A 144,179-nucleotide genomic window follows, 5' to 3' on the forward strand; every position below is an offset into this window, starting at 1 on the left:
GACCAGTGTGGCGCAGATGCTAGAACCCACCTTTATGCATGCGCAACGTCGTAAATTGTATGGCAACTCTACTGAAAAAAACAGCTTAAACCAGCCTAGAATGGTTGGCTGGTTTTAGCTGGTCGACCAGGCTGGTTTTAGAGGGGTTTTGGCCATTTCCAGGCTGGTTTCCAGCCATTTCCAGCCTGGTCTTAGCTGGTCAGGCTGGGAGATGACCAGCTAAAACCAGCTTAGCCAGGCTGGGAGCCCAGCTAAAACCAGCTATGTCCAGCCTAAACCAGGCTGGCCAATCTGGTTTTAGCTGGTTTAAGCTGGATTTTTCAGCAGGGAAGTGTAAACAAATTAATTGGATATGGGTCACAATTTAAAAAACGTGTAAACGGACAGGCAAAAAAATCTATAGATATAGACCACAAATTTATAATTGGGCATCAAGACCTGACAGTGTAAATGGGGCCATACATGCTCATTGACCAGAGGCGGGAGCCCTGGGCTCAATTATCACAGAGGATTCTCTCCCGGCACAGCATGCCATACCGGCAATTATAAACAAGCAATATCTAAGTATGAACTCTTGAACTTTATAATTTTTTTTTTTTTTCAGCATCCATTTTTTAAATAATTAAAAAAAATATTTTTTTAATTAATTCAAGATAATTCAATATTTAGTATTTTATGATTTATATAACCTCATGTAATTTAATGATGTGTATCTTAAATAGTTATTTTACAAAAATAGTGTATACAGTATAATAACAATTACACTGACAAATATATTTATATGCTACGTATCAGTAAATGTGTGTGCACATGTGAATACTACATTTATATACTAATATATACATTTAGAATATGTATAGATTTATCCTTAACCATGCCCTCTAACCATTAATTTGCCAAAAGGGAATGATGCTCAAAACGAAAGTCTCACACCTACTCAATATTCAGTTTCAGTTTGGAGTACATCAATTTACTGAAATAAAAGTCTTAGCAACTTCCAGTTAGTATTTTAGTAAAATGAGATACTGTTTTATTTTCGAATTCATCATTTTAATTAGTTTTTATTTTCATTATGATTTAACAATTATTTTCAATTTTGTTGTGTTTTGTTATTTGAATTACTATTGTTTGATTTATTGTCTTTCCTATCTAAGAGTATTTTAGTTTAGATTATGCATATTTCAAGATACAACAAAATTTGTTTACAGCAAAGACTACTAAACTATTAACTAAACATTGACTATTTGTTGTACCCTTTCTAAACTTTTAACTAAAAGCTTTTTAATTTATTTGTTGCCAATATATTTTGTGTTGGATATAAATATCAGTGATGGATACATATTTTGGTTGATATTATTTGCTATTTTTCTTGTGTTTATATTTACATTTTCCTTCCATAACTATACTTCAATTGTACTCTTGTTTGTTGTAAAGTACATGAAACATTTTTTATGCTATACATTTTTTTTTATTTATAAATTTTTTTGTTTAGTAAGTTCATACAATAAGTGAAGTTTCACAAATTACTTTTGATAGGTCGTCTTTTGGATGAGACGTTAAACCGAGGTCCTGACTCTAATTAAATGTAAAACTTTAATTTTACATTTAAGCTGGGTACAATTTATATTATATGTTTTATTATTTCATATTTTATCTTTTTATACAGTTATTTTGTTATTAATTCAGTTGTAACCATAGAGAATTATTGTCATTAAATCATCTCATTATCAAGTTTTTGTGAATTACGTTTGATTTAGCATCAACACTTAATTGCTCCATATTGCAGTACAATACAATCACATAATATCAGCACTCTCCCACATTTTTAGCTATTAATACTGCCCTTATTTCCGCTTTTGGTATCAGATTGCAGAAGAATGGTTTGACTACAAATGTACAGTGTTTTACCATCATGCTAATTTTAGGCACTCGGCAGAACTACAGTTTTAACCGCTGTGGTTAAAACCCATTCTTACACCCCGTTTACACTTCCAGTTAAATGTGACCCAATTCCGATATTTTTGCTCACATGTGACACAGATTGGATCTGTTCTATGACCGTGTAAAAACGAAAAAAAATTGCATGCATTTGGATATTCAGATTCAGAGATCAATTTCAGGCCTCCTTTATATGTGGAAATAAATCAGATATAAATCGGACATGTGACAATGTGACTCACGTAAACAGGCAGATCAGATTTAATAAGGCATTCCGTTTTGTACGTCATTAAACTTGTGACAAATGTGGTACTTCTCTGCTGTTTAATGACGTAGAAGGAAGAGCGTGTGTGGAGACGCTGACTTGGTATACAACAACAACAGAGGAAACACTGTGAAGGAAGGTGGTCAGTCACCACAATTTGCTCCCACCAGACGTGAGATCTCTCTCGTACCTACAAATTCATATGAACGGTGGAGGACACTATTTATAAACCAAAGGCTCAAGCTACGGTGACGGCCTCAAAATCATTTTAATAACAAATTGGAATTGGGCATCAAGACCTGACAGTGTAAATGGGGCCTTACATGCTCATTGACCAGGCGGGAGCCCTGGGCTCAATTACCACAGAGGGTTCTCTCCTGGGACAGCATGCCATACCAGCGATTTTAATCAAGCAACATCTAAGTATGAACTTTTGAACTTTATAATATAATTTTTCTCAGCATCCATTTTTTTATATAAATTAAATTCAGTTTTTTTAATTAATTCACGATAATTCAATGATTTGTATTTTATGATTTTATATAACCACATGTAATTTAATGACATGTATTCATCTTAAATCGTTATTTTACAGAAATAGTGTATACATAATAATAATAATAATTACACTGATAAATATATTTATATGCTATATATCAGTAAATGGGTGTGCGCACATGTGAATACTACATTTATATATTAATATATACATTTTCTAATATTATTTATAGACCATTTTGAGGGATGTAAACAATAACAATGGTCTCAATGCATTTCCTGTTTTACATGTTTTATTTCTATAACTTTCGAGAATCCAACAAGGTCCACATATTGATAAATAATGTTATGATAGTGATTTTAGAATTAATTTATTATTAAATTAATTGAATTGTTTTTTACAGTTATACAGTTTGTTACAGTTTGTAGTATTTAAATAGTTTGATAACAAGCAGGAAATGTTCATAGGCCACTGACATCGCTACATTGAAATGATCTATGGTCATATTATAATAAGCAAAACAAGAAAATATTATGAAAGGAAAACAAACAAGAACTGTGGGATAAACTCTGCCTCAGTAGAAAGATTATGAAAATATTTTTCTTGTAATTGGTACAAACTAATTTGTTATAAACTCACAACAGCAAGAAAGATGTTAAACTTGTTTACTCCATGTGTCATGTGATGGGACACTGACGACAGAGGTGCAGATCCAAATGCAGGATTTATTATGAGAATGAATATGCAGAGCAATCCAAAGTCAAGGTTAAAAAACAGGCAACTAGTCAGTATAGGCAGCAATGAATGAATCAAACAGACAAAGCAACGGGTCAAAACACGGCTAGGCTAAACTAGCAAACTCGCGTCGTAACAGTTAAGACTCAGTAATTTGTTTGTGTCTGTGCTGCTTTTAAAGTCCATGTAAACAGTTCTGAACAGCTTCAGCTGTGTATGTTAGCAATAAGCGGAAAACTGGAACAAATGTGAGTATGTGGTGCATGACAGGATTTGTAGTCCATATGGTTACAAATTTGTAGTCCTGAGTGAAAGTGAATTTCCCAGGGATCTAAAAGCCTGGATCGCTGGGGATTGTGACACCATGAAATAAAAATGTAAAAGCTCATTGAGTCTTGTAAAAAAGTTTATTGCTTATTAATTAAGATTTTTTTATGTAATAGAAAAATATTTCAAATTCAAAAAAAAATAAAAAGTCAATTTTGCTTTTGCGATTGAATAAGGATAATTAAAAAAGATCTGTCAATTAAATATGGTATGCCTGTAACATACAATTGCAAGAAAAAAAGCATACATCACACAATTCTTACATTGACAAGATTTATGACAAAAATTCTAATTAAAATATAAATTGAAATTAAAATAAAATACTAAATAATAAATAATCTTTTTTGTCTAAATAATGCAGCAAAAACAATTACAAATATTACTTTTTTCCAGCAATTTTCTTCTCAGCAAACTTCTTAGGAATTAAACCCTTTACTTTAGGGGGTGTTCATAAGACTGCCATGAAACCCTTATAATCATGCCCTGACCAGCCTGATCTCACGAGAAAACATAAATATTTTATGTTTTGTCAGTTTAGTGGCTAATTCGTACGAATTCGTACGTGTCTTATGATTTTGTATAATTTTAAAAAAGAGAAGTGGCATTCAGCCCCGCCCCTAAGCCCAGTGTTCATTTGATAATGAGCAAATCATACAAAACTGTATGAATTATATCTTACGAATTCATATAAATTAGCCACTAAATCAAAATGTTACAATTTGCCGTACAATTGCATTGGACCTGAGACGTCATGAATGTGAATGAGATTGTATGCATGCTTATAACAACTTAACAACTATAACATGCTTATTAAATGCCATTTGCTTAGTTATGTTATTTTAAATGCAAATATGACATTGTTTGTCATGACAACTTGATATAATCAAGACAACTAGTCATAAATTGGTCTATATGTATTGCTATTATTAAATATTATTTAAATTATGATAATCAACCTACTGTTGACTGTTTATGACTGTGATACAGCAATAAATAGTGCATTAATATAGAATTAAACTGATTTGCAGTCACAAGTATGCTATATATATATATATATATATATATATATATATATATATATATATATATATATATATATATATATATATATATGTGTGTGTGTGTGTGTGTGTGTGTGTGTATGTATAATGGCAACAAATGTGACTCAAAAAGCATGGTTTTACACTTCGAATTATACTTTTTATAAATGCTCTTACACGCAAAATTGATTAAAATGCTTTCTACTGAGTGGAAACTGTCGCATGAGAGCATGTCAGATTATAGTGCAATAAACAAAATGAAGCTGGAAAAAAAAATTCACAACAGACTGCCAAGCTCACACTGTGACATGGCAGCAGTCGCCCGCAGCTAAATGGAAGAACTTCATTTGCCCTTAACACTGTGGGGAGGAATTAAGACAGAAAGAAAATCAATCTGGACTCTTGTCCTCTGGTAAAGAGCAGGATACTCTTAACTGATATCTTGATTGTGTGACTGAACTGTTTGAGAATTACACAGGAAGGGCCAGCATTTGTTTCGAAGCTGATTGGATTATGACAGTGTGTGGTTTGTTTATTTTATAAATAAACAAGAATTTTGATTTGTACTCATTGTGTGGCTCTGTTCCAAAACGTCTGCTTCTAGACTAATTTCCTTAAAAGCACTTTAGAGATTTAAGTAATGAAGGTTTTTAAAAGAGTTTAACATTGAAAGTCACTCAAAATAAGAACGATTTTGCTGTTTGTTCAAACTACTTATTTAAAATGAACAGAAACAGCACAATTCTTCAGATTTTTTGGGGGATGATATAATTAATTTATGTGCAATCCACTTGAATGTGTGAGATTATCTTAATCGATTTGTGTTGGGACAGCAAGAATGAATTGTGTGGAATCCTGGATTTATTACAGTGTTGCGATCAAGAGATTTCTGATTAATAAAAATTTAAGAAAAAAAGTCGAACTGTTTACTTATGAGAAACTTAATCAAAAAGGTTTGACATAAAAGACAAAAATAAGAATTGAAAGAAGTAAACTCAAGAAAAATGTTATGTTTCCACACGAAACATGTATTTCTAAATGTGTGCATTAAACCAATCAGAGTGCATTTGCTATTTACATGACAGACTTTGTACGTGGAAAAACTGAATGCTTCACTAGCCAGAAAACAGATAAAACAGACCATGTGCAGCGCGAAGATAAAGAAGGAGCCTCCTCCATTCGGCCCCTTTACTTTCTCATTACTTTTACTCTTGACTTTAATCCTTTTCTTTCGTGAAAAAGCAAACAGCGTTGTTCACACTCCACTGAAGACATCCATCAGCCTACATATTCAATTTTGTCTTAATTTTGTCTTAAGAATGTTAAGCACAAAGATTTGTTTCAATACTTTTTCTAAATTGTGTTTTAATTTCCAGCAAATGAATAAATGAGCAATAATAACAAAGTGTGCTTAAAAAACTGAGTAATATCTTAACATGCGTATTATTCTTATCCCTCATTTGGTGATGCATACGTCTCCAAAACCTGACAGGTGGACAAATCTAAACTAGTTTTTATTAAAACAAATATTGACATGCATATAATAAATAATGGTAATAAAAAAAATAACATTATACTAATGCAAACTGTCACGAATAAACTGAAAAAGCCCTCGAGATGAAGCATACAGGCAGTGGTTTTTGTATTTATGTAGAAAATAATAATTTTTGTAATGGTTTAATCCTTTACTTTTTTTATTGTAAAGATATTTTTGTATTGCTGTACATCCTGTGCATATTAAGCAATGCGTAAGAATTTAGGCGCAAAACTAACGGACTCTGCACTGGACTTTAGACCTGCTTTTATATGGTCAACATTCTATTTTGAAAATGTCTATTTCAGTTCTTCAAAATAGCATCTCTACAACAATGCGCCTTAACACACCTCCCTTATAGATTGGCATGTCCATGAGTTCACAAAGTGGTGCAAATTGATTTGCTATTTAACAAGGTGCCACAAAACATGAAAATTAGAATTGTGCTGCTCTGAAAATAGCAACACATTGCATCAAACAAATCATGTGGCTTATTGCGCAGGGTGTATGATTGGGTTCTAAACCTTGAAAAGTACAGTTAAATGCTCGAACTATTTTTTATCTTTTATTATTAACCCATTCACACATTTTCAATATTCCAGCTCACCCTCCTGTTTTTTTTTTTTTTTTTTTTGTGGTTGTTGCTAGATCAGATATGTTTGCGGCTTTATTTATATCATTTATAATTATTTATACATCTACTCCTATGCCAACCGTCACAGCAATGTAAGAACAGCAGTTGTACTGAGTATTATTTATGTTAATTATTAAATTACCCAATAAATTATATATTTTTAACATCTACCCTCATCTCAACCCTAAACCCCACTGTCACAATATTGTAAAAATATTAGCTATTGTTTCACAGTGTCACAAAATGATGCTATATTGACATCCATATCCACAGCTGTATACTATCTAGACTTTACCATTTTTTGTGACCAAATCCATGGTGTTCTCAAGTGCTCTTCGCTACACATCTAGTTTATCACATGACCCGCCAGCCTCAATGATGTATTTATATATCATATTTTGTTTCTTTTTGCTCTTTTCTGTAAATATTGACAAATTTTCTAATTATATAGTAAACATTTCTTATACTCCGATTCTCAAATATGTAATCGAACAAATATTTTGTCTTTTAAACAACTTAATAATGATCATATTATTTGTTACATAATGAGTAATGGATACCACCATGTTTAGTTTGCACTGCAGGAAAAGGTAAAGTCTAGATGGGAAACAGCTGAGGATACTCTTATTGCATCATTTTTGTGACACTGTACAAAAATAATATGTTTACATTACTGTGAAAGTTGGGTTTTGGGTTAAGATAAGAGTAGATGCTAATAAAATACATTCATTAATTTGTTAATTTTTCTTCAGCTTAATCCCTTTATTCATTAGGGGTTGGCACAGTGGAATGAACCAATACTTATCCACACTGTAAACCCTAATGCTGTAACTAATTAATTGAGTTGAGTTCTATTAACTTAAATCATTAAAATTCGTTTATCTTAATTAACCTTGATGAGTATTTAGAACTTTTTCTTATTTTTGAGTTTGTAAAAATTTAATCTTTCAAGTAAGGTGAACAATTCTGCTGGGTTTAATCTATACAAAATGTCTCTTTAAAGTTTCATTAACTCAAATTCTGTCAGCCTAGTGATTTTGCGTCTGACGTCATCCAGGTTCACGTACGTGCTCATGCTTCATTCGTTTTTTTCAAGATGGCGGATCGGCCTCGCTTCACACTACAGTAAGTAAAATATTTACAAATCCAAGAAATATTAAATGTATGTTTTAATTAATATAATCACAGTAACAGTTCAATGTAATGTAGAGTTAATCAGGGTGCGTTTACATGTCGTACATTACAGAAAACATGTTTAGCCTCACTTGTTGCTAACTAACGTTAACATTACTGTTTAAAAAGTTAGAATCAGTGCAACGTTAGCGTTAGTTGTTACGTGTTAACTCTGAATTTTAACAGAGTGTGATAAAGACAAAAATATTTAAAATCGGCAGATTACATTTTTCAAAAAAATTTAAATCTTGGCGCGAGTATGCCTTTTCTCAGCCTGTGCTGAAGTTGTCATGGAGACGTGCGCTCTCACAACCGCATGTCATGGCGCTGCGCTGAACTCCATCCAGTCTGTGAATGTGGTATTATCTTCGCGATCTGTAGGCACTTTGGAAACGAAAGGCGCAAGAAACGTAACGTTAATCATAACTCAAATGATCTCCGCCTAAACACTTAACGGTATTTTCTGATGACGCGCAAAAACGTAGTCTCAAAACTTAACTCTGTCACACGCAGCTTGTTGCTTGCTGATCCATGTATGAGGATAGCCTGATGGAGAACATTTAAGCTGCGCTCCTCACCTGAGCAGGTACAGAGCAGAGCTTCATTTTACACTACCACATTGAGGTAAAGTTGGTTTTATATTCATACATTCATTTAGTAACAACTTGTGACTCGCTCCATAAATTGTTTACCATGGTTCTTTGTCTATTCGTTCTGAAATCACATGCAAGTATGACATGAAAACAACATTACACTAAATGCACTATTTTTTTTGACTGAACAATGTTGTACTTTGAAAGTCATTGGCTGCTAATATGATTTCACCATTAAGAATATGCAAAAATTACCTTTCTGAAATTATATTATTAAGGAGAAAGTCTGAATGTGTAAATATAAAACTAACTTTACCTCAATCACCAGCACTGATCAACACTTAATATTTCCTCGCGCTTAAGACGACATCTCTGCATATCAATGATTACCTGATTAATGCGATCAGTTAAGTGAGTTTAAATGTCATTTAGGTCAAATGTATTTTAAAGGTATGATAAAAGTTTTTTTTTTTTCAATCTATTTTTTAAAATGTTTACTCTGGAGAGAATATAAACAGCCTAAAAAACAAAGTATGCATATCTATAACGCATTAATACAAAATTATGTTATTAAATAAAATAATAACAAAACAAAATATTCAAGACGTGGTAAAGAAGACAGTTTTCTGATGTGCAAATTTTGTAGCTTAAAATATATTTATATCTTAAAAATATAAATATTTTAGTCTATATATTTTTACATCATTAGACAATAAGGTAAGTTTTGTTATTTCTAGCTTTTAAAATCAGGCCTTACATTTCTTTGTCGTCCTATTCAGTTTTAGAAATTTCAATACTGTTTAAATTAAATCTGTGTTCATCGAATTAAAGCAACTAACATGATAATCAGCTCTATTGCTAACCGTTTTGGAGGTTAACGTTAGACATCAGGCAATTGTACTACTTCCACTCTCAGCTAAATGACACTGTGACTTTGTGTACATACAGAATTGAAGGTCAGGTGTTGCTGACTACAGATAGGTTCTTAAATGGAGGCATGTGAAAGGTGGGTAAAATATTTATTTTGTACTACTATGCCTGGCATATCCAGATAAAATAAATATTACAGTGTATTTATCAATGATACTTTTGCAGCAAGGAAAGTGAAACTTCAGCTAGACCTTGAGTTCAGTTTACAACATGAAGATCCTGCTTTCAACATCTGATCAACACCTGATTTTCATCTGAGGTAAAAAATAGATAAGTAAATGAAACATAATAATAATATTAATACATTTTTTCTAGAATTGTATATTTTGTGGTGTGGGTTTGTTTTATGAAATTCTCTCTTGTTTCTTTTTGCTGTTTGCAGAGTACCAACATGTTACAAATGAGAATTTTCCCCACAAATTCTTTGCAAAACTGGACCACCACCTATTTCATTTGATGACAATTTTAAGGCAAACAGCATCCAAAACTGGCAAGACAGCAGATACCCTGGCTAATCTTTTAAAGGTTTATGATGAGCAGGTATGTTTGGGGTCACGTGTTAAAGTATACATTAAAATATAATTTGAATTATTATTTTTTTTTTAATTTTTAAAAAATTGATTCTTGATTTCCAGGAACTGAATGATGTCAGTTCATGACGGACTACTGTTATCAGAGGTCTTTTGGTCTTGCTGCGTGAGCGTGACTTAAGATTCTTTAGGAACACCCTGGTAAGACTTCATTCATTCTTTTCACAATTAGGCATGTTTAATGAAAAGATGAAAGTTTTGAAAACTTTTACTTAATAACATATTTGTAATCAAGAATAATTGATGAATCATATAATATTGGCTCAGTCATTTTGATACTGTCCTTACATTAATATCCTTGAATTATGTTTTTAGATTGATAATCCTGCTGACTGAAGATGCTTTATTGGCCCTGCATTCACTGAGGGTCTCTGTTGTCCTGAAGAATGAATTGGACACCACCCACAGCACACTTCCAGACCTTTCTTGTCTTGTATGGATTAATGTATGCTCTTCACATAATATATAGTAAAGGACTTTGAACTTGTGCAAAAAGTTTTGCTTGGCATGGATGATGGAAAATAAAAAGTCTCGTAGCATGGAAACCTAGTAACTTCAAAACATTTATTTACCTTTAATTGGTAAGTATGCATTTTATTATATATAGGGATAGTTTGTCCAAATGTAAAATTCTGTCATTTACTAACTCTTCACTTGTCCCAAACCTGCTTGAATTTCTTGCTTCTGTTGAACACAAAAGTTAAGTAAAGCTGACAACCTGTAACCACTGACTTTCTAATAGGAAAACAAATACTGTGGAAATCGGTGGTTACAGGTCTCAGCTTTTTTTTTTTTTTCAACAGAAGAAAGAAACTCAAACAGGTTTGGAATAAGTAAATGACAGAATCATAGTTCAACCAAGACTGAATATATATATATATATATATATATATATATATATTGTAACGAGCGCACACATGCCACGTCGCCCTGGTCGCTAATTCAACCCAGCTGGACCATCATCAACACAGGATCGTTCACAGCTGGACGTCATCAAGTGGAGAGGCATATAAACCAAGCCCACGCAAGAGAAGATGAGCTTCATTCACCTAATGGCTCCATGCGCTAACGCTTGTCTCTCTGTCTCTCCACAGCAGACTCCAGCTCGTGACGATCCCACATCCGACTACTCACTGTCCTTCACTTACTTCCCGGAGCACCAGAGCACCTCACCTTGAAGAAGAGCACCGTTTACACCCCATTCACGTTGTAAATAAAGCACCCTCCGGGGACTTGTCTGTAAACTTATCCAACTGTGTCGCTGTTTTCCCTCTGCCTCGCTACAATATATATATATATATATATATATATATATATATATATATATATATATATATATATATATATATATATATATATATATATATATATATATAATCTGCTCTCCGTTAAACAGAAAATGGGGGAAAAATAAATGGGGGCGAATAATTCTGACTTCAACGATATATATATATATACAGTTTCTGTGTAGTTTACACTAAACGATTCACTTCACAGAATGTGCACTTATTATTTTTTTTTAACGAATGCCTTAAGAGTAAGTTTTACACTTATTAATGTATTATTAAATTTTATCAAACTTATAGTTGTTTTTTCTTGAGGCTCTTATGTCTGATATATTTACATTGTGGGTAATTTTTATTAATTTCAGAATAGTGTTCATTTTCAATCTCTTTATGTCTAATAGTTTTTATCGTTTTAAGACATTTGTAATTGCATAGGAGACAAATTTGAAAGTACTGTTGGACATTTTTTCTTTAACAATAAATGTCTAAAATGGTATTGTCTGTGTTTTAAATTTTTTTAAAATTTTTTTTTACATTTATGGGGTTTAAAGATTAAAATAATGGCTAATTTTATTTGTGAAACTGACGATGGAGAAGTTAATTTTAAAAAATGCTATTAAAATGTATGAGCTGGGTGATTTAAGTATTTAAAGTTGAAAGAAATTAAAGCAATTAAGTTAATTGGTATTAAAATGTATGAGCTGGGTGACTAAGTATTTAAAGTTTGGAAAAATTAAAACAATTAAGTTAATTGCAATTAAAACGTATAAGCTGAGTAACTTGGGTATTTTAAGTTAGGTGAAGTGTCTTGCATGAGTACAACAAACTCAAAACTTAATGTTTCTGTTTACTTAAAATAGATAATTTCATAACTTAAAAAATTTGACGTAACTGATTACCTCAAATTTTTTGAGTTTTGTCAACTTATTCGGGATTACAGTGCAGCATATGTTTTACACAGTGGATCCCCTTCCTGCAGCAACCCAGTACTGGTAAAACACCCATACACCCTCATACACTATGGTCAATTTAGCTTATTCAATTCATCTATAGCGCATATCTTTGGACTGTGGGGGAAACCGGAGCACCCGGAGAAAACCCACGCGAACACGGGAGAACATGCAAACTCCACACAAAACTGCCAACTGACCCGGGACTTAAATCAGCAACCTTCTTGCAGTGAGGCAGCAGTGCTAACCTCTGAGCCACCTTGTCGCCCCTAATAAAAATACAATTAATGCATCATTTAATCAAATATTAATGCTTCTGATTGCAACTGATCACACTGATGTGATTCTATGCGCAAATGGGTTAATAATATTGTATGTTAAGAGATGTAACTATTATAACATATTTGTGTTGCACTGTCATCGGTTGTTATATTTTACAAACTGATTTTATTCATTCATTTTCTTGTCATTTTCTTTATTAATCCGGGGTTGTCACAGCGGAATGAACCGCCAACTTATGAAACTGCCCTTCCAGCCGCAACCCATCTCTGGAAAACATTCACACACACTTTCACACACACAATCATACACTACAGACAATTTAGCCTACCCAAGTCACCTGTACCACATGTCTTTGGACTTTGGGGGAAACCGGAGCACCCGGAGGAAATCCACGTGAAGGCAGGGAGAACATGCAAACTCCACACAAAAACGCCAACTGAGCCGAGGGTTGAACCAGCGACCCAGCGACCTTCTTGCTGTGAGGCGACAGCACTACCTACTGCCTCGCCCAAACTGATTTTAATAAACAGAAATTGCTATTTGTAGACATTTTGCCCGCATTCTCCACTATAGTCAGTGATGGTTCTGTACGGAGCTAATTTAAGTATTTTTAATGGATAGTTCACCCGAAAATTTTAATCGTGTCATTATTTATTCATCCTTTATTAGTTCAAAACCTATTTAAATTTTGTTCTTCTGCTGGACACAAATGAAGATGTTTTGAAAAATGCTGGTTGTTGGTACCCATTGACTTCGATGTTAATTATTTTTTTCCTACTATGGAAGTCAATGCATCAGCATTTTTCAAAATGTCTTTTTTTGTGTTCAGCAGAACATTGTAAAAAATGTCCCAACACAAATCGAATAAGTTAACTTAATCATTTTTTCAAAATTAAGTAGATTGGACATCAAACAATAACATTTTTTCCCCCAAAAAAACTTAAGAATTGTGTTTTTTAAACTCATTTAAGTGGTTTAAACAAGCAGTACCAGTATTTTTTAATAAAAAAGAAGCTAATAAAGGTTTAAAATTACATGAGGGAGAATAAACCATGAGGTAATATCCATTTGTGGCTAAACTATCACCTTAAACTGTCTTGAATAAAAAAGAATACCTGAGAAGGCAGCATAAGAATAACTACTGTTCCCCACAGACTCCAATGATACATTGCATTGACACCTAAGTAGGCAGCTAACATGGTCCTGGACCACAGCCTGCATGCCTTTTTTTGGGCATTTTCACCACTCTGAAGAAGATTAAATAGGATCGGAAAATATCATGAGCTTGTATCAGAAAAAAATAGAAAGAAAAAAGAAGCATATGTGCTAATCATTAGCCAGTGACTCTATAGGACATCACATCATTTGACTTCCCAAAGCCACATTTCTCTCAGAACTTGAATGTAAATAAACCTGTGGCAGCTGAATACTGCAGCCTTCACCAAACACTCAAGCAATTAGAGTCAAAGTATAAATTTTGATGCTTTAAAAATGGATTAAATGCCAGAGTGCTGCACACAAGACAACTTCACAGGAAGCCTTTTAAGATTACAGCCTTTCAGTGATAAGAGAGTCATTACTGGCAAAGGAAAGGAGTTATTCTATCGCTCCATCTTACAAAAGTGAGACTGCGTGCGGGGTTATTTAACGTCAACGCAGAACCACATCTAGTCCTGTTTACGATTAAATAGTTTGCAGAATTAATAGAAACGTATGTTTTTTATCGTTGATGTTTGTAAATTAAGAATGTTCTTAGCTAAACAGATCTTGGGATATATATATATATATATATATATATATATATATATATATATATATATATATATATATATATATATATCCCAAGATCTGTTTAGCTAAGAACATTTTTCACAGAATTAACATTTTTTTTATTCTAAAGAAAGATTTTTTTTTTTATATCTTATTTTTTTTATTTATTTATTTTTTCCTTTTTTGCAGGAATGGAAGCAGTTTTTATGTTTTAAAAAACAATTTAGGATTAATATTACTAGCCCTCTTAAAAAATTTTTTTTTCGATTGTTTACAGGACAAACCACTGTTTTCCAATGGCTTGCCTAATCAAGCTAATTAACCAAGTCTTTAAATTACACTTTAGGTTGAATACTAATATCCTGCAAAATAATTAGTAAAATAGTATGTATTCGCGTCTTGGCAAAGATGAAATAAATGAGTTATTAAAAACAAGTTATTAAAACTATTATGTGCTAAAAACAAATCTCTCCATTAAGGTTTATTTCATACCCAATGGTAATTCAAAGTGCTTTACATAAACTAGAATGAAAGAGATAAGTATAAGAAAATAAAAACAACAGAGATAAAAAATATGTGTTATAAACATGTTTTAAATGAATGAAAAAGAAGAGAAAGACATAATAGCGTAATAGCATAATAGCTGTCGGATGTAGCACAGTGCTCATTTAGTAAAGGCAGCAAACAGATGTGTTTATTAGTCTTGATTTGAATGTGCCTAATGTTGGAGCACATCTGATCATTTCTGGAGGCTGATTCCAGCAGGGGGCGCTTATAGACTCAGACTCAGCTTTATTATCCTGTTAGCGAAACTAAAATTGCAACAAGGTACCACAACAAGTTCCATGTACACATTAATAAAATATTACCACACAACATCCATACATCAGTATGTAGAAACATCCCCCTCCCCCCTGGACTCATTTAATGACCTAATGGACACCATTCTAAAAGAATTTCTGGTTCTATTTGTCCTGCAAACAGGAACCCTAAATTGACGTTCTGATGGCAACAGCTGAAATACAGAGTACAACGGGTGATCCGGGGTGCATAGGACACCCTGAGCTCTCCTTAGAACATAATTATGGTAGATTACCATTAGACCAGTCTGGTCTAGCTGAAGGCGGATTTACCTTGCTTTGACTGAACTCTTGGAATGTTTAGTTTGTATGATCCTAAAGATCTGAGGGATCTATTTGGGTTGTATTCAGTCAGCATATCTGTAATGTATTAAGGTCCTAGGCCATTTAGTGATTAATAGACAAGTAATAATACTTTTAAATCTATTCTGAATGTTACTGGGAGCCAGTGTAAAGACCTGAGGACAGGTGTGATGTGCTCTGATTTTCTAGTTCTGGTTAGAATCCTGGCCGCAGTGTTCTGGATGAGCTGCAACTGTCTAGTCTTTCTTTTTGGGAAGGCCAGTGATGAGTCTGTTACAGTAATCCACCCTGCTGCTGATAAAAGCATGAACAAGTCCTCAATGGAAACAAAGCATCTGATTCTTGCAATGTTTTTGAGATGATAGTATGCTGATTTACTTACTGCTTTGACATGACTGCTGAAACTTAAAAATCTGAGTTTCAGAAAGACCTTCAAGATAGGATCTGAACCAACGATTAAAATTATATTAAAAATAATTGAAATTTCTTTCACTCTGGTTGTTTTAAAAAATTAATTCCCTCAGAATTCCTACTTTTTTGACCGTTTCCATCTCATTTTTTCAATCCTGCATGATTTTGCTCTATCATCCTCCTACAGCAAGCTCGTACAGTCTCTCAGAGCTGTAAAACAGAGCAACAGCACAGAGGATTATCAAATTATGTAGAACGTTGCTTCCAGCCAGGACATTTGTCAGCCATCTGCTCTGCATCTGAGCTGCTGTCTGCATTTTGCTGTCCATCCAAAAATAAAACCCAAAGACATACTGTATATCAGCGTGAGCATTTTAAAGTCTTTGTTTCTTTTTTAATTGCTGCACATGCGCCTGTATTTGCTCTCACTGTCTGCTAGCTGAAGTTCAATGTCAGACATGACATCCTGATTCAGGCAGAAAATCGATCAGGGTACAGTATGTAGTTTTATGATGTGTGAGTTTGTTATTATTTTGTGTATTCACATAAGCTATGTTTATGTTCACCTATTTTAATGTGCATTTTGGAATATCAAATTAAAAAAGGCTTGATAGAAGCACCAAGATGTACATACTTTTTGAAAATGCGCATTAAAATAAAGTATGCACACGAATGAGTAGGATAAACTTTTTATTTTTAAAGAAAAAATTCAAATAAACTATAGAGGAAACACATTTACTCAAGTTCAAGTATGTGCATCAAAACGTCATTTGATTTTGTTATAAGATCATGTGATAACAAAAATGGGTGGAATGGCATTATTGGACTAACGAGTAGACCAACCAAACTGTAAAACCTCTGAAATGCTGAAAAAAAAAAAAAAAACTGCTTTGAGGGGCTGCACTCCAAAGACCATCTCACACCTCCAAAAGTAACCCTATGTTCATGGCATTTCGTCTTTGTCTTCCAAGGCGAATGTAATTTCATAAAAAGACAAAAGGCCCACAATAGCTTCTCCGACCACAGCAAATTCAACTTTTTTTATTGATATTTAGAGCCAATTTTTTCAGCAAGGCATGATTTAGTTTGGATGGAAACTGTACTTTATTCACAAATATTTTATCCTGTAATCTATATTTTTTAAAATCTAATTCGCAACATATCCAATTCGAAACAGGGCCAGCAGGTACACAACATCATAAGGCGTTATATTTAGTTAGATTTAGGTCATGACATCAGACCAAAATTCACTGTCTAGCCAGCATATAAGGACAACATTATTTTGACGTCAATAGCGACATCAAATTATGTTGATATTTGGTTGATTTTAAGTTTTGTTTGAAAGTGACCAAAATCTAACGTCAGGTGGATGTCATAGTGGTAACATCTACACAACGTCAAGGTGTAACATGAGCAGACATTGAAATTTGGTTGATTTTAGGTTGATTTTAGGTTGGACATTGGATATTGACGTCGGTCTGATGTTGGGTTTTGACGTCAACCCGATTTTAATTTCCTAACAAAATCCAACATCCCCCCACGTTGTTGGGATTTGTTTGGGTACAATGTCAATATGACGTCATGTTGACGTCCTGTGCCTGCAGTGCACTGTTAGACCTTACCGGGGTTTTTTACAGTAGAACACTGGCAACACTGTTGCCAGCCACTCACTGTAAAAGTTTGGTTACAGTAAGTAACTGGCAACAGTGTTGCCAGTTAATTACTGTAACTGAACCATTACAGTGAGTGGCTGGCAACAGTGTTGCCAGTTATTTACTGTAACTGAACCATTACAGTGAGTGGCTGGCAACAGTGTTGCCAGTTATTTACTGTAACTGAACCGATACAGGGAGTAGCTGGCAACAGTGTTGCCAGTTAATTACTGTAATAGAGCAGCAGTGGTAACTAACTGGAAACTGTGTACAGTTAATTACTGTATTGTAGTGTTACAAATCACAGCATTATACTGCATTATATACACATTAATAGTATGTCATATATAGTTATTGTAGTGTTTCTAAAATTAATCAGTATTCTTAGCTGTTATTTAAAAATAGAAGGCATAAAATTTTTCAGACAAATTTATTTTATTGTTTTGGCACGAAACAAATAAATAACAGAAAGAGTATAACAAAATTAAGAAATCAGCAGATATAAATATTGTCTTGCATATTACAGGTCTGCACAGTAAGGCTGCAGTCACACTAACATTTGAGCAAGCAAAATTCTGTCATACTGCACTGCGAAGTGGAATTAAACAAAGCGAGTAGTGGAATTAAACAAAATAATTAGAGATTGAAAAAGCAAGCCAGAGAGGTCATGTTCTGATCTTTGATTGGTATCAAGCAATCACATGATGTGATTTCACATGTCAGCGTTCTCCAAGCTTGAACTTTCCAATGCTGCGAATTATGAAATTTGTCGCATGAGCTATCATTCCAGGTCAGCAGTACTCACATGTGTATGAATGGAAGTCTAAAGGGAGAAAAGTGCAGTGTGACCGGGACTTTAAGCTGTAACTCTAATTAAACACACCTGATCAAACTAATTAAGGCTTGTTAGAAATCTACAGGTAATGTTGAAGCAGGGTGGGTACTAAACTCTGCTGCCCTGCAGTTCTCCAGGAACTTGGAGTTTGACCCCCATGGTATACAGCAGTGGTGCTCAATCCTGTTCCTGGAGATCTACCTTCCTGCAGATTTCAGTTGCTACCCATATCAAACACACCTGCCTGTAATTATCACGTGGTGTTCAGGTCCTAATTAATTGGTTTAGGTGTGTTTGAAATGAATAGCAACTGAAATCTGCAGGAAGGTAGATCAGCAAATGAACAGCAATAAAACACAACATAATTATTTTAAAGTTTAAAGTTTTAAATAATTAAAAACTGTGTTAAATCTCAATAAAAAGTTTAAAGTAATTATAAAAAATAAAGTTGGCAACACCGAAAAACCAAAGGATCCAATCTTTTATTGTTATAATTATCTCATGACAACAAACTTTATTATTGTTTCTAATATAAATTCAAAGGTGGAAACACTGCTCTAAAAAATACTTAGCAACAAACTCACAACCTGGGACCGGACAGTGGAGCTTTTGTGTGTGGATGGCTATGTGTATCATGTTTTTGTGATTCCCTGTGATGATGTGCACATGTTACCTTACTGAGATGAAGGAATTTAATTTTGGCTTAGTTGCCAGAAAGATACATACAACTGTTAGCATCTGTACATTATGGCAGTATGCAATATCCAATAAACACTTAAACAAAAGTAATGTAAGAAGTTATATGAGGAGAGGCTAACTAGCTAACAATGTAGCTTTCAAGTACACAGTTCAAGATAACAACAATATAACTTAAAACACAGCCTTATTTTAGAAACCCTCAAAAACATTTGAAAACATTTTACTTACTCATTATAGATTCTTATTTAAAGCCTAAAACATATCAGACTCTACATCTGAATTGATGGACAGAGAATAGAGCGCACTCAGCAGTAAACAAATCAAACACCTGGCTCCCTTAAAGGGCCAGCATTTTCTGAAAACTATTTCTAACATCTTTGTGTTTAGAATAAGACAGACAGCCTGTGGGAGTGTATGGTGATGCCTAAATCATTATTTTGCCCGTCTCTATAAATAGCAACATAAACCATCAGAGAATTTATTGGAATTTATTCTTTGCACTACACAATTTCATACAAAGTCTACTCATTTCACAGTAAAATAATGTGTTAATAAATAATAAATGTTTTCTTTTATTACAGCAAAACACTGGCTATTTTGCAGTTATTTACTGCACAATCTACAGAGTAACAGTGCAGTTATACTAATTAAACACACCTGATCAAACTAAATCTAAAGGTAGTGTGCTGAAGCAGGGCTGGAACTAAATTCTGCTGGGCTGCGGCCCTCCAGGAGTTTGACATCCTTGGTAAATAGCATATTTTCAAAGGAATTGCCTACATTTATCACAATCATGCACATATCATTGAATAAAAAAAATAATATACAAACAATATACAAAAGTCATCCAAAGCAAAAAAATAAAAAATAAATAAATAATCTGATCCTCATGTTGTTCCAAACCTGTAGTAATAATAATAATAAAAAACAAATAACCTGATTAATACATTTATTTAGGAAAGTCTTTATACTATACTGTTAATGCCATTTTTACCAACTTCATTTGAAGTTTTCCAAACAAATTCATTGAGTCTCTGCGAAAATGTATGTACGTGCTGTTTAACATATTTTTTAAATAACACATTTTTACTAGTTAATTAGCAAAATACTAAGATTCAGCTTAAAGTGCAATTTAAAAGCTTAACTATTGGCTTAACTAGGCAAAATAGATTAATTATAGAAAAGTAAACAAAGTTATAGAAATGATTGTGATAATTTGGTTCCCCTTCGGGGGGAACTTCAGCACTATAAGTGGATTTGATTTGTAAAATCCACGCATTGGGAGGTTCGGTTCAGAAGCTACTCATCTGAAAGAGTATTGAACGGGCCAATTAAGAATGAATTGGCAGCGCAAGCCTGCGCAGGTGAGCGGCATAAGCAATCAACTGAGTATATAAGCTCACCTGGCGCCAGCAGACGCTATCCTTTTCGCTTCAGAGACTTTCTGATCGAGTCGATGAGGGTTCCTCCTGCTGTGACCAGCGATTCTGAGCGAACGAGTGCATTCTCCCGGTCCAGAGTGTGTACACGCAGTGGCAGACGGTCGAGCTGGGTTTCTCCCTTGCCTGGCGTTCTTTGGGTCCGGTCCTCCAGAGCGGTGCGTATAAAGTTGCAAACTTCACAGAAAGAGCAACACAGTCGTGCAGCACGTCCTTATCAGGACGGCGCTCCGACTGTGCGTTTCTGGATGCGGTGGTTTCCTGTCCTCGGATGATGGGCGCGGGCATTGCGTTACATGTCTGGGGGTCCAGCATGTTAATGCGCTGCTCGCGGGCAGTTCATGTCGTCATTGCGATGCCATGACTGTTGCGCAAGATCGCGGTTAGCCTTTGCAAAAGGGTGAACCACCCCAGTTGTCCCCTGCTCTGCAGCGGGCACTCGGGCAGATCTGAGGGTTTCAGCGAGAGATAATCCGTCGCCCACGGGCCCGCGGACCTCCCGCTCCTCTAAGCGCTCCATCCAAGCTTCGGGCGGGGGAAGCGATCCGTCTAACAGATGGTAGCCCTTACGCCCGATGACACCGGAGACCAGATGTCCACCGCGGCATCGGAGGGTGGGCTTTCATTGTCCGATGATGATCCAGACCCGCTCGCCCCCTTCGGGCTGGTGAGCGCTGTCACTACGGATCCTGAAACGGACATGTTAGCCGTGCTTTCCCGGGCTGCTTCGGCCGTGGGTTGGAGATGGTTTATCCCCCAGCTCCGCGGCCGGACCGACTAGAGGGGCGTTCCCTTCTTCCCGGAGGTGCACAGTAGGCTCACGCGGTCTTGTAAAGCACTTTTTTCTGCTCGTGCTGCGTGTTCCTCCACCCTAACCACTCTTGACGGTGAAACAGCCAGGGGGTATGTGGCGATTCCTCAGGTTGAGTGCGCGATGGCGGTAAATCCGCGCGGCGCCTCTTCTTGGCGGGGTCCGCCTCGTCTCCCATCCAAAGCCTGTAAGTTATCTACCTCCCTCGGAGCTAGAGCTTACATAGCTGCGGGCCAGGCTGCTTCCGCCTTGCATGCGATAGCCACCTACCAGCGCTACCAAGCGCAGGCGCTGGCCGAGCTGCACGAGGGTGGGTCCAACCCAGGCTTACGATCTTCGCACCGCCGCCGACTTAGCTCTTCGGACTACTGAGTCCGCTGCGTGTGCGTTGGGGAGGACGATGTCCACATTAGTGGTCCAGGAGCGCCACCCCTGGCTGATATGCGCAAAGTCGACAAAGTCCGCTTTCTTGACTTCCCCATATCCCCAGCCAGGTTCGGCGACACTGTCTGTGAATTCACCCAGGAATTCAAGGCGGTGAGAGAGCAGTTGGTGGGTGATGTCTTATCGGCGGTCCGTAGCCCGCTCCGCCCGCCGTGCCATTCATACCTGCTCCTCGCCGAAGGCGCCCGCCTACGAGATCTGCTCCGCCCCCGCACACGCCTCAGGCGAAGCGAGCGCGTCGGGCACCTCGGAAGCAGGCAGCCCCCCTGCCCAGAACGCCGCTAAGTCCGGCAACGGACCGCGAAGCGCCCCTGGGACAGGCCATCTGGAGAAGAGGGAACTTGCTCTTTCCCCGCTGGAGGGCGGGGCCCCATTTCCAACGGCACTTTTTACTGCCATGAAAACATTATGAAAGGGCACTTTTCACTTCCCCAGATGTGACAGCCCGAAATCTGCCAGTCTGGGACGCTATGCTTTCTAGCTTGCAGATTCGGTGCGTTTCGCCAGTGGCTCACGAGCGCTGGGAGGACGGTCTCCTTTCTCCCACCCCTCGAGCCTCCCCTCCGGAGCTCGGGTTTGGAGTGAGAGCAAATATCTCACCTCCAGCTTTTCCGTGGGACCCGCGAGCTTCCCGGATCAGCACACCCACTCCGCGCTGCCCCACTGCTGGTACGTCAGCGATTGTAGCGATGAGTCCATTAGCGAGAGCTCTGCCTGCCTGGTTAGCGCGGGCCAGCTCTTCGCGGTGGCTCATACGCACAATCAGACTCGGCTATGCGATTCAGTTCGCGAAACGGCCCCCCAAGTCGCGGGTGTGTATTCACCAGGGTCAGCCCCCTGTCCGCCCCTGTCTTGCGAGAGGAGATTGCTGTCCTCCTGGCGAAGGATGCAATCGAGCCGCTCCCTCCAGCCGAGATGGAGGGTGGGTTTTACAGCCCACGCTTCATCGTGCCCAAAAAGAGCGGTGGGTCACGGCCAATCCTAGATCTGCGCGTTTTGAACCGCTGCCTGCACAAGCTGCCGTTCAGAATGCTCACGCAGAAGCGCATCCTCCGGTGCGTTCGTCCTCTGGGTTGGTCTGCAGCATTAGACCTGATGGACGCGTATTTCCATGTCTCCACTCTTCCTCGCCACCGACAGTTTCTGCGGTTTGCGTTTGAAGGTCGAGCTGGGCAATACAAAGCCCTCCCCTTCGGGCTCTCTCTGTCTCCGCGGGTCCTCACCAAGCCCGCGGAGGGTGCCTCAGCGCCCCTTCGGCTCGCGGGCATCTGCATACTCAATTTCTTTACGACTGGCTGATTTTTGCCCTCTCGGAGCAGTTGATTATGCACAGAGACAAAGTGCTCTGGCACTTCCACCTGTGGGGGTTTCAGGTCAACCGAGAAAAGAGCAAACTCGCCCCCGTGCTGAGGATCTCTTCTCTCGGGCTGGAGCTGGACTCGGTCACCATGGCAGCGCGCCTCTCCGGAGAGCGCGCTCAGCTGATGCTGTACTGTCTGAGAGAGCTCGACAGTAAAATAGTGGTCCCACTGAAACTATTTCAGAGGCTCCTGGGGCATATGGCATCCGCAGCCGCTTCATGCCGCTCGGATTATTCTATATGAGACCACTTCAGCACTGGCTTCACGATCGAGTCCCCAGACGCGCATGGCACGCGCGCGCACACCGAGTCTCTGTTACTGCGCTGTGTCGCCGCGCCCTCAGCCCTTGGAGCGACCCCTCGTTCCTACAGGCCTGGGTGTCTCTAGAACAGGCGTCCAGTCTTGTTGTCGTTTCAGCAGACACTTCCAACACGGGCTGGGGGGCTGTGCGTTGCGGGCATGCGGCTGCGGACCTGTGGAAAGGTACCCAGTTGCATTGGCATATCGCCTGGAGCTGTTGGCAGTGTTCCTCGCTCTCCACCGTTTTTTTCCGGTGCTGGAGCGGCAACACGTGCTGGTCAGGACGGACAGTACGGCGGCGGTGGCGTATATCAGCCGTATAGGGGGTATGCGCTCTCGCCGCATGTCTCAGCTCGCCCGCCGTCTGCTCCTCTGGAGTCATCCGCGGCTGAAATCGCTGCACACCATTCATATTAAGGCAAGCTCAACCGTGCAGCCGATGCGCTCTCACGGCAGCCTTGCGTCCTGGAGAATGGAGACTCCACCCCGAGTCTGTTCAGCTGATATGGGCGCGATTCGGGGAAGCCCAGATCGATCTGTTGCTTCCCCCGAGATCGCTCATTGCTAGTTGTTCTTTCCCTGACCGAGTGCTCTCGGCACGGATGCACTGGCTTACAGCTGGCCTCGGGGCACGCGCAAATACGCGTTTCCCCCAGTGAGCCTGCTCGCGCAGTTACTGTGCAAGGTCAGGAAGAGGACGAGGAACAGGTTGCTGGTTACGCCCCTCTGGCTCAACCGGACCTGGATGTCAGAGCTCTCCCTCGCGATAGCCCTCCCCTGGCAGTCCCTTCGAGAGAGCACCTACTCTCTCAGGGACAGGGCACCACCTGGCACCCTCGCCGATCTTTGAAGAGATTTTAGACGCGAGGAAGACTTAGGTAACCTCCGATTGCGGTGGCTAATACCGTCACTCGGGCTAGAGCCCCCTCCCCGAGCGCGCCTATGCCCTGACGTGGAGTCTATTCACTGAATGGTGTGTCTCTCGCTGAGAAGACCCCCGTAATTTGCCAGATCAGCGTTGTGCTTTCTTTACGCCGAGAGAAGCTGGAGAGCAGGCTGTCGCCCTCCACACTCAAGGTTACGTGGCTGCCATCTCCGCTCTCATAACGCGGTGGCTGGCAGCACCGTGGGAACGCATAACCTCATCATCCGGTTCCTCAGGGGCGTTAAGCGAATTAATCCATCCCGCCCCCTCTCATGCCCTCTTAGGATCTCGCCCTCGCTACACAAGCCGCGTCAGATCCCTTCGATCCTCGACTCAGTATCTTTCTGTCCCTGAAGACAGCTCTGCTGGTCGCGTTGATATCGATTAGAGGGTCGGGGACCCGGAGGCATTTTTCGGTCAGTGACTCGTGCCTGTAATTGGGCTGGCTTCTCTCACGTCCTGAGACCCCGCCCGCGATATGTGCCCAAGGTTCCTACCACTCCGTTTTAATACGAGGTAGTGAGCCTGCAAGCGCTGCCCTCGGAGGAGGCAGACCCAGCCCTTCTTTATTGTCCAGTTCGCGTTTTGCGTATTATCCGGACCGCACTCAGAGTTTAGATCATCTGAGCAGCTCTTCGTCTGTTATAACGGTCGGCAGCAGGGAAGTGCCGTACCGAAATAAGTTCCCACTAGATTGTGGATGCCTTTCTTTCACTATCAGAGCCGAGATAAGCCGCGTCCCCCGAGAGCGCGTGCGCACTCCACTCGGAGTTTCGCATCCTCTCGAGCGCGCGCACGCGGCGCCCCTCTAACAGACTTCTGTAGAGCTGCGGGCTGGGTGACACCCAACACATTTGCAAGGTTTTACAATCTGCGAGTGGAGCCGGTTTCCTCAAGGGTATTAGGTAACCCTTGGTGATTGAGGAAACAATTCGGTAGGGTGTTGAAACACGCTTGCTGCGCCATTTTCCCTAACATGGAGATACGTGCGCCTTTTTATCTGTCAGTAAAGTTCCCCGTCAGGTGAGCCCTGCAGATTCCTCCGTGGCCCCCAGCACTGACTCAGCGGAGGAGTCACTTGCTGGCCCACTACGTTGTAGGTCTGCCCGCTGGTCAGCCCGCGTTTTGGGTAAAGGTGCCTGCTATGCGTGGTCCCCACTAGGCGATCCCATATGCTTATTCAGCCACGGTTAAGTCCCCCCCCCTGGGCGGACCCGTGTCTTCCCTCCCCGCTAACCACTCTTTTGCTATGCGTACTCCCCCTTTTTAGGGCTAGTCCATATGTAAATTCTGCCATCTATCCCCCCTTGGGTAACGGATGGCCTCCGCAGCGTCCTCCCTATCGGGATTGCACGCTTCCCAACGTACTGTCGTATTTTCCTAGAATTATCTAGATGCTCACGACTTCCCAAAAATATATATAAATCCGTAAAACTTCTGTTGAAGTAGGATAAATTAGGGCCAGGGACACGTTGGAGGACCGCGCCCCCCATGATGCGGGTGCGTCACGCTTGCTTGACTATCTCCTCATCGGGGGTGTTGGTAAGGTGCAGTCATTATGGCGCTTTCAATGGGCTCCCAATGCGTGGATTTTACAAATCAAATCCACTTATAGTGCTGAAGTTCCCCCCGAAGGGGAACGTTCGAGGTTACTAAAGTAACCCTTCGTTCCCCGAGGAGGGGAACGGAAGCACTATACTCCGTCGCCATAATGACTGTCCCTTAGCTGTTGAAAGTCTCTTCAGCTTAAAAAGGATAGCGTCTGCTGGCGCCAGGTGAGCTTATATACTCAGTTGATTGCTTATGCCGCTCACCTGCGCAGGCTTGCGCTGCCAATTCATTCTTAATTGGCCCGTTCAATACTCTTTCAGATGAGTAGCTTCTGAACCGAACCTCCCAATGCGTGGATTTTACAAATCAAATCCACTTATAGTGCTTCCGTTCCCCTCCTCGGGGAACGAAGGGTTACTTTAGTAACCTCGAACGTTGCTCTGTGTGAATATTTTTGCCTTTAAATGCATCTCGTCGATATCTTTACCTTTTTAATTAGCTCTGTGACATTGACATTGGTTGACTCCTGATACTCAATGTTAAAAACATAAAAGGAACCAAAGAAAACACAGAGATGGCTGCAGAGAAATTTAGCTTATCATCAATGCATTGTCTCACTTTCTCCTCAATACTGACCATACACATACCAAAACTGAGCAGTATATATATATATATATATATATATATATATATATATATATATATATATATATATATATAGCAACGTAAAGCATCAGAGAACATGGGGTAATAATGGTTGAGCAGTAATTTACCATTTATTATCACAGTAACTATCTGTAATGGGTACATAAAGTAAATTACTGTAATTTATTCTTTGCACTACAAAATTTCATACAAATCCTGCTCCTTTTACAGTAAAATACTGTTTCCTTTTAATACAGCAAAACACTGGCTATTTTACAGTTATTTACTGCATAATCTACAGTAAGGGTTAACAGTGCATGATGTGATTTTGCAGTTCAGAGTTCTTCAAGCTTGAACTTTCCAATGCTGCAAACTGTAAAATTTGTCGCATGCATTCCAGGTCTGCAGCATTCACATGCGTATGAATGGAAGTCTATAGGGAGAAAAGTGCAGTGTGACCGGGACTTTAAGCTGTAACTAATTAAACACACCTGATAAAACTAATTAAGGCTCGTTAGAAATCTACAGGTAATGTTGAAGCAGGGTGGTGTTCAGGTCCTAATTAATTGGTTTAGGTGTGTTTGATATGGATAGCAACTGAAATCTGCAGGAACGTAGATCTCCAGGAACAAGATTAAGCACGCCTGGTATATAGCATACTTTTAAAGCACCTGCTAACATTTATCACAATCACATATCCAATAAACACACACACACACACACACACACACACACACACACACACACACACACACACACACACACACACACACACACACACACACACACACACACACACAAAGTGCTGCAGTGAAATGTGTTACTCTCTCCTCAATGCTGACCATGCAAAAAAAAAAAAAAAAACTGAACAGCAAAAAACACAAAATAATTATTTTAAATTTTAAAGTTTTAAATAATTAACAGCTCTGTCAAATCTCAAAAAGTTTAAAATAATTATAGAAAACAAAAATAAAGTTGGCAACACCGAAAAACCAAAGGATCCAATCTTTTATTGTTATAATTATCTCATGACAACAAACTTTTTTATTGTTTCAAATATAAATTCAAAGGTGGAAACACAGCTCTGAAAAATACTTGGCAACAAAGTCACAACCTGGGACCGGACAGTGGAGCTTTTGTGTGTGGATGGCTATGTGTATCATGTTTTTGTAATTCCCTGTGATGATGTGCACATGTTACCTTACTGAGATGATGGAATTTAATTTTGGCTTAGTTGCCAGAAAGATACATACAACTGTTAGTATCTGTACATTATGGCAGTATGCAATATCCAATAAATACATATACTGTACTTAAACAAAAGTAATGTAAGAAGTTATATGAGGAGAGGCTAACTAGCTAACAATGTAGCTTTTAAGTACACAGTTCAAGATAACAACAATATAACTTAAAACACAGCCTTATTTTAGAAACCCACAAAAACATGTGAACACATTTTACTTACTCATTTTAGATTCTTATTTAAAGCCTAAAACATATCAGACTCAACATCTGAATTGATAGACAGAGAATAGAGCACACTCAGCAGTAAACAAATCAAACACCTGGCTCTCTTAAAGGGCCAGCATTTTCTGAAAACTCTTTCTAACACCTTTGTGTTTAGAATAAGACAGACAGCCTGTGGGAGTGTGTGGTGATGCCTAAATTATTGTTTTTTACAGTTATTTACTGCACAATCTACAGAGTAACAGTGCAGATATACTAATTAAACACACCTGATCAAACTAAATCTAAAGGTAGTGTGTTGAAGCAGGGCTGGAACTAAATTCTACTAGGCTGTGGCCTTCCAGGAGTTTGACACCCCTGGTACATAACATATTTTCAAAGCAACTGCCTACATTTATCACAGTTATGCACATATCGTTTAATAAAAACAATAAAAATATACTATAATATAAACTTCATCCATAGAAAAAAATAAATAAATAAATAATCTGATTCTCATGTCGTTCCAAATCTGTAGTAATAATAAAAAACACAACAAATATCATGATTTATACATTTATTTAGGAAAGCCTTTATACTGTTAATGGCACTTTTACTTGCCAGTTTTCCAGACAAATTCATTGAGTCTCTGCAAAAATGTATGTGCGTGTTGTTTAAGATATATATATATATATATATATATATATATATATATATATATATATATATATATATATATATTTTTTTTTTTTTTTTTTTTTTTTAAAATAACACATTTTTACTAGTTATTTAGCAAAATACTAATATTCAGTTGAAAGTGCAATTTAAAATCTTAGCTATAGGTCAAACTAGGCAATTAAATTAGATTAATTATAGAAAAAGTAAACAAAGTTATAAAAATTATTGTGACAATTTCTTTGCTCTGTGTGAATATTTTTGCCTTTAAATGCATTTCGTCCATATCTTACAATTACCTTTTAATAAGCTCTGTGGCATTGGTTGACTCCTGATACTCAATGTTAAAAACATAAAAGGAACCAAAGAAAACACAGAGATAAAATAAATATAAAATAGGAACATAAAGCATTAGAGTAGATGGGGCAATAATGGTTGATCAGTAATTTACCATTTATTATCACAGTAAATATCTGTAATGGTACATAGAGTAAATTACTGTAATTTATTCTTTGCACTACAGAATTTCATACGAATCCTGCTCCTTTTACAGTAAAATACTGTTTCTTTTCATTACAGCTAAACACTGGCTATTTTACAGTTATTTACTGCATAATCTACAGTAAGGGTTAACAGTGTGGTGCTAGTCATGGCTGGTTCACACATGAGGTTTAAGACAATTAAACTCACAAACGGAGCAAAGTAAACTTAAATTCATGAGTGGAAAAAGTTTTTGTGAAATTTAAACCTTTCAAGTGTAATATCATCCCAATCCCGAAGAAGCCAAAGATCACAGGACTTAATGACTACAGACCTGTTGCCTTATCATCTGTGGCCATGAAATCATTTGAAAGAATGGTGCAAGCATATCTGTAGGACATCCTTGAACCCTTGCTGGACCCCCTACAGTTTGCCTATAGAGCAAACCGGTCTGTGGATGATGCAGTCAACTTTATACCCAAAAACATCTGTGGACAAACCAAGGATTCTGTTTGTGGACTTCAGTTCTACCTTTAACACCATTGTCCCATCACTGCTCGAATACAAACTGACCCAGCACTTTCTGACAGATAGACAACAGATAGTCAGAATGGGCAAAATCAAATTCAACAGCCGCACCATCAGCACTGGTGCCCCCCAGGGATGTGTTCTCTCCCCACTGCTCTTCTCCCTGTACACCAATGACTGCACCACAAAAGAGCTCTCCATAAAACTCATTAAGGTTGCAGACGACACTACTGTTATCGGCCTAATCCAGAACGGTGATGAGTCTGCATACAGACAGGAGGTGGAGCGGCCGGCCTTATGGTGCAGATTAAACAACCTAGAGCTGAACACGCTTAAAACAGTAAATATTATAGTGGACTTCAGGAGAAACCCCCCTGCACTCCCCCCACTCACCATCAAGAACAGCACTGTGGCTGCAGTAGAGTCATTCAGGTTCCTGCACCACCATCTCTCGGGATCTGAAGTGGGACTTTCACATAGACTCTATTGTGAAGAAAGCCCAGCAGAGACTGTACTTCATTCGTCAGCTGAGGAATGCTCGTACAGTTCTACTCAGCTGTCATCCTGTTCATCCTCTGCACTTCAACAACCGTTGACTATAGCCTCCATAGACTACAGCGAATAGTCTGGACTGCTGAACGTATCACTGGCACTACCCTTCCTACACTTCAAATAATACTGTTCTCTTCCAGAGTGAGTAAAAGGGCTCGCAAAATCACTCTAGACACCTCGCAACCAGCACACTACCTGTTCAAACTGTTACCGTCTGGTCGGCGATTCAGAGCACCAAGCTCAAAAACAGCCAGACACAGGAAAAGTTTCTTTCCTCAAGCCACCTTATGGACAGTTAAATATCCCCCAACTGTGCAATAAATGTGTAATACTTTCTCATACGCACTTGTACATAGCACCTTATATCAATAATCAATATTCAACGCAATACTTTCTCCATTCGCATTTGTACACAGCACCGTATAACCTGTATATTTATAGCAAATCTGTACAATTCAACATCCAGATTTCTTGACTAACTGCATTTCTGTTTAATGTTTAGCATCTTTTTTTACATATTTATTTTGATTTGTCACTTGTCACTTTATGTACACTGGAAGATTCTGTAGCCAAAACAAATTCCTTGTGTGTGTGTGAAGCACACTTGGCAATAAAATTGATTCTGATTCTGATGTTCAGTTTCTGGGTCCTCAAAGAACCTTTTAATGAAACATTTTTTCAATAGAAAATAATTTCCACTTTAAAGAATAATATCAGGTATTGAAAGGTTGCATGGATAATAAAAGTTTGTCATGTTAAAATAAATGTCAATAAAGAACCTTCATTTTTAACACTAGAACAGAGGCTGTCACTGTGGCTGTTTTCGAATATTGTAGTTTAATTGTTTTGTTAAAATAAAACCCACAGTAACCTGACTGTTCCTAAATGTGTGTATATTTCATTCTTATATTGTCATTTTATTAAAATTAAAAACACAAAAGAGTTCTGAGAGTTCTTGAAAAGCAACTTTCTACTAACAAAAAACATCAAATAAATGATATCAAAACCATAACATTACTTCAGACGTGTCTTTCAAAAGCAACATTTTCACTACAGTGTAAAAACTTTGCTGTAAATCTATTTTTGGTGGGCAGTCTAGTAAATCGTAGAAAAATATAGGCTAGATTACAAAAAATATATATATTTTTAGGGTAACAATTTCCTTAAATTTGACAGCAGACATGAAAAGCCAACAGTAATTTTAAAATGTCAGCAGAACATTTTGATATAAATATGTTGTAACAAATCAAATTCGGTGCAACCTTATACTATGTCCATTCAAGTTGTTCTAGAACTCTGGAAGTTCCAGTATTAGGAGGACATACAGATGTATTTGCTCAGTGTCTGTACATAGGTAAGGTTCAATGGCAGACACAACATCCTGTTTCAAACAGTTGTTTCATGTAAAGAAAGTTTCACTGTATTCTCTGTTTCTTCTTATGTATTTGCATAGGGATAGGCAGAACATAAGACAAACATCTTATGCATGGTTGTGTGTAAACATTGTGTTTTTACAAGATGTAATGTCATGTTGAAAAGCAAACTTTTTTTTTTTTTTTTGGACGCAATACTTTTTCACTCCAAACTGGCTCTTTCCCGAAAGATTCTGATTACTTTCTGGGCGTGGAGCTTCATAAACATGTTACTGCAAATTATACATTCTACATTTACCCTTATAGCAGACGCTTTTATCCAAAGTGACTTACAAATAAGGATATTGGATATGGAGTGTTTATAAGAAAATTTCTGGTGCATACATAAAGAAAACGTGTATATTTGTCAGGTAGTTTGTCAAGCGTTCTCTGTGTGAATTACACTAAGAATTGCACAACCAATGGGAGTCAGGGGACTGTGAACTTGAGAATCCCACGTGCAGTTTTATTAAGAAATGTCTGACAGGCAATGATCAAACTTAACGGTATAATGAGGGTAATTCAGATAGGGATGGATGACGTGAAATTGATGTGTCAACACAGTGTCAAAATCCCAAAGCGCAAGTGTTTCGAAAAACTACCGAAGTATGATCTGAAACACCCAGGTCACATGACTCAGGTGATTCGAAACACTCTGTTCATGTGACCAAAGTGTTTAGAAACACCAGGTCACGTGACTAAAGCAATTCAAAGCATTGGTCATTTCAGAAGCGTTTTGAGTCCTGGCAACTCTGTGTTTGACTGACAGGGTAGGAAAAAACGTATATCTCACGTAGCCTAGTGAACTGTGCGTGTGCACAGAGTAACTGCTGCAAATGGCCCAAGTTCATATGCCGATTTTGTACAAATACTCAGAAATTATGACTTGATGAATTTTTATGATCAAACAAGACATATTTATTAACAAAGTTTTCATTCGGATGTCAAACCAATGTTAAAACAAAACAAGAACAAATCATTTAAAAATTAACATCTACTGCTGCATCACCTTGGATTCAAAATCCATTATCTCTGTATGTCAGAAACTCTCACTGCTCCACTAAATTACTTGAAACCTCAACACTACAATGTGGTGTTTAATACTTCAATTTGCGTAAATGTTTCTTTGCTCAAGTTCCAGAGCAATACATAAAACAATGACCTCCAGGTGTCACCGTAGAGACGAATTTCGAAACGTTTCAAAGCTTCAACACTCTTGCTTCGACTGTTTCAGTGTTTCATGAAGCTTCGCTTTGCCCACCGCTAAATCCAGAAGTGTAGTCGAGATCACAGGCAAAGAGGTTGATATAGGCGGCAAAACAACATAAACGAGAAAACAAAGCAAGGATCAAAGACAAAAAGACTAGACTAGGGGAACGCTTCATAGTGTTTCAGCACACAACACTCAGCAATGTGTGAGTTTAAGTGAGGTGTATAAATAGTCCTGGGTATTAGCCTTTACGAGCGTCAGCTCTGTGTTTAAACAGAGAGAGAACTGGAACTGGCGTGTGTGTGTGAGGTGCAAGACGGGATATGTAGTTCATATCATTGGCAGACTTGTAGCTCTGGTTATAATGAATGTGGTTCTTCAGCGATCTGTAAGGGCTAGATCACTGGTGATCGTGACAAGAGTGATGTTGTTGGATAATTAAATGATTAGGTATAGTAAAACTAACCTGATCCCATGAGGAAACGGAATTATTTTACATTTTATCAGTATAGTTTTTAATTAATTCATACTATAAAAGTAGGTGCGGCACCAAACTCCACCTCTAAACCCAGTAGTCATTGGGAGATGAGCAAGTTATATTCAACTATACAAATGAAATCACACAAATACATATCAATAAGCCACTCAATCAAAAGTTATAAATTGCAGATATCATATATTATCATAAAATATGATCATAAAATAAAACTAATTGTTGTTCATCTCTGTAAGCTACTCCAAAGAGTATTTTCATATTATGTTCAATATGCACACTGTATAAAGCCTGCAGGGATAGTCATATTTGCATATCAGTAGGATATTTTTAGCAAAGCCACAGTAAATTGTGCCACATTTTTCAACATTTTATTTGTGGTCTAATTAATCTTGCATCTAAAACCGCTGTGCTTATCTTTGAACTCCCTTCATTAGTTGCTTATTATTTAATATGATTCCACTAATTCACAGGATTCCTTGAGCAAACACTGTTCTGTCATAATGTATTCATTAACAGATACAGTTTCATCTTAATGAATAGGTTTCCAGTTTTTATTTAAATGTAAATGAACTTTGACTATGAACGATCCCTTTAATTTTAGCTCTTGTTTCAGTAGTTTTATAAGTCTGCAATAAGTTTTAATTAATCAATCTTTAAAGCTTTTGTGTAATTTTAATACTTCCAAATTATTTGATCTTAGTTAGTTGTTATTTTTATGTATTTCTAATGTAATATTTATGTTTTCATCCTTATTTGTCTTTTTAAAACTTGATAATTTATCTGAAATCTTTAGGTTTTATGACAATCCAATGTGAGTTCAAGTAAAAGGCCATATGGTGTGACTCCATAAAACCTTAAATGTTTATGAATAATTTAATAATAGATGCGTTATTCATTGTTAGTTCATGTTAACTAATGCATTAACTAACGTTAACTAATGTACCCTTATTGTAAAGTGTTACCTAGTTTATTCATAATTATTTTAAAAAATACAATACAATGTATTTACAATAATATAAGAAAAATATTGAGGCAGTAGTTTCATTTATGTACTAGTATAGGATTATTTAAGAATTTCATGTTTTAGTTTTAGTTGGGTTCCTTTGACATTTTTTAAAGCAGTATTTTTTTATTATTATTAATGAAACAAAACAATTTAATTAATTATTTAAACAAAATAATTGATTCAATATTTTTTAATAATTTGATGTTTTAAGACAATACATGGTTAGTTTAGCTAAAGAAGTGTGCCATTTGATGAAATTAATGGTATGGATCAATAAATGACCACATTTTAAAGAATAATAAACATTAAAAGTGTAGATTACATTTGAGCTGTTGGTGGCACTAGAGGGTTTCTTTTCTTTAAGACTCATTAAAACAACTTTTATTTGTTGAATTGGAAAAATGTTGAACTGCATCCCACTCATCACAAATATATCGCAGAAGACCTAATGGAACCCGCATGGACTCAAGATTCTCACAGAAATCAGTCAAGTTTGGTGAAGGAAAAATCATGGTTTGGGGTTACATTCAGTATGGAGGTGTGCAAGAGATCTGCACATTGGATTGCAACATCAACAGTATGAGGTATCAAGACATTTGTGCTGCCCATTATATTACAAACCACAGAAGAAGGCAAATTCATAGTGCTCCTTCTCATACTTCAGCCTTCACATCAAACTTCCTGAAAGCAAAGAAGGTTAAGGTGCTCCCGGATTGGCCAGCCCAGTCACCAGATATGAACATTGTTGAGCATGTCTGGGGTTAGATGAAGAAGGAGGCATTGAAAATGAATCCAAAGATTCTTGATGAACTCTGGGAGTCCTGCAAGAACGCTTTCTTTGCCATTCCAGATGACTTTATTAATAAGTTATTTAAGTAATTGCAGAGAGGGATGCAGTCCTCCAAGCTTTTGTGAGTCATAAACAATATTAGGTCGTTTTCCACTGCACCACGACTTTATATTCTGTACATTATTTCTGTTAAGTGGCAAGACTTTTGTCTAAGCAAAGTCAGACCTAACTGTCTGAATTGAATAAATAAAAATCAAGGCTTGGTCATTTTTTATTTAGGTAAAATCAACGTAATCTAGTGACCTTTGTCTTTCATATCAGCCACTTCTGATACCAATTGATCAACTAGAAGTCAATTATTATTTGTTGTTCCTAAAACGCAGATAGGCGACAAGACTTTTGTCAGGTAGTGTTTTTTACATTGAAATATACAGTATGCAAATTACCGTTATATTTGCATTCATACATTAAAGTCATAGTTATATTTAGCTGCATTATTATCGTACATAACCGTGTCTCCATTTTACTGAATGTATTTGACATCATTTAAAGTACACATAAAACAGTCATATTTCCATATCAGATATTTTTAGCCCCAACTTATTTTGTAGATTTTATTTGCAGTCTAGTTCATTTTACACCCCTTGAACTCCATTCATTAGTCGCGTATTTCATATAATTGAACTAATTCCCACATTTATTGAGCGATCACTGTTAGGCAGCCGTATCTGTACAGCGTTCTGTCATAATGCATCCATTTACTGTTACATTCTGTACTGTCATTACTACTATAGCATTTCTTGGGAAAGGAGGTCATTTTCATCTCATCTTAATGGATAGGTTACCATGTCACTTATTAGGAAACCCTCTGTTGTGCCATTAAGGCTGGTGGAATGGAATTAAATCCCAGATAATGCACGTCTGAGGACTTAAACTGCCTGTCTTTTGCTTCGCTTCCATGCGTCATATACTCTAGTAAAAATGCACTCATCCTATTTTACCCAAAGCGTCATGTGTACGTTTGGTACATCTGCCGGTATTACAGAGGAGAGCAGCTTAAACTAATGTGCATTGTTATTTCTGCTGTCAGTATGCTGGGCTCCGACATGTTTTTTTTTTTTTTTATGTTTGTTTGTCATTTGTTTAAGCCTAAAGACATATGAGATGTTCATGGTGTTCTTGTGGTTTATTGGACATGGTGATATGCTTCGCATGACAGTGTGTTTATTTAAAGGGTGGACGAGGACTTCAGTTGCTTTCCGCTCATTGCAGATCCACCCTGAAAATATGGAAATGTTTACACATGCATTGAAATGCTGTAGATTTTTTTATTTATTTTTTTATCTACATTTGTTTATTCTTGGGGCAGCATGGTGGCTCAATAGATAGCACGGTCGCCTCACAGAAAGAAGGTCACAGGTTCGAGCCCGGTCTGGGCCACTTAGCATTTCTGTGTGGAGTTTGCATGTTCTCCCTGTGTTGGTGTGGGTTTTGTCCGGGTGCTCCGCATTCCCCTACAGTCCAAAGACATGTTGGCTTAGGTGAATTGGGTAGGCTAAATTGCCTATAGTGTATGTGTGTGAATGCAAGAGTGTATAGGAGTTTCCCTGTACTGGGTTGCAGCTGGAAGGGAATCTGCTATGTAAAAAATATGCTGTATATGGCCGTTCATTCCACTTTGGTGACCTCTGATAAATAAAGGGAACGAAGGAGAATGAATGACTGAATGAATGAATGTTTATTCTTCATATTTCTTGGAGTCAATAAGATGGCATTAAAATTGTCTATTAAGAATTTAATATTAATAGTAGTTCATTGGAAATATATTTTGAAATGCAATACAAAGTATTTACAATCATCTATCCCAGTGTCACTTTGGTATTGGTGTGGGATTTTTTGTAATTTTGTGTTTTTTGTGTGTTTTTATGTCATTTTGTCATTTTATATTAATAGTTTTTTATTGTCTTTATTTGTTTTATATTTCATGTTAATACATTCAGCTTATTTTATTTCAGTTAGCTGGAAAATTTGTTGTTGTTTTTTTATGTGAAGTTTATTTTAAATAACACATACTGTTTGCTATGAAATGCAAAAACTTTGAAGCTCAATATCTCAAAATCATTCAGAATGCAGATAAAACCTTATAATTCAAAGGTGATGAATTCATCAAATATTGTTAATACTAGTTGTTTTATGCACTAAAAATGATTCTTGTTGCTTGTTCAAAATACTTATTCAAAATTAGTGTTATGATAACACAATTCTTAAGGTTTTTGGGGACGACTTATTTATTTTTTGTTCAATCCACTTAAATTGGTTTAAAGATTAAGTTAACTTAATCAATTTGTGTTGGAGCAACACAAAAGAATTGTGTGGAACCTAACATTGTTTACAATGTGACAAGAAAACTATTAAGTAGAAAACTATTATAAAGTAAATTAAAATAATAAAAATGATGATGGTGGTGGGGTGACGCAGTGGCGCAGTAGGTAGTGCTGTCGCCTCACAGCAAAAAGGTTGCTAGTTTGAGCCTCGGCTGGGTCAGTTGTCGTTTCTGTGTGGAGTTTGCATGTTCTCCCTGTGTTCGTGTGGGTTTCAACTGGGTGCTCTGCTTTCCCCCACAGTCCAAAGACATCCGGTACAGGTGAATTGGGTAGGGTAAATTGTCCGTAGTGTATGAGTGTGAATGAGTGTGTGTGGATGTTTCCCAGAGATGGGTTGGGGCTGAAAGAGCATCCATGTGTTGGATAAGTCGGCGGTTCTTTTCGCTGTGGCGACCCCAGATTAATAAATGGACTAAGCTGAAAAGAAAATGAATGAATGATGATGGTGGTGGTTTTGGTGATGATAATTATGATAATAATAATAACAATAATAATACTTAATTACTTAATACTTAATGACATTGGAAAATACATTTACACACACACACACACATATATATATATATATATATATATATATATATATATATATATATATATATATATGTGTGTGTGTGTGTGTGTGTGTGTGTGTGTGTGTGTGTGTGTGTGTGTGTGTGTGTGTGTGTGTGTTAGTGTTATGTTAACATTGTTATGCAGGGTTGAGAGTAATGTATCACAGTAACGTATTACATTTTCCTGAAAGGCAGTCGTGTAAGGCATTACTAATACATTTTCAGTAATAGTTTACTCGGTATATGTTCAGTAATGCTTGGGTCACAACAAACTTTTTGCCCACAAGACATTAACAGATAGAAAATACCGCAGTTTTATTTCCTTTATGTGGTTAGTGACTATACGCATGTGTTGTCATTAATCTCCCTCTGGCTATTGGAACTTTTTACTTTCATCGTGGAATGATTTGGCTCAGCGCAGTTCGCAGTATCGTTAAGCCCTTTAACGTGCAGCTGCAGCGGAAAAGTGGCAAATAGATGAAAATGGCAGGAGACAGTACATTCGCAAGATGGACGTACGCGTTACGTGTTATTTCACTGACAAATGTCGTAAGCACAGTATTACAAGTCGAAAGCGCATTCATGTAATACGAGCGAGCGAACGCACCAGTTTCCTTTGTTCATGGACAAAACTCCTCGCGTTCACTTAAAACACTGACTGCTAACATGCGAATTATCTGCTCTCGCTACGTCAGATGATGCAGACTCACAATTTGCGCCTTGTTTCCTCCTCTTTCCGCGCTTTTACTCTCCAGAGATCCTCCTGTTAAATTGTTATCCCAAGAATGTTGATAATGTTTATATATTGCTGCACTATTTACCTAAGGGTTAAGCTAAATTCTATAATAAATAGTAGTGTTTTTGAGTGTTAGGTATACTGCCTATGTTTTAGGCTAGTATTTTTTACAACTTGTAAATAAATGCTTCAGCATACTGTCGTATTAAGAATAGTGAACTGATAAAATGAAATACAAAGTGTAGTTTACAATTTCGAGACTATTAATACAATACAATATAATATTGTAAGGTAAGGGTTTACTTTGAAATAACAGTAACAAGTAATCTGTAATGTATTACAGTTTGGAAGTAACTTGCACGACACTGATGTTATGCTAGAAGTGTTGTACTATTGTAGTTTATAAAAATTTAAATGTTTGAAATTGTTTTTGATATAGCTAATAGTTTTCACATACATAATAGTAACGCGAATTTGGTGGCCACAAGTGTGGACCAGCGCAACCCTAATTTTCACTTTTGCTGCAAATTGTTTAAATAGTAAATCCATTTGCACCACTTTGTGGACTTAAGGGGGTGCCAGGTTAGAGGTGTCTTAGAGGTAGGAGGTGTGTTAAGGCGCATTGTTGTCGGTTTGCTATTTTGAAGAACTAAAATAGGCTGCGCCATTGACCATCTAAAAGCTAAAAGGAGTAATGTAAAGAGTAAAAGTAAAGAGAAAGAGAAAGTAAAGAGGCTGAATGGAGGAGACTTATTTTTGTTTAACTGTTTTCTCTCTAGTGAAGCGTTCAGTTTTCCCACTTACAAAGTCTGCCATGCAACTGACTCTTAAAGGGAACGGGAGATGAGACTCTAATTGGTTTAATGCATGTTATGCTTAAAACACACCCATAACTTCTTAAGAGAATAAGTACAACCCTGTTAGACCTTAGAACTGTATTTTTCCGTCTTTGAAATAGCAAAAGTGGATTCGGATATGCCCTTAATGCTTTTGCTCCATGCGCTTTAGACTTTGCGCCTAAATTGTTAAATTAGAGCCTGTAGTATTTTTTAATGGCCCCCTACTGGCCTGGCATGAATAATACAGCATTTGCAGTAGCTTTCCTATTTCTACGTGAATGGTGATCGTTTTAAGAAGTGTTGTTGTTATTTGTATAATAAAAATATCAAAATGCAAATAAAAATTGTATATTCAATCATAATTACAAATTGTTAAGTAACACACTCTCATATATTAAGTTACTATTGTTTTTTTCCTAACGGTTGCAGCACATGATATTTCAGTGACTCCAAATGAAAACTGGCATAAACTTTTCCAAAGCCAGCTTATAACTTAATTTTCTTTTCATTATCTTGGACACTCTGACATGTCATTGACCTATAAGCTCTCCCGGTCATTAGCGCTGTATGGAAATGAACGTTTTGCATTGGTTGCCAGGGCGGCATTTATGGCAGTGGTGGCATGATTCTGTTTGAGGAGCCAAATGAGAGACATTGTTAGAGGCTGATAAAGTAGGCAAACACACTGGTTCATTATCAGGCCGGATAGAAAGGCAGCGGTGCAGGATAAACTGGATGAGAGGGCAGCGGCACAGGAAGGAAGGGCAGAAGCAACACACACACACACTTCAAACATCAAGAGTGCTGACTTTTCACCCATGACACACACCAAAGAAAGAGCCTTCGGTCTGCTGCCATCAATTGGTATTTTCTGGGCTGTGAAAATCCGACCCAGTGACTGCGGTTTGTGCTTTATTTGAGATGGCAGCGCTTCATACTCCAATGCAAAATTACGTTTTTTTGCGAAATGTCCGAGATGATAAATGGAAACATTTCTAGAACATTGCCACAATTGCATAATCGGGTCACAGCCAACATGTCATTTAGTGAATCTTTCTCTACACGACCCAAAATACTCGGAATCCTTCAGGAATTCTGTCACACATTCCTCTGGAGTATAAATGGAGAGCCCCGGAGGGAAAAATGAAGTGCAGAGCCTGCGAAGAGTGTGTTTTTATGGTGTTTGTATTGAGACTACCTGACCGGTCAGGAGTTTTTCATTTGCTATTTTTAGGTCATATAATTTGGGTGTACTATCGTGGATGCATAAAAATGGCAATATACAGTGTGGAGAGAGCTGGTTATTCAACACATCATGTTGTTTTTCTGACAGATTTTAAAGGAGCTTTTGACATGGCAACAATACAATATAAAAATACAACAAAATTGACACAAGGAGAAATACTGAACCACTGAAATGTCTTTAATACTTTACATAAAAGTATTTTTTTAATAATGGCAGCTTAAAGATGCCTCTCAATGAAGTCACATGCATTGATCAGGTGTGATTCTTTCACAGTCTTCAAATGAGTGTAAAAATCTTAGAATACTGTATGTGGGTCTTGTCTATCAAATCTGATCTTTTTTTGTATTCTCTATTGGATTCAAGTCAGGTGATTGGCTAGGCCATTCTCCAGCTTGATTTTCTTTCTTTGAAACCTTTAGAGAGTTTCCTTGGCTGTGTTTTGGATCATTGTCTTGCTGAAATGTCCACTTTGGTTTCATCTTCATCATCCTGCAAATATAGATGTTGGACTGAAGCAGCTGATATTCATTTACAATAAGGAAGGACAGAGGATTGCTGAAGAACTACTGAGAGATTTCAGCTACTGTCTGGGTCTTCACTGCCTTCCTACACCTTCTTTTTCCATGTGTTCATTACTTTTCCTCTGTATCATTTAATTTTATTAGACATAACTACATTAGTAAGCTAATCAATTGTTTTCTTTGCATATATGAGTTTCTTTGGTTATTACCAACATCTGGTAAAAATTTTCAACCGCACATTTCAAAAATATGTTTACTGAGAAACGTGTTGAATACTTTACTGCATATACCTGGAGATACATGTTGTTGCTTTATAAACTGCATGGGAGACATTATGTCTCATACAGTGAATGTATATTAGTACTTTTCTGTAAAAATGTTGGGCTGTCTTAACTCAAATAAGAGTAAAATATAAACAAACCCAAACTTTGAATAAGAAATGTTGTTTAAACATGAAACCTTATATTGGGTTGATCCATATTCTACTGAAATGTTGATTGAAACAACTTAGCATTTGTTTTTGTTTTTTATCTAAATTGACAAATTAATTATTGAAGTATTTATTCATTCATTCATTCATTCATTCATTCATTCATTTTCTTTTCAGATTAGTCCCTTTATTAATCAGGGGTTGCCACAGTGGAATGAACCACCAAATTATCTGGCATATGTTCTACGCTAGTGGTGTCCAAAGTCAGCCCTGTAAGGCCAGTGTCCAGGAGAGTTTAGTTCCAACTCTAATCAAACACATCTAAATCAGCTAATCAAGCTATTACTACATAAACTAGAAACTTCCTGGCAGGTGTGTTGAAGCAAGTTGGAGCTAAACTCAGCAGGACACTGGCCCTCCTGGACTGAGTTTGGACACCCCTGATCTATGCAGTGGATGCCCTTCCAGCCGCAACCCAACACTAGGAAACTAGTGAATACAGTCTTGAATTCACACACATACAGTACCTGTATACTACAGACAACTTAGCTTATTCAATTCAGCTATAGCGCCAGTCTTCGTGGCAATCGTACTACCCACTGCATCAAAGTGACGTCCAATTATTGAAGTAATGCTCCCCAAAAAAAAGTAGCAAGACTTTAAGTACCAATTTTTGCCATTAACTATTGCCTCATTACTTGCACTGTAAAAAAAAATCTGTTCATTAAATGTTTCTGTGTTTTGTGGTTAAAAAAATGTTTATTTACAGTCATGAATTGCATTATGGGGCATTGATTTCTGCTCTGGCGATATGCAATTATGGTGACATTTATTGACATTTTAGCAGTTTAAAATGATATATTGTACAAAACATTTATTGTACACATTAAAACAGTTTTAATAACTCATTAATAACAACTGATTTATTTTTATCTTTGCCATGATGGTAGTAAATAATATTACATTCATAAAATATAAAATTTTTCAAGACACTTCTATACAACGTAAAATGACATTTAAAGGCTTAACTAAGTTTATTAGGTTAACTAGGCAGGTTAGGGCAATTAGGCAAGCCATTGTATATCGATAGTTTGTCTGTAAACAATCTAAAAAATATATAGCTTAAACAGGCTACTAATATTGACCTTAAAAAATTAAAAACTGCATTTATTCTACCCAAAATAAAGCAAATAAGTCTTTCTCCAGAAGAAAAAAATATTATCAGACATACTGTAAAAATGTTCTTGCTCTGTAAAACATTATTTGGGAAATATTTAAAAAAGAAAAAAAAAATCAAAGTGGGGCTAATAATTCTGACTTCAACGGTTTTTGTCCCATAATTTACAATACCAACCCCTCAAAAAATCACTTTTATCTATTAAATAAGTCAAATTTTTAAAATATTTTTAAATAAGTCAAATATTCAAGGTTTTTAAAGTCTAAAGTACTTGGAGGCCCCAAAATTCAGAAGTGTCACATGGGACTGCTTAAGAGGCGAAGACAAAAGAAAAGGATCCAAGTGCATTAAATGGTTGGATTGACTTGCATATAAACAGGTGGTAAATAAAGAAACATCCAAAATCATAATCATACAGGCATAAGTCAAACACAAGTCAGACATCCAAAAATAGTATCAAATGAACAAACAGAATTAAGAAACTAGGGCAAGGCCATGGCACACAACACATGTCACCAATTAAAGACTCAGTCCTAAACTAAAGCTGTGTTCACACTGAACTTTTCCCGCTATAGACTTTCTTTTATATGCACGCAAATGCGTCAGATCGGAAAAGCAAGCTCATGTGACAAGTTTTACAGTTTGCTGTGTTGCAAAGTCTAAGCTTGGTGAACTCTGTCCTGCAAAATCGCATAACGTGGCTGAGTGAGACCAAACGAAGATCAAAACATGACCTCTCTGGACTAAAATTTAAATATGGACCAATCCCTTGTTTTTTTAAATGTCTAATCATCTTGTTTAATCCCGGCCCTTTTCGCAGTGCCGTACGACAGAACTTTGCATGCTCAAACTCTAGCATGACCGCAGCTTAACATGTGTAGGGTGTATATATAGTCCAAACAATTCTTGATGACAGGTTTCAGCTGTGTGTGTGATTAGTGGAAAGTGGACACAGGTGTGTGTGTATAGATGCATATAGGGATTCGTAGTTCATTACTGATTTGTAGTTCACCATCGATTATTCCTGTGAACACTTCCAATAATGCGCTCAACATAAATCGAAGACTTAATAGTGTAATTTAGACTGATTGCCCGATATGTGTGCTCAACATTTGTGATTATTAAAAGTAACATCAACTACTGCTTTAATAACTAATAAGCAGCAAGTTTGGAGTTTATTGAGACAAAAATCCTAAAGTGCATTAATTTTCCGTCAGCTTAGTCGCTTTATTCATCAGGGGTCGCCAAAGTAGAATGAGATGAACAGCAGATGTCCTTCCAGCTGCAACCCAGTAGTGGGAAACATCTATACACACTCATTCACACATACACTACTTTCAATTTCGCTTATTCAATTCACCTAGATATAGTGCATGTCTTTGGACTGTAAGGGAAACAGGAGCACCTGGAGGAAGCCCACACAAACATGGAAAGAACATGCAAACTCTACACAGAAATGCCAAATGACCCAGTCAGGGCTCAAACCAGCGACCTTCTTGCTGCAAGGTGACAGTGCTAACCACTTAGCCACCGTGTCACCCAGTCCGATAATTAACAGTTTGATGAAGTTGATAAAATGTGATCGTAAAAAAATCTGTCACACTAATGGATTAAAAAGATATTTAGCAGAACATTCATGGAGCTCTTTTCCATATAATGTAAAGTGAATATTTTCAGTGAATAAAATATGTTAATAAAAGCTTAAATGAAACCTGCTCGTCACATAAAGCGATTTAGAAAGACATGGATTAGTGCGCTCAATTCATATGGATTTATTTTTTGATCTCTTCATGAAGGTTTTGAAGCATCAGAGCTTTGAGTGAATAGACATTCAGTGACGGGACAGAAGTCTTTCAGATTTGATTAAAAATCTCTTCATTCGTTGTACTGAAGATGAATGAGTTTTTTATGGGTCTGGATTGGCATTGGGTTTTCATTCGCGGCTAAACTAATCCTTTAAGTTTCTATAATATTAGATTTTTCGCATAATCACAAAAGTTAAGCACACATATCAGGGAACCAGTCTAGAATGACACTATTTCCTCTTCCTTTTACACTGAGCACATCATTGGAAGTCTCTTTTTCTTCAGTATTTTATCAACAATAATCTTTTATCAAAGAGCCCAGAAGTGACATTTATATTTAATAATTTAGCACACATCTTTGTGTGCTAGAGTGCTTCTGCAGGTGGTTTGGAAAGCCCACTAACCAGTGTGAAGCCTACTTCATGAATGTACAGTGTTTTGTTTTGTTTTGTTTTTTTAGATGTATTTCGGGAGTCTGGTGCAAGTGTCAGTTAAAATAACAGACATATGAAAAGGTGTCTTTTCTACAGGTGGTTTGTCAAGCCCACTCACCTGTGTGAGGCACACTCAGAATTGCATAATGATTTGAGACTGCTGTTTGGCGTGGTGGGACTACTACTTTTAAAAGACAGAAGGCTAAATATGTTCATTGAAAACAAGTGACCTTCATATAACATCATAAAATGAACTTACACAGAAACTTAATAAGTGTTATGACAACCTATTAAACTAAAAGTTTTACTTGAACAGAAAATGCTAGAAATATTATGTTATTTGCAAGCGAAAAAAAGCTGAATTTTTTTGCAAAATTGCAAACATGGTAAAATTAGTAGGTATCGATATTGCTGTTCTGAATCTTAAAAGGCGATAAATAAAAATATGCACCGCCTGTTTCAAGTCTGTCTTTTTACTTTCAGTTTGACGAAAACAAAGACTACAGAATGCACAAGACATCACTCGTATAGTTTTAAATGGGAAAAAGTGTATTGGTCAATATGGCGAATAAAGTCCCGCTTTTAGTACAGGAGCCAAGCTATAGACTGACGATTCTTTGGGGGAGGGGCTTAGTCCAATTGTAAGTTTCTGCAGATTTTGTGTGATTCAAACGTTTAGAAATGAAACTAAAGAGACGGCTGTTTAATTTTATTGGTGATTTTTCATATGAAATCTAATCGTTAGTTTGGCAAGCAGTTTTGGAGAATTTGATGTTTCCCCATTCAAACAGAATGCCAAGCATACTGCCTGGGAGCCATTTCAAAGATGATCGCAGAGTGAAATGACGTGCCTTAAAGAGACTTTGGCCGTAGGCACTGTTTGTTTTATGCTTATTTAATTTAAAATTTATCAGTTCTACGCCTCTTTCTTCCTGATGGCCAGAAGGCTTTATTACATGGCCAATTGCCAAATTAAAATGATTTGAACTATTAAAACGAAGTCCAGATATTCAAAATTAAGAGGGGGAAGTAATCAATGAAAAAGAAAACATTCATAGGCCCCTAAAAGCCAGATGTGAGTAATTAATGACAGCGCTGAATGAGTGAGCTGTAGTCATCCGCACTGAATCCTTCACACACACGGGCTTTAGGCAAACACACTGAAAGATGTCTTGCCAGCAAAGGCTAGAATTGCAGTACTGAGTGATACCTTTTAAGCTACTTAATTCCTGATGAAAATCGATGCCGGTTGGTGTCAGAGTGGGAAATGGATGAAAAGTGAAACCACTGAAACAGAAACGCAGATGCTAAAATGATGAACTCCAATCCATCTGCAGATTAATAGCTTCAAACTGACCAAGAACTTTTGACTTAGGAAATTCTAACCTTTTTTTACGAAATGCTCAGTCTCTCGCCGAAGCGTTTCATCGACTATTGAGCTTTTAGCAGGTAATTTTAGTTTTCTTGCCATCTGTAACAGCCTTTGCAATTACGCGGTAATGAGCAGCACAAAATAAGGCATCTCATTTCCCTCCATTAAAATTTCTTTCATTGTGCCCTGACACTAACCCTTTTATACGAGTGATGCTTCCAGAGAAAAAAAGCGTGTATTGTTAGTCCCATTTCCACATATGGATCACGCTGTTTATTGAATTCTGTCATCTCCATTAAAGAGTCTGGAACTTTCTTTCTTTGACTAATCTATTAGAAGAAAAAGTAGCACTTACACAATGCACTTCCTGTTTTGCTCCATGGATGTCTAAAACTAATGTGAAGTGCTTGCTGTGCACTGCTCATCGAGTGTTTATGATTTCCTTTTCAGTCTATATTGGATTATAAACATTTTGCCTCGCTAGCCTGTTTTGTCTCATGAAGGCTTCATGTTTATTTATAAATTATTAGTATTAATATCAGTATTACTGTTGTGTAATCATGATAGCATAACGTATAACAATGTAGAATTCAATGTATTATCAGGAGTCGCACAAAGAATTATTAAAGGGGTGGTATTTTTAAAGCTTGGTTGTGTTTATGGGATGAAAAGCAATCTGTGCTTATTCTTCAATTGTAAAAAATCTTGTTATGTTTTCATATATCTTATCTTACTTTGATTCTATACAGCTACTCAGCTAACATGAAAATGACTGTCATATTTAGTAGTTCCTCGAATGGCCGCCCTCAAGAGACTCTGATTGGTCAGCTAACTTAATGGGCTGTGATTCGCAGATCGTCTCTTTGTCACCAGGAAAAGCATCGGTGAACTCACCGGTGATGCAGTTTGACCAATAGCTGAGTGATGTTAAACTTACTGTTTAATGGAAGTCACTTTGACCAAAGACCCAGTTTATTGATGCTTTTCATGAACAAAACAAAAATTACATATTTTTAAAATAAGAAAACTGCGATAATACGCGTAAATCAGGGTTTAAAAATTGCGTTGACATCTACTGGTAACTATTCGAGGCTTGGCGCGTCTCCATATGACGCCTCAAGCTCAGATAAAGATTCTACAGGGAATCCCTGCACAGCTAAATATGACGCTGACGGGATACCTTGTGCATCAAAAACTTACGCCGAGGGTTCCTGACCAAGCCTTTGAGGAGTTTTCAGCCAAATCCAGCACTGAACTAAAAAGGGAGAGTACAACAAACAAACTTTTTACAACTGTATTTGCTGGAATAATAAAAGAAAAACTCCACCTTGGAGTTATTAAGACTTCCAGAAAAAGGAAAAAAATTTGAGACTGATGACGGCAGCCAGAAGTGAGAATTACGTCAAATTTACTCTCAGCCCCATAAACCTGCAATGGAAAAGTCTTACTTAAGCGGTAATTGTTTTTTTTTTTTTTTTTTTTTTGTACTTTGATGCAAAGATTATATAATACATTCATAAATGCATAAATGTTCATACTTTTTATAATTTAAATATTAAAAACTTTCAAGGATTTAAGATTATGATGATCGTTAAATGCATTATAACAGCATTGTGAAAAAGGGTCAATATCTCCTTGTTCAGCCTGCTGTTTTGATGTTTTAGGGCCTGTGTTTTTTGTAAATAAAATGTTTTTTTTGATAAATTCTGACACTGGTGGGTTTGTAAGTGAGCCTACCTGTGACACTCTTCTACTACATTTTATTATTTCTTAAAATATTCCTAATTGTTTTTTTAAGATAATGATTCATTGTGAGCTCTTCCCGACTTAACTTTTTTAGCTTATTTAAATAAAAGGTTCTAGTCAGCTCAACTTACATCAATCAGACTGACTAAAAACATTAAGTTAACCTTTGTTTTTCTTGAAGCCTGATTAACTTACAAACAAATATTCCAAAACATACAAACATTTAACATAGGCTCCTTCTGAAAATGTATGCCTATATATGTTACTTGAGGTCGGGAATTATGTAGCGGGAGGTACGCATGGTTGCCATTTGTTTTTAAAAGGAGGCGGTATGTTTTTATGAGGCGGTATGGGGCTTTTCCATTTCAGGCTTACCAGCTGACCGCTTACCTGTATGTGGACGGCTTTGCCGCAGTTTGTCTGGTTACTCAATTTGTAGGTCGGCGGACTTGAGACACAAAGCGAAGTTGACCGCAGTGAGGGGATTCGAGTCAAGAAAAGAATGGTTCCAGAAGGCAGGTAAAACAATAACAAATAATGAAATAAACAAGTAACTAACAGAGTAAAATCTGAAAGTGTGAGACAAATCACGCGACTTTTCTTTTCAAAACACAGAGGTTGGGTTTAGGGAAGTGGGTGGGCGGAGCAATCTGTGCTTTTTAAAAGATTATTAATTAGGTTAAGGGAAGAGGAGGGTGGGGTTATCGGCCGCTTGGTCAGTCAGTTAGTCAACAGCATCCCCTGGTGGATTTATGTAAGTACAGCAGGTGCGAATGGCACACAGCGGCCAAAAAATGTAGCTCCTGGAACATATTTTGCACTCTCCAGAAATGTATATAGGGGTACGAAATCAGAATGAGCCTGGGTTGCAAATGTTTGTTGTCTTGGCCTTTTGTCATAACTTTCTTTTTCAGTGTTGTTATTATTGGTATTGTGGTCAGATATATTTGTATCAATGTTGCATTTAGTGAAAACTTTAAAAAAAAACATGTTAAAATATTTTAAATAAATGTTCTTTAAATTAAAAACTAAATTTTGAATAATGTTAGGTTCATATTTTAAACAAGAATATTATTTCACAATATAACAGTATTCACTATCATTTTAAACATCCTTTGTGTGAGAAAAAAAAAAATTTGACAGAAAAATATTGCAACTGACCAATCACAATCAAGCTCTTCTCAGCAGTATTACACACACAGACGGCTGAAATATCCTTCTTCAGCTCTCCTGAACATTTCAAGTGGGAATAAAGGTTATGAAAAGGCCCTGATCCCACTCTTCATCTCATTTCCAAAGAGTAATTTATTCTTATAGATTTCTTTTTTAGGGAAGTTCTCTGAGGGCGTTCGCCTCCGTCCTTTGACAGCATTACAGTGATCACAGAGTTATACTATACTTCCACATGCGCGCTGAATGAGATTGGTCTTCACCGCTGGCGCACTCAATCCGAACAGACCTCAGATAAAATGAAAGCCGAAGAGAAGAGCCCTCGCTGGTTGTAAAAGGACCAATTAAGAGAATATGCCTTTAGAAAAGCCAACGAGAGGGAGAGATGGGCTCTTTTTTCATCTTTAATTCATTAATGTGAGGCATGTGGCAGCTTCAGAGCATGTAGCCTTTCAAGCTCTCAGCAATTATAGATCCTGTCACCGTCTGCTTTTCTAGAGGTAACTATGAGAAAGGAAACAAGAGCTGTGTCTGAAATGGCTGCTTATCTTCTGTACTTTTTCCCATGTCCACCATTTTGTAGTGGTGTCCAAACTCTGAGTGAAAAGTTGCATCCTGAATGACACACTGTACACTACTTATTCATGTATAGAGCCATTCAACATGTTCAATACTTACAATTACACATTCTAATGTTTGGGTAACCCTGAGGACAAATGTGCATATGATCTGGAGAATATCAAGTGAGACAAAACCATAGCTAACAAGAAAGTGAGTTGACAGAAAAAGGGAAACACTATTTTTGCAATTTCTTCTGTTTATTCTCAAAAAATCAGGAGATTTTGCAAAATTTGGGACAGTTGGGACAATCAGGAAAACCTGATTGTGGTGCGCTGTCTTTACAAGTTGTATTATGTGACCAAACGGGCAAACTGACTTAGAATTGTTGTCTATTTGGAGATAGAAATGCAATGCAATGTGTTCAAACCTTACTCATCGCGTTTTGAGGTTTTTATATGGTACCTTACAATGAACATCACAAAAATATAGCTTATATTATATGGGGGGCAAGATTATCTCAGGAGTCACCTGAGGAAATTGGAAACCCAATGAAAATAATAAATAATGATGTTCTTAGAGCTGTGGTGAAAATGTGTTATGAGATATTGATTCTGCATTGATTCTGAGATTTTTAGAATCAATAGCTTTTTCTCTTCTGAATCGATTCTGAGATCATTTTTTTAACAGAAGATGCCACTGTATGCTTTACAAAGAGCCATGCGCTTTGGATCCAGTTCCTTACAAATACCATTTAAAAAAAAATCATTAATAAGGGTTAGAGTAAATGACAAGTGTTCATAGTGAAATGTTTACATAAACCTTGTAACATAAATGCCAACTTACACAACTCCGAATGTGCACTTGCTCCTCATCATGAGCATTTGTGTACAGTGTGTGTACAGTTACAAACCAGAATAGAGCGCCATCTGCTGCTACAAACTAGCCTAGAGCACCGTTTGCTGTTAAAAACTGGTCTAGGGATCCATTTGCTGTTAAAAATTAGCCTAGAGCGCCGTCTGCTTTTACAAACTAGCCTAGAGCGACATCTGCTATTACAAACTAGCCTAGAGCATTGTCTGCTGATAAAAAAAACTGGTCTAGAGCTTCATCTGCTGTTAAAAACTAGCCTAGAGCATCGTCTGCTTTTACAAACTAGCCTGAAACTCCATCTGCTGTTACAAACTAGCCTTGAGCACCGTCTGCTGTTAAAAAATTGGTGCCATCTGCTGTTAAAAACTAGCCTACATCACCATCTGCTGTTAAAAAAAACTAGTCTAGAGCTCTATCTACAGTTAAAAGCTTGCCTAGAGCGGCATCTGTTTTTTACAAACTAGCCTAGAGCCCCACCTGCTGTTAAAAAACGAGTCTAGAGCTCCATCTACTGTTGAAAGCTTGCCTAGAGTGCCGTTTGCTTTTACAAACAAGCCTAGAGCGCCGTCTGCTGTTACAAAAAAGCCTCGAGGGTCGTCTGCAGTTACAAACTAGCTTAGAATACCATCTACTGTTAAAAACTAGCCTAGAGCACCGTCTGCTGTTACAAACTAGCCTAGAGCACAGTCTGCTGTTACAAGCTACATTAGAGCTCCATCTACTGTTAAAAAATTACACTAGAGCACCATATATTACAAACTAGCCTAGAGTGAAGTCTTCTGTTTTAAAACTAGCCTAAAGCACCATCAGCTATTACAAACTAGCCTAGAGAGCAATTTTCTTTTAAAAAAAAAGTCTGGAGCACTGTGTGCAAATGTAAGCTAGTCTAGGGTGCCATCTGCTGTTACAAACTAGCCTACAGCGCCATCTGCTGTTATAAACTGTCATCTGCTGTTATAAATTAGCCTAGGGCGCCGTCTGCTGTTAGAAACTAGCCTAAAGCGTCATCTGCTGTTATATACTAGCCTAGAGCGCTGTCTATTTTTACAAACTAGCCTTGAGCACTGTCTGCGGTTAAAAAAATGAGTCCAGAGCTCTATCTATCGTCAAAAGCTCCATCTACTAGTAAAAACTAGCCTAGAGTGCAGTTTGCTTTTACAAACAAGCCTAGAGCGACATCTGCTTTTACAAACTAGCCTAGAGCACCGCCTGCTGTTAAAAAAAAACTGGTCTAGAGCTCCATCTACTGGTAAAAACTAGCCTTGAGTGCAGTTTGCTTTTACAGACAAGCCCGTCTGCTGTTACAAACTCGCCTAGTGGGCCGTCTGCTGTTACAAACTAGCCTAAAGCTCTATCTACTGTTAAAAACTAGCCTAGAGGGATATCTCCTGTTAAAAACTAACTCAGAGCATCATCTACTTTTTAAAAACTAGCCTAGAGGGCAATCTGCTTTTTTAAACTAGCCTGGTGGGCCGCTTGCTGTTAAAAACTAGCCTATAGCACTTTCCGCTGTTTTAAAATTAGCTTAGAGTGGCATCTACTCTTTCAAACTAGCCTAAAACACTATCTGCTGTTAAATACTAGCTTAAAACACCTGTTAAAAACTAGCCTAGAGCACCATCTATTACAAACTAGCCTAGAGGGCCGTCTTCTGTTTTAAAACTAGGATAGAGCGCAATCAGCTGTTACAAACTAGCCAAGAGTGCAATTTTCTGTAAGAACTAGCCTGGAGCGCTGTCTGCTAATGCAAACTAGCTTAGAGCGCCACCTGCTGTTACAAACTAGCCTTGGGTGTCATCTGCTTTTACAAACTAGCCTAGAGCGCAGTCTGCTGTTATAAACTGTCATCTGCTGTTATAAACTAGCCTAGGGCGACGTCTACAGTTATAAACTAGCCTAAAGCGTCATCTGCTGTTATATACTAGCGTAGAACATCATTTGCTGTTCAAAACTAGTCTAGAGCCCCATCCGCAGTTACAAAATAGCCTAGAGTGCAGTCTGCTGTTATAAACTAGCCTAGAGCCTCATCTGCTGTTATAAACTAGCCTAGAGCCTCATCTGCTGTTAAAAGCTACCCTGGAGCATCATTTGCGGTTAAAAACTAGCTTAGACCACCGTCTGCTGTTTTAAGCTCAAAACTGATTTAAGCTGGAATAACATTGCATTGTAAAAGTTTTAGTATTGATTTTTCAAACTTTTTTTTTTTTTTTGCCACAGCTCTAGTTCCTCTTCTGTAAGTTCTTATGAATAGTTTCTTCTTATATTTTTAAGTAATTATTTTATATATAGAGCTACTGTTAAATTTACATTTTATCAAACAAATACATCTGAAATAACAATTTCTATTTGACAATTTTAATAACAAGTAAATAAGCATGACAAGGAGGTGTTTTTGTTGACAGATAAGATTAAAAGGATATAGTACAGGATAGTAGGTGTAATGTTCATGACAAAATTGTCATTGACAAACTGCTCTCTCTGGCTCACACCATCTACAGTACTTCCCCCATCTGAATTTGCTCGCAAATTTTCATTCCCTCGTCCCAGATTTAGTGTGCATTACAGTATATAGGGATTATAGTGAATGAGTGTAGTGCTTTCGGACGCAGAGCAGGACTCCCTCCCCCCATGCTATGCTAATGTAATATGCTACAAAAAAACAAGGCTGTAAAATCGCTATTAGCCTCTGACATTGTGGTCCATGGAGTAAAGCATAAGGTCCACAGGGTGACTGGTAACATTTACAGGCCTGACATTGACCTTAACTGATGCAAAACAAGAAGCCTTGAGCGTTTCTTGAAGTATTAGCACATGAGCTTGAGCAGTGAAGTGGGTGGGTAGAAGCATTCAACCAATACAACTGCAGGAAGAAAAAGCTAGCAGAGAGATGAAGCACAAGTATACATAAGATAGAAGATTTTAGACTCCAGTGGCTGAAATTGGTTTGATTTGTGTGTGCATGTTTGTGTTTGTGTTTCAGTGTGTCTGATTGAACACATAAATGGGATTCACAAATGGATAGATTTTTATTATGCTTTGTTAGACCTATAGCAAAAGTCCAAATGAGTTTTAAATTGACCTTATTTGTTTTCATGATAGTTTAATTGTATTTTTTAAAGCATTTTTATTTTTGCTGTATATGCCAACATTTTTATCCATTCTAACAAATTAGTATTTCATGTTTATTGTTTAGTTAATTGCAATCTCAATTCAAACACCCATGCAATCTTAGTCTCAAAGGGCCCTATCATATATCTGGCGTAATACGGTGTGGCTCAAGTGTTTGTTTGTTTTTTGTTTTTTTTGCTATTTTGATCGTGCTGGCGTGCTGATCTGAAAAAGAAGTGTATTAAGGTGCATTTTTGGCACGTTGCAACTTTGAGTCAACTGAAAGAAACCATTTACCAACTAAAAGCTTGTGTAAAGCTTGCCAATTTATTTATGTAGCACTATTAAACACAACCAAAGATTGACCAATGTGCTGCACAATACAAATCACAAAGAGCTCTATTTTAACGATCTAGGCGGAAAGTCTAAAGCATTAAAGGCGTGTTCGAATCCACTTTTGCCATTTTAAGGACAAAAAAAGTATGCATTTCATCACAGCACATGGTCTAACAGAGTTGTGATTATTTTCCTAATAAGTTATAGGTGTTTTAAGCATACATGCGTTAAACCAATCAGTGTCTCATCTCCCATTCCCTTTAAGAGTCAGTTGCATCACATAGTGCATTTGCTATTTATATAGCAGACTTTATAAGTGTAAAAACTAAATGCTTCACTATAATAAAAGTTATTGAGATCATCCGCAGCGAGAGGATAAAGTACAAGCCTCCTCCATTCAGCCTCTTTACTTCCTCTTTACTTTACTTTTACTCTTTACTCCTTTACTTTCCTGGATAATGATACAGTGTTGTATGCACTCCACTGAAGACATCCATTAGCCAACATATTTAATTTTGTTTGTAAAGTGCAAAGATTTGTTTCAAAACTATTTCTAAACTATTTCTAAATTCAGTTCTAGTTTCTAGCAAACGAATAATTAAACAATAATAACAAAGTGGTCATATCTAAACATACGTCCTATTCTTATGCCCCATGTGGTCCAAAACCAGACAAATCTAAACTTGTTTTTATTAAGACAAAAATAAAAATGCATATAATAAATAATACTGCTAATAATAATAACATTATACAAAAGCAAGTTGTCATGAAAAAAAAAACTGAAAAAAAAGCCCCCCGAGATAAAGAAGGCATACAGGCAGTGTTTTTTATATTTATGTAGAAAAATAATAGTTTTTGTAGCATTTTAATCCTTTATTTTTGTCATATGTAAATATATTTGTGAATTGCCGGACATCCTGTGTGTATTAAGCAATGTGTACACGTTTATGGTGCACAACTAACTCGCTCTGCGCTGGACTTTAGTTTATTTTAGTTCTTAAAATAGCAACGCATCAACAATGCGCCTTAACACACTTACTTTATAGACCAGCACACCCATGAGTCCACAAAGTTGTGAAAATGGATTTGCTATTTAAACAACGTGGAGCAAAATGGGGAAATTAGGGTTGTGTTGATGTAAAAATAGCAACAAATCACGCCATAAACATCTTGAGTCTTATTGCGTCGGGTGTATACGATGGTCCAAAGAGAAAGATATAAAATTATAGCTAAAACAAACAATTCTCACTGATAAATTACCAAATCGAAAAGGTTTTTAACTTAGATTTAAAAACAGACAAAGATGACATAGATTGAGTACAGAGGGTCAGAGCATTCAACAATGTAGGACCAGCTACTGCGAAATCATGGTCGCCCCTGCATTTCAGCCTCGACTTGTGGATGAATAATAATCTCTGGTTTGAAGACCAAAGAGACCGACCAAGCTGATATTCAGTCAACAGGTCTGACGGATAAGAAGGTGCCAAGCCATTTAGTGATTTAAAAACGAAGAGAAGAATTTTAAAAGTGACACGATAGTGCTCAGGCAACCAGTGCAAAAAGAAAAAGACTGGTGTGATGTGGTCATGTATTTTGGTACCGGGTAAAAGCCTTGCAGCAAAAAGAGTTTTTGTCATTTAAAGAGCACATTAGTTTTGTGCCTATGCGGGTCCAAAAATTCATTTACATTGCTTTTTACACACAAAAGGATGTACAGCAACACACAAATATCTTTAAATTTGAAAAATTAATTAGTATTAATAAATTTATTTATTAAAAATTTTATCAAAGTATTATTGTCTACATAAATTTAAAATCTGCTTCCCTCACCTCAGAGGGCTTTGGTAGAATTCAGCTCTGTTGTAGTTTATTTATGACAATTTACGTTTGTTAAATGCTATTACTAGTAGTATTGGTAGTATTTGTTATAGCCATGCTTATATATTGTGATTTTTTTTTTTTTTTGTTTATGTTTAACTGTCAGGTTTTAAAAACTGTTGCATCACCAAATGAAGGATGTTTGGATATAACAATGTTTTTCACCATACAGACCATTTTTTCTGTCCTTGAATTAGAAAAAGTAGATACTTACTCATCCTTAGTGCTTTTGCTCCATCCACTTTAGACTTTGTGCTTAGATCATTAAAATAGAGCTCAAAGCAGAATTTCTTTTTTCTTCTTTTTTTTCCATCTTAGCTTTAAGCATAGGGAACACATTAAAATGAACATACTTACGGGTTGCTGAAGATGAATGGAACTTCAAGCTGTACTGAAGAATCTGTGGAGACAGAAATCAGGCTCTATATTATTCCTGTTATATATCAGGAGACATCTAAGAATATAGCATGGAGGTGTTAAATAAACCGTCAATCAAGCCAATCTCTCCAACAACACTAGCCACGGAGCATGTGGGGATTGAAATGGTGTGATTTTGCCTAAAGAAAGGCCTATATCTGTGTTTCTCAGGCTCTAATATCAAACTGAAACAGCACTATCACGAGCGCAATGCGTTATGCCATAAAATCACACTCACTATGTGTTAAACGCAGTGTAAATGTACTAATTAACAGTCTGCATTAAAGAAATGTGATGGCTTTCACATTAAAACATGCACATTTGCTTCTATATCAATCATTTTAAGCCATGTAAAGAGAACAAGAACTGCAAAAAGACAGTATAATTTCACATAGTCGGCCAACCTCATGCTCAGCTGTTCATGTTCTGTTAAGAACATTACAAAAGAATTACTACAGGATTGTGTTATACAGGCAACCTGTTAAGTTAAACAGTTGAGCTCTACTACTTTTTTAATCTATTCAGCTGATCTCCAGGTTATGGTGCAACACTTTAGGCTTAGCTTTATGTAAACATTGAATTGGATTAGACCAGTGTTTTACAAGCACCTTCCTGGAGGATCACCAGCACCACACACTTTTTCATGTCTGCTTAGCCAAACTCACCAGATAGATTCAGATCATCAGCTCAATAGCGGAGACTGAAAGACTGTAATGGGTGTGACAGACAAAGGTGACGTCCAAAACATGCAGTGTTGGTGGTCCACCAGGATTGTGGTTGAGAAACACTGGATTAGACCATTAGCATTGCTTTTAAAAAGTCAAGTTTCCAACAATTTTTCCAACTTTTTTCAACTAAGATCTAAGTTATTTTTGGAAAATTTTGAGCAAGATGCTAATGGTCTAACCCAATTTAATGATCTATGCTAAGCTAAGCTAAAAGTGCTCCTGCCAGATTCAAAGATTGCCTGATTGGATTCAAAAATGGTTAAAGAGAGTTAGGTAGGGGAGCCTACTTGTGCAGTGTTCCATTAAAGGTACAGTTAGTGAACACAGGATATTTCTCACCAGAGTGCAGCCTTTAAATTTGACTTTAAAACAGTTACAAAAGACTCATTAAAAGAAAATCCCTGTTCCTCGCTCACACACTGAATAAAACCAGAGGCATTACATAGGTTTCAACTGTATTATTTTAACCGTTTCCTCTCTGAACACACCTTGTAAATGTGCTTTGTTGCTGGTGTAGTCAAATAACGGAGGCAAAAAGTGCTTTATTGGACTAGAAAGTCCACTAAACGACACTATGGCCACTTATATGCATTTGTCTAGAGGATTCCACATGGGCTGGCTGTGGTGTTGCTTTCTGCATGCGTGTGATTATATCAATCAGAACAATCTTGATGTAAAGTTTGTTTTTTGTTTATTCCGGGAATATTTCTTAATAAATATGGTCACACTTTATTTTGATGGTCCGTTTGTTGAATTTAAGTTACATTGCATCTACATGCCAACTAATTATCATCAGATTATAGGTAGACTGTTAGGTTAGGGCTGGGGTTCGGGTTAGTGTAAGTTGACACTTAGTTTCTTAACAAAGTTTCTTATAGTCAATTAAATGTCTGTTGAAGGAGCAATATCAACAGATATTGAGCAGACATTCTACTAATATTTAAATGGACCATCAAAATAAAGTGTCACCATGTATGTTTAGTATATGTATGTATGTTTATGTATATTAGTCTAACATTCCTAAGATGTTTCCTAAACCTTTTTACTTCAATTGCATTTATTTATCTTGCTGTACATCAGTATCATCAGATATAAACAGTATATGCAGATTTTTGCTGCTTGATCAAACTACTTATATAAAATAACCTGAATCAACACAATTCATCAGTTGAGATACTTTAATTGTTTTATGTTTAATCCACCTAAAATTGTAAAAAAAAAAAACAGTTAAGTTAACTTAGTGTAGTGTATTTATAAGCTAATTTCGAGAGGATCACATGCTTAAGATTGTTCACAGCTGGTCCTGCATTGGCTTACGACTGTTTCACCAATCACATGATTCCTAACTCATTATAAATAACCAGAGTTTTCTTATGTCAGTATCTTCATCTTGAAGAAACCCGCCCCTACTCCCCCTCCCTTTCAGATGAGTTTGCTCGTTCTTCCTGTGCTTGAGTGGGTATTCCTCGGGTTCCCCGATTACCTCGCACAGTCCAAAAACACGCATTGTAAGTAAATTGAACATACCAAATTGATCCCATAGCCAAGCTCTTACAAGTGTACATCTCTCCTTAGCCATATCTGTCATTATCCAGAAATAAGTTGGGGGAGATCATCGAGATCTACCTGAGCTCAAACTCCCCTCTCGCCCAGCAAACGGGAGGGAGCCCAGGGATCGAAGATCTCATAAGCTCAGGACTCTCTCTCGGGACAGCATGCCAAACAAGCTTTATTATCAATCATCAGTTTAATGTGAACTCTTGAAAAAATATTGTGTGGTGACAACATGAAGAAATTGTGTGGAACCCAGCATTTTACTGCATAGAAATCAGTGTATTATTTATCAATGGAAGATAGAAGGATGGGCCTCAATTATCAGCATTTTGCTATTCTTATCTTGTTCATTTTGACTTGTTGGATGGAAACACTGCATTATTCGCACGTCTTTTATGCGCTAATCCATTTTTGCGCATAAAATTCACTCTCAATTTTGGATGGAAACATAGCTAATGGAGTCATCTAAATAATCTTGTTTTTCATTTTGATGTATATATTTTGCTTACCCCATTGGCTGATTATTTTGCTTGTTTTAAAGAAAACCTATTTAATTTTGGCATATTATTTTTTAAAACAAGACAATATTTTTGATTGTCTAGAAAATGTGTCGTGATTTAAGAATTGTTGGATATTTAGACTAGAAATAAGACCAAAACTCTAAGTAAGAAAAGCATTTTAGTGTGGATTTGCATTTTAAAACTTAAAACCTAACAAAAAAGTTTTTAGCTATATACTCTCAAAATCATTTCAAATAAGTCCACAATTATTTTACGAATGGCAAAAAATGTGTAATTAGTCAAAAAACAAAACAAATTCGTAAATAAAGACAAAACAATTTTAACTGAATATAATTTATAATTATAAGACTATTCGTATGTTCGCAGCTCTTATTGCCATATTAAGTATTAAATAAGACAATATCTATCTGTGTATAGGAAATGTAAATAAAATGCAGGCCTATGGTTAATTAAATAACACAAAAAAGACGCAGATGATGTTTATCGTTACTGATCCTTCCTCCCAGTCGATTAATTCGCCATGTTTATAAAGTTACGATAACATGATGATGTGAAGTAATGAAGCATGTGAGCCCATAAGCACAGCCACGCTTTTCTCTTATTTCGTTGTGCCAGTCCTTGTGGATTTGAAAAGACTCAAGGAAGGTAATTGCTAAGTCAATAAACGCAAATTTAGGCCATGGCGTTAATTTCATTTAGCCTGTTTAACACAGAAGGCTAAATTTAATCCTTTTTTGCTGCAAAATAATGAAACGGGCGGGGAAAAAAATAATTCGTTTGCCAGCAAAACACTTAGAGAGATGAACAAGAGCTGCTAATAGCCGTGTTGTCTGTATGCTTGGCCTGTTATGTCTTTGTAGATTGAACGTGGTGAGGGTACGGCAGGGGTCAGCGCCGTAAGCAGGTAAACAACGTGCTTTTAACTGGACCTCATCGTACCCAGCAGCTGGGTTTATAACGCACCGCTGGCCTTAGCCATTTAATAAAGTGCCCTCGACTCCCTCAGTCTGGAAAAGAGCTTCAAGCCAATATTTATGTGGCATATATGCACAGTTTACGCAGCAATAAGCAAAACGATATGGGCCAGATAAAAGCAGCAAATACAGTAGGTGTAGCCCGAATCCCAACCGCCAAGGGCTCGGCTCGGCTGTTTAAGCCTTTCCTGATCGTGGCAAAACAGGAATAACTAATTGTATATTTCAGATGCAAAGCAATTCCACTGAGGGAGTTCTGAAGGCCTGCATGAAACAGGATTTTGTGTGTCTGTTCCCAGAGGAGGCCAATACATCAGCATGCCAAACACTCTTTACTCCGACTCTTGTGATGTAAAATAAGACAAAAATACAAATGTATCCAATGAGTAAAATAATAATAATGATAATAAACTTTCATTGCAGTATACACCGTGTAAACGTTCTGGGCTGCGTTTCCCAAAAGCATCGTAAGCCTAAGAAGTTCGTAGAAATGATCGTACGACTGATCTTAATATTACGGTCTGTTTCCCAAAAGCATCGTAACTTAAGTAGCACTTGAAAATCTTAGTGGATCTACGAGTGCTCTGGAGTAATCGTAAAGCCTTAAGTGCATCGTAAGGAGACAGAGTTATGAGGGCACCTGCTGGACAACCGGCAAATTGCACCTACAATTTACTTCTCTTCAAAGTCATTATTCATTTTATTTGTACGTATATCTCTATTCATTTATATTTTATACACATTACACAATTCAATATACAAATAATAATGAATAAAGAAAAAAATAAAAATTACATAATAAATGTTAGAATGAAAAAAAAAATTACACTGTTGTATATGGACATTTCGAGGGTAGTAGGCTATATTTTTGTCCTATTAGCAAATGCACATCAGGTGGGGATAATTAGGCTAAACTTTTCAAAAATAAATGTAAGAGCTTATTTATTTATTTATTTATTTACTTATTTATTTATTTTGATGTGAGATAATCAATTTTTGATAAAGAAATTGATAAATAATTCTACTTAAGTAAGGTTTCATATAAATATCGAAAATGATGCTGATGTCATTTCCGGCAAGGACTGTTAGAATTAGTTTTATGCGAGATTGGAGCAAGACAGTGTTTTTACAGTACGACATTTCCAGTTAATTTATGTTTTTAAACTGGCTCAAAAATATTTTTTTTATGTTATTCGAGTTGAATATACATTCACACAAGTAGAAGAAGAATTATATGGATTGCTATAACATGTGCAACAATAACGAGCCATTCTATAGCGTGACATTTCAGCACTTAACAAACGGATAGCGACTCCTAAGTTGCACTTAAAGCTGGGCTACGTGCAATTGTGTTAAGTGCATTTTTGGGAAACGCACGTGAAACAATAACGAACGTTCGCAAAATGACTCGTAGAAAACGCTCTTAAGTGCTAAGATCAATCGTTATCGGGAAACGCAGCCCTGATCGTTTGACAGATGATAAACTGACAGGAAGTTATTGTAAAGAAAAGTACATAGCATGACCAGATTTGGCAGCGCGAGATGGCATTACGTTGAAAAGGGTGGGGGGACTGTACCAAAAAGCTGAGAAGCGGGGGAGATTTGTAATGTTAGAAATAGGAACTGCTATGGATTGGGTTTCTGGCAGCCGTGGCGACACCATACTATACCAAATTTTTGCGACTGGGCGAATGTTTGTGGTTGTTAGGAACTACTATTGATAAGGTTTCTGGCGACTGCGGCGATGCCATACTATACCAAAGTTGGTGACCGGGGGTGTTTGAGACTGTTCCAAAAAGCTGAAGAACAGGGTGGGAGGGGGTGGGTGGGGTTAGAAACTACTATGGACTGGGTTTCCGGCAGCCGAAGCAGTACCATATTACACAAAAGTTGGCAACCGGGGGGGTGTTACAGACTGTACCAAAAAGCTGAGCACAGCGGGAGGTTTGTGGTGTTAGGAACTACACTGGACCAGGTTTCTGGCAGTGGCGATATCATATTATACCAAAGTTGTCGACCGGGGGTTGTTACAGACTGTACCAAAAAGCTGAGGACCGTGGGAGGTTTGTGGTGTAAGGAACTACTATGGACTGGGTTTCAGGTGGCTGCGGCAATACCATAATATACTGACGTCCAGGGCATGTTACAGACTGTACTAAAAAGCTGAAGACCGGGGGGAGGTTTGTTGTGTTAGAAACTACCATGGACCAGGTTTTTGGCAGCCATGTCAATACCATACTATACAAAAATTGGCTACTGGGGGTGTTACAGACTCTACCAAAAAGCCGAGGACCAGGGAGGTTTATGGTGTTAGGAATTATCGGGTTTCTGGGGGCCCGGGTGATTCCACAATATTTTTTCTTTTGGAGAAAGCCTTATTTGTTTTATTTTGGCTAGAATAAAAGCATTTTTTTTAATTATAAATATTTCAAAATTATTAGCTCCTTTAAGCTATATATGTTTTTCGATAGCTATATATTTTTACAGAACAAACCATCATTATACAATAACTTTCCTAATTACTCTAACCTCGTTAACCCAATTAACCTACTGTAATTAAGCCTTTAAATGTCACTTTAAGCTGTATAGAAGTGTCTTGAAAAATACCAGCTTAAATATTATTTATGTAAATAAAGTAAAATCCTTAAATGTGCAAACGAGGCGTTGTTTTAATAAATATGAGCTCATTTGCATATTTTTGTAAAAGAAATATTAGCTTTCTATGCAGTCAGGTATAAAAGTATATAATGAGACAAATTCAGTTTTTTTTCTAAAAGGTTATTTTTAAATATTTAAATGAGGCATTGTTTAATTAAATATAGTTCATTTGCATATTTATATCTCAAACATTAAAGAGCACCTATTTTACCCTTTTTCAAGATTTAATATAAGTCTTTTGTATCGCCAGATTGTGTCTGTAAAGTTTCAGCTCAAAACACCCATCGGATTAATTATAGGTTATTAAATCAGGGAAACGTAAGCTTTTATGACGTTGTAGCTGGTTTTGTTGCATGTGCCTTTAATGTAATAGTGTTTTACATAGCTCATTCCCTGTCTGAAAGTAAAATGTAGCTTTTTCAAAATCTGTAGATCTCTTAAATAATTAATAACTTAATGTGCTTAATGCGAGATCACCTCAACTCAATTTGTTTTCCTCTTTCAGCACAATATCTCTTATTTTCACTTCATTTCTACCTATAAAGAGACTGAGAATGCACAGCAACAGTACAGCATGTACAGCAGGCCAAACACTTCTGGATCTGCTTTTAATCGCATTGCTTTGGGTGTTTGTGGCTTCAGATGATAATAACATTCAGGCCCCAAATGAGATGCTTTATGAGCTCCTTCTACAGAACGCCAGTGTTTCGCAATGCTCCATTAGCGCTTAGTATAAACTGTACACACTGTCACACAATACAACAGTTCCCTGGAAGCTGCTATTCCACGAGGAAGCTCATTAAGCCAGACGAGGAAAAACCTAATGGAAATAAGCGCTAATCTCTCTCATTCTTGTGAATGTGCAGTTTGGGGTTCGTTCCACAAAACGCAGCTGCTTCGCTTTCTCACTTCGCTCCCTGACGCTTATCTATCTGGAGAAATATCCCAGAATGCAGCATGTAGGAGGTTTTTTCCCTATTAAAGGAGGCACTGCGGGAGAAACGAGGGGGGGAATGAACTAATAGTTGTCATCATATTTCCCTAGTTGATTGATTACATTAAAAATCGCAGACCTTGAAAAGTTTATCTTTAAAATATGCAAATGAGGCTTTATTTTATTAAATATTAGCACATTTGCATACATTTCTAGCACAAAAAACTAGGTTCAAAATTTTTTACACATTAGAATCAAATGTATTTCCAGAGGGGGTTTTAGGAATCTGTTTATCACACCATTATTCAGAAAATAATCTGAACAGCTCGAAAAAAAGACATTTTAACTTCAAGGTTTTTGTGAAATAAAAAGTATACCGTCCAAAAACATGCAACTTAAGTTAATTGAGTAATCCAAATCGGCACCATAGACATGCTTCTAGTATTTAGTTATCTCCAAAGAGCAATCTCTTACTGTTCATTGGTTACTACAGCAGGGGAGTTCTCTAGATCTACCTGAGCTCAAACTTCCCTCCCGCCTTGCAACGGGAGGGAGCCCCGGGCTCTAGGATCTTACAGTATGAGCTCAGGGCTCTCTCCCAGGACAGCATGCTAAACAAGCTTTATAATCAATCATCAGCTAAGTGTGAACTCTTGAAATATGAAGTAATGTGTATATGTCTAGCTTGTACATATAAACTTTGTATGAAGTTCTCTGTCATTAAATGTATTTAGAAATGTTTTGAGCACTTTTTTGGTTTTTACATCCCTAAACTAGCACCAACATACCTTTCCATGGTAATTCAATTGTAAACTCCATCTAGGGCACTTACATGTGCTGATCAATTACTTTTGGCTGTTACACGCACAAGGTTAAAACCAGGGGGGATCGTGCTTTTGCAGTGGTTGCCCCAAATCTCTGGAATAATTTGCCTCTCCATTTTTTGCCTGGCCAAAACCCTTTCCGTTTTTAAATCAACTCTTAAAACTCATTTCTACTCTTCTGGCTTTTAACCCCACATGAGAGTCTTGTGTCTGTTGTGTTTGTACTTTATTTTAGATGCTGTTTACTTGTACAGCACTTTGGTAAACACTTGTTGCTTTTAATAGCGCTGTATAAATAAATATTGTCCTGACTTGATAAAAAGTATATAATTAGACAAATTATGACTTTTTTTTCTTTGAAATGTTATCTTTAAATCTTTAAATATGCAAATGTTACATTATTTGAATAAATACAAGTTCATTTGCATACATTTTAGCTCGAAAATAATAACTCTGATTGAAGTCAGGTTCAAAATTAGAGTTAGTATACAAATATTTATACAATTTTATACAAATTTGCTTTATTTTATTTATTTTTTATATTTTGCCATATTAGAGTCAAATATATTTCCAGAGGGTATTTGAGGAATCTCTTTTTATCACACCATAATTCAAAAAAATACTCTGAGCAGAAAAGTACAATTTAACAATGTTTTTGTACAATAAAATGTTGCATATAATCAGAAGAATTAAGTATGAACCATTTTTTTCTGAAAGATTAAATTTAATATTCCAATGAAGGCATAACGTTATTGAATATGAGCTCATTTGCATATATATTTATAGCTTTGGATGAAGTCAGGTTCAAAAATTTGTGTTTGTTGTTGTTGTTATTGCTTTGTTTTGGGGTTTTTTTTTTAGGAGATTTGAGAAATCTTTGTCTATAGAATGTCGTATATAATGACAAAATATGCGTAACCATATCTCAGTAAAACCCTTCAGAATATAGATGTGACTAAAACTGTGAAGTTTAATGAGTAATTGTTGCTGAAGTATAAATTTATGGCTCAGAGAAAGAGAAAAAAAAATCATTATGAGAAAACACCCTTTAAAAAAGAATGTGCTGTAATTAAAATCTACAGACACAAATTGATAAAGTATACCAAATATAACCATTAAAAGTTTTAGATGTTATCAGGCCGGAAAAATAAAAAAAACACTTCATGAAAAGCCAAAAAGAAAAAAAAAGTTATTTCGCCTGCAGTGTATGTTCTTAAAGGTCCCATGAAATGCTGTGGAATGCGCATTTTTGTTTGATTTGTGACATAATTTCAACTGAAACATGAAGATGGGGCAAAACATAGAGTAGCTTCTTCCCTTTAAAAAAACAGCCAATAACGTTTCACTTTTATCCAAGCCCTGCTAGTCAGAGTGGTTGAATCAAGTGCATATACTGTAGCAAGACATCTGGAAGGGGGTGGGATATGTCAGATACTAGAGAGCGTTTGATTGGTCAGAAGATTTGATGAGTAACTGAAATATGAGGTGAAAAATGTTTTATCCACTTAGGCGGAAGTGACAAACTGCAAGCTTTGGATGTTTAGCTCTTACAAATGCAAATTTTTATTATTTAGCAGGTTAGAATAAAGATGACCTTAATACTAAATACACAGGGAAGATATTAAAGGAATGGTTCACTCAGAATCTATTAATGATTACTTCATAATTTACATCACTTCTTTCAACCCTTGGGGTTTTTTTTTCTGTTGAACACAAAAGAAGATATTTTGAAGAATGTTGGAAACCAATAACTATTTTTACTTTAATAGTAATTTTTTTTTCCTTCTACAGAAGATTTTTTGAAATTCTTCAAATATTTTTTGTGCTCAACAGGGGAAAAAAGACATTTGTGAAGGTTTGGAACCACTTGAGGATGAATAAACGGTGAGTAAACTTTCTTTTTCATTTTGGTTGAATTATCCCTTTAAAAGACCTCCTGCTTTTGGTTCAGTCAGAAATACTCCTGCAGCAAACAGCATGAAAATCACATTTCTTTCTCTTTTTTCCCCCTCCTCTCCTCCTGATTTGACTTCCAAAGAATATTCCACAGTGATCCCAAACATCAAAGCCATTGGAATTTGATTAATTTTTCAGTTTGAGAGCCGCCGCTAATCTGCATGGAGATCTGCTTTCAGATTCAGCCGCAGCAGGGCCTGTTAGAGGTTTGAGCCTATTGAATAAAATGCTGGAGTACAGTACGTATGATCACACAACCTTTGGTTTGATAACAGTTATTCAATTAAAAGTCAAAGTTAACTATAGTCAAAAAAGTATGCTGGCTGTGTTAAAGTTAAAAAGGGCCTCATATTAAGGAAAGTCATGAATCGTTTCCTCATTTATTTTTAAGCATAAAAAAATACCTAATCTAATTTGATATATTTCTAATTTTATAAAATACTGTAATTAATTTTTTATTGTATACATTTATTAAATCATTTAATTATGTCAAATATCAATTATTACAAAATGTTCAATCATATGACAGTATGTGATCAAATAATTTTTTAGTAAGTAACTTTAAGTAAGTAACTTAGTTAGTCCCTCTGTCCGTCCGTCTGTCTGTCAGTCCGTTCGTCCATTCATTCATTCGTTCGTTAGTTAGTTAGTTCATTGTTCGTTTATTCGTTCGTTTGTTAGTAAATCTAATACAATAATTATGAGCAATTTAACTTAACTCGAACAAAAAACAACATTGGCCTATAACCACGTGTATTTCATTTCTCTCTTTAATACTGGAACTTCCAGAATTCTAGACTAAGAAAAAATATTTAATTTTAGCAGTAATTATATACTTACTATTTACTTTCCAGTCCTATTAGAGACACTGGAAGTATTGTATATGCTTCAGTGTGGTCTTTGGTTTAACTACAAATATTTCACTACATTATTATTTCAAATATAAGAAATTGGAGGGGGTTTTCTTTGTTTCAATGTAACATTTTGTACAACTTAAGCAAATGTTTTTATTTAAGTTCTCCCAGATACTTAAGGGCTCTTATTTTATTTAGCTCATCTAGATGAGAAGTTCAAATACAAACTCAAATATGCATTGTTTTATTCAAAATATCTGAAAGAAAAATAGGAAGGGGTTTATTGGTTATGATGTTTTATTTGCCGAAGTGAATGAATGAATGAAGTAATGAATCAATCAATCACTCACTTTTTATTAAAACTTAGGTATTTCATTTATTTTATTTAAGATCTATAACATACATTTGAAGGAATTTTGTTGTTCTAACACTATTTGATTACAATGTCTGCAGCTATATAAGTAAACAGCTAAAATCTTAGAATTTTCAATATCTGTAACACAGGTGTCAATTCCAGTTCCTGGAGGGCTGCACGTCTGCACAGTTTAGTTCCAACCCTAATTAAACACACCTGATCAACTAATTGAGTCCTTGAGTCCCTCAATTTTGTTTAAAAACCTACAGGTAAGTGTGTTGAAGCAAGGTTGGAACTAAACTGCCGAGCTGCGGCCCTCCAGGAACTGGATTTGACACTTGTGATCTTTAAGATAAATTTAAAGGGATTTCTTTGTTCTAGCCTTGTAACATTTGCAAAAAAAAGAAATAAATAGAAATAAAACAAATATATATGTTTATTAGTGTTCAAGTGCTACATGTTTTGAAGATTTAAAAGAGAAAGTAAAATTTTGTTGTTTATTTGTTTGTTATAGTATTCAGTATAGTATTGAAGTGCCACAACATTCACAAACTAATTTTAAAATATATGAAAAGGGTGCAAGTACTTGAAATTTATTTAAAAAGCATTTTTAGGTCGCAAATCAATTCAAACACACCTTCCTCAAAATAAAATAGTTTTTGTATTTAAAGACAAAATACGTATTAAATAAGTGCTCAAAGTACTTCCTGTTTGTTTAAAGGGCACCTAGGTTATACCCCCTTATTTCAGATTTAATATAAGTCTTTTGTGTCCCCAGAATGTGTCTGTAAAGTTTCAGCTCAAAACACCCACACTGTAAACGATTTCTTGTTAAATTAACAGTAAGTTACTGGCAACAATTATCCGGTAGCTGCTGTATTTCATAAAACAGTAACATTACTGTAATACTAATTACATTAGTATTAGATTTACTGTAAAATGTAATACATCATTTTACTGTTTTCTTTTTTTACTGTAACACCAATTACAGTAGTGATACACATACTGCAAAACTGAAAACAGTATTTTACTGTACATTTTTACCATGCAGAACTACGGTATTTTAACGTTACTTTCATTATTACTGTATAGTATTTTACAGTTATTAAATGTTATTTTATTGTATTTAATAGTGCTACTTTATAATGAGCAATGACTAAAAAAATTTCAAAAATTGCACAAATATTATTTGAACTGTTTAAGAAATACAAGAAAAATTAAGAAACTGAAACTTTAACTTCACAATAAAAGTTTATTGTGTAAACCCTACTGAAACAGTAGCAATTATTCAATATAACAAAGCAACAGAACACTAATGAACAATTGATAATTAAAACCAGTCAACAATTAATGTATCAAAAAGCATTAAAATTTAAAAAACAGGTGAAAATACTGCTACAAGACAGGAAATGATGAAGGCCAAATGATGTTGTGGAAAAGGGACAGTGAAAAAGGGCAGCAGCACTTCTGATGATCCTGCAAAAATGACAAGCAAAATCAATCACTGGAGTAAAAGCTAATCATGCCTCAAATTATTTCATTCATTCAGAAACCAAACACCGCACTATTGTTTTATATATATATAAAACACTGTTTTTTTTTTTAATCATTTTTGTTGGCAAAATAGTTTGTTGTCAATTTACAATTACACTAACGTTAATGGGGAAAAGATCCGTCAAGTCAAAACTAGTCATTAACTAGTCTTACCTATAAACTATAAACTAGTCTTCACATAATGTCTGACTCTGTATAGCTTGAAATATCTAATTCCATGATCACACTACTAGTGCTTCCACCGATTTAAGAGGGGTGAACACAGTTCATTCTGACCTTAAGAGGCTACATATTTTAAATAAATAAATAAAATAATCTAATTTAACGTGACAAATGTTAATCAAGTACTTTTAAGCTTTTAACATGTGAAAATTCACTTCTAACTTACAGACAAGATTGCGTTAGAGAACATGAAAGCCGTAGGTGATTTTTTAAAAATAATGCTAATGATGAGTTGCTGACCTTTGGTTCGTATAAAACAAAATAATCACTAAGCATTCATTTTTGGCTAAATCTGCCGAAAGGCACAGCGACACGACAAAATGTGTTAAAGTTGAGCAAAGAACTGTACAGTAGTCAAGCAATCTACTTCATGAAATGTTTGTGGTAATATTTTGCGGTCAATTCGTATTACTGTATTTCAATATGCAGTGATGGCATGTCAGTGAGACAAATAAATCTTTAATAGAGTCATTTTGTTCAATTTATTTATTTTTTTTACGAACACCTCTCCAGTGACATTTCCTCAAATTAAATCATCATGACGTTACTGTGCACAGCATCAATTTAAATCCCAAATTTTTTAAAACAGTCACTGCTGATTACAAACTAACATTAAAGATAGGCTTACAGAAATCCTGTATGCATGATAATATGAAGATTTATTACTCACTGATGTCGAAGCACTTCGTCAGAGATGTAGACAGGACAGAATATGTGCCATCAAATGAGCTCTTGTGCAGCCTTTGTTGGACATCAAGGTAGTATGTTCACCTACACTGTAAAAAAAACAAAATCTAAATAATCTAAAAAAAACAATAATTTTATTTATTAAATACTTGCTTAACCATATATAGATGTAAAAGTAACCAAAATAAATAATTTATTAAAATGTGAGGGATACTAAGCATGTTTGGTCTACAGAGAGAAGTAAACGTTTACTTTAAGCATTGATCCTAATGAATCTATTTCTGAACTACATCCAACCTCGCCTCTGAAACAGCATTTTTGAGCATTTAGATCAGGGGTGCTCAACCCTGTTCCTGGAGATCTACCTTTCCGCAGAGCTCACCTGCAACCTTGATCAAGAACACCTGTCTTTATTTACCAAGTGCTCCTTCAGATACTATTTAGTTGGTTAGTTGATGTTTGATCAGGGTTGGAGCTAAACTTTGCAGAAAGCTCGATCTCCAGCAACAGGGTTGAGCACCCCTGTTTAAGACAATGAAAAATAAGACATCTAGATGATATTTTATATTCAATCATTTGTTGTGAAATTTAAATGGCTTCTATTCAGTATATACATAAAATAAAATTAGAATAAGAATAAAAATTAATACTCTATGCCAAATAAAATACTTCAGATCTAAATAAAGCAGGTGTTTTTACCTAAAGGTTCCTTTCCTCCAGGTAGTTTAGCTGCAGATCGCTCCACATCTGTGCTTTATTTGGTTCTTGACTTAAGAGTAACTGTAGTCGCATTCCAGGTCCATCAAAATCTGAGCTAAAAAGACAATATGGCAAAAGACAAGACACATATAAATAAGTCTCAGAATAAAATATTTAAAAGGATAGTTTACTATTCTGCCACCATTACTCCATGTGTTTTTAACCAGTTAGAATTTCTGTTGAACACTAAAGCAGATATTTTGAAGAATGTTAGAAACCTGTAACTATTGACATCCATATTTTAACCAAATTTCTTTAAAAAAAATATACAAGTTTGATGTTTAATGGAACAAAAAAAAATCTAACTATTTTGAAACAAGTGGAGGATGCCAAAGATGCTCTTATTTTCATTTTTGGGTAAACTGTCCCTTCAACTTATGACATAAAAAAACCAATATTGAACCAAGCTTACAGTTTCCAGGCTGTTTGAAAAAAACAAACACGGCCAGTAAAATTGCTAATAAACACAAAGACTAGTTATAGTAAAAAATCTGTGTCTAATATTTACTCAGCATTTGATAGCCAAATAGCCTAGCCATGGTTGTTTTATTAATTCATTCATTTTCTTTTCGGCTTAGTCCCTTTATTAATCTGGGGTCACCACAGCGGAATGAACCGCCAACTTATAAAGCATTTGTTTTATGCAGCAGATAACCTTCCAGCCCCAACCTATCTCTGGGAAACATCCACACACACTCATACACTACGGACAGTTTAACTTACCCAATTCACCTGCAACGCATGTCTTTGGACTGTGGGGGAAACCAGAGCACCTGGAGGAAACCCACGCGAATGCAGGGAGAACATGCAAACTCCACACAGAAACGCTAACTGACCCAGCCGAGGCTCGAACCAGCGACCTTCTTGCTGTGAGGCGACAGCACTACCTACTGTGCCACTGTGTCGCTACTGGAAGAAGAAAAAGAGTTTGTACATGAAACTCCTCACAACAAATCAGTGAACAAATTGACATTTCAAAATCTAATCAAAATGAGGAAGACATCAACATTACCTTGAACAATCAAGTGAGGAGTGATTGGTAGCATCAGCTTTTCAACATCAATTGCTGTAGCTGCAAAAAAGAAATATAGAGTAAAGATAAGAGTAAAATAAGACTTAACTTTTAATAATCTAAATCTATGGTACAACCATACCAATCTGTATGGGGTTAAAATAAATTTGTATACAAATCATTCCCTACACCTGAACACCAAAAATAAAATGTACAATTAATGATACACTATACAATAAGCTCATTAACCAGTGAGAAATAGACAATTAATATGAATTATGTTAATATTAACATTAACTTAAAAGACATGAACTGAATTTTATTATCAGCTCAATTTAATAAAACAGTTGAGACTTGTTTCATTGTGAGTTTAGTTTAAATAACTTACAGTTAACAAATCTAACCATAATGATAACTTAGTCATAATGACCACATGAAGACCAGAGCTTACCTTAACGTTAAACGTTTAACTTTTTATGGTGACTTTGCCTTCATCTCAGTGTTGTGCTGAAATAGAAAATGCAGTTAACGTTACACTGAGTAAAAGTTATGTTTTTTTTTCAGGTAACGTTACTATGGTCAAAAACTCACTCAAGATAAACTCACTGTACGTTATCTAATAGTTACCTCGCAAACACTACAAACACGGTCTGGCGTCGAATAACGTGACATAAGAACCTAACTTACAACTAAAGTAACTTGGTTAATTATTTTAAATTACACACACACACTACACAGAAATATACACAAAACAAAACTTTAACGGACAGAATTTGACTTTTAAACACTTACCGAGGATGAATTCACTGGAGGAAAAGGCGACAGGTGGATTTCAAATTAGGATAGCCGTTTGCCTGGTGAATGTCGAATCGACTCTGTTCGGTTCAATAAATCGGCTCCTTAGAACAGTAAAGAGTCGAATCCGCCTAAAACCGATTCCTTTTCGTATATTATTGTAAGACACAACAATGAATTATTACTATATCGTTATACTACTCGGCCACACACATTTATACACATGTTGCTGAATGTGCTAGTAAACACGTGTGATAAAATAATTCCCGAGCAAACAGTTCAATCCGATTCGGTGTCGTTTGAGTCCTGAACCGAACCAGTGCAAACGTGATATTGATTAAATAGTAATATTGTTTTTTTTTCACTTTACCAGCGAAAATATTACATATATCTGACTTTAACAATAAGAATAAGGTTCGCTTGAAGTGTTTTGAGAATTAATATTTTTTTTTCTCCCAGAATTCATTTTACACCAACAAGCAAATAGTAATGGCGGATGAGAAAAGCCAGATAATGTCGTAAATATTGCGTTTAATATGTCACGAAATGAAGTTTTAACAGTTTTTCATGCGAGAATGTAGTTCTTCCAAACTCAAATCTGTGGTTTGTTTATAGATATAATGACTACTTTTAAGTGTGCTTTGCCGATAGGGGAGATTCTGACCTCCAGGGGTTGACGGCGCTTTATCACTCAAGTATCCAGCAAACCTCATGCTTTAATCGGCTTAGACATTATTGAGACATGCCCCTGTTTTCGATGGCTCTATAATGAATGTGTTATAAAATAAAGTTTTAACAGTTTTTCATGCGAGAATGTTGTTGTTTTAAACTCAAGCCTGTGCCTTATTTATAAAGATGATGCATATTTTAAAATGTTGTTTTGAAAATGCGGAGATATGTGACCTCTACGGTGGCCAATATGGGCGCCCAATATTCTTGAATCCGTCTAAAGCAGGTTGGTCACTCTGACATTTAAGCTGACTTTGAAATCATTTTGTGTGTTTAACAGTCTTTAGTTACGAGAATCAATTATTTTTGTTTCAATTTACGTTTTGGTTTAGCACATAGTTATGTTTATTTAATATTATTTAATATTTCCATGTTACCTTATAAAATGAAGGTGCAGTGCACCCAAAAATGGAAAACCAAGGGACAGTTTAATGCACTGAACAGTCTGAAGAAACTGGTTAGGTTATTAACTTCACAAAATAATTTGTCAAAAATAAATAAACATAATAATCATAATATATATAGTGTGTGTGGAGTTGTTCTTGGTCATTTGCAGTACTGTATTTAGATACACAGTAACTGATTTTTCCCAAAATTCATTGTAAAATCTACAGTAGCATACTGTTAACCATGTTCACAGTATAGAAAAGTTGAAAATACATTATTATACTGTGAAAACAACAATATATACAGTAACACACTGTGCACAGCGTATACAGTAAAAAACTGTTGAGAAATGCAGTATAATACTGTGAAAACAACAGAAATCGTTTACAGTGCATCAAATATTTTATTATAGCTGTCTCAAGTGACTGTATTATAGCTGGTAAAACCTGGTTGCTGTTTTTTTTTGTACTGAGCTTTTAAGGCTAGTCCCACCCGCCCACCGTTCCTATGTGCCTGTCAGCAGCATGCCTCAATCGCCGCCCTCAGCTGCGTCAGGAAGCAGATCTCACATAGCGTTTGTGATAAATACTACGGTAAGAACTTTACCATGAGAATTTGATGCATTTTTTTGTGGAGTTGCAACAATTAGTCACACACAATGTCGTTACAAAGTTCACGCACACACACAAACACACATAGCGCAGACGCACACACAGAGACACAGCGCGCGTTTAGCTTTGCACTCTTTTTGCACGCATATGTGACAGGATACAAGTTAATCTCCACTGCTGTGTGGATATCTGTTATGTTAATGTACAAAATAAACCTGATTTAACGTCCACAAACTGGGATTGAAGCGTCTTCTTTTATAATTGTTCTGATACGCGGCTTTGCTGATGAAGTGAATCTGAAGTGAATCCCTGTAATTTATTACATACATGCTCTGTTTTAAAACATTTTAGACTTGTAAAACTCACTCTTGATCACGTTTGATAATGATTGATGATCCTAGCAAACTGAACAGACCTTTTATTCCCGGTTGCTTTGCGCTCGTCCTGTCTTGTTGATATGATTATATGCGTTACTACGGAGACATGTTAATGCGCGCAGCTGTCAATCAATATTTGTGGGTGGAGTAACCGCACTCCTACATCAAGTTGCGTTCTGTCTGAAAACGGCTTCATTTGGTCCCCCGTTTTTATGCTGATAAATTTGAAAAAAAGGTCTGGGTGTGTTTATATCACCTCAATATGACAGTATATACACTATACCTACACACACGTCTGTCCAAACAGCTTTAAAAGCAGATTTTTCACCATAAATGCCCTTTAAGGATCTATACAAGAAATTTAGGGGATCTTTCTTTTTTGTATTCAACTTTAACCAGTATTGGGGTAACGCATTACAAGTATCACGAGTAACATAATAATATTTATTTTCTAGGTAACGAGTAAAGTGGCATTACTTGAAAAAAAAAAATTATTTAGTTACTTTTTTAAAAATGTAACTTGAGTTACTTGAGTTTAACTCAAGCTTTTAGCTTTTAAAAAGTAATTTGCTGAATTAAAATTAGTGTAATCAAGTTAAATCATATTCCAGGAGAGAATGTGCCACCCTGTGGGAACAGACAGAAACCAAGATGGCAGAGCCTTACATTTCTGTGATGAAAGTATTGTCATTATTTTGAACACATGGAAGAAAAGGGGATTATAGCCTCAATAGACAGTGATTTTACTTCACTAATAAGACAAAAATAAAAGTAGCAAACACATTGCTTTCACGTTCATTAATCCGTATATACAGCATCTATAGCGTCAAATAATTTTTATTGAATTTTTTAAAGGTAAATGAAGGTTATACAGTGTGTTGTTAAATGTAGAGCTCTTCCCCTTTTATTTTAAAAAAAAGAAAAATACCCTGAAAGAGATCAAGCCTCAGGCAGGTATTAAAAAGTAACTCAAAAGTAACGTAACCCATTAATTACCATAAAAAGTAACTAAGTAATCCAACTAGCTACTTTTTTGGGGAGTAACTCAATATTGTAAGGCATTACTTTCTAAAGTTACTTTCCTCAACACAACGTTCACACAATAACACTAACAATTTTAGTATTTAAATACTCCCAACTGCTGTCTTTTTAAGCTCTATAAGAGAAATTGTACACTTATTTAGTCTCAATATACAGGAGCATTCACAAAATAAAATTCATTTATATTTGTCCCTCAAATTTCTCTTACAGTTTGAAAGTTTTAAACATTAGATGATGATTTTTATTATAGTACAACTCAGCTTCCTCAAAAAGTACAATTATTTTTTATCAGTACTCAAATATTCCCCATTCACAGTCATCTCCTAATTGTATCTCATCACTGATAAACTGCACAAACCATTGAGTATTCATTTTTAACACAATGCCAAAAACCGTAAAGTCGAGTATAACAATTGCATTGAGGCCTATAGCGTTTAAATCGCCATCGGTCCTGCGTTATCAGCTCTTTCTCCTGTTTGTGACCACATCAAAACCAGCAACTGTATGTGATGCGACACTTCCCATGCTGCCTGTGCTCCAATTTGCATGCTAAAGTCTGAGCGTCTTCTTTCATCTCGGCTCTTGATGTTGAAAGCACAAATGCTAGGAAAAGAGTAAACAAAGGACAAGTGAGGTCCGGTCACAACAGCTCGAACCCAATGTTGGAGGTCTGCGTCGATGACAAGTGCGTGTCAGACGCCGAGGTATTTCGTGGGCGCTGAGGACGCTTAAGTAAATATGTGCGCCCACTACTGTGAATGAGCAGATAGACTATGAGTAGATTTGTTGTTAATGGAGTAAATGAGGTCAATGTGAAGGGTACATTAGTGCAACATTTGTGTTGATTGGTCCGTTTGTAAAATGTACAGTATGTGGGTTGTTGACAACGCAACATTGCAGTTTCACTGTTGTTCATGACAAAATTGGATATAATTATTATTTTCACCATTTTAAATGCAGTAGTTAAAACTTACAATACTATTGACAGTAGTATACTTTACTTGCATTTATGAGGATTATATAAAGTTGAAGTTGAATTATTAGCCCTCATTTGAATTATTATTATTTTTTTAAATATTTCCCAAATGATGTTTAACAGAGCAAGGAAATTTATTTTCACAGTATGTCTGATAATATGCTTTATTGTGGAGAAAGTCTTGTTTGTTTTATTTTTTATTTGAATAAAATCAGTTTTTATTTTTTTTTAAATCCATTTTAAATTATTAGCCTCTTTAAGCAATTTTTTATAGTCTACAGAACAAACCATCATAATACAATAACTTGCCTTATTACCCTAACCTAGTTAACCTAATTAACCTAGTTAAGCCTTTAAATGTCACTTTAAGCTATATATATATATATATATATATATATATATATATATATATATATATATATATATATATATATATATATATATATATATATATATGTATAGATATATATATATATATATATATATATGTATATATATATATATATATATATATATATGTGTATGTATATATATATGTATATATATATATATATATATATATATATATATATATATATATATATATATATATACATATATATAAATATATATATATATATATGTATATATATATGTATATATATATATATGTATATATATATATATATATGTATGTATATATATATATATACATACACATATATATATACATACACACAGTTGAAGTCAGAAGTATTACCACCCCTGAATTATTAAAGCGCTTGTTTATTTTTCCCCAATTTCTGTTTAACAGAGAGAAGATTTGTTATATATTTGTTATATATATATGAGGGAATTAAAGGATGAATCGAAAAAAATATATATATACATATATATATATTTTTTCTGTCACACCATATATTCATCCTTTAATTCTATCATTTTCCTTCTAAACAAAAAAGTACCAGTATCTGATTCTAGAAACCACTTCTGTACCTTTATTTCTGAAACAGTCTATATCTACAGTAGTTTATTAAACTAATTTCAATTATAGGATAAAACACAAATCTATCAACATTAACAGGCTTTTTAAGAGTTATTTTAAAAGCTAATGTGATATTTATTCCCTGTAATGTAGATTTCTTTCACTAAAATCACTTTGTTCACATTCATGACACTGATCTGGCCATGACTTCATTGACCGCAAACAGAGTTTCCTGCAAAAATTAATCATTATCAGGATTAGCTGACACTTCCTTAAAGCTTTGTTGACATTCAGCGGTCTGTTAAGAGTCTGTTATGAGTGTTTAATGCTTCGCTCTCTGATTTGGATTCTGTCGATAATCTGGTTAATTTGCACTTTTCTGAAACCTAGTAAGCTGCCTGAATAGGCAGTATTTTAAACAATCACAGGTGTGCATCATCCACAAGACTATAGAGTATATGCTGACATATGCTAAAAGACTTAATTTGTCAGTAACACTTCCGGTGAACTGTATGCCATTACAAAATCGGCACTTTTAGGGTCTGTTTTTAAAAAAAATCAGCGATATCCATTGGCTGAGTGATATCCGATATGAAGTGGGTCTCAGATTGTACAAGAAGCACTTTATGAATTACATTTTCCCCAGCCATGTCTTCTTTACCCTAGTATATTCAATGGAGCTTCTGTGCTAGCCTGCTGATACTGACGGTGTGCGAGTAAACGGCTTTTTCTCTCATTTTATGCTTGAGCAACTAATTGAATGCCAAAGTCTATTTAACTGATTGTAATTTAGTTACATTACGACATTGAGGCTGTTAAAGGAACGTATAAAATAAAAAAAGTCACATTAATCGCTCACCGGAATTTTATCAGTATGGGAAGAAACACTAGCTCCTCATATACCCTATTATAAATGGAAATACATGAATATGTCATAAAGAAGCAGAATGCATTGCCACAAGGTGTGGAGAAATGTCACAATAAAGGAATAATTCACCCAAAACTGAATATTATAATACTGAATATTGTCAAACTTTTTTGAGTTTCTTTTGAACACAAAAGAAGACATTTTGAAATGCGTTGGAAACTATTACCCATTGACGTGCATGTATTTGTTTTCTTACTATGGAAGCCAATAGTTACAGGTTTCTAACATTCTTCAAAATATCATTTTTTGTTTTCAACTATTTACTATGAGTAGTGAGTAAACTAATTTTTGGGTAAACTGTCCATTTCAATATGAAGACAATATCAACATTATAGACATAGTGGCATAGTGTATATTCCTGTCAGTCTGATACTGTTCACTGTTTTTATACATTTGAGCAACGCCATGATGAGTTATGTAGGCAAACTAATCTCAAGGCAATTCATATATATTTTAAATTTTGCCTGGTTATTGGCTAATTTGAATTTATTGACACAATCTAAATTTTCAAGAGATGTTTATGTTTAGGGATGGACCTTTGTTAGATGTTTTTATTAAAGTGATTTGGTTGAGGGGTAAGTATTCTAATTTACAGTATATCAAGTTATTGCATCTTACTATGAAGAAAATAGACACATTTCATCATGGACATAATTTCCATGCTCATAGCTTCTGCATATTACTGTTCAAAACGTCTCCCGGGAGCAGAGCGATTAGGGGAAAAGCGGACAGATGAAGCCTCGGCTACGTCTGCACCATGGCATTCAGGTGCTGGATGTGTAAGGGAGAACCACAATGGGCAATATGTTGTATTTTGACAGGCGAATAGATCGACGTCGACTTTGCTGAATCTCTGCCAAATGGCCGCCACCACTTTTGGGTGTAGTCGCCATCCCCAGGCTCCAACCCCTGTCTCGACAGGAGGTCCGCTCCCAAATTCATCGGGCCTGGGATGTAAGCTGCCTTTAAAGAGAGCAACCTCCCCTAAGCCCAGAGAAGGATCTGCTTCGCCAACCTGCACAGAGGGCGCAAATTCAAATCCCCTTAATGGTTGATGTAAGAGACCACCGATGTGTTGTAGGTCTTCACTAACACATGGTGACCTCTCACTTGAGGGAAGAAGTGTCTTAGAGCCTGAAACACTGCTAATATCTCCAAGCAGTTGAGATGCATGTGGAGATGATGGTCCCTCCACTATCCCGATGCAGGAAGGCCCCTCAGGGTCGCTCCCCAGCCCTTGCGTGAGGCATCTGATGTCAGAGCCAGGCTCTGAGATATTACTCCCAGTGTAGGGCCCTGGGACAGAAACCAGGGCTTTTTTCATATCGATAAAGCTCGTAGGCAACGCCATGATGCTTTGATTGTGCGGAACGGATTTCCCCTCGGGGAAAACCCCCTGGTTTTGAGCCACGACTGTAATGGTCTTATGTGTAGCAGACCCAATGGGATTATGTTGGAGGCTGCCGCAAGTAGACCCAACAGCTTCTGGAACTGTTTGACAGTGATGGCTTGGCCCAGTCTGATCATCTTTGCGGCTGTCCGAATCGACTCAATTCGGGTAGGGGACAGACACGCAAACATCGTCGTGGAGTCCCATAGCACATCTAAAACAGTGGTCTTCTGAGCTGGCACAAGCACACTTTTCTTTTGGTTTAGCCGCAACCCCAATTTCTCTATGTGAGCGAGAACAACACCTCGATGTTGAACCGCTAACTCCCTCGATCGGGCTAGAATGAGCCAAGGTAATTAAGAATTCGAATCCCTTGTAGCCGCAGCGGAGCCAAAGCCGCGTCGACGACTTTGGTAATGTGTGGGGTGAGAGTGCTAGGCCGAACGGAAGAACCTGTACTGATAAGCCTTGCCCCCGAAGGCGAATCTGAGAAACTTGGAAGGATGGATATGTGGAAGTATGCGTCCTTCAGATCTATCGTGACAAACCAGTCCTCGGACTGTATTTGTGACACGATGGTGCTGATAGTCAACATTTTGAACTTCAGTGTTTGTACAGAGCAATTTAGCTGTCTTAGATCTAATATCGGACGCAGCCCTCCATCCTTCTTTGGAACAATGAAAAATGACTGTAAAACCCTGACTCAATGTCTAGAGTAGGGATCTGTTCTATGGCTCTCTTCCTTAGAAGAGATTCTACTTTTTGTTCCATTACTAGAGCCTGCTCTGGCTTCACTAGGGTATGGAGCACCCTGTTGAAGCAAGAGGGGCGTAAAGCAAAATGAATTCTGTAGCCCCTCTCTATGGTAAGCAAGACCCACTGCGAAACATTCGGCAGCCGTTTCCACTCTGCCATAAATTTCTGCAGAGGTACCAGCCTCTCGAGACTGGTCTCTATGTACCGCTGAGTAGCTAACTCTGGGCACTGAGGTGAACTCACCACAGGAGGCCCCTGAATGAACTGTTCTTGGACCCTCCGTAGAGGGAGCGAGTCCACTAACGTCACCACTTTTGGAATTTTGGTTTGTGGATTATGCCGGGGGTCTCCACGCCCTTTGGGCAACGATGAGGTGGCCTTTGCTCCTCGTTGGGGGCTGCCCGAAGAAGTCCAAATGCTAGGATTTCTTCTGTGGCACAGGCTGGTTACAACGATGGACCTCGGACCACCGTATGTTACAGTCTTCGCCTCTTGAGAGCGTTTCCCACCCCATTTCCTTTTTGTGGGCTAACGGGAAGCCACACTCTCTTTTTGCTTGGCTCTATACTGAGCAGATGAGCTAGTTGACGGCTGGGGCTTGTCCCGCTGCATAGCCCCAGAAGGATGCCCTTTCGGGCGAAGGAAGCTCCCGTAGGAGCCCGACCTCTTTATCGCCCGCTCAAACGATTTGGCGACTCTATCTAAAGAGTCGCCGAACAGACCCGCGGGCGAAATGGGGGCATCAAGGAAAATACTTTTATCTTCCTCCTTGATGTCCGCTTGATTTAGCCATAAATGTCTCTCCGTTACCACCATTGCCGCCATAGAGCGGCCTAAGGATCTAGCTACTTCTTTGGTGGCATGGAGAGACAGGTCCGAGGCCCGAAGTATTTCTCTTACTGTATCGGACTCCGCCCCGCCATTATCAAGGGCTTCCTTCAGCAGGTCTACCTGGTATGCCTGCAAAAGTGACATCGTGTGCATACACCCAACAGACTGGCCTGCAGCCGCATATGCCCAGGTGGGGGTCTTTGCCAACGATGCCTAAGGTAGCAAATGGCGCACCAAATGCTCCTCCATCTTCGGCATTGTGCAGCATCCGTGTTCATTCAAACCAGCAACGGCTGAATATATTAATTCTTTCTGGCTTATAACACGGGTAGTGTATGGGTTTTTCCATATGTAAATGACTTCTTTTTGGAGATCTTTGTTAAATGGAAGACCCCCCCTCAGAGGCCTGTCTCGTGATGGCAGGATGCATTCATTACATAAACCAGTTTTCTGATGCACTTCTTGCCTCTCCACTTCCCAGTTAAAATTATATTTAGCTGTTACATTGGCCAGGACCTCTGCCAGCTCATCATATTCGGGGAATGATAGGGGAACGTCATTTTGGCCCCGAATGCCCTCCATACTCTCGACTCCCTCAGAAGCCGGGAAGCCGAGCAGCCGCCCATCAGCACGAGAGGAAGAAGCCGATGAACGGGCTTCCAGCTCGTGCTGACTGGACCTCGATCTGACAGTAGAAGGAGGAGAAGAAGCCCTCGAGCTTGTCTCCATCCTCTCTGCCAGATCGAGCTGCGATCCCCACGACATTAATCGCCGCTCAGCCTCAGCACGGGCGTTAGTAGTGCCTTATCAGCAGGGCTTTACATTAACACCCGCCAAATGCGGGTAGATTTCAGCTTTGGTGGGTTAGAAAGACACCTCCACTAGCCACTTTGGCTGGTTGAAAATAATTTTTAAATTGTGGTTTTCTTAAAAGCAGGGTTCGACTATAAGAATGACCCAATATGCGTGCAAATGTGATCTTAGAATGGAGAAACAGCACGACTAACACAAAAATTGCATTCGCGCGAGCTGAAGAAAGCAGATAAATACGAATGAGAGGATATCACTGGCGCTAACAGCTGATGTGATGCACGCGACTGTTTAAAGCGCGTGCGCGCTCCTGTTTCCTTTCTTGAAGCACGCGTGCCTGGAACACAACTGTGATCGGATCTCTTTCAAATAGTCAGGCAAAAAAGTAATGCTAATGCAAACACAGTCTTGCTGCTTTCAAAAGCTCCGAATGTGAATTTTTGTAAGCAGCACCGGTTGCTTTCGCTTTGAACAGATTATTAATTGGCCTTAACCGTGTGATCATCTTTCCATTATTACACAGTATGTTTTTCACCTGCTTTCTTTTGCATACGGTTATTTTTTGTTTATATGGTTTAATTATCTTTTTTTTTTTTACAGCAACATTGCTTTAATATGAGATTAACTCTCCATTTATGTGTAGTTAACTGGTGATCTGAGAGACCTTTAGCAAGGACAGATTACTGTGCAAATTTTTGATACATGACAATAATTATTTTCAAAAGTCAATTGTTTTTCTTTGCTTTTTAAAAAGAAATGTTTTGTTAAATAAAAAGTATAGTATGCAGTTATATTTAGCTTGTTTGACACATTTAAAATTTGTGGCTAAGAAATTATTTTTGTTTGTGTGGTCAGAGATAAATTAGGTAAATTTTGAGTGCTGAAAAGTCCTGTGAAATAAAAACTAATTGCAGTATAACACTATGAAACCATGACCCATTTGCTCATACACGACACACAAAACATGAAATAAATAAGGAGGCATGTGGACAAAACACAAAATCTAAATCAAGTAATTTTAGCATGTCGAAGTAATATTTATGCATAATAAAAATATTTTCTCAACAACAATATTGTGGCTAGTGAAAATGCAGAGTGGCTAGTTACGTTGGAAAACTACAAGCCACTAAGGCTAGTGATCAAAAAAGGTAATGTAAAGCCCTGCTTTTCAGTGCTGTGAGTGCTTCAAAATCAACAAACTCATTCGTAGAGTGAAGAGAGAAAAAGCTGAAGATCACTGTGTGCGTGGTGCTTTTATACCTTTGGTCTGACGCCACACACACACACACACACACACACACACACACACACACACACACACACACACACACACACACACACACACACACACACACACACACACACACACAAACACACACGTTGCGTCCCGCCAATTACATTGGATTGATTACACCTGTGCTTCCGAAGGTTATAAGAGAGGGATGGCATCCCGCTCTCTCTCCTAACAGAGACGCAGCGTAGAGTTCCCGAGAGGAACTGGTTTGGAACAAGTCAAGGGTGAGAAACTTTTAGTTATTGGGTGAACCGTCCCTTTAAAGCATGCAGTTCATGGTGATACTAAAATAGAAGTGTTAATACGCTTACTCATTTCTATGTTTTACCCTACAAAACCACATCATGCCTGGAGCACAGTCTCTCTTATAGTGTATAACAACAAAAGTTGTTTGTCATTTTAGCAGGATGCTAAAGTCGGACTCTGTTGGCATCAACAACAGATGTGTTGCATTCAAAAATGGCCATGTCTGTGGCATTTTCCCTCTAAAGGCTTCACCTGTCACAGTAAGAGCTTTATCAAGAAATTTTGAATGCTTGGGAGCGATGTGTCCATTCGTTGAACTCTGCCGAGCTTTAGTTTCTAAAGGCCTTTTGAAGTTTATTTTAGAACACTAGCTTAACTTAGGATGGCGCCAGCTATGCCAAGGTCATGGGTTCAATTTCAGGGAACAGACAATGCAACTAGGAATGACCTTATATACCAATCATTTGCTGTGGAATGCATGATGTGTAAATAGACATGCTATTTATTTTGGAATATCCTTTTATATTTAAAAAGATGCTTCTATATAGCTACCACAGTCACTTTACTTCTATTAGAAATAGGCTAATTTTTCAATGGTCACCTAGAGTTAAACTGTTAAGCTTTATCTTTTATTGGTCTTAGTACACAGGTTAATTACAGAAGAATCCATGTTAAAACAGCAAATTAATCGAAACTTCTTTTTTTTTTAGCAAGATGCTAACGGTCTAATCTGATTCGATGAATTATGCTAAGCTAAGCTAAACATGCTCCCGCCAAAATCAGAGATTTGGCTGAAAAGATTAAAACATTATAAAACTATTAAATTCCATGCATGAAAAAAGTATGTCATATGAAAAGCATCATGTAACTGAGTCTCACAGAGCAGTACATTACAAGTACTTACAGCAGTTAATTTTTCACAAAACCAGTCAATTTTCATTAAAGTTAAGATAGAGTTACGCTTTTAAAGTGGCTGCTTTATGTAGGCATCAAGGAATCTCATTAGGTTCGAAACAGAGCACTACAGCCCCTGCAAATGCAAAGGGATTTGAGCAATACATTGTGTACCAAGGCTTACTGTCTAACTAAAAAAGGTCAATACCTCATTTTTTTAATATAATTTAAGCACAAATTATACTTTAATTCAGCGGAGGACTGAAACAGTAACCCTGGCCAGAAATTTGACTCCAACCCAAGCCACCTTCACTGCTACCGGCATTACTGAAACCCTATTTATGTAATCCGCCTAATTGCTAATTGTGTAGGCCAACCCTATCATTTTCATTTGTTGTGACAATAAGAAAATAACTACAACGCTCAAAAACTTGGAAAACTGGGAATACACCATCCATATACTTCCAAACTATAGACAAATATAAAATCGCAGTAATCTATAAGAGACATTGATTCATATATATATATATATATATATATATATATATATATATATATATATATATATATATATATATATATATATATATATATATATATATATATATACACACACACACACACACACACACACACACACACACAATACTTACACTATAACGTAAATTAGAAGTGTAATAGAAAAAAATATATATATTTTTACACAATTTTGAATTTTTATATATATATATATATATATATATATATATATATATATATATATATATATATATATATAATATATATATATATATTTTCTAATTTACGTTATAGTGTAAGTATTGTTTAATTATATTCATTATAATAATTATGGATATGCAATATTGGTTGATGTTTTTGAACATGTAACAAGTAACTTCATTGAAAAGAAAATAACATATCAGCCATTACTTTATCCATGGTTAAAACAACAACTTATACAATACCATTGTGAACATTATAATCCCCACCACCACCGTTCTTGTTGAAGGACACTGAATAGACAGAATAAAAACAAATAATACTTCAAAGAACTGTTCTTCTTCTGAAAGAACTTCTTTCCAATGCAGTGAGTTCCATAAACTAAAATTAACTAAATAAACCCCTAACTGGGAGATCTGGCAGAACAAAAATTGTATTCTATATAATGCTAAAAAAATACAACCCGGCTATTGTCACCTGCCTGTCACAAAACAGACACTAAGATTTTTTTTTTTGTTTTATTTATTATTATATTTTTTTTTTTTACATTTTTAGTTTTTTATGTTTGAAACTGACTTGCTGGGGGCTGTGTTGATGGTTTGGTCTTTGAGGAAGATTTAGCAGAACATGGCTGTGCTGATGAGGGGATTGATGCTTGTGGAGGGTTGGCAGACAGTACCAGAAGAGAATGCTTTAAGTGCATATGATTTTATATATATATATATATATATATATATATATATATATATATATATATATATATATATATATATATATATATATATATATATAAAATAATTTTATTATATGACTTAATTTAGTTCACCTATTCATCCATAGTGCCTGTCATTGAACTATGGGGGAAACCGGATAGCTTGTTACCTGTATAGTGAAACTAAAACATGAATACTTTTTACTTAAGTACATGGCTGTACTTCTTTACTTTTACTTGAGTACAAAAGTGTAGTCAGTACTTCAACTTTTATCAGAGTCGTTTTAAACATATGTACAGTACATCTACTTGAGTAAAGGATGAGTGTACTTTTGCCATCTCTGCATATTAGGGATGCTGCAATACTCAGTGTATTATTGAATCTTTCTTTACAGCCTCCACTGTTCAATACGCAAATGGAAATTGTGGTTTTTCAGTTTTGCATTAAAGTTTAAAAATAGACAAGGCCAGTTTATTTATGTAGCACATTTCACACGCAATGGTAATTTAAAGTGCTTTACAAGAATAAAATAAACAAGCATAAGAAAATAAAAACAAGACAAACAAAGATGATTATAAACAGATCAAAATGTGGTAAAACAAGTTTTAAAGAACTGAAAAAGAAAAGAAAGACATAATAGTGCGATCTGTGGCATGTAGCACAGTGCTTATAAAGGCACTGTTAAAATAGTATTTTGCAATTCCTCATTCCTTTAATTACTCTCTAAACTAGTTCTGTGCATGTTAGAATGCATGTGTAGAAACAAGGCTCCTAGCAAGGTAATTCCCCCTTTAGTGAGCACTAGTAAGAGACGACTTCACTTGAAAATGAAAGTGGCGTAAGCTGCATGTGAGAGTGTAAGCACGTGGGACTCGCACAGGAGATCTGAGAAGTGCTCATCTTTTTCTGAACAGCTGAATGAAAGTTCAGACACGCAAAGTCTTGCTTCTACAAGGTAAGACTTAATTATGACCAATAATTATGTCTACCTGTCTGAGTTGATGAGCATTTAATCGGTTATGCCTTGGAATATAAACATTTGGGAAATTGAGTTGTCTGTAACTTTCTCATTGTTTAGCATCTTATAGTAAAAGTTTATTCCTGATGTCTGTATTTTCGATATTAATGAACAAAAGATAATGAAATCACTCACTCTGCTCTTGACTGAATAGCTATGTAGCTCAGAAATGGTTAACCTTAGTGGTTAAAAGTATTATATGCAAATATAAATTCCATCAAATGATAACAAGCCCGACAAGAATTACGCAAACTAGTAAAAATTTATAGATTTACATTCCAATAGACCAGAGCAGATCACGAAAATCTATAATTTGTTAACAGGTCTGACTGATCATAACCTGATGATTTCAGGGTGATTTATTTATTTTATTTTTTTTTAACCAGAGCTAATCAGACCCCCTAGTTGTACGTGATTCTGCAATTGCTGAATCCAATGCAAAATCAACAAAAAGTCGTAAATTCCTGCAAAGTTCTTAATTTAAACACAAAATAATCACAAACAAATTTAATTTTGTAAAACATCTAACCCCAAACCATATAATCAAATTATATTTATTTCAGCCTGCAATGAATTGTTTCACATGACTTATAGGCTTTGCATACGCAGCGCACGTGGTGTATTTGAGTGTCTCTCAAAAAAAAAGACAAATGGAGCAAACATCTAACAAACGGAGCAATGGAACAGACAGAAAATTAAGCAGCTTGACAATGATGGAGGTTGATTCAAAGATGACGGCCACTGGACGGGACCGAATTTAGAGAAATTATTCAGACCCCCTAGTTTCTTTGCTGAATCCAAAGCAAAATCAACAACACATTTTGCAAAATTCCTAATTTACACAAAAAATAATCACAAAACATCTACAACCAATCTAATTCCGAACCATATAATCAAATTATATTTTTTTTAGTTAGCAATTCATTGTTTTCCATGACCTATAGATGTTGCATATGCAACGCACAAGATGTAATTGAGTGTCTTTCGAAAAATGACATGTATGACATGTACATATTACATGTATGGCTGGTACTATGGTGTGCGTAAAATCGAAAAATGTTTTTGTTCAACTTTTTCTCTGCAGTTAATACAAGCTTCCCTGCCATTGGCAAGTTTTACGGCAATCCGTGTTTTAGGTGTATTAAGGTAGGGGAAGCCCTATTGCATGTCCTGAGTGAGGTACTTTGTCTCTGATGCTCCAGGGAGTGAAATCTGAGATCTAAGATTGCAGATAAAAATAAGATAGTAGACAAAAATAGGAGTTATACAACATACTGTAAGCTGAGAAAATATTATCTACTATTTATTCTATGCTAATGAAGGACTACTGAAACATTCCAAGCATGGGATGGGTCCTCCTGGTGTGGCAGAGTTTTTCACAGCTCCAATACACATCTCTGCCATTTGCTTACAGTAACCATACGCTTTTCACCACACACAATTCATCTGCTCTTGATCTTCCTTCATATAACTTTGTCATGTTTGGTGTCATTTGACAGTTTCTGAGTGACTTCAGTGTGGTAGTGATGAAATGAACAGAGACATTGATTATATTTCAATATACAATATAATTACTATTGTTGAGTCATGGCGTGAGGAAAGTATGTTAATGTTCTTCTGCCCTACTTTATCGCTTCAACTTTGCTCATATGTTCAGCTGGTTTTGTGGGTCTTTGACAATGGTTTGCTCAGGGTATAAGGAATGGTACCTGTTGATCTGGGAGAATTTACTCTGCATCTCCCGCACATCGGTGGGTAGCCTCATATGCTAACAAAGGCAGTTTCACTGTCTTTGTTGCTCAGCAGTGCATATGTTACAGCTAATTTCTTTATACATTGTTAGTTTGTTTCATTCTACTGTCTATATATTTAAACTAATAAAAACTTTGCTTGCTTTCCAAGTCCAAGTCAGCTTTATTGTCAAATCAGCCACATGTGCTGCACATATAGAGAATGGAAACTACAATACTCAGACCCTAGGTGCCTAATGTATAATATTAATATAAAAAGTAGAGTTTTGAGTGAAAAATAGAGTTTTAACACTTTAAGGTGTTGAGATTCTTTCTCTTTATCAATGATGATAACAGTCAGATTAATCACAATAAGTCAGATAAATAATGGATTTAAACATGCCATCCTTCGATTGCTTTCTGCTTCTGACTATTGGTTCAGAATAGCAGCGTAAGCTTCAAGCCTTGCACTATCTTGGTTTTAAACCCTACCATTTTAGATCTGTTTTAGATCTTTTCTTGACAAGATATCAAAATAAAGAAGCATTATTTTCATAATTTGTGTCATTGTGTCAGATTGCACACCTAACATAGTAGGCTACCTAATATGGTAAATAATATATACAGTTGAAGTCAGAATTATTAGCCCCTCTATCTATTTCTTCCCCAATTTCTGTTTAACGGAGAGAAGATTTTTTTAACACATTTCTAAACAAAATAGATTTAAAAACTTATCTCTAATAACTGATATTTTTTATCTTTGCCATAATGACAGTAAATAATAATTTACTAGATATTTTTCAAGACACTTCTGTACAGCTTAAAGTGACATTTAAAGGCTTAACTAGGCTAATTAATTTAACTAGGCAGGTTAGGGTAATTAGGCAAGTTATTACATAATGATGGTTTGTTCTGTAGACCGTTGGTTCTCAAAGTGGGGGTCAGGACCCACTGAGGGGTCGCGGGACAATGAAGGGGGGTCGCCTGGTGGTTACCAAAAATCTATTTATTTTTATTAAACCATAAGAATTACCATATTTTATCCATAGCCTACTAAAGAGAAAAAATAGTAGTTTATAGTTACTGTATACTATATAGTTACTATAGTAGCTTATAGTTACTAGTTCTATTGGATTGCGACTTCTAGGGTAATTACATTATATTAAAGTGTTTGCGCCATTGCATGTAAGGTTTTTGTATTTATCACCACCTCAGAGGATACTGGGGGTTGCAAGTCACTGGCATTGTCATTTTGGAGGTCGCGGGCTAAAAAGTTTGGGAAGCCCTGCTGTAGACAATTGGGGAAATAACTAGCTTAAAGGGGTTAATAATTTTTGTAAATGGCTTTATAGAGTCAAGTTCAAAAAGCACAAACGGATAAATTGGTATTTAAAGGTTTAAAAATGAGCTGGTCAATGAACTTAAAGTAAAGTCATCTTATTGTATTCAGTTGTTCGCTGAAACAGTGTACTAATAGCTCAGAATAGATCAGAAATGTAGTCAGCGTAAAGGTATATCAGAAATGACAGCCTGATCTCACGAGAAAACGTAAGTATTTTACGTTTTGCCAGTTTAGTGGCTAGTTCGTACGAATTCGTACGAGTTCAGTCGTACGAAATGGTACGATTTTGAAAAGGAGGCGTGGCACCTGACCCCACCCCTAACCCCAACCGTCATTGGGGGATAAGCAAATCGTACTAAATTGTACGAATTAGATCGTAAGAATTCATACGAATTAGCCACTAAATGAAAAAGTTACGAATTGCCGTGAGATTGTGTTGGAAATGAATATAAATGGAAATGGGTTGTCTTTGTATAACTGTCAAGTATTGCCACAGTTAAATAAACAAACAAATAAAATAACTTATTTTTCACAGTGAAGATTATATACAGGATGCAGTGCTATTTGATTTCATTTTTCAGTTTATGTAAATTTCAGTTGATTGTTTAGTTTATGGGGAAAAAAACTTTACCCAAGACTTGCGCTCTCTGCACTACTACACTTTAAAAAATTATATGATCAATTAGTCCTAAAAACAGCATATGTTTTTAGGTCATTTTAACTTTTCAAACTAAGTTTATCAAGTTCTAACTTAATTTTATTAGTTAGGCCAGCTTTCTTCAGTCAGTTTAATATAATATAAGTTCAATAGAATAATAAGGTGAATTTGATTTAGCTTGAAAATTTAAGGCAACCCGGATTTTTTACAGTGTAGTGTACTACTACTACTACTACACTTTAAAACTCAAACCATGAGGAAACAGATTGATACAAAGCAAGTTCAAAAACTAATCCTAATGAGTACTGTGCGAACTTAATCCATTTGAGAAAATGATAAAGACGATTTCATTTGATAAAGTTGACTGTTGGGGTTTACAGCGCACACTGTAAAACCCTACAGTCAACTTTATCAAATTAAATAAGTGTAGTTAAGTCAAAATTCACCGAAAGCCTATTAAAAGGGGTAGTTCTTTTTACTAAAAAAGAGGACGTTTTTATTCTGGACGCAGTTATTCGCTTCAATTTCTATATAATTCTGCATTTTAGCAACAATTTAAGAGCTAATGTTAGCTGGATCAGTTTATCAAATGGCAATCATAACCACCCTATTTTGGATGCACCAAAAATATTTCCCACAGTGTTCTCAAAGTGCTTGCCACACTATTTTACTCTGAAGTATTTGTTTACAAAGTTGGATTTAAAATGTAAGTTAATCCACTTTTATGAATATTGTTATGAGAAAAAAATGAATGAATAGAATAAAACCTATTGTTAAATACAAATTTATTATCATCCATCATAAAAAACATAGGAATATGGTAAAACTTGCATATATAGCAAATAACAAACTGGCCAGCTCATTCAACTTTCTTCAGTCAGAATTTAGCCACTTGAATAATCAAAAATTTAATTAGTCTTTCGAGCCTTCTTCTATCGATAATTTGCACATTTATGATTGCATAGCAGTCAAAAATAGGATAAATGGGCTCATAGGGGTCATTTTCTGGACTTTGTCAGTAGGGGGGTGGGCCTTTCAAACCACCAAACCCCCTCTGCATGGCTGCAGGCCTGCATAAAAGTGTACAAAATGCGCCATCAATTAAAAACAAGCTTAATATCTTCCATGCTATCTTCTTGATTTTGTTTTTGTACATTTAATATAGAAAACGTAACCCACTTACATAAGCACTCTCCATCTACTTTTTATTCTTTATAATTTATTATAAAAATCCATGCTACATGTAGTGTTTCATTAAACAAGACGTCAGATTTAAATTTTTCATTTTATTAGATTTTATCTGAGTTGCTTTGAGTCAATCTCCCAAATTCCAATGTAAATTTCATGTAAATGTAGTCATGTAAAAAAGTTATGACCCCCTATTAAATATAATGGATGTCCATATAAGGACATGATGAAATGACTATGTCTTCAAATTTGCAAGGTAAAACCTCAGATGAACAGCATCACTAAACAACATCACTGTGTCATTATTAATATGAACAAAGTAAAGCCAAGATAGGAAAACCATGGGTGACAGCCTATTTTTTTAAATGAGTGTAAATCCACTTGAAGCAGTAATGACTTAGTCGGGGGTGGGATGCACAGCTTTTCAGTCTGAATGAGGTCTGAACTCTGACTGGATTATTGCTTTTTTTTCAGGTGCTCTGTTGTAGATTTGCTGGTGTGCTTGCAATCATTGTCTTGTTGCCAGACCCAATTTTGGCTTGGCTTTAGCTGTCGGATAGGCATTGTGTTCACAAACACCTGGGGCCTCATGTATCAACGCTGCGTACGCACAAAAACTTTGCGTACGCCAGGTTTCACGCACAGAATCGCTCACGTTTGGATTTACTAACGATGAACTGAACGTGGGAATGTGCGCACCTCCACGCCAGCTTTATGGCTGGCGTACGCACATTTTTTGTGCATGTCTGTTTTATTTCCATTGGCGACTCCTAGAGGAAGTTGTTAAGTTGCACTCTACAAAGTGCCTTTGAGCCTTGCTATGGCAGCTGTATGAGACGGGTTCATCTAGCAGGTATATAAGGTTTCCATACCATACAGTTGACCAGCTAAACATTAAAGCGCAATTTGCAGCGGTCGCCTGTTTTCCCAATGTAATGGGAGCAATCTACTGCACGCACATTGCTATAAAGACACTATCTGAAGATGAATTTGCATGCGTGAATCAGAAACATGTCAATAAATGTGCAAATAAAATATGATGCACAAACTTATTGATTCCTACTTGTCTTTCTCGTGATAAATAGTTGGCAAAATCTGATATGTAGCGGGGGAAAAAAGAAGAAATAGTTCATCAGACGCTGGATTCAAACAGAGTTCATGCTCGAACGTGTCAAAACATGTTGACATGCGTCTTACGAGCTCCGCCACTGAGACTGTTACGGATGCTGCAACATTTTACACCTATAAATCATACCATTTCTTCTCATACCGTCCAAAGGGCATGTGCAGGATACATTTTTTGAAGAGCGGGGGGGGGGATGGGTGGTTGGATGCACACTAAAGAGCGGTGTTATCGCGCGCGTACTGATCAGCTGTGTTGTCGCGAGTGTACTCAAGAGCGGTGTTGTCGCGCGCCTACTAAAGGGCGGGACCGAAGGTGTGCCGCGTCGCGGGGGCACTTTTGATCATTTTGGAAGGGCACTTTCTATCCAAGACTAAAAAGGGCATGTGCACTGCACAGGTTGAGCCCTGTGTGTGCACGTGCCTGTTCAGACCCAACTGTGGTAACCGCATCAGCTAAACTCTCACACTCTATTTTTTTCTTTTGTTGTTAATTCCGGAGAACAAACATGCAAATAACACCGCTTTTCTCCGGTCTACCCCCGAAATGAGAACCTCCAATTCACATTCTGTTCAAAGTTTCACTTTTTGCTTGATTTTGCCATTGCTTTTTCGTTGAGTTTTGCCAAAGTAGAGTCATTAGCATATTCATACGGGGGAGGAGGCAGGGAGGGGTTTTGTGCTCGTGCATGTTATGCACAGTTTCACGTTCATTCAGATGTACAAAAGAATATGCGTGAGATTCGGCGTACGCACATTTACAGCTTTGTGCGTACGCAATGTTTTAGTATGATTTTCACGCTAGTCTTCGTACATGAGGCCCCTGAAGGCTACAGACAAACGCCAAGACTTTTGCTGATGATCCGTTCAGGTATTTTATCAGGAGTGCTTGATTTGTTTTTGTTAATGCTATGTGTTGTTTATATGACGTTTTGTTTGTCTAATTCTACGTCCTGCCAAAGATCAGATAATGTCTTCCCAGATAGCATACAATTGTGGGCCACTTTACACAGTTATGCGGCACTGGTGGTCTTCCTTCGGCCCAGACAAAATCAATGCGAATGGGAGAAGTGGCCCACCTGTACAATAACAAAAGAGGTCCAAAAATTCCAATTCATATATGGGCCATTTTTAAGCAAAGACTTGGCACTTTTGGCAAAATGTAATCTGAAAGTGAGCCTATTGTGGCCCATGTAGTAAATAATAAATTTTGCCCAAATGGTGGAGGACAAATGTGGGCCACAGTTGTAAAAAATGTGGCATAGTCATTTTAGGGTAATCTGGGTCTAAACCCAAAGTGGCTCACATGTGTAGTAGCAAATGTGGCCCAGTAATCTTAAGACATATGAAGACATAAGCTCTGGCTAATGTGGCTGTTAGCCTATAGTGGCCCAGCCCCCAGATATGGGCGAGAATCTCTGGTTAAAGATGGTGAGTTCAAAGCAGCTGAGGTAAGATGTGGAAAGTATGATACTGTTTTCCTAAAGTATATGATAGGTCACTTTTGGTAAAGATAATGTATAGTGATCATTTGATAATTATAGGAGTCAAACGAGAGCTCTTTGACATGGCAGATATGGGTAGTAATATAGCTAATTTGTGGCCCATATCTGGCAAACAGGAGCAGACCACCCTAGAGCCATCATTCCATTCAGTATGTTGTTCGGATGTAAGTGTAGGCCAGATCTGGGCCAGAATAAAAGCAAACTCTGGCCCAGAATAGGGTCAGTTCTGGTTCATTTGGTTGGATTCTGGCTGATAGGTGGTATTGCTTTGGAGAATTTGTGGCCCAGATCTGACAAACAGGAGCAGACCGCCCTAGAGCCATCATTCCATTCAGTATGTGGTCCAGACGTAAGTGTCTGGTGTAGGCCGAATCTAAGTAAGAATAAAAGCAAATTATGGCCCAGAATAGGGTCAGTTATAGTTCATTTGGTTGAATTCAGGCTGCTACGTGATATTGCTATGAATTATTGTGGCCCAGATCTGGCAAACAGGAGCGGACCGCCCTAGAGCCATCTTTCAATTCAGTATGTGGTCCGGATGTAAGTGTCTGGTGGTCTGGAGTGCATCTGGTCCAGAATAGAACCAAGCTGTGGCCCAGAATAGGGTCAGTTCTGGTTCATTTGGTTGAATTTTGGCTGCTATGTGATATTGCTGCTTGAATGCTGCTATGAATTTTGCAATGATTTCTTCATTTATTACACACCCTCTTTCCTTTTTCATTTACACTCCATTTTTGCAATTATTTTATCTTGCTGGAGTTTATAGTCATTTCACTTTACTCCAGAACCCATCAATGCCATTCTGTAGGCCTATTGAAGCCATTCATAAATATTCCTTTTCAAACCTAATACATGTTGGAAACATAGTGAACTTCTTGTGCATAGGTAGTTGGAAGATCTGTGTAAAAGGTTTGCCTCCACAGCTTGAAAAAAAAAATCCAAGACAGAAACACTGAAAGATGTAGCCTGCCTACAGAAATTAGACAATTAGACAGTGTATTGCTGATGTTGGTTAATGTGGGGATACCACACTGTAAAAACCAAGTCGACTTTATCAAATGAATTGAGTGTAGTTATCTCAATTAAATTCTACTCATTTGAAAAGTTTTGAACTCATCGTTGAAGGTGGTGAGTTAATTAAATACTTCATTACTTCAACTTAAATGCAGTAATTTCACACTACTCGTATAGATTAGTAACTCAAATGGTTTGTAGCAATTGGTTTTCTCAGACGGTTTGAGTTGCCTTATCTTACTGGGTTTTACAGTATTTTAGTTCTCTTCATTTATAGGGGTTTACTGTGGTCAAATTGCTTCATTTACTTAAATAGATTAAGTTCACAGTACTCATTAGATTAGTTTTTGAACTTTAATGATTTGTTGCAATTGGTTTCCTCAAATGGTTTGATATACCTTAACTTTTTGGGTTTTACAGTGCAGTAGCTGGATTTCCTACCTAAAATAATGGAAATATTTAAAAAATGTATTCAAATTAGGTGTACTTCCATCAAGTTCTTCGGGCGGCTGATTGTATTATTGGTAACCTAGCAACCAACAGTAAACAAGGCAAGCTAAATGGAATCACATAAGTGTAATGCTCACCATAGCCCCTTTTTTCACAGTGATACCGGTACATATCGGGAAAATTTCCGCAACGACAGTATATGCAAACATGTGCTGTTCACACAGGCGAGGATTTTCCGGAAAAGACCATTCATACACTCATTCATTCAATACCAGTAAATTTTGACATCATTAACCAGAAATGAGCTCTAAATGGATGTGCTTGTATTAAACATGAAGGGGGTCACTCTTTTTCTGAATGGTTTCACTTTTATTTAAAATTTTAGCAGTGCTCTATCACAGACAGAAGCGCTCCTTGTACGCGCATCACGCATCTGAATGCAGCGCTTTCAGGTTAACTCACAATGGTTTATCATTAGCATTGGCAGTTGGCATTAAGAAGAAACACAGAAACATCTGACTAACAAGCAGCAGCTGAATGTGTCTGTAGACGGATTTAAAGCCGTTTAATTTCATAAACAGCTCGGATGTGAATTTGTCTGATTGGTTGAAGAAGACGTCTCACGTCAGCGCGCTGTAAATGTGAACATACTATTTCTGGCAATTTTGCTTCTGTGTTCACACAGACCAAATTTAGGGCCTGTTCACACATCTCTTTCCGAAAAAAATTGCCGGTAATTGTAGTGTGTGTGAAAGGGACTTTTTTCAGGTTCTGCTGGTTGCAATGTCCCGAATTTTCATTGCCAATCTTAAGCCAATGGTAATTGTTTGTTTTGGTTCAATTTGGAATTTCCCCAACCAATCGTAGAGCCCATGGGACCAGAGAGTGCACTGACTTGGCCTGCTCCGTAAAAGGGACTTATGTCAGAGTTTATTCAGCAAATGAATTTCCATCTCCCATTATTTGCATTAACTCTTTTTCACAGAAGTACAGTTCTACCCTGCTGAAAAATCCAGCTTAAACCAGCCTAGGCTGGTTGGCTGGTTTTAGCTGGTCGACCAGGATGGTATTAGAGGGGTTTTGGCCACTTTCCGGCTGGTTTCCAGCCATTTCCAGCCTGGTCTTAGTTGGTCAGGCTGGGAGATGACCAGCTTAAACCAGCTTGACCAGCCTAGCCAGGCTGGGAGCCCAGCCAAAACCAGCTATGTCCAGCTTAAACCAGGCTGGTCAAGCTGGTTTTAGCTGGATATAGCTGGTCATTTTCCAGCCTGACCAGCTAAGACCAGGCTGGAAATGGCTGGAAACCAGCCTGGAAATGGCCAAAACCCCTCTAAAACCAGCCTGGTTGACCAGCTAAAACCAGCCAACCAGCCTAGGCTGGTTTAAGCTGGATTTTTCAGCAGGGTACTTAAAAACATTTAGCGAATTAAGGGATTTTTCTATGAAATGTGGCAATACCATCATTCCAAAAGCAGTCATTGTTTTAGAAAAGCACGTACAGTACTCTGCTGATTATGAAATTCATCAGTTATAAACCTTGTCCTTTAGATTGCAGCATTTAGTGTAGAGAGCTGATATTTTTCAGTAAATAAGCTGACTGAAAGTCAGTTATGCTTTGTTTTGCTTTTTGGTGCTTACTATTGGGAAAACCAATCCAACATAAGTACTACGTTATTAAGGTGAAGGTTTCTGATCAATCAGTTTGTGTGTAAATCGATCTCCCCAGATTCACCTCTTACTCCCAAATATGGTCATGCTGGTCAGGCACCAGGGTTAATGGCTGCTCAAGTACTTCTGTCAACGAGAAGGCTTTTATTAATTATTCAGTCACACCATGGCTCTAAAACCACAGTGATACCTTGCGTGGTATTCACAACTGTCTGCAGCCAGTGCTGACACAGAGCAAGTCAGCTTTTAGCGTATTTCCCCCTGGATTGGATAATTAGAAAGCGGTGAAATTAGACACCTTGGAAAATATGAAATGTGTTGTAGACTGATACAATGGATGAGCACAACGCATCTCATTTCAATTCAGTGGGACTGGGAATGGGACACGCTGGGCAGTTGTCCCAATTTTAAACCATTTGTTTTTTTATTTTATTCAAAAACTATTTCTTAGCCACTTGTCTGTCATAATTGTTTTACTGGTTCAGTTTTCAGTTCAGTTGAACATGATATTCAATATCAGAATCCCACTGTGGGAGCCTCACATTTCAGTGTGCCCTGTTGTTGTTTTAACAAAATTATGCTTTGGCTTGAGCACGAACAGTGGAAATGTTAGCTTTAAAAATATTTCTTTGGCCCAATGGACAATACGCACACTGACTTTTCAGCCAGGCAGCCCAAGGGCTTCCGGTGAACTGTCTTTCTATTACAAAATTGTCACGTTTGAGATTTGAATTCTTTAAAAATCTGCAATTTTCACTGCCTGTTAGATATACTATATGAAGTGGGTCTCAGATCGGACAAGAAGCCCTGCATTAAATTCCCTTTCTCCCCGCCATTACTTTAATATATGACAGGTTATTTTTCCTCAGTATTTTCAATGGAATTTCTGCGCTAGCCTGTTGCTACTGACGGCGGTAGTGGTTACAATGGTCTTCCATCTTGTTTTACGCTTGATCAACTAAATGAATGCCGAAGTCTATTTAACAGAATGTATTACATCACAACATTGATGCTGTAAAAACAACCTTGTGAAATTTAAAAAAGTCACGTTAAGCTTGCACTGGAAGGTTATCATTGGCTTTAAAACTCTAGCTGTGCATAGAGCCCATTGCCCTCAAAAACGTAAACATTTACATTTTAAAATGGTAAAAAAAATTTTTTAAATATAAACATGTTTGTCATGAGGCCTTTATAATTGTCATGAATATCTTTTTTCTCAGTGCATTTTATAAAGGTTTCTTAGTAAAAGTGTTGATACTCTATCAAATAGTTTTATTACAGTGTCAGTCTCATTTAATATTTAATGACAAATTTACTAGAGGGGGAACTACGGTGAACACCTTTTCCCTACCTTTTGATTATTGCAGGTAATACAGTTAGCTTTGTGTTCAAAACAAAGTTCATTATACTTACACGTTTAACAATAAAGATTATCTTTACAAGATAATATAACGTTTATAACTTTTGGATCCTAAATGCAAATGAAACATGAAAAGGAAAAGCTAACATTAGGATATAAATGAACCACACTGACCATCTCCCAGCTACCTACATTTCAAGATCATTTTTAAGAATTATGGTTCAGGGATTTAGTCTTAACTTATTATAATAAAATTTCACGCCACAGTATATAAACAAATACATAAAAAAACACATTAGTAATAGGTCTACATGGGTTTTGAATAGCTTTCCCATGGGTTATAATGTTTTTTTTTATTATTTGCTTTACAGTTGTTGTAAAAGTTTTAACACAGAGATATAAATTAATAACTGTCACGTGCATGCATATATCACCCTACTTTTTTACTGTCTATGATACCACTGCAGCACAGTGCTTACCTTCTCTGAAATCCAAATTCAAATCCCTTCTTTCAAATCCCAAATTCTTTTTCATCGATGATGATGATGTTTGAGGGACAACGTCTATCAAATACCTGCAAGTCCCATCATGGAGAGAGAAAAACAAGTTTCTTCATTGTAATGAAGTAAACTCAAAAGCCGTGCAGTCCTAAAAATGTTGAGTATTGAAATAAACAAATAAACATTTAATATAAATGTACACACAATCTAACCAAGCATGTGTAAAAATCAACAGTCAAAGCCATCCTAATAAGACGATTTTTATAAAGTGATCTGCAATTATATGTTGATTGAAAAAATAATAATCAAGATGTTTATGTAAAATGATCACGTTAAAATGAAAAATAATAATAAATGTAAATAATATAATTAATAATAAAATGTAATAAATGGTAAATAATTATATTTTTTGTTTACTTTATCAACCCAAGAGTGGTTGCTCACTGGAGCTAAGCAAGGTTGAGTCTGGTCAGTACCTGAATGGGAGACTACATGGAAAAACTAGGTTGCGGTTGGAAATGGTGTTCGTGAGGCCAGCAGGGGGTGCTCATTCTGTAGTGTGTTTGGGTCCTAAAGCCTCAGTAAAGTGACAGGAACACTATACTGTCAGTGAGCACTGTCTTCGAATGAAGTTGTAAACCAAAGTCCTGACTCTATGTGGTCATTTAAAATGCCATGGCATATCTTGTAAAAAGTAAGGGTGTGGCCCCTGTGTCCTGGAAAATTCCCTCCTTTGGCCCTCATCCATCATGCCCTTCCAGTTGTCCCCATCCATTTAATTGGCTATATCACTGTCTCTCCACTTCCCCTGCGGCTGGTGTGTGATGAGCAGACGGACATTGTTATGTTGTGGCTGCTGTCGCATAATTCAGGTGAATGCTGTACACTGGTGGTGATGTGGCGAGACCCCCTCATATGGTTGTAAAGGGCTTAGAGAATGTATTGTGTGTGGCCATACACAGGCCCGGATTGGCTAATTGGGAGGACAGGAAGTATTCCTGGTGAGCCGGTCTGTTTTTTTGGCCGAGAGGGCTGGTGTCCCTAGCTGCTTGCACTCTCAGCAGTCGTACTTTTTTCATTTATTTATTTATTTAACCATAACCTCATTTTTTTTTATTCAATATTTTGCCGCAGCTCTGCTCTTTTAATCTATTTTCTCGCAGACCAGTGAGCAAAATGCAGCTTCCAGGTTTATGATGACGTAACTATCATTCAACCCCACACAACTGCACTTTAGTGAATATAAGAATTCAAATAAATAATATTAATGAATATTACACCTGCTCAATATTATATTATACAATATATTATACAATATAATATTACACCTGCTCTTGATCAGAAATCTAAAGAGGGGAGAAAAAGATTAAGCCATCAATAGAAAGTAATACTGAGCTTAAAAGAGTCTTGTGGTCAGCACGTTGCGTTACGATGCCGCCGACCCGAGTTCAAACCTCACCTAAATAATAATATTTTTTTCCATTTCTTGTGTTGACATATAAAACTGTTTGGGTTACTTATGTACCTGTACATATTTTATTTTTATTTTTGATGTGACCACCGTTACAAAGGACTGGATTTCTATAAAGAATTTTGCACAGAATATATATATTCAGATATTCCAGGAAATTACATTGTGATGTTTTAAAGAATAATGTTGGAGATTTAGCTACCCTTTAATGTTCTGGTATTTATGAAGAACATTTGAAGTTCTAAAGCAGCTGTTTCCTTAAAGACGTAAGAGTGTCATTAGAAACTGAATTGGAAATGACATTATTTTAATATAGTCAGTCATGAATTGAAATGGGCCTGTCTAAGGCTTGAAACTCCAGGGCTGAAAAGGAGTCCCACTCCGGCCCTGGCCATACACTATCTGACAAAAGTCTTGTTGTCGATCACAGTTGTAGGAGCAACAAATAATAACTTGAGTTCTAGTTGATTGTTTGGAAAAGTGGCAGAAGGTAGATTTTTCTGATGAATCATCTTTTGAGCAGCATCCCAATCATTACAAATACTGCAGAAGACCTATTGGAACCCTCATGGACTCAAGATTCTCACAGAAATCAGTCAAGTTTGGTGAAGGAAAAATTATGGTTTGGGGTTACATTCAGTATGGGGACAAGCAAGAAATCTGCAACATGAACATCCTGAGGTATCAAGACATTTGTGCTGCCCATTATAAACCACAGGAGAGGGCAAATTCTTCAGCAGGACAGCGCTCCTTCTCGTACTTCAGCCTCCACATCAAAGTTCCTGAAAGCAAAGAACGTCAAGGTGCTCCAGGATTGGCCAGCCCAGTCACCAAACATGAACATTATTGAGCATGTCTGGAGTAATATGGAGGAAGCACTGAAGATGAATCCAAAGAATCTTGGCGAACTCTGGAAGTCCTGCAAGAATGCTTTCTTTGCCATTCCAGTTGACTTCATTAATTAATTTTAGTCATTGTACAGATGTATGGATGCAGTCGTCCAAGCTCATTGGAGTCTTTTTTTTCCCACTGCACCATGACTTTATATTCTATACTGTACATTATTTCTGTTAAGTGACCAGACTTTTGTTTAAGTAAAGTCAGGCCTTACTGTCCTAAATAAATAATTAAAAATCACGGCATGATCACATTTAATTTTGGTAAAATAAGCGTAATCTAGAGGCTTTTGTCTTTCATATAAGCCAAGTCTGATACCAAATAATCAACTAGAAGTCAAGTTGTTATTTGTTGTTCCCAAAACTTGGATAGGCAACAAGACTTTTGTCAGGTAGTGCACATTCAATTAAATGCACATTACATTACAATCTGGGCCAAGAAATTGTGCTGTGCCATTCCAGGCTCCTGAGGAAACCCAACTGTAACCATACCTGACTGCACTTAGAAGTGTTCAGCATGTCTCCTTATATTTGTGTATCTGTTTGTATAATAAAAGGTTCCACATAATAGTGGAAAAGCAGCTATTGACACTGACAGGTTTTGTTGTCTTAGTTGGTAATGTCAAGTTGTCATTACAACGGGTTATGATGTATTTGTTTGTCAAGTTGTCATAACAAAGACATCTCAAACAATGTCACCTTTGCATTTAAAATGAAATAACTGAGCAAATAATGCTTAATGACAGTTGTCATAACCATGCATAATATCTCCCTCATATTCATAACAAAAAGGTGCAGTGTCTTCTGAACTCTTTTAAGTAAAGTGTTAGCCAAAACGCATACACGCAGTTTTTCAAAGCGTTAACTTTTAATAGTAATAAATGATTTCAAATAAAAAAGGAAAATCTTTCAGAATCAAGGGCTAGTTGCGAATGGCCATCAATGGAGACATATCCTTATTACCCCATAATAGTGTAGTTACGACATCTACCAGCAGGGGCTAACTGTTATAAAGCTAACCAGCCAACCACAGCCCCTTCCCCTTGACGAGTGAAATTCATTCTTTGACTGAACGCCGAGAAAGAGAGAGAGGGTCTTGGGCAGGTTTCGGGGGAGTGGGAGTGAGTCCAAATGGATCACGTGGGATTCTCCCCTAAGTAGGCTGTGACGTCGCAGGGGCTCAGTCAGTCAGTCAGCGGAGCGGCGTCACTTCAACAGCTGCTTTCCCTCCCACCAGCCCACCCCACACATCATTTGGAGAAGAGCACAGGATCCGCTGCTTTTCTGCTGCACTTCGGGGTCGTGTTCCGTTAGACCAGGCACGGAGAGGCCTCTCGCAGCCGTTATTCGGGCAGGAAGAATCCGCGAAATCCTCTCTGCTCGCTTGCAGCCGTTGTTTTCTCCCCCGTTACTCCTCTGGACGTACCTCATAATGACTGCAGACGCGCGGCATAGAATGTGACCGTTGAAGTTCGTTATTTTAAATATCATCCTTTCCCGCCTCTGTTTGTTTTACGGAGAAATCACTGGCATTCGCTTTAACAGATGAAGGAATGAAAGTAGCGGTTTGCTGTCAGAATCACTGGCATTCACGGAAGATAAAGCCTAATGTGTACAGTGCTAGACAACAATAGCTCCTGACAGATGGAAGGAGGGGTTGTGCTGCACGAATTCAAGATGGAAAACGAAGAAATGAGCTTAAGTTCTTGTGAGTAACACGGGGGGAAAGTGAAGAGGTGGTTAATCGTCGGTTTTTGGTAGCGCTGGAGGGAATGATGGCGCGCGGTGCGGGTCGACAGACGGCGCGCGCATCTTTACACTCTGTCACAGAGTGAGGTAGGTCTCTGATAATATATAAATGTGTCAATATAACATGGTTTTCTTCGTAGAATTACTCTTTGCTTTCCTGTTTGGCTGATAATCCAAATTGTATAATCCATAATGCTTTCTGAGGAACAAAAACATCTGTAAGTAGTTCACGAAGTTATGTGTAAACAGTATGGAGGTGTTTAAAGGACAGTGCAGAAGGCTTGCTACAAATGCTACCAAAATACCAATAAAAGTGACATTTAAATAGGAATATAAGTACAAATTCTCACTCATTGAGCCTATAACATATTAATCTAACAGTAAGTAAGAAATAAATCAGTTTTGCCAGAAATGTGCCTGCTGCCAGCTGGTTAAAATGTGGTGAAGTGCCCCAGATCTCTCGTAGCTCTGAGCAATAAGGTATTTAAGCACCACAGCTGCCAGGCGAGATGGACTTTTGCAAGATGACCACCACCCACCGCTTACTACTAGGTTGAAAGCACTTTGAAGTCATGGTGATGATATAAAAGATGAAGTTGGACTTGGCCCTATGCTCTCAAACATTTACCACCATGACTTTCTTGCAGTCGTCCAGGTAAATTAACAAACCATGAATGTATAAAGACTTTGGTAAAGACTAATAATGAAAAAAAAAAACAATGTTGCAGTTCATAACAATATTCAGAAGGTACCCCGGCAGACCGTGACAGTAATGCGCATGAATAAACAAACCTATTTGCTGTCATGGGAGATGAAACGTCACATTAGTCACATAAGCCATCTGACATTAAAAAACAATTGAAACAACCTGCTGAAGTATGCACGGGCCAAGATATATGCTGGCATGCTTTAATATCCCATGCAAATTATTCTGCCATAATATGTGTGTGTGTTTTAATTTGGCAACATTTCTCTTTTAGCAGAATCATTTCAGTCCAAGTTATGGATGACAGATGCTCTGAGAATAAAACGCTTTCAGTTTCCTCTTCACTATACGTGACTCATTAAATCTACCTTTCAAAAGTGCATTTACAAACTTCTGAATGAGGTTCATAAAGACTCTGGCATTTGAGTAATGGATGCAATTATTTCTCAAGCATGGCCCAAATATGTCCCTGTAAGGGCCCCCAGTGCAGTTTAAGAGAATGTAGTGTCAGATTGTAGGAATTAACATAACCATCAAAAATGTAAACCGTGACAGAAATCATGATAAGAGTGAGCACATGAGACACTTCCAAACAAATTAATAATTTCTCTTGGGAGAAACACTTGTGCATGTGGAGTTATTTAATCTGATGTGCATTTGTTGTTGTAGTTCATTAATCATCTTTTTATTTATCATTTTTTTGTATTTTTTCAAACAATATTTGTTCAACAATAAGCATATTAAATTGGACAAAAAAAAAAAAAAAAACGGCAAAGTTGGCAAAATGATCACAGAATTAAGCTTCCAAAAAGATGTTGCAATGTAAGTCTTTATTATTATTTATGAAAACATTTAGAGAGACATGTCTAGATCTACAGTGCTGAGCATATGTAAGTACACCCCTCACAAATATCTTTTAAATTCATATTTTTAATAGGAAGCTTCATTCAAAATAAATGTATATTTTTAATTGTTTAAACTACTTATTTAAATGAGCTGTATACAATATTATATTTGTGTGTATACATTAGATTAGTCAGTACTGAAGCTAAATCTGGAACTTATCTAACGAAAAAAACTCACAATAACGGTCCAAAACCTAGTACACCTGAATTTATGCTATAGAAAAATATTAAATACAAATTTAAAAAAGTAAAAAAAATTGGAAACATTTCGTTGAAAATGTTTAGGTTGTAATTTTTGTATTATTTTTCAATTTTTAAATATGTTTGGTGACAAATATTATTTCAATAAATATATCTGTTTAATAAATCTGTTTAAATGTACCAAAATTGGCCTATTTTCAAAGAAAAATTGACAAAAATATTCATTTTCAAAATGGGGTGTACTCAATTATGCTGAGCACTGTACATGGATGCTAGAAAAAATGTAAACTTTATTGCTTATAAAAAAAAAAAAGATTTTGGAAACCTTAAACCTGTGTTTTATGAGTTAAAAAGACAAGTGTGTTTATTATCATTGGCTACAGATTGCATAGTTATGCTGATCTCTATTATATTAACGTTGTTTGCAGGTGTTTCCTATTAGAAGTCTAATAGTCTCATGTTGCTCTTCTAATTGCTGACCGCTGTGGCCACATCACGCTTCTAATTTACGTAACTGTATGAAATGAAAACTGCTGTAGCTCAAACTGAAATGAATGCAGCCGATTTTAGGAATTCCTCTCAACCTTTACATCTCTGATTTCTTGCATATGTGAGCTTGACAAAAACACCTAGCACCAAGTGAGTGCAGCACATGGCGTTCTCTAGTGAGGCTCTCATTACAGGATATCAAATGGATGACAAAGAAAACCTTTGGAGCATTTCATTCGCTCTGTTCTGAAGTGTGTTAACCTTTAAAGTAAAGCCAGGCTTAGCCTCTTTCTATCTTACTGTAATTGCCCACGCTGGATGAGCACATTTGGTTGAAAAGGTTATCATCCTCTGATCCAGCTGTTGCAACAAAACAGGGAACAATCCACCGAGACAAACATTTAGGAGGAAGGTAGAATCGGAGCTCATGGAATGAAACGGAGCCTGGAATTGATTTTTAGTAATATGTCAGTGAAAGGAGACAATCAAGAATGGTGAAGGTCACTCACGGTAAATGTTAATTGAGATGTGATTTAAATGTAATATGAGGGTTGTTTATTTTTGCAACCATGTTACTGTTTTTTAAAGACCTGTTTTTTAAAGACCTACTCTGTTAGAATCAGAGTAAAACCTTATTTAACTTTTGCAATAAATGAAAAAGCATTTCAATTTGTATCAACAGTTAAGGCATCTCTAAGTTGTGCTTTTTCTTTTTTTTGTTTTCGCTTGTACACGTGCACACACACACACATCGCTGAAACATTAAGCACCACAACAATAATAAATTAAGCATTTCTATGTAATATTGAAGGATTGTGTGACCCTGAGGATCAAAATCAAACCAAATCACTTGTATTGTCACATCATCAGCAGCATGTGTACTATTAATGAAAAGCTTAAATGCTGGCTCCAGACAGTGCAAAATACAACAACATACTCCAAAAACACAAAACAACATCGTAATACTTATGATTAGTATGATTATATACCTATATCATACTCTGATATGATATAAAGTCATATTAAAGTAATGACTGCTAAAATGAATGACTCAAAAGAATGAATTATAAAACATATAAATATGAAATTTACTTTTAAGTAGTAAATGAATATCAAAATATTAATATTTTTACTAGATTTCTTTCATTTGATGTAAGCATTCTTGGTGTCAGCTTATTAACTATTAGCTTTTACAATTAAAAATCTTATCAAGCCAAAATTAACTGTCATATTTAGTTTAGATTAAGATAAAAATTGTGCGTGAGCATTTTTAAAAAGTAACAATTTATAGTGCCAAGGATAAATGAGAGATCTCCCTTTTAAATGAACTCTTTCCTTAGGATGCTATACAGTATACTTGTGTACACATAAGATTGGTCTGTACCAAAGCTAAAACTGAAACTAATCTAACAAAAGAACTTAAGATCACTGTGCAAACATTAGTACACCCCATTAAATATGTTAGGGGGAAATGATAAATGACATTTTAATCTAGAGGAAAGATCCAAAGAACAAGAAATCTCAAATTTAGTTAAAATTTTGTAAGTTGTATTTTTTTTTTATCTTATGAGGCTGTAACACCTCATTACAATTTAAACGATTTATATTTCTGTTCGTAAAGATGTTAGGTGATCATGCACTTTATTTTCAACTTGTTTCTATGCACCATATGTACTGTATTGTCTATATTAATAGAGTTATATATATATATTATTTTTAAAGGGCATGTACAAAATAATCTGAAGTTGGAAAAGGAAAAACCATATAGGAAATGCTGAAGAGAATAGCTATTTTTAGTATTCGAATATCAGAATATATAATATTTAGTCATAAATAAATGGCTGGGCAATCTGAAAACTCTCATCACTTTATACTTCATGATTGTTGTAAATTCAATTAATTAGTTTATATACATTAACAAAATGTAAAATACTACTACTTGTATATATATGCTTAGAAATGTATGCTTTCATATGTAATCATATTTCTCTGTTTTAGAAATTCAGGGCAATTGTTTAATCAAAAAAAGAAATATAAAGTAAATATTAATAAAACATCAAATGCTTATCAAAAACGAATGATTACAGGTCCACAGAGATGGGAAGTCAAGGAGTACAAATACTTTGTTACTGTATATAAGTAGATTTTTCAGGTGTCAATACTTAACAATTTTTTTTTCTAAACTTTTCCTCATTACATTTTTACACACATATCTTTGCATTCTACTTTTTAAATACTTAAACCAAGCTTTTTACTTACATTTTGGTTGTGCAATCTATATTATTTCTTGTCATTGTGTAATTTTAACCTTGCACACAATGCAGGCTAGTTTATTAACCTTACCATGAGAGAGACATGGATGACTAACTTGAATGAGACAGGAGACAGTGACATAAACATGGCTGATGTCTTGTTTATACCAACCAAGTAATAAGATGTGTTTTGGTTGATCGGGTCACATATAAATGAGAAATTCCTATTCAAATCTGGCATTTAAATGTTTAGATTCTTTTGTTTACTTCCGACCATGGTGTAGCCTATTGTACAAGCTTCCACTGTAAAGATCAGAGAAAGGAACCTTTAACAATGCCTTGCTTTTTTGCCATTTGTACAGTTACAATACTTTAAAACAAACTCATTGGGAAAATGTTCCCAGAGATACATTTTTGAGAACAGAAAAATGTGTGCTTGCGGGTACATATGGCTCTATTTTGTGTATAAAACAAATACTACGAGGTGGTACTTGCCTCTGTAGTTATGGCTTTTCTGGCGTGACTGGTTTGCTCAGTAGTTCACCATGAACGGCAAAGGACAGTTTCAGAAACCACGTAGAACAAAACCCAAAAAAATGATGTGTGACATCGTGGTAGACGCACATGGCCACAATGCATTTTCTCTTTTAGTTTGTTTTTGAAAACTACTTTTGAATTTGGTTGTGTTTGAGGAAGGGGTGGTTTGGTCAGTCTGAGACATACGTGAGAAGGACGTTAAGACTTGTAGAAATGTACACGGTGGCATCTGGTGGATTTATGAGAATGGCACATATATGAGAAAACATGCCCTATAATGTATTTGAGATAGTCAGAAATGTACACAGAGGCCTTCACAAAAACTGCAAGACGTAGCCCGGTACATATTTCTTAGATCTCAGTGTGTCCCTGGGTTGAAATTTTATGCACTGAGCTTTATTTCTGATGAGTTTCTATCAAATATTTAATGATTTCTGAATAAAAATATAATGCAAAGGATCAAAAACAAACACTGAAATCACAGGATATGTATGAACGTAGCTGTTAAAAAAATAAACTAGCTTTTAGCCAAATAAAAAAAAAAAGATTGCAGATACGTTACGCATTTATTTTAGCAAAAAAAAAAAAAAAATGTGTGTGTGTGTATATATATATATATATATATATATATATATATATGTATATGTATATATATATATATATATATATATATATATATATATATATATATATATATATATATGTATATATATATATATATGTCTATATATATATATATATATATATATATATATATATATATATGTCTATATATATATATATATATGTCTATATATATGTCTATATATATATATATATATATATATATATATATATATATATATATATATATATATATATATATGTCTATATATATGTCTATATATATATATATATATATATATATATATATATATATATATATATACGTATTGGACTAAATTTCCGATATTTATTTAAAAAAATTTAGACCAACAGAATAATTTTATAGAGCCTATTAATCTGAATGTCAGCTGCAAAACTACATGTTGGATGTTGTGATTTTTGTCTGCCCCCTTCGCAAACCCACTCGCAAAAAAATATACACTCAGGCCCCGTTTACACTAATAGAGCTTAGTTTTAAAATGCCATTTTAGAACAAAAACAGTGGCGAAGCAGTGGTGCTGTAGGTAGTGCTGTTGCCTCACATCAAGAAGGTCGCTGGTTTGAGCCTCGGCTCAGTTGGCGTTTCTGTGTGGAGTTTGCATGTTCTCCCTGCGTTCGCGTGGGTTTCCTCCGGGTGCTCCAGTTTCCCCCACAGTCCAAAGACATGTGGTACAGGTGAATTGGGTAGGCTAAATTGTCCTTATTGTATGAGTGTGTGTGTGGATGTTTCCCAGAGATGGGTTGCGGCTGGATGGGCATCCGCTGTGTAAAAAGTTGCTGGATAAGTTGGCGGTTCATTCCGCTGTGGCGACCCCGGATTAATAAAGGGACTAAGTCGACAAGAAAATGAATGAATGAATGAATGAGAGCACTGGCGTTTCATCTACCATTTCTGAACAGCCCTTCATCCACAAGCACATCACGTGACCACACACAGACACTGTCATGTGCTCGTCTAAGCTCCAGCCCTGAAAGTCAGTGTAATCTATCAGATAACATGTCACAGCATCAGTACACTGCTTAAATCTTTCGCTTTCACTTTTGTACTTAGTAATTTTAGCTAAAACTTCAGATACTGTTGGTTGGATTTTTTTGTGCACCTTTTTTATCAACCAAGTTTGTCAACGCCATTATAACGACACAGATCACTCTGCCTATTCATGCCAGAGTCCTGCGGAAAAAGTGATTGACAGGTGGTAATTTGTGTGTTACATATCTTTATTTATGATTTGGTTATGGGTAAAACAAAGGCCATGGGGGTCAGGTAGTTAAAACGATAGGCTACCAATAATTAATTTGTTATGAATTAATTAAATATTCATAAATAATTATTTCACCGCCGCCTATGATGACGATGCCATAGTCCATCGTGATGTTTTACATTGGACATCGTAAGATGCCAAATTGTTCGACGTCACCCAACCCTTACAGATAATACGTGTTGGGCAATATTTCAGAGTGACGTTGGTTAGCTACTTTTCTGCTGAATACTGGCAACTTTTTTTTTTTTTTTACATCAAATTTAGAAATGTAAGTTCTTTTGTTTAAATGTGTATTAGTGTGTGCATTTATCAGTCTAGCTAGCATCATAAAGCTAAAACTGGTTTTAGTGATGGATACCTTTTACTCAAGTACATTTTGAGGTCATACTACTTTACAAAAGAGTCATTTTAAACAAGAGTAGTTGTACATTTTGAGTAAAGCATGTGTATACTTTTGCCATCTCTGCCGGTCCAATGTGAATAATTAAAAATATTGCTTAATAAAGTGTAAACATTGTACTTTCAAGCTTGCATTTCATGTTTATGTTATTCATCTTTCTGTCTGCAGCCTGTAAAAGCATGTAATATTGCGCTCATGTAAATTATGAAAAATAATTACCCTAACAATGTATTTTTGGGACACCGCAAATTAAAGTATAGAGCTTTATGTGAAACGATAGGCTTTTTATTTTGTCTATATATTATAGATATAGATAGATAGATAGATAGATAGATAGATAGATAGATAGATAGATAGATAGATAGATAGATAGATAGATAGATAGATAGATAGATAGATAGATAGATAGATAGTTAGATAGATAGATAGATAGTCAGTCACATTGCACAGTCCTAGTTTGTGTGTGTGTGTAATGTACATTTTTTATTAGCGTTTTTCATTTACCTACAGTATGTAATATGATATTTTAGTGGGCATAAATTTGATAATAGGTAATTTCTCATCCAAAAAAAGACCTTAAAATGGGACCCCAATCTGTGCCGTATTCATGACTGAATTTTTTTTATTATCGTCAGAGAACATTTAAAAGCACTCCTTCATCAGATCCTATCAAAGTGAGCTCGAACAAAAAAACATGACTTTCAAAAACAAGACCCCAGCTCTACCTTTGTAATAATTCACTTTCTATTTTTAGACCACCGTTACTGGGAGGAAGTTCTAGAATCTAATAACCCCCAGTGTGAGAAAGCAATGGTTAAGAGAGGAAATTGCTGGCAGGGAGGCCTTTCCCTCTGGTGCAGTGTTGATAAGTTTAAGGTGGAGGGTGAATAAGGGGTGAGGGCTGTTATCACTCGCTGCTTCTGGCTGCGGATCCTGCAACACTGCTTGCTGGAGCCTGAAAATTCATTTTGACGGATGCTTCCCCTCTCTGCCTGTTAGAGTGCATCTGGGTGGGGAGGTGGCTTAGAAGGCCTCAGAGGCAGCAGTGTTCTCACTGAATGCCATGTTGTGCAAACCTGCAATTTAAACTCCCGTGCAGGGAAGTAAAGGTTAGCTTATGATATGCAGAGTCCCCCGTTAGCAATCTCCCCCACCATGTTGCCATGCACTGTAGATGTAGGAGAGACATTAGTGACATAGCGAGAAGGTTGGTTATGAATTTGCAGGTGATGCCATTTGCCATCGTTCATACGTTTATAAACGTGTACTGCTCATACCATACGCTGCACTGCACAAGCACCCAATACTAACAGCAGCTTTCCTCTTCTCATTCTTAGATCACAGAGACATCAGGCTGAGGAAGCAGTCGTCCTTCAGAAGGGAACTGCCCAAAGCATGAGCGTCTGTCACTGGGGAGGGTCAGAAAACCGCATTCCTGCAACTCTCATGAACAGTTTGTCATCCCCCTTGTAGGTGCCCCTGTGGCCCTGAACACACCCATCTGCCAGCTTAAATAACCCTCAGGCTGTTTGCAACACATGTTTGATGTGATTGGTTGTGACCGCCGCGCTTTGCTAAGCAGCCCCACTCTACATCATGCAGTGGCGTCGGCGACACTGCTGCCCCATCAAGATGACCTGGAATGTCAAGCGGTCACTCTTCCGCACACATGTAGCAGGCCTTCTCTCGCTGGCCTCCCTCTTCGCCCTCTTTCTCATCTACTGCCATCAGGATTTGCTGCAGGGCCGGAGTTGGTTGCGAGACAACCCCTTGGTGTACACCATGCGGGGTTTGCGTCCCCACAAGGAGCGTGCAAAGGGAAACCAAAGCACACTGAGAAGCCTCTGGAAAGACAATACTTATGTGCTCCCCAAACCATCTGTTAACTTCAATTTCAGTTCTCACCAGGCTGAGATCACAGCCCGAGGGATTGTTGGATTGGAGATCTCGCCGAGCAGCAACAACTCGAACACCATCGGCAACACAAAGAGCTTGCACAGGGAAATGGGAGTGGGAGGGCGTCTGGCAGCCCAGCCTTATCACTGGCTGCTCAATGAGCCCTACAAATGCAACGAAAGCAGTCCCTTCCTGGTTCTGCTAATTGCTGCCGAGCCAAGGCAGTTGGAGGCGAGGAACGCCATCAGACAGACCTGGGGCAACGAGAGCGTGGCCATGGGTTATGGCTTCGTGCGGCTCTTTCTGCTGGGAAGGATACCTAACGCATATCCTCAGAGCTCTGTTGATGAGGAGAGCTTACAGCACCATGACATCATCCAGCAGGACTTCTTGGACACCTATTACAACCTTACTATTAAGACGCTAATGGGCATGAGCTGGGTTGCTCGCTATTGCCCTCACGCTCGTTATGTCATGAAGACGGACAGCGACATGTTTGTCAACACCGAATATCTTATCCAAAAGCTGCTAAAGCCAAACACGGCACCTCGACAGAATTACTTCACAGGCTACCTAATGAGAGGCTACGCTCCCAACCGCAACAAGGACAGTAAGTGGTACATGCCACCAGAGCTGTATTCCAGTGAGAGATACCCTATCTTTTGCTCCGGGACAGGTTATGTGTTCTCGGGGGACATGGCAGCGAAAATCTACAATGCCTCATTGAGTATCCGCCGCCTTCACCTGGAGGATGTGTATGTAGGAATCTGCCTGGCGAAGCTGCGCATCGACCCAGTGCCACCACCAAACGAGTTTCTCTTCAACCACTGGAGAGTGTCTTACTCCAGCTGCAAATACAGTCACCTGATCACCTCTCACCAGTTCCAGCCCAACGAACTCATGAAATACTGGAATCACTTGCAAAGCAACAAGCACAATCCTTGCCTTAACATGGCCAAGGATAGGAGCGGGCGTCCGCGCCATAGGAAACTGCAGTGGGAAGGTCTACGGTGATTAGCCAGGGCTCAGGGGTGCAGTAGTGTTACCACACAGCATGTGCAAAATACAGCAGTTTATGAGGTAGGGAACAGCACAGTGTTTTTTGGTATTGTCGATTCAAATTATTTTTTCAATTTCAGAGAGATATGTAATGTATTGTAAACTTGTCTTTATAAAAGAAAGTGAGAGACAGTGATGCGTGCAATGTCTGGGATGCACAACACGAACAAAACTACGGCAAAGCTGCCACTTTCAGGTGCCAATTTAGAAAGACATTAACATCTTCTTCAAGCTATTGCTTGGGTGATGTAATGATTATTATTATTAAGGGCCAATATTAATGAGATCCTCACTGTTTCTGTGTAAAAAAAAAAAACAATGGGGGGAGGAGGAAAGATTGGAAATGACATATGGTGGTGTATCTGTACTGTGACGCATTTCTTTGATTCTCAGAGATGTCCGCCCCTGACATTGTGAGACGGTGTTGATTTTTCTATCTACCTAAAACCTGCAAATGGTTTACAGTAACCGAACCAAATTAAAAAGCGGTATATGTAAAAGATAATATATGGAATTTAAATGCATCATAGATGTCAGATATGATTAAAATAATATTTTTCAAAGCTTTACATTGATTAAATATACAGGTCTGTCCTTGATGAGGGCAAGTTAAAAGTATTTATTAAATGTATTTCTCAAGCATTTTGTCTGAGGTGTGTTCTGTTCCAGTGTCACTCGACTGATTGTTTGAACGGGCGCCAATGCATATTTAGGAATCATTTTAACATGAAATTGGTTTTAAAGACTTCGCAAATAGCAAGTACTAAACATAAGTTAGTCGATGCTCTCTGGAAAATGTCTCGGCGTGGTACTGGTGCAAGGTTGTGAATCTAATGAAATGGGCATTATTGGTAATAATTGACTTCAAATTGACTTCTACAGAAAGTTGCTCCCATCATTTCCGAAATTAAAAATGTCTCTGTTGTCATAATTTGCATAATCTATGCAAATTTCCAAACATTATGGAGCAATATCAACATTCAAATCACCGTTATGTACTCATTAAATTCAAATGAGACTTGAAAAATCCCAGAATCAGTCCCCAGACGGAACAGAAGACTAATGCGTTAATGATAAAGTAGATAGTGTTGCTCTGGGTCAAAATATATAATTAGTGGGGGGGCTTCACAACACATTAGCCGAGAGTAATCCAATTAAATTGACGCTGGCTACATTTGAAGGGTTTATTTATCATTTTCATTACTCATTTGTCAGTCTAATTTTAATTAACCACACATTCGAGTGATGACGTTAAGTGCTAGATGCACAGTTTACGCATCAATTACAGGTAACCATATTTCGATGTTCCCTTCATACAAAGCACTCGAGATTCACAATATAACAATTGTTGCGGCACAAACGAGTCAGGCCTGCGTTAGGAAATTTGTTTAAAACAGACTTTGACTTGAGGGGGAAATATGACTGTTTTGAAGATAAGATGTGGATTTTTTTTCCTCTATAATAAAGATGGAAGAATTGACTTGAGCCTTCATGTCACTTCTGTATTTTATAAATATAAGCACTAAAAACAGGACGTGATTAAGTCTATATCTTTCTAATTTTATGAACTGAAACAAATGTATGTCTTTAAATAACTCAGACAGACCATTTGTGAGTCACACGGACAATATATAAATCCACACCTAAATGTGAAAAAGCACCACTAAAAAAAGTGCAAATTGTTCCGAGTATCAGGAGATTTCCAGGACCTCATTGCTTTAGACCCTAAAGCCGTCTGTTAAGAATTACTTTCTTGCTAGACAGAAGTCAATTCGCTCGGCAATGTGCAATTCCAGTGCATCGCAATCCGTTAAATCCTCATCTGTTGTTAAGCATTTATCTCCCTCAATTAATAGGAATCAAAGTCGGGGCCAAGGGCGAGAGAATATAACAAACAGAAGCAGCTTTCATTCCGCTGCAATCACAGAGAAAGATTAGCACACTTCATCCACAACACTTTGTCCCACTGATTTACCAGAGAGAGAAACCAAGACAGGGGGGAAAAGAAAAATAACTGGGGGCGAGTGATGAATGAACAGGAAAGAGGCTGTGACTGATCAGTATTGAAAACCTGTGCTGCTCTAAACGTGTGAAAAGTGAACCTGGGAAAAGAACTCTGATGTCCAGTATGATGGAGTGGGTCGCCGAAAGCTTGGACCCAGAGACGTGTTTCCAGAAATATAGCGAGTACACGAGTATGATGAATGCCCCAACACTGCTGAAAGCCTATAGCACTGCAATGAGATTGAAGAAGAGAAATTCTCACTGAGGGACAGTAGCGGGTAATTTCTTTGCGTGGTCATTTTTAGACATGGAAACATGTCAGCACTACTAATTTCAGTTGTGAATGTACTTCGCAATTCTGACTTTTTCATAATTTGTCATTTGTCCATGTACACTACCTTTATAAAGTCGTTTATCCAAGTTTTAAGAACAACAAATAATAACTTCACTTCTGGTTGATCATTTGTTATCAGAAGAGGCTGAAATGAAAGGCAAAGGCCACTAGATTATGCTTGTTTTCTTAAATTAAAACGTGATCATGCCTTCGATTTTTTTAAAATTATTTAATTAGGACAGTGACGTCTGACTTTGCTTAGACAAAAGTCTTGGCACTTAACAGAAATAATGTACATAGAATATCAAATCATGGTGCAGTGGGAAAAAAAATTTATATATATATATATATATATATATATATATATATATATATATATATATATATATATATATATATATACTGTTTATTCCATAAGCTTGGAGGACTGCGTCCATCTCTGCAATGACTTGAATAACAAAGTAATAAAGTCGCCTGGAATGGTAAAGAAAGCGTTCTTGCAGGACTCACAGAATTCATCAAGACTTGTTGGATTCATCTTCAGTGCCTCCTCCATCTTACCCCAGACATGCTCAGTAATGTTCCTGTCTGGTGACTGAGCTGGCCAATCCTGGAGCATTTGGATCTTCTTTGCTTTCAGGAACATTGATTAGGAGGCTGAAGTACGAGCAGGAGCGCTATCCTGCTGAAGAATTTGCCCTTTCCTGTGGTTTTAATGTAACAAGCAGCACAAATGTCTTGACACCTCAGGCTGTTGATGTTACCATCCAGTGTGCAGATCTCTCTCACACCCCAATACTGAATGTAACCCCCAACCATGATTTTTCCTTCACCAAACTTGACTGATTTCTATGAGAATATTGGGTCCCTGCAGGTTCCAATAGGTCTTCTACAGCAGGGGTACTCAAACTTTTCAGCCCAAGACCCCTAAAATAACAACTCCAGTGACTTGCGACTTCCACTATGCTCAGAGGTGGTTGTAAGCATACAAATATTGCACACAATGGTGCACACACACCAACAGGAACTATATAAACATAAGCATATTGTCAACACAAATACAGTGGAACAGTCTTACAACCATATATTTTTTATTTAATCACTGTTAATTTGTTTAATTTAATATTAACCTTACTTCATGAGAATGGTGAGCACGATGTTTAAAGCACAAAACTATTCTTGATTTAATATTGGAGACTTTGAACTACTTGGAGATCATCCTCCTTGTTCGGTTGTGGCCTTATTTTTATCTGCTGCAGCTAACGCTATTGCTGATGTTAATCAGGCGTAATATCCCCAGGGATATCCCTCACAAATAAAATATAATTGATACAATATGATAATTCTAATTGTTTAATAATATTTTTATTATATATTGTATGTATGTAATATATATTGTATATTATGTTTTAATATATATTCCACTTATGCTACATTTTCCATGCCTAAAGACACTGTTCAGATGTTGTATTTCAAGACATTTGTCAGGTATTTTATCTTGAACAGTTCCTGTTCATAAATTTAATTTGTTTTGCATTTTGTTCAAAGCTTTATGTTTTGCTGTGAGTTTTGACCGGTGAAGTTGTGAAATAATTTCAGCCTGATCTAACGAGGAAACGTAACTATTTTACGTTTTGTCAGTGTAGTGGCTAATTCACACGAGTATGAAAATGTGCGTTTTTTTAAAAAGGAGGCGCGGCACCCAACCCTACCCCTAAACCCAAACGTCATCGGCGGATAAGCTAATCGTACTAAATTGTACGAATGACAGCGTACGATTTCATACAAATAAGCCACTAAATCAAAAAGGTTACCAACTGCCATGAGATAGCATTAGGTAATTCAGTGTATGGTGATACAAAACTGTAATGTCATCAAAAGCTACCTGGAAATTCTGTAGCTGTGCGTTTATCTGACAATAATGGCACACCTTACATTGTTCAATCAGCCAATCAAAATCAAGAATTCAATTGCTGTAGTGTTAATACACTGTGATTGTTTGGGAACCCCTTACAGAATCCGTGAAAATGGGAATCATTTTAAAAAGATCATCCAAAAGTCATGTTCAGGAGGCTGGGTAACTGAAGATACTGGCATGTTTCCCGGAAGACAAATTAGGTACAATTTACCTTGATCTTTAACTGAGTTTTCACCCATCAAGTTTTTTTTTTTTTTTTTTTTTTCTGGAGCATCAATGAACACTTTAACCTTTTGTATCTGTTGCATCCGAGTCCCTCAGTGTTCCTCAGTTTCAAAAGATGTATCTTACAATCATACTCAATGCTGGAAAGGGTTCAAAATATGCAAAAGATGCTGGAAAACGAGAATCTGCAGGACCTGGAGGCTTTTTCTGAAGAACAGCAGGCAGTTTAACTGTTCACAGCAAACAAGAGACTCATGAACAACCAGATCATCAGGTAACCACACAGTTGGTTATGTGAATAATTTCAGCTACAGTATTGTGTTGTTTTTATGTGTGCTATTATGTACACATCTTTCATTTTAAATATATTAAGGCAAATATATATAAAAAAATAATTATATATAATATCATATCATTTACAAATTTTCATTCGCCACTATGTGAAGATTTAAAAAGTAATTTTGAGAGGATCGCGTGCAATAATTGATCACAGCTGGTCCTACATCAACAAACATCGATAAACCAAAGCCTCCATTAAATGGCCCAGTTTTTCTTCATTCCCCTATCTTCGTTTTTTTTTTTCTTCACTTTATCTAGTGTAAATCTGGACATCTGTGCTTTGGTAGTGTAAGGGTTGTTTAATGTAGGATTGAGGAATCTGGGGCATGTTGGGACATGTACAACACACCCATATAAACCATCTTTTGTACCGCCTAAATACTAACAGACTGTTGTTTCAGCAAATAATTTTACAAGACCTGATGTGTGAGTAAGTGCACCTTTTAATTGAAATGTCCGACAAGTCAGATTAGGTAGAGCGTTTTTTCCTTGCAAGGCTGCCCGACCCTGCAAATATAACGCCCTGACGAATCTCAGTCAATTTAGCTAAACCTGCTTACCTCATTAGCTCAGACACATTCACACAGTAAATGGGAGCAGCATATGAATATATAAACCTCTGAACTTTATATTGGAGTCAATGTCATGATGCTCATTGTACAAAAAAAAAAAAAAAAACAGCAATTGATACACAAATGAAATCGAAAAGACCTGACCTGCTGAGTTAATCTGATATGTTGTGCATGTTTTGAATTTCTGAATGAAGATTTGGTGTTATATTTTGATAGTGGCATAAAGTAAAAAGGTTGCTAATGCACAACTGTCTGGAATTCGTAATAAAGAATAGACAATTTTTAAATACTAGGACTAAGCAAATTGTACGTAAACATACAGTTTGGCACATTGGACAAAGTCACTAAGCACGTTGTATGAAAATGTACATTTTAGGCAAATTCAGTAGTTAATATAATGCCTTTAAAAAAAAAATCATCATTTTACATTTTGTCCAACTAGTGACCAAGTCACACAAATTCTTACAATCTCATTTGAACAAAAAGAATATTTGAAAAACGTTGACATGAAGGGCCACCTCTAACATGGGATACAAACACATCATACACAAATGAACAATTTGGCATAATCGTATAATTTGGCACATAATACAGAACTCAAAAATCAAAAATGTCAAAATTATTAGTCCTCCTGTGAATTATTTTTTTTTTCTAATATTTTTCAAAGATGCTTAAAAGTAATTTCCTATAATATGTTGTTCTTCTGGAGAAAGTCTTATTTAGCCTTGAATAAAAGCTGTTTTCAATAATAATAAAAATAATAAAAAAACATTTAAAGTTCAATATTATTCGCTCTTTAAAGCTATATATATTTTTAATAACCTACAGAACAAATCACTGTTATACAATAGCTGTTTCCATCTAAAAATGCTAAATAAAGTTATGCGCAATATATTGAATAATAATATTATGCAGAATATTGCATAAAAGAATGCGTGTGAATAAAGCAGCGTTTCCATCCAACGAGTTAAAGAGAACAAAAAAGTCACTTCCTGTTTATCTGGTGTCAAATAAAAATGGAATTTGCTGTAGTAGGAGCTGCGTCAATCTTTTCTTTATTTAATAAATGATTTGCATCTCAGAAGACGATGCTGACACGCAATAAACGTGTGGTGGCGTTTAAAACCATGACACGCGGTGTACAGACGCTCTTGACAGTTCTGGAGGTCATTAAAAATATAATAATACTAATACGGAAATGGTTACGACATTTTAGAATGGCCAAAACAACAGTTCAGATGTTTTACAGTGTGCTCAGCCTGCTGGTTTGTCCATTCACAGACATTTTTATCATCACATGACTCTTATAACGAAATCACATGACTTTTTATAATGCGCATACTGGGATTTGTTTGGTATAAGTGCTTCCATTGTAGTTTATGCGCATCTTATCTATTAAAAAGTTTATCCTACTCAGTTATGCGCGAATGTTTTTTTATGTGCATTTTCAAAAAGTATACGGATTTTTGAGGTTTCCATCAACTGTTTTTTATGCGCATATCTGAAATGTGCATAAAAATAAGTGGATGGAAACATAGCTAATGACTTGCCTAATTACTCATAACTTGCCTAGTTAACCTAATTATTCTAGTTAGGTGCAAGTGTAGTAGGCTACCCTGTTAAAAGAAATGCTATGTTTCACACAATTCCATCATTTTGTCCCAAAACAAATTCATTTAACTTTTCACAAATTTAAGTAGGTTGAACATAACAATTAGGTTGTCTGAAAAAAAAAAAATAATAATTGTGTTATTTCAGCTCATTTGAAATCATTAGTTTGAACAAGCAGAAAAAATAATAATGTTCCACTCAACTTTTATTTGGTTTAATCGGTCAATAAGGATATCGTTTTTCGATAATGTTTGCGTAGCTCTTCATCTACAGCTGTAGGAAAAGCTTCAAGTGAAATTCATTCATTCATTCATTCATTCATTTTCCTACGACTTAGTCTCTATTTCAGAGATTGCCACAGCAGAATAAACGACCAACTATTCCAGCATATGTTTAATGCAGCGCATGCCCTTCCAGCTGCAACCCAGTATTGGAAAACACCTATACACACAACTCAGTCACACTCATACACTATGGACAATTTAGTTTATTCAATTTACCTATAGCACATGTCTTTGGACTGTGGGGAAAACTGGAGCACGCAAAGGAAACCCACACTAACATGGTGAGAACATGCAAATGTTCCGCACAGAAATGCCAACTGGCTCACCCGGGACTTGAACCAGCAACCTTCTTGCTGTGAGGCAAGAGTGCTAACCACTGCCCCATCATGCCACCCCATTCAAGTAAAATTACAACATATAATTCCATAAACCTATTTTTATTCCAAGCTCAACACATAACTACAGTCCAGTGTTTGAACTAAATACTTCAGCCATTCACTTTAATGTATTTCAGAAGAAGTTGATGAATTAACGTGTTATAAATCCAGCAGCTCCAAACGCTTCCCTGCAGACTAACATGGAGATTCCCATCACCCGGCATATATGACCATTATCAAGCTGTTAAATTGACGTAGTACATGTTCTTGCATATATTAGAGAAGCCGAAAATCTAATATTTTACTATATAATTAGTACATTTGTTAATAAATGTTGAAAAAGAAAAAAAAGAAAAGGAAACAATACAAAAATTAATCATCAGGGCTGTAATGTGTCCTGATAAACTTGCACTTCGCTGTGGAAACTTTAAAATGATGCACTGTGAGTATTTAAACCTTACTCATGAAAGGGTTAAAGGTTTTCTTTATCATATATGATCCCTCTATTTTCCACAGACCAGCTCCATGAAATGAAAAGCCAATCCAATCTCACAGGAAAACAACTATTTTATGTTTAGGCAAATTAGTGACTAATACATATGGATTGAGACTGAAATTGTATAAATTCATACAAATTAGCCACTGATCTGCCAAAATATAAATTAATTACAAAGCACCACAGGAACAAGCAGCTGTAGAAGTGTGCGATGCAGGATTACTTTCACACAAAACAAATACAATTCCACTCCATTCTGGACCCGAATGGATGTTTGTGGACGTTTGCCAGTTGAACCGTACTGAGAAGCCAGTCCAAGACCAGCACTTAAAGCCCATCTCCTTTAAGGAGCAACACTGCACAATTTCTCTGATCAGTAATGGCTGTGTTTTCCGGGAGATGTCCGAATGGAAAAATCAATGTGTTGATCTGTTTTGAGGTGTAGAAGCTGAGAAGGACTCGCTTTCATGATAGCAACACGGCTATAAAAGGCTCTTGAAAAAGCGGACGAGGAACAGACCCCTGCACTATTTTCAAACACGCATTCATTCATTTTCGTTCGGCTTAGTCCTTTTATTCAACTTAGATCGCCACAGCAGAATGAACCGCCGACTTATCCATTATATGTTTTACACTGCAGATGCCCTTCCAACTTCAACCCAGTATTGAAAAACATCCATACACACTCATTCACACACATAGACTAAGGCCATTTTAGTTTATTCAGTTCACATATAGCGCATGTCTTTGGATTATGGGGGAAACCGGAGCACCTGGAGGAAACCCACACAAACATGGGGAGAACATGCAAACACCACACAGAAATGCCTACTGTCTAAGCCAGGACTCGAACCAGGGACCTTCTTGCTGCAGGCGACAGTGCAAACCACTGAGCCACCGTGTCACCACACATATTTAAAAAAACAAACAAGCAAACATCCTTTATAATCCTCATACCATTGTATAGTTTAAAAATACATAGTAAACAAGCTTTAGGTCCTACAACAGCCACATGCGGCCATTTGTTACTTCTGGCTAAATGGCTTGCTGCCTCAGAGGATCATTCACACAATATGAACCCTTTGTAACTCAGTGACAAGCTCACATTGGCTTCTTTTTGTTTTTCATCTAATGTCAATGACGAGTGATGGCTGACATTTGTCGTGAATGTCCCTGATTCCAGCATCGGATAGATGTGCTGACGGATGTAACTGATTATCATGGACGGTGTGCACGCTGTTATCAGAAGCAAACATCCCAGAGATCTTCATCAACAGCAGATTACTTACAATTAGCACAATTAATGGGTGCGTATCTTTGTGTGATTTCTCATATCAACCAACTCGGAAGCGATTTCACACAAGATATTCAATGGTAAGCAGCGGGAAGGAGATTTTAAGCAGTTATATTTGAGTTGTTTTGGGTGATTTAGCTATTTAAAATCCCTTACAAAATTGACATTTTATATATTTTGTACAACCAAATGCTACATAATTGTTGCAAAGTTGCTTCTTTGGCGATTAACAACAGTTTCAAAGTAATGGGAAATGACCAGTAAGTGGCACTAAAGAGGGTTTTTAGTTTTCTCCAAAACAAAGTTACTGGCAATGTCTTATTATATAACTTCATGCACATAGAGGGCACAAAAATGTTCTCAGAAGCATTTTCAGATTTCTGAGCAGCAGATAAACATGACGGTGTCAACATTTTTTTTACACTAATTTAAAGAAGCATTGCAGAAATTCGGAAATTAAGTGATGTTTTATCCAACCCATGCTCATTCTAAAACGTAGACCCAAGTATGTTTCTGTAGCCTGCGAAATACGTCACAGGAGGTACATATTTTGCTGTTTTTGTTTACGTGAATCCACAAGAAGCCGATGTGTACGCTTTTACATATTTCAAATTTCTCTCGCGATTGCCGTTCGTGCCTGCTGTTCTCGCGTAAACCCACAAGAGGCCACTGTCGACTGACTGACCGACTGACCGGCCAATCGACTGACCCACCATCCTCCTTCCCTAAACCCAACTTATTTCATTGATTGATCCACCCACCCACTTACTTCTCTAAACCCAACCAACAATTTACAAAAGCCACCCAAAAAAAGAAAAATTTTTTTTTTTTTGGATTTTACCACATTCTCACTATGTTCTTTGTTTATTTTTTAAATTCAGTTTTTGTCTTACCTGATTTCTGGAGCCATTCTTCACCAGACTCGAACCCCGTTATCTAGTCATCTCCTCTCTATGTCTCAAATCCGCTGTCGTACATGACGAGCTAAGTGGACCAACTGATTAGAGTGGAAAAGCCGTCCACATGGAGGTAAGCGGTCAGCTGGTAAGCTCAAAAAGGAAAGGGCATCATACCGCCTCGTATCGTTCTTTTGAAAAAATTGAAATGCAGCCATACGTACCTCTGGCTATATAATTCCAGCCTCTAGAAACATATATGGGACTACATTTTCAGAATGAGCCTGTGTTGGTTTTATCAAACAAATTTCGGGTGGGGCATGCGCAGATGTTTCAACATTTTTAACAAATCATTGACAATAATTCCATTATCCAATCAGCATTAGACCAAACCCCCATAAATATCAAATTTGTCCTACCTGCTTTATCTCACGAATTTAGCGTCCCTCCATATACCCCAATACCTCACCTCTTAAACACTATCTTCTAAGGGGGAGTGTTCTGGGGCCGGGCTAGACACTTCAATCAAACCCCATCGTCTCTCCTTTTTTGATAAAGAGAATAACATGAGTTTTGGTGTCTATCCCGAGCTCAGAACCCTCTCCCAAGGCAGCACGGTAAATATGCTTTATTCTTTAAAAAACTGTTCATTTCAGTTCATGTTTATTTCTATAGTGCTTTTACAATGTAAATTAAAAACGTGTTAGTCCAGTTTTTAGAGTTGAAGTTCAGTTTAGTTCTGTTCATTCATTCATTCATTTTCTTGTCGGCTTATTCCCTTTATTAATCCGGGGTCGCCACAGCGGAATGAACCGCCAACTTATCCAGCAAGTTTTTAAACAGCGGATACCCTTCGCGCCGCAACCCATCTCTGGGAAACATCCACACACACAGTCACACACGAACTCCTACACTACTGACAATTTAGCCTTCTCAATTCACCTGTACCGTATGTATTTGGACTGTGGGGGAAACCCGAGCACCCGGAGGAAACCCACGCGAAGGCAGGGAGAACATGCAAAGTCCACACAGAAACGCCAACTAAGCCAGCGACCCAGCGACCTTCTGGCTGTGAGGCGACAGCAATACCTACTGCGCCACTGCCTCGCCTAGTTCTGTTCAGGGTGGTTTAAATTTCACTGTTGAAAGTCCAAACACTGAATAGCAAATACATCAACATGCAGCACTACGACGCGCTGCTCTGTATTACTGTGTTAAAACTGTGTTAAACTGTTTTTTGTTGTTGTTTTGTTTTTTGCATTCAGTCAAACTATGAATCTAATCAGTGTATTATTTACATAGCAAATGTAACAAAGCAAATAGGCCATTTATATCTTTTGTAGTTTTTATTGTTGAACCGTGTTGTATGGGATTCGTACTGATCAAACTTTTCTCTAGCTTCAGAGGTAAGTTAACTTTGGGAAAGCCATCCATATCAAGGGATATATGTGATACATATGTGACATATACAGCAGAGAAAATAAGTATTAAAGAAGTCACCATTTTTCTCAGAAAACATATTTCTGAAGGTGCTGTTGACTTGAAATCTTCCCCAGATGTCGGTGAAAAGTAAATAAATCCCATATATGCAGAAAAACTAATTTATTTAGTTTACAAATCAAGCTATGTATATTAAAATGAAATATCATAGGGGAAAAGTATTGAACACATGAAGAAAGGGAGGTGTAGAAAGGCAGTGAAAGCCCAGACAGCAGCTGAAATCTCTCAGTAGTATTTCAGCACATCTTCCTCATTGTACATTAATGCCCTTCCTCATTGTACATTAATATTCGCTGCTTTAGTCCATCATCTACATTAGCAGGATGATGATGAAACCAGAGTGGTAATTTCAGCAAGATAATGATTCGAAAACACAGCCAAGGAAACTCTCAAATGCTTTCAGAGAAAGAAAATCAAGCTGTAGAATGGCCCAGCCAATCACCTGACTTAATTCCAACTGAAAATACAAATTATAATTTTTTTTTTGCTTTTTACCAAAATCTACAATTCCATGTCAACAGATTCTTTAGAAATAGTATTACCAGGAAAAACCATGACGTGTTCAATACTTATTTTCCCAGCTGCATATACAAGTTCACATCACCAATTTTAGAATATTCAACTGGAAGGTTTATTCAGCATAACATGGTTTACATATGCAGCTTTCCCTATGAATTGACCAAAGTTTTGACTGGAATCATGGCTGAATATTCAACGCATGGCAAGTCATCACTTTTTGATGTAGTCACTAATGAATAATTTAAGTGGCATCATGGTGGTGCAATGGGTAGCACAATCGCCTTACAGCAAGAAAGTCACTAGTTTGAACCTCGGCTGGGTCAGTTGGCATTTTTGTGTAGAGTTTGCATGTTCTCCCCATGGTCGTGTGCGTTTCTTCCGGGTTTTTCTGTTTCCATCACAAGTATAAAAACATGCGCTATAAGTGAATTGGGTAAGCTAAAATTGACCGTAGTGTATGTGTGTGAATGAATTTGTATGGATGTTTCCCAGTGATGGGTTGCAGCTGGAAGGGCATCCGCTGCGTAAAACATATACTGGATAATTGGTCACTTTTCTGACAATATGCAAGTAGTCATGTTTCATCATGAGATCGGACTGGAATATTCTGTGATGTCCACTTCGCAGGGCACTACAGTCGAAAGGAAAAAACACCTGAATCCCTGTAACCCTGTGGAGGGGTTCATTTTTTGACAATATAAACTTGACTCATTATTTGCCTGTGTAAGACTTGAGACCACAAATACTTTGATGTCTTTGACAATTCAAATATGAGCTGGAAACACAGAAACAACTGGCTCCACAACGCAGCAGGTGGGAATGCGGGAAAACCAGCTCCCCTCCTTTCCTTCATTTACATTTGAAGCATCCCTGCAACTCCCGTTCACACACCCTCTCTACATACTGTACTCACACAGAATGTTCATTTCAAAGTCTAAATGTTCTAAATCAACCCAAGTGACTTTATCTATCATGTTTAATATCATTTAAAATGTCTCAGTGCGATTGGTACAGTGGTCTCATTCTCTCAGAAATAGACATAATCAGGGCTTGACATTAACTTTATTGATCACTGGCCACTGTAGCTTGTAGTTTTCCAACGTTACTAGCCACTCTGCATTTTCATTAGCCATAATTTTGTTGTTGGGAAAATATATTTTACATGCATAAATTTGACTTTACTTTAAGTATTTGAAAATACTTGATTTACATTTGTGTTATGTCCACATGCCTCCTCATTCATTTCACTTTTTTTGTGTTTCATGTGTGAGCTTGCTTAGTTAGCATGAGCCAATAGGTCATGGTTTCATAGTGTTATATTGGAATTAGTTTTTATTTCAAGTGACTTTTCAGAGCTCGAAATTAAGGATATATCAAATTTATCTCTGACCCAACAATTACTTCTTAGCCACAAATTTTAAATGTCAAAACAAGCAAAATATAGCTGTATATTATACGTTTTATTTAACAAAACATTTATTAAAAAAACAAAGAAAAAGCAATAAAAAAAAATTGTCATGTATCAAAAATATGCACAGAAATCTGTCCTGTCTTAAAGTTTCTCAGATCACCAGTTACACACAAATGAAGAATTGAACTCTCTTTAAAGCAATATTTAAAAAAAAAAATTAATTAAACTATTTTAACAAAAATAAAAGCAAATAAAACCGTAAGCAAATAAAAGCAGGTGAAAAACATACCGTGTGTGATAATGAAAGGATGATCATATGCACACGGTTAACTTTAGGACAATTAATAATCTGTTCAAAGCGAAAGCAACCGGTGCTGCTCAAAAAAAAAAAACTAAATTTTGAGCTCTTGAAAGCAGCAGGACTGTGGGTGCATGTTCATCACTTTTCTGTCTAGTCTATAAGAAAGATAACCGATCACAGTTGCTTTTCCAGACACGGTTGGTTCACGAAAGGAAACGGGAGCGCGCACACGTTTTAAGCAGTCGCGCCCATCACATCAGCTTCATTTGCTTTCTTCTGCTCGCGTGATCATAATTATTTAACTTCTCGATACTAAGATCTCGTTTGCACGAATATTGGGCCTTCCTTATACTGTCGAACCCTGTTTTTAAGAAAACAACAATTTAAAAATTATTTTTAACCTGCCAAAGTAGCTTGTGAGATTGTCTATCTAACCCACCAAAGTTGAAATCTACCTGCATTTGTATCGCATCATCAAAACAATAGATATATAACTTTAGGCATTGTTTGAACCACTGTGAAGGGTGAGATTCCTGGATTGACTACTTACTGGAAAGTTTCTCAATGTTCAGAAGATCAGCCCATAGCTTGGAACTTTATGTTCCATGTTATGTATATTTGGAAGTCAGGTATGCATCTTTTAATCTTGGGTTTATTTTTAATAATTTGATGTCTTATACCGATTGTTTATGAATTGACTGAACGAATTGGCATAATACACATTACCTAACTAATAAATTTTTATGTTTTGAATTATTTAAACAGAGTTTGAGTTATCTCTAGTAGATTATGTTAAATCCATAACACCACAAGCCTCTGTACAGGTTAGTAACGCACTAAAACACGTTAGACGAAGCAGCGTGGCACGCTATACGATGTTCTTAGAGCTCCGACTAACACATTGGCATTAATTCAAGTACACTTAGACTGTAAAAGGCCAATAATGGATTTTCTGTTTAGAACAACAAAGGAATGTTGAGATCAATCTAAATGTGGGTAAGCCTTTATCTCTAAACTTATAATACTATTTAAATCACATGGTGATTACTCTGAGTTACTAATAGTTATGTAAGTAATGATTATGGTATGATTAAATAGTTTTGCTTTGATTTAGTAGATAGCAGATCTATGGGGACCACATAACTAATATTCTAAACTGAGTAAGTAGCTTTCTGCCTTTTTAGAATTGTGGTTAATCGCCTCTGTTTAATGATCAAGACTGACATGCTTGTGTTTAAGAGAATGTATACTCAGCCGGTACAAGACTCAGGATGTTATAAGAATCCAAATAAACGAGAATAATATAAAATACGAATCGAAGAGAATACTTAATCATAATTTAAAGTAATATTAAAAGAAACAAAACAATCGTATCAATGTTTTATAACTGGAGTCAGATTAAACAAGGATAAATATTAATATTCTAAACCACCTCATACTAAAATTGGAGTCAGATATGAGTTAAATTTAAAGTAAATCAACATTGTGCACTGGAAAAACCAACATGCAGTGAACCTTCGTCCACCAGTAGACACCGTCATTGGACTAACTGGCTGGACCCTACACCTGAAAAGGTGTAAAAGTTTTTTGGTTTTTAACTGCGGCTAACTTTTGCATAGGTACAAGTTTTAAAAAATGTATGCTTGAGTAGGGAAAATGAGCCGCACTGCAAAGTTAAAAGACATACAACATTGCACAACCAGTTAATTATTCATAAATGCTGAATATTCATAAATATTGAATAAATATTAATTTCAATCTGACTCAAATCTTTTATATAACCTGCATCTCCACTGACAACTGTCGTTATACAACAACACGCGCACTACAAATGAAATGCCCTCACATTCAGGACATTAAAAATCGCACCGTTGCACATCACACCGAGAAATATGCTCTAAAACGGTTCATATTTCAAAGATTTTGTTGGCACAGTGGTTCAAACACTTCAAGCTGGCATTAATTTTTCATTGTGCTTTGGATTGATTTAGTGGTCCACAGAGTCCGTGCCAAAGCGACAAACCCTGACCATTTCTGTTTACAGTCGATTCATAATTTATAGCGCTTCGTATTAATGTGAACCCGAGATCATGGAGCTCTTTGAGAACGCCACGAACAATCACATTTACGGAAAAAACCCTCACAATATGCTAATATTTTGCCTACGACACATGTTCTGATATACTCGACTGCTCTGCTTTGAAAAATCCCAAAAGGAGGAACCCCTGCTGTTCTCAGCTGTCATTTATCTCATCGGAAAAGCATAATCTCAAAAAAAAAAAGAAAAAGTGTGTTGGCTGATTGCTGGAGGATCTCAGAGCTTTACATCTCACTTCCCATGACACTCTGTTGGTAGGAGCGTATGGAAACAGCAAACCCCTCAACAAATTCAAGCTGTCAGCTGGAGCGAGACTCCAGGGTTGACTGCTTCCAGAGCGTGTGTAATATAAGCAGATAGACGGCCGCCGTGTCAATCTAGTGTGAACTTCCGGCAGGCATCAGGGCTTCCCTTGAGGTGTGTAGGTGGTCTCTAATGTCCACAGCTTTCATTATGCCATCGAGAGGGATTTCGCTTTAGCTCAATAAGAAGCGAGATGCAGGAACCATCTCAAGAACAGTTCAAACGAGTTCAGTCGTGCGCTAAATGTCATTAAATATGTAGCAAATTAATGATTTTCTACAGGAACTCGAGTAAACAAGGGAGTGCTGCTTCAACTTTCTTTAAGTAAACTTTCACATTTTTCATGTTCCGTCTAGTTAGTCCACTTTTCCAAAAAATAATCAAGTTTACTACAACTTTTTTTTAATTATTTGTTAAACTGTTAACCACTAATTAATGATGGCTATGCTACACTAATTATAGTTTAATCATTGTTGGCTATTTGTAGTTAGACTGTGGTTACACAAATGATAGGCCTGTACCTATCTACTAAATAAACCATGGTACATTTCCATAATGCTACTAGAAGCATGACCGGCCATTTAATTATTAATGGGGGTGTCACGCTGGTAGACAAGGAAGACGGAGGTGGTTATCTTTTCACAAGTTTTATTCAAAACAATGTCACTAATCACAAAGGGAATTCAAAGTGTTGCTGCATATGCTGCTGTGATCTTTATACACAGCAATGTTAGTATCAGTAGTGTAGCATTCGATCTCACTAGAAGTTCGCTCTCTGTACATACAGTGGTAGAGTACACAGATACACAGTTCATTTAGTTGGAAGTGGATCCTCAGGTAAACACAACTCAAGTGTAAGCATTCGATCTCACAAGGTGTTCGCTCTCAGTACCCACTACAAGTGAATACTCAGACACACAATTCATCCAGTTGGTGGAGAATCTTCTGGTAAACACTACACAAGTGTAAGCTTTCTACTAGATCGGTGAGAAGGATCAGTAAGCAGATTAAGATCATCCCTAGGTAAGTATGCAAGCACACAGTTCATCAGTGATAGCAGATCTTCTAGTGAACATCAGATAAGAATAATCACTTCCCTTGATCAGTATGAAGGGTTAGACAACTCATAAGGAACATCTATGGAAGAAGGTGAGAAGACGAAGGAGCAAAGGTAAAGACAACCATCTGACTTTAATACCGACGGTCACATTAGAATTTGTGTGTGCGAAATTGTCGTACAGTGCTGCGAAAAGGGGCGGGATTAAACAATATTATTAGACTTTAAAAACGCAAGCAATTGCTCCATGTTTTAAATTTCTGTCCAGAGAGGTCATGTTTTGATCCTTGACTGGTCTCACGCAGTCAAGTGATGCTATTTCGCAGGTCAGAGTTTACCAAGCTTGAACTTTGAACTGCAGCAACCTGCGAAACTTGACGCATGATCCTGCATTTCCGGTCTGACGCATTCACGTGCGTATAAATGAAAGTCTATGGGAGCAAAAGCTCAGTGTGACCACAGCTTTACAGTGTCCTTGGGTAATGGGGAACAGGTGCAAATGATTAGAAGTCTGGTGAAGGTTCACGGGATTGGATGGAAGTAGTATGTGAGGGAGAACGTTGATTGGGTGAGCAGGAACGAGCTGGGGATGTGACTGGGGGCTTGTGGCAAAAAGGTCCAACACAATCTCACTGCAATTCGTAACTTTTTGATTTAGTGGCTAAAGCTGCGGTCACACTAGAGTTTGTGTGTGCGAAATTCTGTCTTACGGCGCTGTGAAAAGGGACGGGATTAAACAAGATGATTAGACATTTAAAAAGCGAGCCATTGCTCCAAATTTTAAATTTCTGTCCAGAGGTCATGTTTTGATCCTCCATTGGTCTCAAAAACTCAATTGATGTGAAAAGCCCAGATTAATACGATCTATTTAGTACAATTTGCTCATCCCCTAATGATGGGTGGGGTTAGGTGCCACGAATCCTTTTTAAAATCGTACAATTTTGTACGACTGAATTCAATTTGTACGAATTAGACACTAAACTGACAAAATACTTATGTTTTCTCGTGAGATCAGGCTGAAAAGTCACAGGTTACATCAGACTATATGGCTAAAAAGAGTCAAGTAGCCTAACATCAAATAAAACATGAAAATGTGAAGTGGAAAGACTTTTTAAAAATCTTCTTTTCTCCACATATTGATTAATAACTATAAAAAGATACATATTCACATATAACCAAAGTCTACTTGCTTGCTAACTCTGTCTTTGAAAAAAAAAAAAAGTTTAGTTTTACTACATAGTTTAAAATTATATTTTAAGATGCAAAGATATGTATGAGTTTTCTTTATGTAAAATATACTTTCTTGATCTTTGTTTTAAAAATCATTTAAAATTGCTTTGTGATTCAATAATTTTTGAAAAAGTTTATGAAAATTATACGAAAAAAGTAATGAAAACAAATGTTGGTCACACTTTACAATAAGGTTCATTAGTTAATGTTAATTAATGCATCTACTAACATGAACAAACAATGGACAGTACATTTACTACGGTATTTTTTCATATTAGTCATCGTTAGTTAATGAAATTACAGTAGTTCATTGTTAGTTCATGTTAACTCATGGTGCATTAACTAATGTTAACAAGCATGGACTTGAATGTTAATAATGCATTAGTAAATGTTCAATTATGATTAATAAATGCTGCATATGTGTTGTTCATGATTAGTTCATGTTAGTAAGTGCATTAACTACTGAACCTTATAGTAAAGTGTTAGCCAAATGTTATTATGCTACTTTCTGACGCAGTTCCAGTTTGTGTTGATTGTCCTGTCTTGTCACTTTGGTAAATGTGTAATCAATGCTCTTTGATTACGTTTATTCAGATGGCAAAGTTAGTATCATCAGCAGTACTCTTTCAGTTTTTAAAGACATACCTTAGTCAAAGCTATTTATTTACTAAATTTACAGTATGTTAATATCACTACAATATAATAGACTGAAAGATTCGCTGTTGATGCTCTCAAAATGTAAACATGTAAACACCTTAATCAAACTAATATCGTCGTGTAGGATTTTCACATTTTGTGACAGGATAGTTTATACACAGGGCTGTTTGGCACTATTCTCTGCAAATACCAGTAATGTGAAGGTTTTTTTCTCCCATACGGTGTGCGATATAAAATTCCTTTAAAACTACACTTATCCAGCAGTTCCTCGCATCCAATATCTTGTTTGTCACGGGGGACATGAATGAAACATTCCTGAATGAAAGTGAAAGTGCTAAACTGCAGTTAAAGCCGACAAATTAAGAATAAAATATCCAAAATTAAATGAAACTCCAGAGGAAATGATGTTAACTGAATTATGTGCTATAACACGTCAAATCGAGGACAAAAAGCAACTCATGTAAACACCTTCATCATATTATTGTCTTATTCAGATTAAAGCAAATAATTCAATTTGATTTAAATGATGTAAACATAGTCACTGTATCTCCCTTTAGCTGTAGTGCACATATTGAAACACCCCTTTTCATGCAAACGCGTCCCTCTTTCGCCACTCGATGCTCCCACCTAACAAAGCTGGACTCACCAACTTTTCTGACTTTTTTCAAACAAGAGGTGTGAAAACACCCAGCTGAGACTGAATTTCATAGCCCTTTAAATTGCAGCGCGTTAAGCTCTCTTGGCCACCGTACAGTTGGACTGATGTAAGTTGAGATGACTAGAAAAGTTACTAAAGCTACGATTTTTTTTACCATGTATACTGTTATTGATCATTTTAGTTAAATGTACTTTGATAAGTTTGAGAAAAGTGCAGTATTTGAGAACTAATATCAGATTTATCTATTTTCATAAAGTATAATCAACTTCTCCTACTCGAAGAGCACATTTATATCTATGTACAAATGCTATCCATCCATCTTCTTGAGTAGCACTTATATCTCTTCCCTCTTCTGTCACAGACACTTTCCTTCTCTTCACTTTACCTCAGAATCACCTTTTCCTCAGGTTGGCTGTTGCAGGAGCACTTGATTAATTTCCTCATCTACTCCAGATACAGTTCCACACACAGTCAAAGAGCCTTATCCCAGCCTTTTCTCCATTTCTCCAAATGCATTATTATTCACGGCAACCTTTTGTTTCGAGAGGTCGGGCTCCAGAGGTGCAGACAGGGGTACGAAGCTCGCCATCTTTCCTCTCCAGCCTCCCCTCCACTCTTGCGGATAATGAAGTCAACTGTTTGAAAAGGAAATGGCACCATTCTTGGTTTTATGATAATTGGCCCATCTGTCATTCCATAAATAAAGCGGATCAGCTCAATGTGTTAGGAGCGAGCGCTGGTGGGAAGCTGGGCAGGGCGCATCCAGGAATGACAGGAAAAACAAATGACTTCCTCCGCTCGGCAGGCGCGGGCTTTTCAGGCATGAACATGGCGAATGCGTCAGTGAGACGCGGCTGTTTTTGAACACGTTACCCTGCATTAGGAGATCACAATACCTGAATGAGCATTCTAGTAGTAGTGTTTGTGGTAGTGTTGATACTAGCATGATACTAAAATCTTTGAAACATTTTGATAAAATGCTGTCGCCTCACAGCAAGAATGCCGCTGGTCGAGTCCTGGCTGGGCCAATTGTCAGTTTTGTGACTAGTTTGCATGTTCTCCTCGTGTTCGCGTGGGTTTCCTCCGGGTGCTCTGGTTTGACATGTGCTATAGGTGAATTGGGTAAACAAAATTGTTTTGTATGAGTGTGTGTGAGAATGAGAAAGTGTGTGAGTGTTTCTCAGCACGGTGCTAGTTTGCAGCTAGCATCCGCTATGTAAAGCCAGAGTAGTTGATGTTTCATTCAACTCTGGCAAGTCCTGATAAATCAGGGATTAAGCCGAAGAAAAATTAATAAATGAAATTTATTATACTTTAGTAAGTAACAAGAGATACTGTAGTGTTTTTGAAGAATACTATAGTAAAAATGTTTATATATTATAATATCTACAACGATTTGTTAATGTATAATCAGGGCTTGACATTAACACCTTGACAATGTAACACATTTTTTGAACAGATGGGCAAACAATAACCGAATGTTTTTGCACCGGTTCTTTTGCTTGCTGTTATTTTTGTTAATGTGGTTTAATATCGTCCTTTACAAAAACATTGCTTTAATAGGAGATTAACTTTCTATTTATTTATAGTTAACTAGTGATCTAGGACTATTAGCCTGGACAGGCTGCTGTGTATAGTTTTAGATATGTGAGAATAAATTTTTAAATGTTTTTCAAGAACATTTTTGTTGAATAATAATTTATATTTTGCTTGTTTTTACGCATTATTTAAAGAGAAAAAAAAAGGTAAATTCTTAGTGTTGTGCCCTAAAAAGCTAATATAAACTATGAAATGTGTGGTAAATCTAATTGCAATGTGACACTGTGAAAGCCCATTTACTCATGCTCATTGAGCAAGGTCACAACACACACAAAAAAAAAAATTAACGAGGAGGCATGTGGACATTACACAACATGTATATCAAGTCATTTTAGGATGCCAAATTTAAATTTATACAAATAAAATTTATTTCTCAACAACAAAATTGTGGCTAGTGAAAATGGCGAGTGGCTAGTAACATAAAAAAACTACTAGCCACAGTGTCTGGTGATCAAAAAAGTTAATGTCAAGCCCTTTTCGTTTGTTCTTGTTGCTTATAGAAGGCAAAGTGTGCAGTATGGCGCATGGGGTGAGCGACTCTCTTCATCAACACACATGATCGCATTCATCTGATTTGCTTAAACTAAGCATTCTAAAGTATGGCTATATTTTACAAGCATTCTGACACACCAACATGCAGCAGATGCTTTAAAAAAGTTGCATGTGAGGGCGGAAACACGTCAAACTTATGAAATGTGAGGGCTCATGGAATCAACTTAAAGGTGAGGAATTGACTGTCTTTGGCAGCTTGTGACATCATCTGGCACTTTCAGTGAGTACATTTACATGGACACCAATACTCTGATTTTAATATGATTAAGACAATACTCTGATCAAGAGTCTATCACATAAACAGTCATTTTTTTTTTATATCTTAAAGGGCCACAGACACAAACTGCGGAGGAAACATTTATAGGCTGATGACGCAATGATGTTACTGGCTCTATGTGCTATAACATGAATCATGAATGTAACATTCAAAAAGCAACTCATGTAAACACCTGAATCATATTATTGTCTTATTCAGATTAAGGCAAATCATTAGATCACTGATGTCCATGTCAAAGTAGTCACAAGCCACAAACCCAGAAAAAAGCTGTTTGCCGATTTTGATGACAGCCTTTCCACAGGTTAGTAGTAAGCTAATGTAATGTTAATAGCACAATGCAAATCTTGCATTTATGCTAACAAACCAATGATCAAAAGAAATATATTAATGCAATTCAAATATATAAAATAGGAATTGATGTTTACTTTAAACTTGTTATAAATATGTATTTATATGGTTCAATTATATTAATGATATTTATGTTAAAAAAAAAAAAAAAAAATATATATATATATATATATATATATATATATATATATATATATATATATATATATATATATATATATATATATATATATATATATACAGTTGAAGTCAGAAATATTGGCCCCCTTTTGGTTTTATTTTTTAATATTTCCCAAATGATGTTTAACAGAGCAAGGAAATTTTCACAGTATGTCTGATAATATTTTTTCTTCTGGAGAAAGTCTTATTTGTTTTTTTGGCTAGATTAAAAGCAGTTATTAATTTTTAAAAAACATTTTTGGGACAAAATTATTAGCCCCTTTAAGCTAATAATAATCTAGAATCTATAGTCTACAGAACAAACCATCGTTATACAATAACTTGCCTAATTACCCTAACCTGCCTTGTTCACCTTATTAACCTAGTTAAGCCTTTAAATGTCACTTTAAGCTGTATAGAAGTGTCTTGAAAAATATCAAGTAAAATATTCTTTACTGTCATCATGTCAAAGATAAAATAAATTCTTTATCAGAAAAAAGTTTTCAAAACTATTATGCTTAGAAATGTGCTGAAACAATCTTCCCTCTATTAAACAGAAATTGGTGAAAAAATAAACAGGGGCGCTAATAATTCAGGGGGGCTAATAATTTTGATTTTAACTGTATATATGTACAGTATGTATATATATATATATATATATATATATATATATATATATATATATATATATATATATATATATATATATATATATATACACTTGTCAAATAATTTAGTGGCTAAAAAGTATCAGTTCAGGCATCGTTTTGGCACCGGTACTTTTTTTATAGTATCGATTTAACACTGGTATCGAAATAACCCAAAACGATACCCAACCCTAGTGTAGACCCTAATAAAATACAGCAGATTACTGTAATGGTTAGGTTTAGGGTTGTGATACAGTAGGCACAGAAGCTAACAAAACACAACAGGTTACTGTAAAGGATAGGTATGTGGTAGGGTAGGTGTATGCTTTAATATAACACAACAGGTTCCTGCGAAGAGTTGATTCAGAGTTGTGGTGGGTGTAGACGTTAATAAAACACAACAGGTTAATGTCAAGGGTTGGTATGTGGTAGAGTAGGTGTAGATGGTTTTAAAACAGGTTTAACAAACATGAACTAAAATGTTTTGGTTTCTTATTGTGATCAAAATAAACAACAAAAAAATCGAATGATGTATTTGTAGTATTTCATGTGGTGGTAATAACTTAAGAGTTTCGTTTAAGAGTTTCGTTGCAAAACGAGATATATCCATTTTGAAAAATGTTGGTTATTTGAGATTATTATTCAAGACATCAACAGTCAAGTTCATTCACAATTTATGTACATTAAACTATAACTTGAGCTCACAATATTTTCAAATCCAGGATATTTTTTATCTAATTTTATGTCCATAAATAGTTCATGAATAAGTCAAAAACCATGCCAAAACGCAACATATTAATCTTAACATTGTCAAACATCTTCATCATTCATTTTCTTGTCAGCTTAGTCCCTTTATTAATCCGGGGTCGCCACAGCGGAATGAACCACCAACTTATCCAGCAATTTTTTTTAAGCAGCGGAGTCCCTTCCAGCCGCAACCCATCTCTGAGAAACATCCACACACACATTCACACACACACACTACGGACAATTTAGTCTATCCAATTCACTTGTACTACATGCCTTTGGACTGTGAGGGAAACCAGAGCACCCGGAGGAAACCCACGCGAAGGCAGGGAGAACATGCAAACTCCACACAGAAACGCCAACTGAGCCGAGGTTCGAACCAGCGACCCAGCGACCTTCTTGCTGTGAGGCGACAGCACTACCTACTGCGCCACTGTCTCGCCCTGTGAAACATCTTAAATGAGTAAAAAAAAACTATACATCATAAATATATGGAATAATATATACAAAGATTGATTAATAATAATAAGATTCTGAGTTAGATTTGGCCAGAATGTACACAACATATAACATAACATAACATTTTTTTCGCAAAACGCTACATCCACCTTAGGCTATATTCTACTACTGTAATACCATTATGAAAAGCTAGTGAATCAATGTTTTGTTTGATAAGTAAAATTAAGTTGGTTAGATAAATGACTTGCAGTTTGTTACAGAAAGAGTGGAAGGCGGCTCCTTCCACACCGCTGCTGAAAGCCAAAACTGTATGACCAGCGCGGGCGGAGCCACAATGTTCAACTTTCTTGTCTCTGTTGCACCGTGTCCGAAACACAAACTTGCCTTGCCTCGTCATATTAAATGAATTATTTCACTGTAATAATAATAATAATAATAGCTTTTTTATTGCTTGTTGTGAAAAAGCAAAACTGTTTATTTTTCTCCATAACAACCTGTGCCCTTTATGTTACCTAATAATAAATCAACAACAACAAGACTTAACGTAAGGTTTTAGGCTACAAATAATAGGTGTAAAACCCCTTAAATAAATCGTCAGATAGGCTACTCAGCTATATATAAGAAATTATTTTTAAAAAATAAACTTACAAAGGACACTTAAAAATGTCACCTTGCAGACAGGTATCTTGTGATGGGGAGGAGCGCAGAAAAAAGGCGCTCCCTGGCCTTTATCTTGACATCAGCGGAGACTCTTTTCCTGCTGCATTTGTGTTTTTTTGACAGACGTAGAAGTATTTTGTTCTGTCCACTTTTGGAGTGTTTTTATACATTTCTGTAAAGTTGAAGGCTTCATCTTCTATCGCTAAATCAATGAGCAAACTCGGAGCACTTCACAGATGACTCTCCTCCCAGGGGATGCTAAGCTAGTGCTGCATCCTTAACATTCTATATCCGTTAAAAAGAAACTGGTCTGGCAGGTATCGCGTTTTGTGAAAAAAATACATTTTATACTTGGCCTAAAATGTACATTCTTAAATGTTATTAATGGCAGCAATTCACACATAGATTAAGGTACATCTGAATAGTGATTTCCAATAATAAAATCCAAATGTCAAAAAATGGCGTTTATCGCATTTTGCAACCAAACCCTTTAAATATTGTACATATAAATCATGACAGTGTTCTTGGGATAGCTCATCCCTACTGAAAAAAAAAAAAACAGCTTAAACCAGCCTAGGCTGGTTGGCTGGTTTTAGCTGGTTGACCAGCCTGGTTTTAGAGGGGGTTTCCAGCCATTTCCAGCCTGGTCCTAGCTGCTCAGGCTGGGAGATGACCAACCTGTACAAGCTGGTTTTAGCTGGATTTAGCTGGTCATTTTCCAGCCTGACCAGCTAAGACCAGGCTGGAAATGGCTGAAAACCAACCTGGAAATGGCCAAAACCCCTCTAAAACCAGGCTGGTCAACCAGCTAAAACTAGCCAACCAGCCTAGGCTGGTTTAAGCTAGATTTTTCAGCAGAGATTTAACAATACAAAACCACGACTGCTCTGTCTTTACGGTTTAGCTCGGCCTGGATCAACTGTTCTGGATTTATCTCTGAATATATATGCTTCCAGAAACAACCTGGTTGCCATGTAGTCTCCTATACAAGCATTAACCATTGCTTAGCTTCATTGGGCAACCACATGAGAGCTGCAGAGAGCTAGCCGCCAGATTAGCTGGATTAACTTAATTAGCAAAAGCTAGCACACAATAACCTCCATGATGTCACTAATGACAGTTTTAACAAACATAATCCAAACTACTTACACAGCTTGGGAAACGAGCTCCAACAATGCATTATACTGTGGTAGTTTAGCAGCGAGCTACAGTACATTTCTGTTTGGGGAACACATCCCTGAGTGAAAGTGTGCCTGAGTGATTGGCAAGAAGAGCATGGAGCGCGGCAGGAATCGGTGTGTAACGATTCTGCGGGAAAGGCATATTGCATCATTTGATATGTTTCAGCGTTGTTGCGCATGGAAATATCAATACTTTTGACAACAGCAGACAGTAGTATGAAGCTCTATTCTTGGCTGTTTTATCTCATGAGCGATGTTCAAGGGTGGGTGACGGCTTTAAATCTGTGAGCCTAAGGGGAGACGCTTTGGGTTTAGGTAGAATCTGGTGTTCAGATTCAGAGTAACCGGTCTGTTGCAGTGCTATGGAAACCACGCATTGATCTGCCGAGCTGTGCTGGAGAGGAGTGGCAGAGACAGAGAGAAAGTGACAGACACATCACAGCGCACCAGAGGGGACGAAGAGTGCAGGAGAGACGCGGCTGGAGACAATGATATATGAAATGGAGAAAGACACCTGTGCTGGAGCAAGTAGAAAGAAATGAAGAATGAATGTGATTCATGCACATGCTGACTTTGCAGGAAGTGTGTAATTGCTGCTCCTCTAGTGGCATCAAGCGGAACAGCAAAAAAAAAATAAATGGCACATTTGTAATTTTCGCTGTTTCTTTATGGTGCAAGAATGTAGAATTAATTGTTTTCTCAAAGGTTTATCTGGCCTACCATTGGTCGAAGAAATGCTAGAAATAATTATGCCATTGGACTTTGGGTGGAAACTGGGTGGCTTTCAAAAATGCATTTTCTAAACGTTAGTAAATATTTTAGCAACTATGTAATTTTTTTAACCCATTATTGATACGTATCCCTGTATACATTTCTGGAGAGCGCGAAATATGTCCCAGGAGGTAAGTTTTTTGCTGTTTTCTTTTCGAAAATCCACCAGAGGCCGCTGTGTAAGCTTTTTCAGATCTCAAATTTCGAGCGCCATTCACGCCTGCCCTTCTCAAGTACCCCACTTTAGGTCGCTTTCGATTGACTGACTGATCTACTGATACCCCGTCCACCCCTTTCCGAAATCTACCTGTTGTGCTCGCAAGTCTGTCACTGCTTCCATAATTTGCATACTTCCATACTATATAGTACGCTAAAATCAGTATGCGAGCCGAGTAGTATGTCCAAATTCATAGAATTCAAAAATCAGTAAGCGAGAAGTACCCGGGATGACTTACTACTTCCGGCGCTACTTCACGTGACCATGACAAAATGGCGGATGTAGTACTTCCAAATTCCATTCATACCTTTCACATTCATACTGTAAAGAATGTACTTTTTTAAAGGCAGAGTAGTACGTATAAATTCAAATCCAGTACCTACTGAGTAGTAGGCGGTTTCGGACAAAGCCTGTGTGTGTGTCTCTGTTCTCCCATGTGTTTTCTTTCTCTTTCCCTCGTCACAGGTCCTGCCGTATTTACGTTGATGACATCACCGGGGGTTGGCTGGAGTAATGTAGGACCTCTTTTAAGAAGTGGAACAGTTGTGGAGACGGAGTTGAATGGCGTGTTGTTTGGAGGTGTTGTTGAAAACTATGATTACTAGCGATACTTATTGTGCATTGTGTATTTCTGTGTTGTGTGTGAAAATTTGGTTTTCTTGTTGTTATCCCTCCAGTGTCCACCCACTGCAGATTTTGTTTTGGCTTTGTTTGTTGTCACTGTAAAAATATTGTATATACACAGTTTAAAGCAGTAGGGGTTGGATGCTAAACTATTCATGATTGTAAACATTTTCTCTTGTTTTTATATATAGGTAGGACGTTAGGTGTAGTATTGTATTTTTATTTCTGTTATTTTCTTTGTAAGTTGTAGGTAGTTTTAATGTGGGTGTTCAGGTAGAGTGTACTTTTTGTTTATTATTTTTGTTGCTCCTTTCTGAGGTATAGACTTCATGTTTTGGGAGTTTAAAAAAAAAAAATAAGTAAACAGACCTGACTCCAAGGGTTCATAAAAGTGTATTTATTTGTCCACTGTTCCTTTATGTTACGCCCTTAACCCTAGACCAGGGTCGTAAGATAACCTATAGTGTTTTAATAGCATCGATTGACCTGATCACTCCTTTCTCTAAACTCAACCGATAGTGTTTTAAAAAGCTATGCAGAAAAAGAAAAGCCCTTGCGGCTGCCTGATTTTTACCACATTTTCAGATCTTACCACATTCTCATCCAGTTTATAATTATTTATTTATTTATTTAATTTTTTTATACCTGCTTTCTGGAACCATTCTTCATCAGACTTGAACACTGTTGTCACAGTCAACTCCTCTCAGGGTCCTAATTATAAATTGACAATCTGAGGATGGGAGGTCACGTTTTTTGATTATGTTTGGAAATATGCCTCTGTAAACCAAATTTATATATTTACTTTAATTACATCTA

At 36.8% G+C, this 144,179-nt stretch overlaps 1 protein-coding gene and 2 long non-coding RNA genes across 9 annotated transcripts; 2 read left to right on the forward strand and 1 right to left on the reverse strand.

The window, feature by feature from the left end:
* Positions 1–8,052: 8,052 nt before the first annotated feature.
* LOC147838503 (uncharacterized) lies at positions 8,053–11,506 on the forward strand. 6 transcript variants are annotated; one of them, XR_015522037.1, is made up of 8 exons: positions 8,053–8,097; positions 8,659–8,731; positions 9,687–9,744; positions 9,834–9,927; positions 10,051–10,208; positions 10,304–10,399; positions 10,574–10,703; positions 11,353–11,506. It is a non-coding gene; the product is annotated as an uncharacterized LOC147838503 (long non-coding RNA). The 6 variants fall into 6 exon arrangements; XR_015522033.1 differs by lacking the exon at positions 8,659–8,731; XR_015522034.1 differs by lacking the exon at positions 8,659–8,731 and having other exon boundaries at positions 10,574–10,691.
* A 56,064-nt stretch (positions 11,507–67,570) lies between these two features.
* LOC147838504 (uncharacterized) lies at positions 67,571–75,552 on the reverse strand. Its single transcript, XR_015522039.1, has 8 exons — positions 73,346–75,552; positions 73,005–73,060; positions 72,554–72,613; positions 72,265–72,450; positions 71,482–71,596; positions 70,766–70,871; positions 68,658–69,795; positions 67,571–68,484 (listed from the first exon to the last, which is right to left on the reverse strand). It is a non-coding gene; the product is annotated as an uncharacterized LOC147838504 (long non-coding RNA).
* A 9,058-nt stretch (positions 75,553–84,610) lies between these two features.
* b3galt2 (beta-1,3-galactosyltransferase 2) lies at positions 84,611–117,588 on the forward strand. Of its 2 annotated transcripts, none has more exons than XM_087302525.1 (2): positions 84,611–84,666; positions 113,421–115,680. In XM_087302525.1, the coding sequence occupies exon 2, from the start codon at positions 113,680–113,682 to the stop codon at positions 114,991–114,993; it is 1,314 nt and encodes a 437-aa protein (XP_087158651.1). In that variant the 5' UTR covers positions 84,611–84,666; positions 113,421–113,679; the 3' UTR covers positions 114,994–115,680.
* The last annotated feature ends 26,591 nt before the right edge of the window (positions 117,589–144,179 follow it).

This window comes from Danio rerio, chromosome 22 (assembly GCF_052040795.2).
Source record: "Danio rerio strain M-AB ecotype USA chromosome 22, GRCz13ab, whole genome shotgun sequence".
Taxonomy (NCBI): Eukaryota; Metazoa; Chordata; class Actinopteri; order Cypriniformes; family Danionidae; genus Danio; species Danio rerio.

What these genes read in the sequence shown, in the direction of transcription:
- b3galt2 (XM_087302525.1), top strand. Translation starts at nt 113,680, where the DNA reads ATGCAGTGGCGTCGGCGACACTGCTGCCCCATCAAGATGACCTGGAAT.